The sequence below is a fragment of the Rhipicephalus microplus genome, chromosome 2 (genome assembly GCF_043290135.1).
Source record: "Rhipicephalus microplus isolate Deutch F79 chromosome 2, USDA_Rmic, whole genome shotgun sequence".
In the NCBI taxonomy this organism is placed as follows: Eukaryota; Metazoa; Arthropoda; class Arachnida; order Ixodida; family Ixodidae; genus Rhipicephalus; species Rhipicephalus microplus.
In genome coordinates this window covers 301,092,467-301,236,645 of record NC_134701.1, presented here as the reverse complement: position 1 = coordinate 301,236,645, position 144,179 = coordinate 301,092,467, and the positions used below count along the sequence as shown (strand labels likewise).

Below are 144,179 nucleotides of genomic sequence, written 5' to 3'. Positions count from 1 at the left end.
CCGCTCTGGGCTTAGCGTACGCTACCGAAGCCAGCACTCAAGTAAACACGCCTGCCGGGGTGCCCAAGGCCACCCCGGGCAGGCTATAGTCCGCGATTCCGACAGGGGACGCGGACGAAGGAAAACACGTGCTTACCCGGCGCCGACCACGGAGAAAAAGAGTGCTCCCTCGGCGCGCGCGTACCGCGTGCCGTGCCCGCACGTGGCGCCATCTATCGCCACGTGGTGTTAACAGAGCAGGAAAGCAAAAGGGTGTGGCAGTGTGGCGGAATGCCCGCGAAATGGTCGCAGGCGCGCCTCAGATCCCCACATACTTCAACCAGGAATCAGCGGACTTCCGGAAGCCGTGATAATCAGCAGACAGAATCAGCCGCAGTCCCCTATAACAGTGCCGTTACGAAGGAAAAGGCTTGCCGTTTCTGCCAGAAGTTACGCTAAAATCTGGACTGTGGCTCATCGCTTCCCGACTCGGAAAAAAGCGTCTTCTTATGATGAGTGGGTACTGCTTCAGATGTACCACAAAAAGACATCGAGCAAGAGACTGTCGACGGAAGATGAGCTGCTCACAATGTTATAGAAGACACGCTTCTTCGATGCGCTCTAGACAGGCTTGTAAAGCTCTTCAAATAATGACGCCACCACAACACGCTACGAGCATTACCTTTATGTATGCTGTGCCATATAGCAAAGGAAGCCTTAATACAATACTATTGCAAACATTCAGAGGATGGATAATTGGCGCAAAGGATTCATGTTATATAAGAGGCATTCTGGATAACGGTAGCCAGCACTCTTTTATCAAAGAGGACGTTTCCAGAAAATTGAACTTAAAGGTGTTGGGATAGATCGACATTACCGTCGACGTGTTTGGAACCAGACATGGTGGTCGTTGTACGCGTTGAAGACTGGTTCAAGTAACTTTGCAAAGCCAGTACGATGATGTTCAGCATGTCAGTGAAGCCATTGAAATAGGACACATCTGTGAAGCCATGGTTGAGGTACCCAAAAGTCATGAATTCATCAAAGGATTTTTGAATCATGGTAGACGAGTGGCTGATGAACTTTGCTTTTCCCACATAGCTCAAGAAAAAGGCATTAACCTGTTGATTGGCTCAGACCAATTGTGGAAAGTCCTTGGAAGAGATGTCAGTTGGCATGACGACAAGAAAGGCCTCCTTTCCATTGAAACAGCACTGGGTTGGACATTCCAAGGACCATTAAGCGATGACACCATTCATCCACGCACAAATGCAAACGTTTGTGTACTTCGGACGAATTGCTGTATGAACAATGAACAGATGCAGGAACGCGCAAGCTCTAATCTGTGAAAGTTTTGGCAGCTAGAAAGCTTACAGACCACTAATGCAGATGTACCCTCCTCTCACTATGAAATGGTTTGCAATGCTTTCAATTGAACCAATGAGTTGCGCTATAAAAGATGCAAAGTGTACACGCCTTTGAAGGTTCTACCAACAGACCTGCACAATTACCGTACAGAAGCGTTCAAACGGCTATACGATTGGAAGGAAAACGCCATGGGCATAGTTTCCCGAGACACGTCAATAAAGTCGCTAGCAGACAGAGAGAATTGGTGGCAAAAACCAGTTTGGTTGGCAAAAGAGGAAGAATGGTTCAAACACTTTACCCCCAATCCGAGTATCCGAGTGATATTAAAGACGATACGACAGAAAATGCGGAAGTAGACACCGTTACCCGAAAACAACGATTCGGCCTTGAACTGGCAGTCCTCCGGGTTGCGCGAGATCTACCCAAAGCGTCGACCATTCGGAATTTGCACCCATTTCTGCCGTAAAAGAATGGATGGCTAAGGATTTAAACAAGGCTTCGAAATGTCAAGTACCTCGAGGGCGTGAAACACCCGATTTTGCTTCCCGGTGACCACATCGCCACTGAACTCATCGCCACCAGCTACACCACAGGCTTCTGCACGCAAGAGTCCCAACAACCATCGCAGAACTTCAAGAGCGCTTCTGAGTGACGAAATCATACATCGTGCTATTCACTTGCGCGGTAGTACACGGGCCTTGAAGTGATTTACTCTGACAATGGTTTGTGTTTTAAACGTGAACATTTAAAACATGCTTCTCGCGAACTTCGTGCTGTGTATAACCCTATTAGGGGAAGTGAGGTCGGTGATTCTCTGTCTGCTCATAGCATCACGTGGAAATTCTCTGCTGACCGGGCTCCTTGGGGGCGGGCGAATTTTGGAAACGTATGGTGAGGTTAGTGAAAGACAACTTGAGAAAAACTCTAGGAAGGTCTCTCCTAAATTATGGTCAAATGAGCACGGTCCGACGAGAAATTAAAGCGATCACGAATAGTAGACCGCTGAAGTACCTGTATTCTGCACCAGAGGAACCAGAAGTCTTAACAACTGCCCATTTCTTACATGGCGAGCGATCGACAACGCTCCCCGACTTGCAAACTGCATACGTGGTGCTCAGCTCTCATACGGAGCTTCTTAAAACTTGGATACAGTGACAAAAGCTCAAGGACTACTGGAATCGCTGGTATAAAGAATATTTAATACTCCTTAGAAGCGCTCATAATAGGCCAGTGATAGACATTTCTGGTATTGCGTAAGGCAATATAGTAATAGTGCGCGATGATGCTCTGCCCAAGTTGTGTTAGAAACTCGCACGCGTTATGAAGAACATTACGGGACATGACGGCATTGTTCGTGCATGTCACCTAAAGCTAGCAGACGGCAAAATTGTAACGCGGCTTACTCAACATTTGTGTTTTCTAGAAATGCGCCCGCAGCAATTCGTGAGCTGGGAGTATTAAAAACAGTTGACATAGGGCGCAGGAGAGGAAGAGAAGGACGATGGATGGCGCGTGGCACGTGGCACGTGGGGTGGTTCTTGGATCTACGCCACAATAATCGGACGTCGAGACACTCTGCTCTCCATCTCCAGGCGTATTAGTCCTCTGAACCCGATTTTCCACGAAATAAGTCTTCAGATTTTACACACCGGACGAAGGTAGCGCTGCTGTTTCGGCGTACCTTGTCAGATGGCAGCCACAATCATCCATCCATTACCACCAACAGAACCTAGTAGAGGGCCGTACATGTCAACCCCAACACGATCAAATGAGCGTGCAGGACATGGTAAAGGCTGTAGTTGACCGGGTGAATGATGAAATTTCTAAGCGCTGCTGATACAACGAACATGAGCGAATGTGTTTGCGTACAAATGTGTACATATCACGCCAGTAGTAACGTTGGCGAATCCGCTCATATGTCTTTAGCGTACTGGCGTGTGCATGTTGCGGTTCAGCATGAAAATATTCGCAGATATCAGACCGCATTTAGCTACGTATGACCAGCAGCCATTTACGACCCACCACCTAATAGTTGCGACGGTATAGCAGGCCATCTCGTATGGCGGAATGCGTTGATTTGCGGCGAAAAGCACGCGGGTAACCGGAAGTTAACGCCTCTTCGGCGCTTCAGTTATTCGCATGCCACCCTTTATGCGTAGGCTTTCGCACACAAGAATGAGGCTTGCGACGCCTACATCTCTTACCTGAAAAGTATCTTCGGTGCAGAGAGCCTTGGAAGTTCCTTTCCGACCGCGGTACAGGATTCACTACCAGCAAATTTAAGCAGTTCCTCAAGCACAACAATATTCATCAGCTTTTAACAAGCTCACAACGCCCGCAGTGTAATGGCCTAAACAAGCGCACTTATCAGTCGATCGTTACTCGCCTCCGATGCAAGATCAACGACGAACCCTGAAACCGTGCCCACGTCTCCTCTCTGACGTTGTCGACAAGTACAATAGAACACCTCACGAAGTCACAGGCTACCCACCCTGCTTTCTTATGCATGGCACACCATCGTATCCCTATCTCCTTTCAGACGTTGCCGAAAATGTGCAGGAAGCTCGTACAAACGCAGTCCCCAATTCAGTAGCATATCACGAGAAAAAAAAACGCCCCGCCGCGGTGGTCTAGTGGCTAAAATACTCGGCTGCTGACCCGCAGGGCGCGGGTTCAAATCCCGGCTGCGGCGGCTGCATTTCCGATGGAGGCGGAAATGTTGTAGGCCCGTGTGCTCAGATTTGGGTGCACGTTAAAGAACCCCAGGTGGTCAAAATTTCCGGAGCCCTCCACTACGGCGTCTCTCATAATCATATAGTGGTTTTGGGACGTTAAACCCCACATATCAATCAATTATCACGAGAAAAACAAGATCTTATACGACAAGAAGTTCCTTCCATTAGAGCTTCAAGTGGGAGACTTTGTTCTATATAAGACACCCTGGCACCCGAACCACAGCAAACTCAGCGCAATCATGAAAGGACCCTATACTATCATACGCAAGATCTCGGCAGTCAACTACGAGATTGACCGCAGCGTGGCTTCACTCGGTCGCCAGACTGACATTGTTCATGTCGGGAGACTTATCCTCCCCTGCATCTACGACTATCTCGGAATATATATATATATATATATATATATATATATATATATATATATATATATATATATATATATATATATATTGCCGCATTCAACCTGCAGAGGAGAGCTCGCACAGCCAGAGAGAAAGACGAAGTTCTTGCCCGATCCTCTTTCCGAGCGCCTTTCATTTTTTAAATAAAGTGAGCTCTTCTATATTGAACTCCTGCTGTGTCTGCGTCGTGACACTGGTGGAGGTGCTGGGTACATGTCCAGGACACCCTCCAACAGCCCGGGATCTAGTCCACAAAGACTTCCGCTCGTCGAAACACCCGTTCACCGCGCCAGCCGCCGCCTGTTAGGCCTGAGCCCAGAGTTCGGTCCTTGGACGGAAAACATGACCGCGCCGGGAAGCAGTTGCCCCACCATGACAAGCCCAAGCACGACACAGGTGACTGTTTTCACCCCTAAAACTCCTGTGGACTTTCATGGCAACACATATGAGGACGCAGATGACTGGCTTGAGGAGTTCGAGCGCACAGCCAACGTTAACGGGTGGAACGCCGCGCAGAAGTTGGGGTACGTGTATTTCCCTCTTCAAGACGGGGCTCGCACGTGGTTCACGAATCGCGTGTGGTCAACGTGGGACGAGTTCCGGCGGAAGTTCCTGGACACCTTCGCAAACACCGAAAGGCGGGAGCAGGCACAACGACTCCTTGAATCACGGATACAAAAGCCCAACGAGTCTGTTGCAATGTTTGTTGAGGACATGGCTCGTCTCTTTCATCGAGCCGATCCCGATATGTCCGAGAACAGAAAGATCAGCCACCTCATGCGTGGTGTTAAAGAGCAGCTGTTTGCTGGTCTCGTACGGAACCCACCTTCAAGCGTCGACGAATTTTCGAAGGAGGCGACCGCCATAGAACGCGCACTACAGCTACGGTACCGCCAGTACGACCGTCCAAACAACAGCGGACAAATCAGCGCAACCGCCGTGACCACCGTGACACCTGACGAGCGTTCCTTGCGTGACATGATACGCGAAATTGTACAAGAAGAGGTGAAGAAGCTCGCTGCCACACCGAATGACTGCGCGATTGCGTCGGTCACAGAAGTTGTTCGCCAAGAAATAAGGCAAGCGCTTTCACTTCCCGAGCCGAACACTGAAATAGTTAGGCCAACATACGCAGATATTCTCCGTCGACAGCCTAGATCTAACGTGCCGCCACCTCAACAGTACCACCAGCAACAGCCGCCGACAGTGCCTTGGTACTACAGGGAAACGTCGACGCCGATGCGACCCCCACTCCGCAAAACCGACATATGGCGTACCCCTGACTACAGGCCCCTGTGCTTCCATTGTGGGGAAGCAGGCCACATCGTGCGGTATTGTCCTCATCGCGTTGCCGGGTATCAAGGATTTCCGTCCACTACCCCTCGGCGCTATTTCGACGGAAGACGCAACGTTCAAACGAGCGCGACGATCCCGCGAGACGTTTCTCCTGGGTTCCGGTCACGCTCGCCCTCCCCAGGTCATTTTCCCCGATCTAATAGGGGTAGCACCACGGACATGGCAAGAGGAAGGTATCCCAGTCCACGCCGGGGAAACTAAAAGCAGCGACCTTAGGGGGGAAGGTTGCGAATTGCCGAAGATTTGAAAATCCCCCATTACCGCCGCATGAAGTGCCGCACATTTCGAATGAACCGACGAAAGACGAGATTGTCACCGCCGACATTACACTTTCAATTGACGGTCACGACGTGACCGCACTGGTCGACACTGGTGCGGACTTTTCAATAATGAGTGCGAATCTGGCCGACCAACTCAAGAAGGTAAAAATGGAATGGACGGGGCCGCAAATTGGAGGAGCCGGAGGCCAGCTGCTGACACCTACCGGAAAGTGCACCGCACGAATCAAGATTGGGGATTCATCATTCGTGGCAACCTTCGTTATTCTTGCTGAGTATTGTAAACAGGCCATCTTGGGTATGGATTTCCTGCGGGAGTACGGTGCCATTATAAATATACCGGACGGTGTACTGACCTTCTCAGCGGACCATAGCGCAGTACTGCAGCGCAAGCCCATGCGCGTGATTGACGACGTGACCATGCCACCGTTGTCATGCCGCCTCGTCTCTGTCACGTGTAACACGCAGCATAGTGAAGAAGGTGTCGCGGAACAAATATCGACGCTTTTGCTCTCTCGAGGAATCGCTATTGCCAGAAGTCTCGTCAGTGTAGTGTCTGGGCAAGCAGAGGTCCTGTTGACAAACTTCAGCAACGAGCGTCGACACATTGCAGAGGGTACCACAGTTGCATACTTCGAAGAAATTGTAGAATTCCGCGAGTGCTTCGCAGTACAACAGGCAGAGACACCGGCCGCTTCAACACCACTGCCTGTCGACGTGAGCAAAGATTTATCGCCAGCGCAGAGGCAGAGTCTTCTAGATATTCTCGGCCAGTTTGAAGATTGTTTTTCGTCGACCTCGAGGGTAAATCAAACGCCACTGACAAAGCACCGAATTATAACGGAAGAGACGGCAAGACCAATTCGACAAAACCCATACCGCGTGGCACCGAAAGAACGCGAAGCAATCCAAGAACAAGTCCAGAAAATGCTCAATGATGACATCATTCAGCCGTCAAAAAGCCCTTGGGCATCACCGGTAGTGCTAGTTAAGAAGAAAGACGGCAGCTTACGCTTCTGTGTGGACTACCGCAAGCTGAACCGCATGACAAAGAAAGACGTATATCCACTACCGCGTATTGACGATTCACTTGACAGGCTGAGGCATGCACGCTTCTTCTCGTCGATGGACCTGAAAAGCGGTTATTGGCAAATCGAGGTCGATGAGCGGGACAGAGAAAAGACTGCTTTTGTTACGCCTGACGGGCTTTACGAGTTTAAAGTCTTGCCCTTCGGATTGTGCTCAGCCCCAGCAACATTTCAGAGACTGATGGATACCGTCCTATCAGGCCTTAAGTGGCAGACGTGTCTGGTATACCTCGACGACGTCATTGTTTTCTCACCAACATTCGAGGAACATCTAAGACGGCTGCTATTAGTATTTCGAGCAATACGGTCCGCTGGCTTATCACTGAAACCTGAGAAATGTCATTTCGGTTTCAAGGAACTCCGATTCTTAGGACATGTGGTGAGCCATGAAGGTGTTCGTCCGGACCCCGACAAGATCGACGCCGTCCGAAAATTTCCGGTGCCAACAGAAAAGAAGGCCGTAAGACGTTTTCTTGGCCTTTGCGCCTACTACCGCAGATTTATCGCCAATTTCTCGCACATAGTGTCGCCCTTAACACGCATAACAAGAGACGATGTTCCATTTTTATGGGGCGAAGAGAAACAAGCAGCATTTGACGGTCTACGACAGCGCCTGCAGACGCCCCCTGTGCTTGCTCACTTTGACGAGGACGCTCCAACCATGATCCACACTGATGCCAGCAACGTAGGTTTAGGCGCTGTACTCGTCCAGTGGCAAGACTCAGCCGAGAGAGTGATTGCATATGCAAGTAGGACGCTTTCCCGTGCCGAGTCCCATTATTCCACAACGGAAAAGGAAAGTCTTGCTGTAGTATGGGCAGTTCTGAAGTTTCGCCCATACCTCTACGGCCGTCCCTTCCACGTAGTCAGCGACCACCACTCTCTTTGCTGGCTGACCAACTTGAAGGACCTATCCGGTCGGCTAGCGCGCTGTAGCTTACGCCTACAAGAATTCGATATGACGGTCGTCTATAAGTCGGGACGACAGCACTCTGATGCTGATTGCTTATCCAGGTCGCCTATAAAGCAAGATGATGTCTCAGAAGACAATGACATGGCATTTTTAGGGGTGGTCGACACGGTCACCATTTCGTCTAAGCAGAAAGAAGACAGTGAGTTGCTCCCTCTTATTAATTTTCTTAACGGCCAGTCTACAAGCGTTCCCAAGATATTTGCAAGGAGCCTGCCATCATTCTGCTTGCGCAGTGGTGTCCTATACAAGAAGAACTTTGCCCCCAGCGGAAATGCCCACTTACTTGTCGTCCCGACATCCATTCGCGATGAGATCCTGAGCGCTTGCCACGATGAGCCAACCTCCGGCCACCTCGGATACACGCGCACATTGGCCAGAATCCAACAAAAGTATTACTGGCCGAAGCTTCCAGGCACTGTAAAGCATTACGTCCGCACGTGCCTCGATTGTCAACGACGAAAATCGCCACCTTTAAAACCAGCCGGATTGTTGCAACCAGTTCAAGTGCCCACCATGCCTTTTGCACAAATCGGAATGGATCTCCTTGGACCATTTCCGACTTCGCATACTGGAAATAAGTGGGTAATTGTCGCTACGGACTACCTTACTCGCTACGCAGAAACAAAGGCTTTATCAAGTGGAACCGCAGTAGAAGCGGCACGATTTTTCATTGAAAATATCGTTCTGAGGCATGGCGCTCCTAGAATTATAATAACAGACAGAGGTACCGCTTTCACGGCTATGCTCCTCAAGTCAGTGCTTGAGTTGAGTGGAACAGCGCATCGAAAAACTACCTCCTACCACCCACAAACCAACGGCTTAACAGAACGCCTCAACAAGACAATTGCTGATATGCTTAGTATGTACATCGACGTGGATCATAAAAATTGGGACGACGTTCTACCATACGTGACGTTTGCCTATAATACGGCGCAGCAGGAAACTACACGGAGCACGCCATTTAGTCTTCTTTATGGCCGTGAAGTGACGACAATGCTTGATGCCATGCTGCTGCACAACTGCGAGGATACAGACACGGATGTTCAAGCCTTTACCCAACGAGCTGAAGAGGCACGGCAGCTAGCACGCGTGCGAATCACCCGACAGCAGAGTTACGACGCACAACGTTACAACCTGCGACACCGATACGTCACTTATCAACCAGGCGAGAAAGTGTGGGTCTGGAGCCCTATTCGCCGACGCGGCCTTTGTGAAAAGTTACTGAAGAAGTACTTTGGTCCCTACAATGTTATACGGCGCCTAAGTGACGTGAATTATGAGGTCATCCCTGACAGTTCTTCGCGACCTCAAAAATCTGAAATCGTACACGTTGTGCGGATGAAGCCATATTGCAGTGAGCCAGTTGCGTAATACGTCAACTATAGATACACCGCGTATTCTGTAGCCGAGCATCGGGTCGATGCTCTTCCTGGAGGGAGGCAAATGCCGCATTCAACCTGCAGAGGAGAGCTCGCACAGCCAGAGAGAAAGACGAAGTTCTTGCCCGATCCTCTTTCCGAGCGCCTTTCATTTTTTAATTAAAGTGAGCTTTTCTATATTGAACTCCTGCTGTGTCTGCGTCGTGACATATATATATATATATATATATATATATATATATATATATATGTGTGTGTGTGTGTGTGTGTGTGTGTGTGTGTGTGTGTGTGTGTGTGTGTGTGTGTGTGTGTGACGTAAGAATGTAGCGACGGTTGGTAGAAGCAGAGGAGGAAGAAGTGCAGAACGGAATAAACATGGCGTATGAGCCAGGCCACGTCTCCCATTCATCATAGCGTCACACGAGCCGACAGGATGGAGACCTGCCTGCCCCTTCATCACTCACTCATCATCGACGCAGTTCCCCAGAAGACACCCTGACCATACATTGACTACTGAATCATCGCCTAGAAGGACAACGACCAGCACTATGACAGAACCATCGGCTGACCTCGACATCCCCAAGTACACCGGATCAGCGGACGACGGACTCGTACAGGACTGGTTCAACCTAATCGAGGTCCACGCCGCCGCCGCATACTGGTCGGAACGGGAGATGATCATCAACTTCACTGACTACATCTCCGGTAAGGCATTTAAGTTTTACCTCACCCACATCTTTGAAAATGACGAGTCTTGGCAAAAGATAAAAGATGAGATGATTACCCGTTTTAATGACTATGACCAAGACTTACTCATTGCCAACCATCTAGAGACAACTGCACACTATTGTCAATTTTTTAAGCAGTCCTCAAGCATTCAAAAGCCAAGCGCGAATCAAAAAGTGCCTCAAGACGAAGTGGCGCATGCGTTTACTTACAGAAGGCCATGCGTATATTGGGAAAAACCCAACCGTCAAGCGCAGCTCCCTTGTGCACGAAAGTCGGCATTTCCAAAGTCGCGGCACCAACATACGACACGAGACGTTGCTCACCCTACTGATGCCTTTCATGCTTCGTCTCGCATACATGGTCCACCACCTGGTTTTCTACGACGCAGCTCTTCAAAGGCTCCTAACGGTCACTATTCGTGTCATAAGGACGCCTTGTTCATGGTAGAGCAGCTGACACATGGGTAAAATACCAAACAACGCCAAGATGATTCAAAGAGTGAAAATCAGTCTTCGTATTTCGTATTTATTTCGTATTTATTTCAGACAAAGACAAGTAATATGTACATTTGCCCTGTCTAGGAGGAGTGACAAAAAGGCACGAGTGCCTGACTGGGTGTCACACCCCTTTTTAGACACACACAACTCAAACATCAGTGGCAGTTATCTAAGCAAAATACACAAGGTTACATATAGTATACATATTTTGGCCAAACATATACAGGATTTTCTACATATATACATTGTTCTATATACATATGAAACAGAAAGATTTTCTATATACATATACAGTATAAACTGCAGCAAGGTAAAAAGAAGAGAAAAAAAGAAAAAAATAGAAAAAAAAGAAAACGTAATTATTCTTGTATTGATAGGAGATATGCAGTTAACTTTCTTTTGAAGCATTTCATGTGCATCGTTTCTTGTACCAAGTTTATCACGGTAGGATGATGATTTAAAAAGTCTGCTATAACGTAAGATTGTTTTTGCATACCATAGTTAGTTCGTGTAAAACCTTTATCATACCTAGTTTTTCTGGTTTCGTAAGCGTATCCTTTTCCCAGAAATTGTCGAAAAAAACTATCGTGGCATAACTTTATTTTCTGAAATATTGTAATGCCTAGCTTCTTTTTCAGTATGTGTTGCATTGTTAATATAGTGTTCGCTTTAAAAAGTGGAGCGGAGTGAGTTAAATATGGCACATTTTCAATAACTCGCACAATACGTTTTTGTAGGATATACAGCTTTTTAAGATTTGTTTTTGTTGTTGTTCCCCACACAAGGAGGCAGTATTGTAAATGGGAATGAATTAGTGCGTAATATAGCTGGAGTTTTAACCAACGTGGCAAAAGTTGCTTTGCTCTGCTGATAATACCTATTGAACGTGAGATGCGTCTTGTGAGGTTATCGACATGAGGAGACCAGCTGAGATTTTCTTCGAAAAGAACACCGAGAAATTTATGTATTCTTACACGCTCGATGATCTCGCCACGGAATTTCAAATGTACGTCATTCCTGATTGACTTATTTCGGCAGCGAAAAATATATATATTTAGTTTTTTTTGGTATTTAGTTCTAGTTTATTTACAATAAGCCACTCAGATAAATTATTGAGCCATTTGCTAGCTTGCAACTGAAGAATATGTAGGTTCTCTCCTGAAAAAAAATACATTCGTGTCATCGGCGTAAAGAATTATATCTGGCGTGAACGGAATATTACCTATATCATTTATATATAATAAAAAAAGAAGTGGTCCAAGGATGGAACCCTGAGGAACACCGTATTTAATTTCACCTAAAACTGATTTTGAATGATTGGTGTCTGTGTATTGGTAGCGGTTTGTCAAATAACTGCGTATAAGGTCAAGAGCAAGTCCCCTAACGCCATATTCGCTTAACTTTTTTAATAAGATATCATGCTTAATAGAGTCAAATGCCTTTTTAAAATCAAGAAATATCCCTAGAGTATACTTTTTGTCTTCAAAATTCTGAATTATTTTTTCTTTGATACTTAAAAGAGCCATTTCACTTGACTTCTTTTTCTGAAAGCCGTATTGATTGCCTGTAAGTACATCATTTTTAGTGCAGAAATTCATAATTCTTACATTAATCATTTGTTCGAAAACTTTTGAAAACAGTGGTAGTACCGAGATTGGTCTGTAGTTGTTCATGTCATTTCTATCGCCTCCCTTAAATATAACTGTTACTCTAGCGATTTTTAGTTTATCAGGGAACACGCCTGTAGCCAAAATGAGGTTGCATATGTGCGATAAAGGATTGCTGATACTGTTGACAACTGCTTTCATCGGCTCGGCTTTTATCTCGTCCTGGCCACATGCGGATGCATTCTTTAACTTTAGTATTTGGGATTTAATTTCATGTTCTGTTGTTGGCTCCATGAAAAGAGACTTCAAGGAGTTATGCATAATGTATGACCTGTAATTATGCCTGTCACAGTTATCACTTACCGATGCTCCACATTTTAAAAAGTGTTCATTAAACTTATTAGCCAAAGATATACCGGTATAAGTTATATCGCTGTCTACAATTTCAGAGACGCTGAGTGGCTCTTTTTGCGGCAGTAGGCCTTTTAATGTTTGCCACACACGTTTGGGGTCATTTGGAATGGTTTCGAACTTTCTTTCGTAATAACAATTTCTTGCTTCTTTGATATCACGCCCTAGTTTGTTTCTAATTTTCTTATAAACAGTTAGGAGATTAGGTTGTCTAGTTTTAATGAATTGACTAAAAAGTCTGTCTCGTTCCTTCATTCTCCTTAGAAGCACCGTGGTAATCCAAGGTTTCCTACATTTCTTGTTTTGTTTGATAGCAGTTACAGGAAATGCTTCATCATAAAGTTTTTTAAGGTGATTGATAAAATAATTGTAAGCAATGACAGGATCCGTTAACTGATACAGATAAGACCATGAGGTTTCACTAACAGCCGTTTGAAAAGCAGCAACATTGCTTTTGTTAATCTTTCTAAGTTTAAAAGCTTTATTGGCACGCATTCTATGTGTTTTTGAATGAGGGTTGAAGAAAACAAAAATTGGCATGTGATCACTGACATCAGATATCAAGACACCTGCTTCTATGACATTCGTTTGTGGGATAAAGCATAGATCAATTAGAGTTTCGGAGACATCTGTTACTCTTGTCGGTACATCAATTACATTTTCTAGGCCGTAAGAGAGAAATAGATCAAGAAGAACTTGTTTGTTGCGTTCTAGAGACAGCATATTGATGTTGAAGTCACCCGTCGTAACAATAGTCAGACCGAGTTCGGAACAAAAATTCAACATACGTTCTAAAAAGTTAAAAAAGGCATCTATGGCACCAGAGGGCGGCCTATAAATTACCACAATTGCAGTATGGTAGCACTTCATCATGAGGGATTCGTAGTGTGGGTTTACGACTGAAAACTCTGTCACAGTTTCGAAATGCAAATCGTTTTTGATATAAAATGCTACCCCGCCTCCTCGCTTTTCTTTTCTGGATACGGTTGTACATCTGTAACCTGGGAATTGTACCTCATATTCATCGGTGAACCATGTTTCAGAAAAGGCTAAAATGTCAAAATTGTATTTAAAATCATCAAGAAGCATGCAAACGCGTTCTTCCTTACTTTTCAAGCTTTGCGCATTTAAATGCAGAATAGACAAATCGTTTCTAGAGCATGATGCGGCGGAAGCCTTAAAAGCGTCCTTATCATAATATTTATTGAACCTTGCCATTTTTATACGTCACGTGCAATGACAAGCAGCATGCATGAGAGCCCTATTTTATCTTTTCGAGGTCATCCATCGTGATAATCCGAATTACACGATCGCGTGGGCTACGGCGAACAATTTACCACTCTTATGCCACACAAACTGATATTCTCGTTCAACTGCTCTTGTTTTCATCTTCCAGAAAAGCTGTTTGTTTTGCGCTGTTAGGTTTTCATTCAGAAATATTTTTGATTTAGTTTTCCTCAGTTCACTTTTCTTCGCTAGCCAGCTGTCCCTAATCTTTCGCGAAAAAAACCGAACCAAAATGGGCGGAACCGTCTCTGTTTTGCTTGCATTATCAGTTTTTCTCTTGGGTGGCAGTCGATGAACGGCTTCCACATCCTGGTCAGAAAGATGTGGGACGTCAAGGTCATCTGCTAGCCTATTAAGTTTGTCAAGCAAATTCTCTCCTGCATGATAGGGCATACCGTGTATTTCTAAATTTAGTCGTCGGCTGTACTGATCCAAGTCATTAAGCTCTTGTTTCAGCTTTCCGATTTCGAAATCGTTCACTTTGACCTCAAGTTTTTCCACGCGTTTTTTTAGTCCTGTAATATCGGCATTCTGCTGTTTCATCTGCGAAATGACCTCATCGTATTTCTTAGCCATCTCCTGCACTGCTTGTTCGACGCTGTCAACAGTTGCCTTAATTTCATCTAGTGCATCTACTTTCACTTTCATTTCAATAAGCACAGCAAGTTTGCGGTGTATTTCGTTGATTTCACGAGAAAGGTCCACTTCAGTTTCGTCGTTGAAATTTGTTGTGTTATGACTTCCTCGAGGCTTTGTGGTTTTGCACGTAGCGCATTTCCAGGTTTTTATTGTGGCGTCTGTCTTTTTTCGATACGCGGATAGTGATACCCCGGAACAATTTCCAACATGGTAATGAGAGTTGCATTCGCAGCATAACAAGTACTGCTCTTCGCCATGAAATGATTTATGGCAGGCAAGACAAGTTTCTGGCATTGTGCGTGCTAACACAAGCTCACGACACAAGAGACACTCAAGAGGCGAGTTACTCAGCAGCAGCGGCAACCACGGGCTTAATGAGCACTAGGTATACAAAGAATAAACTAACCTGTAAACACGAAGAAATCATTCAGCACCGGGCCATAACAGCACGTCGCCACTGCTGCCGAGTAAGTGTGGTCTGTTCCATCGATGTCAGGCTCCTTTTGTAGGCGTTTCGTGGTGACGTAGGGGTCACGTTGATTGGTGTAATCTTCTCGGTAGTTTCCAGAAGTGTGGTTCCGGTCTCTTGATATGTTGCGTTGCGCGTCAGTAGTGATGCAGGTAATCCTGTAAACACGAAGAAATCATTCAGCACCGGGCCATAACAGCACGTCGCCACTGCTGCCGAGTAAGTGTGGTCTGTTCCATCGATGTCAGGCTCCTTTTGTAGGCGTTTCGTGGTGACGTAGGGGTCACGTTGATTGGTGTAATCTTCTCGGTAGTTTCCAGAAGTGTGGTTCCGGTCTCTTGATATGTTGCGTTGCGCGTCAGTAGTGATGCAGGTAATCCTGTAAACACGAAGAAATCATTCAGCACCGGGCCATAACAGCACGTCGCCACTGCTGCCGAGTAAGTGTCAAGTAAGTGTCTTCACGCATTGGAGCAGCTTACTCCCCATCTCGCAGACTTGGCCCGCCTCCTTGTTTTCCATCGCTTAACTCTTTCGTGACTCACAATGTCCATCTCACATCTAGCACGCTCACAATGGTCGGGATAGAGCTGCGGAGCTCGGATGATGCTACGCCAAGCCCTGGACTTACCACCCAGATTCATGCGCCAGAACAGCTCGCATCGTTCGTTGCACAGAAAGAGGGCCATTCACAACTCAAACCTTACCGAACTACCCCTGTTGCAATGTTTCCGTCCAGTGCGCAGCCACCAGAAACTCCAAACACAGAAGGCTCAGACGCATCGAACGTCGCATGCTACCAGGCGCAAGAACCACTCATAGTGAGCCGCGAAGAAGAAGCCCCTGATGAACTATCTGTCAACTCTGAATGTTTTTGTCGCAAGAGTTCATTTCCACGGCACCGGAGACTTGCCAAAATTTGCATTTTCAACCTGGTGATGCGACGTCACATGTGGTACCCGCATGCAGTGGTCACCAATCCAAGAATCGAACCAATTCAGAAGCAAATCATACATCAAACCTCGTACACAGTTGTCTTTCAGAAGTGTCCATAATCAACCACGTCACAGAAGCCTCTGAAGAGCAGGCTGGCAATGATGGTGCACCACCAACCATGCCCGATAAGCAAGAAACCTGATCATCATGCATCAGCTGTCTACAGGACGCGTCAAGCCTCAAAATAAATGAATGCCCCATTCCGGAAGGCTTGCCACTACCGCCATCTCCTGAGCAGCATCAGCAAAGCAAGCATAGCCAAGCGCGCAACCTCATGCGACAACAAAATAGACTGAAACGAAGGCATCGACGAACGCGAAATTCAATGGAAGCACACTCACCAATTGAGGAACAGTGGAAAATAAGATCTCTAACCCAAAAAGTATTCCAAGACGTCAAATTTTCTCGCACGGAGGAAAGTCGCCAGAGACACTCCCTAAGCCTGCAGTTACACAGACCACAACACCACGGAAAACGCCAAAAAAAGATGCGGAAGCACTTCTTGCATACCGCCAGCCCGCAGGCATCACGCCGTCACAATACGTCAAGAAGCACGCATTTTAGAAGCAAAGCGTCTGTCGCAGCCACGACTCAGAATCCAACGCATGAGACATCCGACCTTCCAACGCTACAAGGACTCCCAACCTTGTTCGTTCCTCAATACTAACCAGGTTGTGCCATCACCATTTTTAACGCTGAAGGCATGGTTATGCTATCCAGAACGCAACAGCCAACCTCGCTCACCTGAGGTCTCCTAGATATCACCGGACTGCCTTTCCTGTGAACATTTTGTGCAAGTGCATGGAACCGCCGTGTGGCATGGAACTACTGCATTTTCTGGCATTATTTTTTATTATAAGGCTCCATTTGTTCATGCTTTCTAGATTGTAGCTCGCGCATTCTTTCGGGGGGAGGGGGAATCATATGACGTAAGAAGGTAGCGACGGTTGGTATAAGCAGAGGAGGAAGAAGTGCAGAACGGAATAAACATGGCGTATGAGCCAGGCCACGTCTCCCATTCATCATAGCGTCATATATATATATATATATATATATATATATATGTGTGTGTGTGTGTGTGTGTGTGTGTGTGACGCTACGATGACTGGGTGATGCGGCCTGGCTCATACGCCATGTTTATTCCGTTCTGCACTTCTTCCTTCTCTGCCTCTACCAACCATCACTTCATACGTCACACGATTCCCCCTCCCCCCGAAAGATGGCACCGTTTATAACCTACAAAAAATTGAAGAAGCCAATAAACAGACAATGTACAAATTCGCAGTATCACGTCCCGACGGAGTTCCACAGTCTGTTTAAATCTTCAAGCCGAAGGGAGCAGTCCGGTGAATTCTATAACAACTCTGGTGGGCGAGGTTGACTGTTGCGTTCCGGACAGAGCGGGATACACGTGTATACTGACAGTACTGCTAGAACTCTTGTTCGGGCTGACCAAGGTTGGAACGCCTTGTTGCATCGGCAGCTCGGATGTCGTCGGGATTGTATTTTTCACCGTGAATGGTGCAATCCTGATGCTTCCTGCTTGCGTGCTTCTAGACAGACTGTGATGGAGTGCCTGAGTGCTTGCGGTTTGCAAGAAGTGCTTCCGCGTCTTTCTCGGCACTTTCTGTGGTGTTGCAGTCGGCGGAACAGCAGGATCTGGGAGCGTTTCTGGCGACTTTTCTTTGTCCGAAAGTGTCTGACGTCTTGTTGGTTTGGAGATCCTATTTTTCGATGTTCTTCAACTGGTGAACGCGCTTCCATTGAATTTGGCGTTCGCCGATGCCCTCGTTGCAGTCTCTGTCGTTGTTTTCTGAGTTGGTGAACTTCGTTTTGCTTGCTTTGCTGGTGCTGCTCAAGCGATGGCTGTAGTGGCACCCCTTCTGGAATAGGGCATTCATTTCCTTCGAGGTTAGACGCGTCCTGTAGACATCCTGTCGACTCGTGTGACGCTACGATGACTGGGTGATGTGGCCTGGCTCATACGCCATGTTTATTCCGTTCTGCACTTCTTCCTTCTCTGCCTCTACCAACCATCACTTCATACGTCATATATATATATATATATATATATATATATATATATATATATATATATATATATATATATATGTGTGTGTGTGTGTGTGTGTGTGTGTGTGTGTGTGTGTGTGTGTGTGTGTGTGTGTGTGTGTGTGTGTGAACCGCTACTCTGCACGGAAACTGAACACTGAATGTAATCAAATGAGTCGAGCAGGCAATTCAGGCTTAATTACAACACACTTTCACATACATTTGAGGCCAGGCAACGTACTGGTGGGCTGAGTCCACAATCGGTGGTTCACATTCTTCTCCACCCCATCTGGCGCAGACTTTCTTCTTCCAAGGCCACGAAGAATTCATCTTTTATTTGATCCGGCATCCCACAATCGCGATGTGCGCGAGCAAAGCATACGGCCGTGCCGGCGCGCGCGCGTGACCCTGCGCATGTCATTTGGGCGTAATATTTACGTGTTTACACCTAAGTTTACACAGCGTGCACGCATTAGACAGGCTAACCCCAGAGAAGACAACACCCAGCAGCGCTGCTGCGCTACGCTGTTGCACCCTAGCAGCAGTCGCACAGCTGACTTAACGAGCAAGTGCAAAAAAAAAAACGGGGGGGGGGATACGAAACAGCGGCGTGGTCGAGTTTTTGTTCACATCACGTTGCTATGGTATGGTGGCTACTATGGCTATCGTATGACATCAGAGCGTCTTGTGTTGAAGCAGCCAATTCGCGTGCAGGTGCGGTTGCTAGCTCGTGTCCAACCTTCGCCCCTTCGGCCAGTTGCCGCTAGGCGGTGACTCTGCTCGCCCTCGTGGCCAATAGAATAACGACTGCACACCGCAATAAACACGGTAGAGGAGCACCTCATAGGAACAGGTCTCTTATGCTCTGCAGACAAATCCGAGCTTCTTTTGTACCGTCCCACGCTTAGGGGTAGGCTTCCCACTGGATATGAAAAAAAAACGAGGCTCATAAGGAAATTAAGGTACACACAGGGAATGGTCAACAAATGTCTTAGGTGCAACGACTATAACAAAAACCTCTACTGGACGGAATATACTACGCAAGCTAGAAATGAATTACCACAATCAAACAGATAAAAAAACACGATCACGAGAAAAATTCGTAAGAAACTTCAAATACCTAATATAATTAAGAACATGCATCAATGTTACAATAAGACTAGACGCACGAGTAGAGCAGAAAAAATGATCGAGAGTTAGGGGTCAGACGACAGAGCCGCCTTTGCAGACGTGACAGAACACCCAAACAGATAGAGCTACGTGTCGGTAATCGTAGATCACAACCAAAAGCTCGTTACCAGCTTGTCAATTATTAGCAAATTTTGCGAGACAGCAGAGGAAGTAGCCATTGCGCTAGCAGGTACTGGTCTCCACGAATGCGCAATACATTATTTTCATTTTATTTGGTGCATGCTACAGTCCGTACACCAAGCAGGAGGTGCGAAAAAAAGGGAACACAGTGGAAACACGGTGAACAGGTTTGTACAGCAAGTTTTCTAACTATCCTACACGACAACTGAAAACAAGTATAAGCTAAGTAGAGTGAATTCAATATACCCTACTAGAAAAATACGCCAGGCCTGCGCGGAAGGCGCAGCACAGTCACAGCGAAAGCTAGAAGAGCGGCCATTCAGAACCTTTTCTATACACTCATTTGGTAACTACTGCAAGCAAACTTACTTAATAACCACTACGGCATTAATAATACAAACGTTTGGGTAGTAGGCCGGCATTCGCTATTCTATCCTTCATCATTCTTCTGAGAAGCGTGGTATCCGCTAAGCACTGGCACGGCTACTGGATCAAAGTGCGCTGATCCAGTCCATGGACGTGGCACTGGCAAGGAATTTTATCTCAATTTCTCATGCAATGGCTGACGATGGTGATGGAATTAAGCCTGAAGTAGGTATGCGCCACAGTTAATAACTGAACAATAACAAGCTTTCGTAATGGTTTGGAGCATTAGACGACCCACTCGTTACGCTATTCGCATTGTGCGACGACTCGTTGTTCTTTCGTTGTTTTAAAATGCTTTATATATCGTATTAACGCGATTGCTTTACCAAAACAAAGCCTTCCTAAGGCAAGTTTGGTTACTTGCAAGTCCACACTGACGAAAACTAAGCTACAGTCACATGAGGTGAATTTTTCGTCAAAAGTCGTAGATGCCTTGCGATTGACCTGAAACCCACAGAAGTAAAAATAAAGCTTCTCTGGCTACCTGAGCATTTGGAAGGCGCCTACATTTGAGAGGCACTGCATGTTTCCAGAAAACTAAGTCAATATCGGTAGAATACTGGAAAGTATCGTACGTGGAACAATTGTGGACTCTTAATCGTGACTTTGTGTTGTCCCTCGCTGATGGAGCTTGAGTGGGCGACATTCATTACCTTCTGACTGTGTGTGGAGTACAAAGTCTCGTTCTGATCCCCGGCCGCCCCCCTCTCTGCCTTCGCTGCAATAAGGTTGGGCACACCCGTCAAAACTGCAGGACTCCTCGCTGTGATGACTGTCAACGCTTCGGCCATTCAGATGAGGACTGTGTCGTGACCTATGCTATAAAGCTACGACAGCCCACACAGCCCCATGACGATAACCAGCAAGAGCATATCACAGAAGTTCTGGATGCAACGAGAGACACTCCGTCAACGACAGACTCTATGGACTGCCCCAACAAGGATGCACAAGATACAAAGGAGTCAGACGCGGATAAAATTTATGAAGTTCCTGCACGCAAAGAGCCAAGAGATTCTTGCAAGCAGCCAGTCCAAAATGACTCCAGAAAGCTTCTTACGGAGAAGGAAATTCCTACGAATGAGGTCAGTGGAGATGCTCCAACTTTTTGTGCCGTAGCTCCGCAGCAGCAACTTCAGCACAGCACGACGTTAGAAGAGGATATGCAGGTTTCTGTGGATATTGTAATATCTAAGCACAGGGCCACGTACAGCTCGGAATCAAGCAACGAGGGTGACGGAGCGGCTGTTAATAAGACGCGCCATCGCCGAACACAGAAAGAAAAGGGCCGGCGGTCACGATCTAGGGGAAGCCTGGCACCATCGACCTCCCCAACCGACCACATGAGACAATAAGCGCAACATAAGGTAGTCTCAATGACGCAGTCCGAGCGGCTTATCTTTGCAACATTGAATCTACGTGGTCTCAGGTCATCGCAGAAAGAGGCACAGTTCCGTAGACTTTTCACTCGAAAGCGCCTCGACTTTGTTGCCATTGTTACGTTTGGCCCGCCAATTCATCTGGGCAGACGCCATTGTGCGTAAGCCGTTCTACTAGGGAGGCTTTCAAACCCATCGGCGCCCAGTCTGCAAGACGCTGTCCTGTAGATGTTCCAGGAAGCAGTTGAGTCTCGACGAAAGCTTCGCGAGACAAGTCTTTTGTTGAACGGGCTCGAACAGCAGGAGGACGGCGCCACTGTGGCGGTCTTATTAAGACAACCTCTTGACTTGGCTATTGTCATACGCAAGGACATCGCGAAGCACCGACAGCCTGGAAGCGTGAAAGACATCGAAGGAGCCGTTCTCAGGGATCGAGCGTTTGGACTGCCTGAAGCTAAAAGCAGCATGGCCCGCTGCCGACGTTCGGGTTAGCGGCCATCTCCCCGGAGGAGCTCAACCTTCCGTCTCCGGAGTCTACCTCATCACTCTGCGGCGCCTTTAAGGCGGGGGCCGGGTGCGTTACTGTGTGGTGCGTTCGTGCTCCCATTGGACCATTGAGACTCCGTTACCTGATTTCTGGCGAGAGTGCTTGCCGCCACCTTCTTCGGATCTCGGTGTAAAGGAGGCGGCGGGCTATAAAAGCCGAAGCATATAGTGACTCTTGTGCGGAATCATGGGCTGGATCATGACCCGAATCGCTGTGGTGCATAATGCGGGATCTTTGGAATCTCTGTACAGTTCATATCTTTCTTCAGTAGTGTAAAAAAATCTTCGTTCTACCTCTCTTAATGCGTCTCCTCACTGGCGAAGATCAGCTATGCGGACGACGGCGGGGAGCCAGCTACTTTAAAGTGATACCCGCCATAGCTGCCATCATCTACTTCCTATCCTCAACACTATCCAGGAGACAAAGATTGAAAGCGACGAGGAGACAGAGTGGGCTCTGCGACCCTTTCTGTCTGAGTATAATGTATGCGTTTCACATGCAAAAGGCCCCGCTGTGGTGTTCTAGTGGCTAAGGTACTCGGCTGCTGATTCACAGGTCACGGGATTGAATCCCGGCTGCGGCGAATGTATTTCCGATGGAGGCGGAAATGATGTAGGCCCGTGTGCTCAGATATGGGTGCACGTTAAAGAACCCCAGGTGGTCGAAATTTCCGGAGCCCTCCACTACGGCGTCTCTCATAATCACATGGTGCTTTTGGGACGTTAAACCTCACATATCAATCAATCAATTAATCAATCAAAACATCCCACGCAAAAAGATTGTTTGCGGGCTGTTGGCTGCTTCTGAGAAAGAGCCTGTCACGTTCAGCAATCAGTACTTGTGTTGATAACGAGGGTCGATACATATGTTGTGATTTTCTGTTGGAAGGAACGCCGTGGAGAATTATCAACCTATATGTGTTTAATGAGATTTCGAAGCGTCTTGAATTATTTGAAAATTTGACTCAGACCACGTCCCTGTGCTAATGGGTGACTTCTATTGTGTATGTGACCTTAACAATCGTAGCAATCTTAATGGTCAGCGAGACAGGAGTGGCGAGCCTTTATCCGGAATGGTAGACAACGCAGGCCTCATTGACATTGGTGTGTTGGACCAAGTGACCGCATATACAAAAGTTCAGGGAAGTTCTTATGATCGCCCGGACAGGATTTACGTGTCCTCATTACTGCTTTCTCGCCAAATCTTCTGTATCACTGCACCATCATTGTTCTCAGATCACTATATCGTTATTGCACAAATTGGCGCAAATTGTAGAAGCCGATTCCAACCACCATGGACCTTTTGTAAGTTAAACATAGAGCTTTTTTGGGATCAGGAATTCAATAATTGTGTGCGGACAACATTAACGCAGTCCTTCTTGAAAGGTTTACATGTACATGCTGCTTGGGAGCTATTTAAACAAAAATATCGCGTTATGGCTATAGAGATTGCAGCTACTAAGTCTTTTTATAGGAAGAACGAGGAAAAGACACTGCTTGAAAGCTTATGCAACCTTTATGAGATGGATTGCGAGACACCGGTATCATATACCTAAATAAAATTTAAGATATTGACACGAGTATGTAGTGGTTTTCTGGCTGTTGCGTGGCTAGTGTCATCATTACTTGTGCGTGTCGAATGATTTGGTCTCCAAAAGACGATGATGAACTCGCGCTGCTCGATCGAAGCTGTTCCGCTGTTTGCTAAAGTGTTGCTTGCACTGAATTTATTACCGTGACAAACTGGTGGAGGTGCTGGGTATTCATAACTGATATTTGTTAGTAGAATTTACGCAGGCTCTTGTGCCAGTTCTATGAGACCACGGGCGACGCATACTTGACGAGACAAGAGCACGGACACATTGCCTTCCACAACCCCGAGAGACGTTCGGTTGATGTGACTCAGCACGTTAACCAGAACACTGGAACGGGGTGGTACTGTCACTGAATCGTCGGATACACACAATGTCATCATACGTGATTCACAATCCGGAGAATGTTCGTTACGTGAAAACGTCACCAGCGATTCTCGGAGATTTAAATAGCCCCATATTCTCGAAGTAAGTCTAATCCCAAGATGACCTGCCTGGAGCATTCCCGCAGTACGACGAAAGTCCCGATGAAGGTCGAAGCGCCAATATGTACTCGGGCAGTGCACCTACCAACCGGCGTCACTATTTGACTACCCGCAGTATGGAGCTGTGAACCGTTCCATGGCGTCACTACTTTTCGGAGAGCAGCCGCAAAGTCACCACTCATAGAAGAGTAATCGGCGGCAGTATTCACGAGTGCGGTAGCCGAGTGATTGTCGACGGTTATGGAAATATCAGCGGAAATTGCTGCGTTGCGTTCAGAAAATTTCGTGACAGAGATATCGACGTCGTCAACGTGTCGTGGCGGAGGATGTTTGTCAGTTCGGTCAACAGCGGCCCCACCCCCAGGGGCCGCTGGCCTCAGTTTTCCTGGCGTGGGCCAGGACTTGGGGACCTGGGGCCGAATTCACAAAGCTTTCTCTTTGGCTACGCATTTTCTTAGCCAAAAAGTTCTCTTATCTGGAGGTATTACTATAGCGTGGGTATGAATTTAACTTATTCGGCACTTAAGAGGGCAAGGAGGACACACGATAGCCGATGAAAGGACAAGGAAAGAAAGAAGTGTGTGCCGATAATATCAAGGTAGCATGCAAAGCGTGTAGCATCGACAGTATACGATGATAGCCAATGATTTGCTGCATCTAAGTTTCAGTTCCTCGAGCGTCTGCTACAGCGCTTACGGGATGCCGCGTACGTTGTAATAGACGTTTTGGTGGGCTGTGCAAAGCCAAGCACTCGCCTTTAATCAACGACTGTAGCTAAAAAAAATAATGGCTCGATGGCCTTAAGCCACCGAGCAATCCATGCACTATCTCGCCAAGTACAAGTAAACAACACTCCAGGTGCACCACATTAATGAAACCACACATAAATCGATGCATGCAATGTTTGAAAATGTGCCTCGAATGTCTTCCCCTATTTAACGCGACCAGTTACCTTACATTTCATTGAAGCTGCGCTGCCACTTAACTAATTCGGTGCAATATAGCACGGTATAGTGGTGAACGTAAGGGTGTTTTGTACCTATAGTCAAAGGTAGCCTTTGGTACAATATTCTTATTACAAGGCACATGAGCGACTTTGGTGCCTGCAGACGAATTGTGCGGAAATAGATAACAGCAGTAATCAAATGAAATTGTGAGCGCAATTTCGCTGGTTCCATGCACCGCAGCATTTTTATAAAGCCGGAATGCGAGAACGTGCATACGCTTACGCTTAGGTATATGTCTACGTAAAATGAGGGAGACTCGTCGGGAGGTGTCTCAGTGCTAATGCTTTTCACAAAACACGGTGCAAATATTTCGTCCAGCGTTGTTTGAGTGCGCAAACAAAGCAAGGGACGTGTATACGAGTCTTGAGGTCGAGAGACGTTATCACACGTGCGAAAAGGATGAAAAGATAGAGAGAGAGACTCTCGTTTCGGCTTCGCGAAAGCTTGAAATTGATAGATAATAAAGACAATTTTCTGGCCCAGCAGACGTCAGGGAATGTCTCCGCAAAGCAGCGTCAGATGCTCGAAGAGCATAAAAAAGTGGAGTACGCCTTATATGGGAGTGACAGCCACTCAGAAAGCGAGATGAAGTGTGACTGTCCTTAGATGTGAGAATCAATGCTAATTAGGAGAGTTGAGTTAATGAGCCAAAACTTTCCTAAATAACGATAATGGAAGCAAACTGAGCATTCATCTAGTGAAAGTGACACTAGTGACAGTGAACTCATAATAGTTGATTGGCGTTGTCACAGGCCGATATATATTTTTATTTTCTTATTTATATTTATATTTTCTTATTTGGCATACTATGAGAAGGTAGCCTACGTTAGAGCCGGCTATCCCAACGTCATGATAGTAATGTACAAGGATAAATAGCGCACAGTTATACAGTCACACGTGGCGGTTGCTATCTTCTAGTAACCTTGGGCAAACGCATTCCAACTATTTTTTCTATTTTTGACAAAGTTTCACCGGACGTTTTAGCATTTGGCTTCATTCGAAGGAATGACGATATATCAGCAATAGGGCAAATGCAAGCACTGCTGCAGTGGACGAGCGGTTACAGCGCTCAACTACAATCTAGGAGGTACTTGGTTCGATTCGCAGAATCACTGAGCACTTCATTTTTCAAAAGGTTGCCCAGCCTCACATTATGCGTGGTGGCGGGTACTAATTTTTTGAGAAGTAGGCTTTCGCACTTGCTTCTTTCACTCCTCTTTTGACCCAAAAGCGCTGTACTGTGCTCCTTCAAAAATTAAACAATTCACGGTTCATAATTTTCTCCCCCATCCTCTCTTATCGCAAAAGTGACCAGTGCTGAAATACCAATATCATACCTGGTATATTACTTTTCACGTGTTTGGATATTCGACCAGCAATCAGTCTTCACGGTGTTTTGAAGAAAATCTACACATGCAGTGAGCTAACTGCTTGATGCCAAGCTGACTGCCTTTGTAGGGACACGCTTTCGTGCTAATTTGGTGGGCATCATCACATGCAGCAAGACCAAAGAGCACGGACATTTAGAGCTGACGCAAACAGAGTGATTAGTTTGTGTCTTCTCTCCCGCTATTTGTCATGCTGCACGCTTCAGTGTAATGTCGCTGTCAATGGTTGAAATGAACTATAGCAGTTAATTGAGTTCTGCTGAGAGGGTCCCCTATTGTCTAGAATGGAACAGAACAATGGCAATTTGATTTGTGTGATAAAGAGATACCGTGCTTTTGGTTACTAGAATAAATTTCTAAACTGAAGTTCATTTTTTATTAACAACAGTTCCAGTGCAGATGAAAGGTGCATGAACAAAATTCGTGTATTCAGCTTGACTAGGTTTGTGACCCTTATTGTAATTGCGAACCGGTATCACAGTATGCATAAATATCACACACATATACAACCACAGGTGATAGCTTGCTTATTCTCATTAAAATTGAAAGGTTGAAAACGACATATTCAACCAACGCAATGTGTACGAGATATGCCATGTGGAGTAGCTATGCTCTAAACTAATCTTCGCAGGTTCGTTCCATTTTACCCAATTTCTTGCCCATGACTGTTGGTTGGTAAATGAAACAACTTCTTCGAACACACATATTCTGTGTAAGGTTTCATTTATTTTTATGCAGTACAAAACAAATTGAAATGTATAATGGCTCAAAAGAAAAATAACTAGAAACAAATTCAGCCAAATCATTACCAAACTTACTCACCAATGATAAGCTGATTCTCATTTAAAAGATACATACATACATACATACATACATATATACATACATACATACATACATACATACATACATACATACATACATACATACATACATACATACATACATACATACATACATACATACATACATACATACATACATACATACATATACGCACACACACATACATATGTACACCCATACATACATACATACACTCAGGTGTAAATATTAAAATGAATGGCTATAAAACAACGATTCTAATACACTCATTTTGAATATACTACAGAAAGTAACTTACGCGAGAGAATTCCACCGGCACTGTTATGTCTGAACACGGTGTTTCTCGAACCATCTCGCAAAAGCTTGAGGCATAGTTTTCCGCTGCTGCCCAGTGACAAGCAGTTTTTATAAAGAACACAAGAATAAAGCCCTTGACAATGTCAGGCTAAAGAAAAGGGCTGTGCATCAATATTTTGTACATGTCTGCAATATCACTCTGTTTATTTACATAGCTTGGCTCATTCACAACCCACTAACAAAGCATGTTAGGACACTTGGGCTGAAAGTTGGCCCAGCGCGAGTAAATTCTAGACAATACATGAATAATACAATTATAAGCTACTAAGCTCCTTGGTGCAAACAGTGTTTATATTGACAGCTGTAAGTGCCATTTCGTTTCCCCAAAACACTTCTCAAAAGTCGAATCAACTTTATTTAGCTAAAAGTTCCTATTCTGGTGCGTCGTGGTGGCTCAACGGTGGAAGCGACTCTTTCGGCCAAGAAAACAAAGACCAATTATTTTTCCAGTTAGTGAATTCACCCCCTGCTAACATTGAGGCAGCTGGTAGGAGTGCTTTTGGAGAGAGGAAACCACCACGTTCCCACCAGTTGTGGCCTTGGGTAACTACTTCACTTGGACAAAAATGATGAAAAACACTCCTCAAGAAGACTTCAAAGTTTGCACATCAACACAGTTCCCATACAGCTGTCTAATAGTCTGCTTGAAAAATATTGAGTTTACTGGTTGATGGATTGATATGCGGGGTTTAACGTCCGAAAACCACCATATGATTATGAGAGGCGCCGTAGTGGAGGGCTCCGGAAATTCAGACCACCTGGGGTCCTTTAACGTGCACCCAAATCTGATCACACGGGTCTACAACATTTCCGCCTCCATAGGAAATGCAGCCGCCGCCGCCGGGATTTGAACCCGCGACCTGCGGGTCAGCAGCCGAGTACCTTAGCCACAAGACCACCGCGGCGGGGCAGAGTTTACTGGTGGGTAAAGACTGTACACTATATGAGGTGATGCTCCAGTGCACTGCATGTATGTCTTGCTGCTGGCCTCAACAGCGATGTTGCTCAGCACATATGTGTAAAATAACAACTAATACTATGCCACTGCAAAGTAATTATGCGTCATTTGCATGAAACAGGGACCACAATAAAAGAACATAACAACATTTGCCTTCACAAAGTTCAAAAAATGTAAATAAATTTCCATAGAGTTTTCACAGTTCATCTGAGGATAGTAATATTGGTTGTAAACACATTCTTACTTCCACTAACAAACTATTTTAAGATGGCAGATTCAATATTAGAGTATACCAGCACTTTATAGGGCTAAACAATTGTACAGGCACCTAGAAAAACACAAGTGAATGCATGCTATAGCTACATATAAAAATAAATACTTTTATTTCTAGTCTGAGTAGAGCTTCATAGATAATAAGTCACTTGCATTACATTATGAACAAACCTATCCGAGCAAAGAATACATTTAAAAAGTTACACTTACACAGTAGATAAGTAGACTGTTTAAGGACGGACAGGCAGTGGGATAATACCCAAGCACTAAAATCTATTGTTAAGATATACTAGGAGTAGTGATGATCCTCTTCCTTCCAAATAAAATAATCCACATAGATTCACTTCCCAGAGCTTATACACTCATGGCATGATTGGTGCTATACAAATGAGTGTACACTGAAGGATTACATCGACTAAGTACATGATTACTGCATCCATGGCTTTACTTCTTGTACTACAAAGAATGCAAACACAGTTACCATTGGCGATCATGGATGCTGTGATTTCTGGCATGTAAATGTAGAAGCACGCAGGCACTTAACACACATGTTAAAAACTTCAGCTCAAAAATATTTGCCAACTAACACTACAGCCGCCTTTAAATTAGTGTCATATTTTGGTATCTTCCATGCAAAATTTAAATAATTTCGAATGCAAGCAAAGTAAATGCTGAATAATGCACTGCTAAGAAGTTAAGCAGCAGCTGCTCCTGACATCACAATGTGCTCTTTCTGCTGTTGTAAACTTTGAGCAGGAGAACAGTCACTGGCAGTCCCTTTATACTTGTTGGTCTTCTGTGCTCTGTTCTTGACACACTGTACATGACCGCGGAGCACCGAACTCCTTGTTACTGCTGGAACTTAGAAAAATACAGATCATTGTTACAACCATGCTACATGCAAGAGTGTATAGTTGTCAATTATGTGCTCATATTTACAGATATTGTATTTTCAGAAGCCAATGACAAGCCTCAACACACACACACACAAACAGGGAAGACTGAAAATATATTTAATATGATACAAGAGCAAAACTACAATGTTATAGATGAAGGCATGAAACTTCTGACAGGCATAAAAAGCCAATAGAGTTTGTTCTTTTTCGACATTAAACTAGGTGCGAGAAGTAGACCACAAATAAGTTCACTAAGAAACACAAGTTAAACTGCATTACAACACAACAGCCAATGTTCATAACTTTAAGGCTGTCTAACATAGCCAGCTCACCATACCGCATATAGGAGCAAATGGGCAGTCTAGAAGACACAAAGAACTTGTGGAATATGAGTGTGCTTGTTGCTGACATCTATTATTCTAAATGAAGAAAACCTTTCAAAAATGCGCTTCATCAGGGGAAATAATCATACGCAACAAACACAACGGGCTCCTACAGGTGCCACCAACACTCACCATTATTGTTGATACCAGTGTCTTGCCGGATGGATATGCTGCGTCCTGCACTGAACACCAAAGTAGTGCTCCATGACTTGGATTGCATGTGTGCTAGCTGCATCGTTCTGCTGCTGAAATAGGCTAGTCACAGACAGAGAAATGAGAAGCCATGGCTTTGAAACACACTGAACGTCATCTTTAGAGATCAACAATGCATACTTAGGTCAGGTACAATTTGTAGAAAATTATATATCACTGTGCAATCGTGGTGAACATGTTCGGCTGAAACACAAGCAACAGCACTGAGAAAGCTACATTAGGTAAAAAAAGCTACATTAGGTAAAAAAAGCTACATTAGGTAAAAGATGCAGTTACTGCCCTATGTCAACTGAGGCTTCTTCAATAGGTCTTTCTCCTTGCAAGTTATGAACATCCAGGCAATTTTCACCCACTTGCTATTTCCTTCCAGAGCATTTGATCCACAGAGGGAGTCAGAAGCTCGAGAGCTCAATAAGGAATCAAAGTATTTGTGCTCGTTTCAAAGCACAAGCTTTTGGGTCTCAGATTATTGGAGTTTCATTCATAAGCTGCAGGCTTTCAGCTTCCATCATTCTCAATTATCTTGCAATTTAGTTCAATAAATGTTGAATAAGAATTACGTGTAAGAATATTACAGGTATCCACTGAAAGCAACCATGCTTGGGTTTTCAATTTGTGCACAGTAAGTGGTGTTCACGTAATCGTATGTATTAAAGAAAAACTAACCTTGCAGCCAGCCGTTAGGCAGTTTTGTGCCCTCGAAGCTCCCAAGCAGATCGCAGTCCTTCCAGATGAGGCTGCCATGCATGCTTCCACGCCACATCTGCTGAATGATAACAGTACCAGCAGTGATATAGGCTTGCACAGTTAGGGAGAACGTGTCCTTCCCATTTTTGTACAGGTGCTCCAGGTAATGATGAGGATTGATGTGCCAGAATGTGCAACCGATGCATCACAGGACCTTAACAAACCAATCTCTGCGATCTGTGAAGAGCCAGAAACGAGATATTTAAAAACAATCATTAAAAGCACTCACCTCTGATACTTATTTGAGGAAGCTATCACTTCGTTAAAGTGACCAAAATCTGCTGTAATCACTTTGAAATAAACTGAAGCCTCATGTAAAATTTACGTATCTGAAGAAGAAAACGCATCGTTGGCAAGCAACATCGCCTCCGCTTGGGTACTGGGTCCTGGGCTTTGCTCGCTCGGCTCGTGCTGATCATCGCCGGCATCTGCTTGACCGTTGCTCATTCCCGATCGTGTTTTATTGTAGGACCACCGTCGCAACAGTCGCCAATAAACCCTTTTTCAATTGGTGGAGGTGCTGACATTCCCCGTCGCCTGAACCTGGGTGCTGCCATTTGCCGTCGCCTGAACCTGGAGCTGCGCAACCGAACGCTACCTCCCATCATGGCTACCAACAACGCGCAAGCTGGCTCTTCCACTACATCCCTCAGCAACCCCGGCGTTCTTCGTTTGCGAGAGCCCAAGGTCTTTAGCGGAGCTGATGAGACCGACGTGGAAGACTGGTTCGCTAACTACGAACTGGTGAGCACAAACAACAAGTGGGATGACGCGGACAAATTGACTAATGTCGTCTTTTACCTCACTGACGTGGCCGAAATGTGGTATAACAACCACAAAAACGACATTACGACGTGGTCCATCTTTAAAACGTTGTTTGCTGACGTTTTTGACCGACCCGCTGTCCGCAAGTCCAGAGCCGAACAACGCTTGCGGACTCACGCACAAAAGCCAACGGAATCTTTCACCAGTTATATCGAAGACATTATTGCTCTTTGCAACCGTGTGAACGCCACCATGCCCGAGTCGGAGAAGATTCAACACATCCTTAAAGGGATAAATGACGGTGCATATCAGCTGCTCCTGGCCCGAAATCCTGCCACCGTTGCGGAACTTGTCACTTTGTGTCAAAGTTTCGACGAGTTGAGCAAGCAGCGCGCCCTGACTCGGCCATTTTCCTCACACGCCGACTCGCTCTCCAGTCTCACTTCCGTTCCCGACCACTCACCAACCCTGCAAGAGATTAAAGACTTCGTGCGTGAAGAAGTAGCTCGGCAACTGTCGTTGATTCCCTTCACGCAGCAGCCGCCGTCCTCTCGTCTGCTCTCACCACTCCGCGACGTTATTGCCAAAGAGGTAGCTCAGGCTGTTCCCGCCGCTGCCCACCAGCAGCCTGTGGCCATGCCTGTTGCCCATGCGCCGGCTATGCAGCCCGTGGCCGCGCCTCTAACGTATGCCCAGGTGGTACGCAGCATACCCCGCCAGCAGCATTTGCCACCCATGTCTTCAGTTGCTCCCCACTCCGCCCCTTTTTCGACACCTTGGGCCACACCACGAGTCAGCAATTCCTGGCGCACTCCTTACAATCGACCGATCTGCTACGCCTGCGGTACTCCAGGACACGTGGCACGATATTGTCACCGTCGCTTCCAACCACTCCACGACGCTACTCGGCCGTTACCGTATGACCCACAGCCCATGCACATACCTGCTCCCTATCCATCACCGCAGTATGGATACACTAACCTTCCTGAGTCTCGGTCACCCCAGCCCTCACCTCAGACTCACTCTCCCCGCTCCCCATCTCCTCGCAGGCGATCACTGTCCCCAATGCGTCCTAGACCCGCTTCCTCCAACCGGGAAAACTGAACGCCGCAGTTCCAGAGGCAAGAACTGCGCCGTCGTCGAAATGCTCAAGTCCTCGCACTTCACCAGCTAACATCGTCGCCATATCTGTCGATGCTGTTTCTACCTTTGCCCTCGTCGACACAGGTGCTGCCGTTTCTGTTATAGCCGCCCAGCTCTGCCGCTCCCTACGCAAAGTGACCACGCCGCTCTCTGGACTATCGCTTCGTACAGCTAGCGCACAACCAGTTCGACCTCTCGGCACCTGTACGGCCCGCATATTCATCCAAGGCTCTATGTACGTTGTCGAGTTCATCGTCCTTTCGGTGTGCTCGCATGACGTTATCCTCGGGTGGGACTTTCTGTCAAATCATCATGCCATCATCGACTGCGCACGCGCTGAAGTTCAATTTTCGCACCTGTGTGACGAACCTTTGCACGAAACCCTTGAGCGGTCTCCAAAACTTGTCGTGCGTGAGGACACTGAAATTCCGCCAGCCTCTCTTGCTGTTGTCCCGGTATGCTGCGATGACTATAACGATGCTACGGTAATGTTTACACCTTCCGACATTTTCATGAGCCGCAAAGCCGTTTCTTTGCCTTTCGCTACACTTGACGTCAATGCTGGCCGAAGCAATATTTTCGTCCACAACCCCCTTTCTGCACCGCTTACGCTACTTGCCGGCGAATGTCTCGGTCGATTGGATTACCTTGATTCTTCTTTACTCCTTAACATGCCAGACGAATCGTGCAGTAACGCCTCTACCGAACTTCATGCCCTTTCCCCACTGGAATGCTCGTCGAGTGACACCTTCTCGAGTTCCATCGCCGACACCTTAACTGCTCAAGAACGCGCCGAGCTTTTTAATCTCCTCCAGCACTTCGCGAATTCGTTCGACGTTTCTCAGCCGCAATTGGGTCGTACTTCGGCAGTGCACCACTACATTGACACCGGTTCGCACCAGCCATTGCGTCAAAGACCGTACCGTGTCTCTGCTGCAGAACGTCACGTCATCAACGACCAGGTCGAAGAGATGCTACGTCGTCGCGTTATTCAACCATCGCACAGTCCTTGGGCATCTCCTGTCATTATAGTTCGAAAGAAGGATGGATCAATTCGATTTTGCGTCGACTACCGGCGATTAAACAAGGTGACGCGGAAAGACGTCTATCCATTACCGCGCATTGACGACGCCCTTGACAGCCTCCAAGGAGCCGAATTCTTCTCCTCCTTAGACTTACGATCTGGATACTGGCAGGTCCCTATGGCAGAAGCTGATCGCCAGAAAACTGCGTTCATTACACCAGATGGCCTGTATGAATTTATTGTAATGCCTTTTGGGCTTTGTAATGCCCCTGCCACGTTTGAACGACTCATGGACAACACACTGCGTGGACTGAAGTGGTCTGTGTGTCTATGCTACCTCGATGACATTGTCGTTTTCTCTCCCGATTTTCCTACACATCTGCTTCGGATCCAACTGGTTCTGACGTGTTTAACCAATGCTGGGCTCCAACTGAACCTCAAAAAGTGCCGCTTCGCTGCGCGAAAGCTGTCCATCTTAGGGCACATCGTGTCCAAGCATGGTGTTCTACCCGACCCTGCAAAACTGCGAGCAGTCACCGAGTTCCCGAAACCTACTACACTGAAAGAATTACGCAGTTTCATCGGACTATGCTCGTACTTCCGGCGCTTCGTTCGAAATTTTGCGTCGATCATGTCACCACTGACCAACCTCCTACGCGGTGACGCAAACCTTTCATCCTGGCCTCCTGACTGCGACGTCGCGTTCGCCACGCTCCGTAATCTGCTAACATCTCCTCCCATTCTACGGCATTTCGACCCAGCAGCTGCAACGGAAGTTCACACAGACGCTAGCGGGGTTGGTCTTGGCGCTGTCCTCGCCCAGCGCAAGCCGGACTACTCCGAATATGTCGTCGCTTATGCGAGTCGCACGCTCACTAAAGCTGAGGTCAATTACAGCGTCACTGAAAAAGAGTGCTTAGCGCTAGTGTGGGCGCTTCGCAAGTTCCGCCCTTATTTGTACGGTCGCCCATTCGACCTGGTAACGGACCACCATGCACTTTATTGGCTCGCCACATTGAAAGATCCTTCTGGCCGCCTAGCTCGGTGGGCACTGCGAATCCAGGAGTACGACATTCGCGTGATCTATCGCAGCGGACGCAAGCATTCTGACGCCGACGCCCTGTCCCGTTCGCCTTTACCTCCCGACTCGGCCTGCGGAACCACTGGTACCAACTCCATCGCATCTCTCGACCTCGACTCGCTTGCCAGTGAACAACACAAGGACCCATGGATCGCTTCCCTTTTTGACTGTCTCTCTGGATCGTCAACCACTGCGGTATCACGATCTCTCCGACGTCAAGCTGCTCATTTCGCCATTCGTGATCGGCTGATACACCGACGCAACTATGCTCCTGAAGGTCGTAAGTGGCTCTTGGTTGTCCCCCGCAGCTTGCGATCACAAATATGTACCACCTTTTACGACGATCCCCAGTGTGGCCATGCTGGAGTTTTCAAAACTTACGAACGCATTGGCCGTCGCTTCTACTGGCGCGGAATGTATAATTTCGTTCGAAAATTCGTTATGGGCTGCCCTGAATGTCAACGCCGCAAATCACCGCCTTTTCACTCGTCCGGTACACTTCAACCGCTTCCGTGCCCTGCCAAACCTTTCGATCAAATCGGAATTGATCTCTATGGCCCTCTACCAACAACATCAGATGAAAATCGATGGATCATAGTCGCTGTGGATTATTTAACACGCTACGCTGAGACCGCCGCCCTTCCAAGTGCCACTGCGCGGGACGTAGCGTCCTTCGTCCTCCATCGATTCATACTACGACATGGTGCTCCTCGAGAACTACTAAGTGACCGAGGACGAGCCTTCCTATCAGAAGTCATCACGGCTCTGCTTTCTGAATGCCATGTTGTTCATCGCAAGACCACGGCATACCATCCGCAGACTAACGGGCTCACGGAGAGATTTAACCGCACACTGGGCGATATGCTCGCGATGTATGTGACATCTGATCATACTAACTGGGATCGCATTCTTCCATTCGTCATGTTCGCATACAACATCGCGGCACAGTCCACCACTGGATTTTCACCTTTCTTTCTCCTTTATGGACGCGAACCATCCCACACTATCGACACTCTCCTTCCATACCGTCCTGACGCATCCGAATGCCCATCTGTGTCCGAAGCTGCCCGAAAAGCGGAAGAGTGCCGTGAACTCGCACGCACCTATACGTCACAAGAACAGCAGCGCCAGAAAGAAAACAACGCTGGCTCTTCACGAAGCCACAGCTATTCCCCGGGATCATTTGTATGGCTGGCTGTTCCTTACCAAAGCCCCGGCTTTTCCTCAAAACTAGTCCCGAAGTACGAGGGTCCTTACCGCGTTTTGGAGCAAACCTCACCGGTGAATTTTCTCATTGAGCCACTTTCCCCTTCTGACGACATGCGCCGGCGTGGACGTGACATCGTCCAAGTCGCCCGCTTTAAGCCATATTATAGCCCTCTGCCTCCAGACTCTTAGGTCGCCAGGATGGCTCTTTTTCGGCGGGGGAAAATTGTGAAGCAGAAAACGCATCGTTGGCAAGCAACATCGCCGCCGCTTGGGTACTGGATCCTGGGCTTTGCTCGCTCGGCTCGTGCTGATCATCGCCGGCATCTGCTTGACCGTTGCTCATTCCCGATCGTGTTTTATCGTAGGACCACCGTCGCAACAGTCGCCAATAAACCCTTTTTCACGTACCGCAATATATATGTCCTACTGAAGTATAGTACTACCACAGTGGTAATCGTCTATAGAACTAATTTTCCAAAATAACCTAATTTTTTAAAGTGCAACCTGGCTCCTGAAAAATAAATTCACATTAACTTTCCAACTATCAAACGTGGTCAATCGACAGGCCCGACCTCATAATGAAACAAGAGCTCACTTGTATCAAATCACAAAAAACTTTTTATGTATTTGCTCCATAATATATGTATGTATATAACAGTAGTAGTAAATTTTTCATGCTTCAACTTACCATAGAGAAACATTACATCTGATGGGCTTAAAAACTTGCACACGTTATAGAACTGCGTGAATTATAGTACCGGTGAAATTTAGTTCGGCAAGGTGAACTCACCGATGGCAGCATTTAGTAGCCGTCGGTGTCATGAGGAACCAAGTACGGCCAACAGGCAAAGGGCATCTGCAGACTGGAAGCTGCCAATGACAGCAATGAAGGGCTGGCCAGGCGTACACGTCCATTGATAAAGTGTAAGAACTGGCCATGACCGGCTGCTGTCAAGGCTCTAGTGCCGTGCAAAACGATGGCCAGACGAACTCGGAAACCTGTAGTTAGGCAATATTGGCCTACAACTTCATCCAAAGCAAGGCACCAGTGAAATATTTGCTTTTTCTGGGGGCCGGAGGGAAGCTTGACGTTCACGGGCTCTCGCTGCCACATAGAACTCTGAAGTTGTTACCGAAGAACAGTCTAGGCGCGCTTCCAAAGTAACACGATCCACAACAGAATGTAGCATCTCGCAGCTTTGGTTGATCACATCACAGCGCTAGGTCTGGAGGCCGGAGGAAAGCTTGACGTTCACGGGCTCTCGCTGCCACATAGAACTCTCAAGTTGTTAGTGAAGAACAGTCTAGGCGCGCTTCCAAAGTAACACGATCCACAACAGAATGTAGCATTTCGCAGTTTTGGTTGATCACATCACAGCGCTAGGACTATGGTTATCACAAAAAGGAGAAGTGACGACTTCACAAACAAAAGCGCCAAGCTGCCCCACCACAACTTCCCAGGGCAAAACAGTTATCAACGCTGGCTTTCAATTTTCGGTCACACGAGCACAGCTTGTTCACAAGTCTTGGAACGTCAACAGAGCACCACTGTTCACAACGAACATCGTTTCACTCCCGAACAGTACATTGCTCTCAAGTAAATAGAAGCGTACGGGCTAACTAGTGGCGAATCAAGAACCGAGCGCGTAGTTCATACGTTTCTGTACGTACTTGGGGTCTCTCAAGCAACGTGTCAAAACGCTGTCAATCCGAAATGTCGCACAGCACCCAACTGAGAGACTGGAAAGTCAAGCGAACGAACTGTTATCGGCACACAAACACACATTGCAGGCTTCTCGAGTGCTAGTTGCCGTCGATACATCGACGCCGATCCCCGCTTGATAACCACACCGACGCACAGGCTTCGCTGCGCTTCACCGTACACCATTGCACTGCCACAGCTTTCCGCACTGCTTACACGCACCGAAAGAGCTGCTGTAATCACAACACATCCGGTCAAACGCTGAAGTAACTCGTGCGAGAAGCATTTGCTGAAAGTCGCACCGATTGATATGCTGTTTACGACGCCATTTTGTTTTCGACAACTGCGCAGCACGTAAGAGAGCTCTTAGAAAGTACTTGCACTATTTTCACGGCGTGACAAAATTTTCTCTTATGTGCGAGGGGGGTGATATGACGAACAGGAGAGGCGCGCCAGATGAAAGAAGTGTTTTGGCAACGTCACGGAGTGAGCTAATGTAGAGGGTATTGCTTCACAACCAATCACAAGCTGTGCCTATCGGCCAAGCCGTCGTCTGCTTGCGTTTGTCGTCTGCTTCGATCAGAGCATGCGACAGGGGATTTGCCTTCGCAACGCTATTATTCTCAGGTCAAGTGGTCGCTGCGTCGCACAAAATACATGTCAGTGGCTCGCTCTACCTTTGAATGATGTTCGTGCGCCAAGTTAAATGGCTGGTAATTGACGCAGGGATGAATTCAGCCAACGTTTGCTCCAGAATCGTGAGGGTTTGCATATTTTCGGTGTCATACAAAGTTACTAGGGTCATTTCATTCCGATTGCTTGCCATATTATCATGGTCCATATCGCTGTCTGAACAGTGAAGGTGAAGATGCATGATTTGTTTGTAGTTCCATGCGTAATCACGCGAACCCCCAATACGCTTAGGTTTACAAAGTACGCTTTGTTCCAGATCGTCCCAAAGTGTATCGACAGCTGTATTTCAGAGATCGCAACCATTTGACAGTTAGAGCCAATGAAAGTACACTAGAGCACAAACTTTATGAACCACTCACTGAAAACTTCCTCTCATTTTTATTTCCAATAGCGTGCAAAGAATGTGCTCCCATTAACCTCTTTGGTGGTAATTTCCACCAATGAGGCAAGGATCTCGAGTCGCACTTTTAATTGGATGAGATGGGGCGCAACACAACAACATAACAAATAAGGTTGATCCTATGCCATGCCGCGTTCGAATGCACCGACCATTCACGTGTCACATTGGTTTTCATCCAACCACAAATCTTTACATGCATAGTTTTATGCAATTGACGCCCAATAGAATTCTTCAATTACTGCGACTTCGAACTTATTGGACGATGGTGGTTGTCAACACCATCCACTACGTACAAGGGAAACAACACGCGAAGCTCAAAGCGCCGAAAGAAATAAAACGCACCAGCAGTCATCAGGCAGCCCTTAATGGGCGTGAATTAACTCAAAACCAGCCAGGGCACCAAAGTATACCGCCGCGGCAGCAGGTTCTAAGTAGCCACATTGTTCCTAAGAGTGGTCCGGACCACTCTTAGGATTTTTCTCTCAGCCATGCTGTTTTTACGCACGATTTCGCTTCGTGAATCCACTTACGAGCACTTTTCGGTGACGTAAGCAAATATAGCAACTGCATCACCATCGCTGACATATTCCCGGGCAGTCACAGCGCGCTTTATTTGCAGCGGCCGATGTGACAACGATGGCCTCTTACGACGTTTTTTCGTTTCGTGAATCGACTCGCGCAACAAAATTTCTCTTGCGCAAAAATGTTTCCGTAAGTGAGTTTTGTGAATCCGGCCCCTGTTTCGTACATCAGAGAACGTGGCGTAACGACTAGGCGAGCCGAGGCGCCGAGGAGAAGGTGAACGTGGCCGGTGGCTTTGTGCAGGAGGAAACGGCTGCTGCGCTGCTGGGTATTGCTGAATCTCGCGAGGACGCTCCCCGTCGCTGGGTCGACGCGCGTTAGGGTGAAACCCCTGAAGGCCCTTTCTGCGATACGCACACTGGCGGTACAGATGGCCCGCTTCGCCGCAGTGGTAGCAATGGGGCCTGTTGTCAGATGTGCGCCATACGTCAAATTTACGGGTGACTTCACGCGGAACGTCATAGTGGAAAGTGCTCTCGTAGTTATTTGCAGGTGCGATTTGACGGGGCGATGGTGAGAAAGTAGAGGGTGGCCGGCGTCCGGTAGAAGGTTGAGGACTCCTCAATGCTTCGGCGTAAGACAGAGCAGGATCTTCCGCAGGCATTGGGAGCAATGGTTGGGTCACATTCCTGAGTTCATCGCGACTAATGTCTCCCAGAATTGTTGCACTTGGGTGATTAGGAGTGGGACGAACTTTTTCGAGCTCCTCGCGGACCACGCTCCAGACAAGCTCGCGGAGTGCTGATGAGTCGTGTCCACAAGTGAAAGGTGACACCGCACGACAGAAGCTTGGCGGTTGTACTGCAGAGAGCGTTGCTGAAATGCCCGTTCCATGGTAGTAGCTTCCGCGATGAACTCATCGACAGTGGTTGGGGGCTTGCGTATGAGTCCATCAAAAAGTTGCTTCTTGACACCCCGATGGAGGAGTCGAAGTTTTTCTGTTTCATTCATCCCTAGGTCAGCGCGCTTAAACAAGCGTGACATGTCTTCGACAAATATAGCCACGTTTTCATTTGGCTTCAGAACCCGGCTCTGCAGAGCCTGCTCGGTCTTTTCTTTCCTTTCGGGATTTCTGAATTCCTGGCATAGCCGTCGCTGAAATTTTTGCCAGTTGGTGATGGACGGCTCATGGTTCTCATACCAGATGAGAGCATATATATAGTGTAGCGGCGAGAGAAGAGAGACGTGAGATGCCGTCGAAGGCGGCCGATGGGGCCGTGCCGATCTCGCCACTTTATTCTAGGCCTGAAGCGGAGCCACGTCGGCTACCAGCGTCCGCCACGCCAGGCGTGTCAGCTCGTTCTCTCTCTCGCGCAGCTCGAGCTAGCGCCAGCTGCGCGAGAGACGCGGCGCGGTGATGGAAAAAATGACGATGGTGATGATGGCACTACAGGGCTCCCCCCCTAGCGCTTTGCGCGATTTGAACGCATATGAAAAAAAGAAAGAGGGCGACAAATGCTATGTACATGAACGGCAGTCCATAAAGTGTTCCTTTGGCAAGTCCAGTTTGTCAACGTTTAGTGACCATCGGGAACCAGTGGGTCTCTGGTGGGCGACACTGAGAGTTGCGCAGTGGACGAAGAAGTAAGCGCTCGATGGAAAGAAATCCGTAATGGCGGATGGCTCGGTCCCAGAGGTCTTCAATCGGGGAAAGCACCTCTAGAATTTCGAGGTCTCGCGCCACTTGTGATGCGTTTCTGTAGGCGAAAGAGAGGCCGTACTCAGTGACGCTGTGAAGCGACGCGTGACTGAGAACGTGCTCAACTGGTGCACTAAAGTGCGGGCTGTATAGCGTGTCAAACGGGCCCGTGTCGTAGAGGCCGTCGTAGAAGGTGTAGTCACACACGCCGTCCGCAGGCAGCGGCTGCGACTCGTTCGTCGCCGTGCCGAATACGCGGACCACGGGAAATGGCGTCATGGGAGGCTGTGCAGGAAAGACGGGTTCAGTTGTCGCCTCAGTCACTGTCGAGGTATTCGACGCTGGTGGACTGGTGGCAGTGCTTGTTCCCATGCTTTCAGTTGGCTCCACAGTGGTTGTAGTTAGGTCGGTTGACTTGACAGACGTCATAGACAGTTCAGTTGGCTGGTCAGACGTCGTAGGCAGCTCAGTTGGCTCAACAGATGTTGTAGGCAGTTGAGTTGGCTCCACAGATGTCGTAGGCACTTCAGTTGGCTCGACAGATGTCGTAGATAGTTCAGTTGGCTCGACAGATGGTGTAGGCAGTTCATACGCGGGACACGCGTCGCTAGTGGCCAGACGAGAGGAAGTCGGGAGGTCAATAACGGGTGAAAGGTCACCTGTGCCAGGCTCCGAGGCGGGCGGCAAGGTGGCCGTCATGGAGTCTGGTGGGGCCACGGTTGGTAGCACACGTTGCGATGCAGTAACAACCTCAAAGTCGCGGGCCCCTGGAAGCGGTTGGTACGTGAGGCCATTGTGGGCGAGCATTGAGGGCAGGGTCTGGCTCCGCGAAGGCACGGCGCTGGGGCCCGTCGTAGACCACGAAACAGAGACAGGGACAGGGGCGGGGAGCGGGGACGCCGAGTGTGGTAGGCTGCTGGCCGGGTAGGTGCGAGTGGAATGTGGCGAGGCACCCGGCAAGCCATTGCTGGCACCAGTGGCAGGTGGCGGAGCGGCAGGGGGCACCGTCGAGGAGCTGACCAGCAGCTGCGGCGAGGAGGAGGCCGAGACGTCTGAGCTGGTGGTCGCGGAAACGGCGAGGGCCACGGTGTCGCGTTCCGTCGCTTGCTCTGGGTGCGCTTGCGTGCGTACCTTGCTCTGCGACGCCGGGGAAACCTGCCTGGTGCGGGTAAACGGAAGCGGACGGTATGTGTTGCCGCTGCGGGCGAGCACCGCAGTGCAGAGCGCATCGTAAGGCTGCGGGCTGGTGCTTGAAGTGGCAGCGAGATGGCGCAACTCGACCGGTAGGGCGTCGAGAAGAATGGCATGCATTAGCAGCTGGTCCGTGATGCCATTCACCGCAAGAACAGCGTCGAGCTGCATAAACCATACCTTGGGGTAAGTTGATTGGTACGGCGGCACTGGTGGGCAGAGTTGGGGGAACATGGCAGCGGGCCGTTCGGCGAAGGGCGTGTTCTCCGGGTCACCAATGTAGCGGCGAGAGAAGAGAGACGTGAGATGCCGTCGAAGGCGGCCGATGGGGCCGTGCCGATCTCGCCACTTTATTCTAGGCCTGAAGCGGAGCCACGTCGGCTACCAGCGTCCGCCACGCCAGGCGTGTCAGCTCGTTCTCTCTCTCGCGCAGCTCGAGCTAGCGCCAGCTGCGCGAGAGAGAGAACGAGCTGACGCGCCTGGCGTGGCGGACGCTGGTAGTCGACGTGGCTCCGCTTCAGGCCTGCAATAAAGTGGTGAGATCGGCTCGGCCCCATCGGCCGCCTTCGACGTCGTCTCACGTCTCTTCTTCTCTCCCCGCTACAATAGTCTTCAAGTGCGAAATAGACGTAGCGAAGCTTCTTGGTGTCATTCCATTCGTTGGCGACTGCGACCCGATCGAAGTGGTTTAGCCAGCCATCTACGTCCTCAAATACATCACCATGAAACGGCTTCGGGCTGCGTGCTGTGTAGACGACGCTTGGGGTAAATGTGAGCTGGTCTACGATGCTCTCTTGCGTCTGACTTGCTGTTGTGGTGGTCATTCTTGCCGAGCTCAAGGGACAAAATTCAGGAGGTAGTCCTAGCAAGCAACGGCTGAGGCGAAGTGCCAAGTTTTCCTCCGGAATCGTTAAAATGGTGGCAGAAGCTTGAAGCGGCTTTAGTTAAAACAAAACTAGCGAATTGGGATTGTACCCAGCAGATTCACCAAATGTCAACTTCAAAGATATGATGCCGTTCGTTACAGAGGAGCACGTATTAGATCCTGAAATAGACGTACCCTAAACTTAGAACAGCCAACGCGTTGAGCTTTCCTTGATAAAAAACGCCACGCAATTTTTAAAGTAATCCCACGTCTTTACTCCAGTGGTGTTCTTGTAACAGACGTAAGAGACATGACGTTGACATTCGAAAAGTACTATGAAAGTTTATTTAGTGCTCCCCCTAACCCTGACGTCAACATTACCACGAGTTTTGTTTCGCTTTTGAGCCCATTGGAAGGCGATGATTGTGCAGCCATTAGTTATTTCTGCTGAATTTTACAAAACTTTTAAAAATGATCTCTCTCATATATTGCTGGATATAATTAAAATAAGTTATGACATGGAGGCACTCCCGAGATCCTTTTGCAAAAGCCACACTGTTTTGATGCCGAAAAGTTCGGACGAGGAGAAACTTCGCTCTGCTGAGGGTTACCGGCCAATAGTGCTGTCAAACGTTCACTACAAAATTTTCACCATAGTATTATCAAATAAATTGCAATTTGCAATGCCCATTCTCATTGGGTCTCACCAAACATGTGGGATTAATGACCGATATATAGAAAAAACAATATACACGTTGCTCGTACTGTTCTTTAGAACTGTTATGGACAACAAAAACACCTTGAAATATTACAGGTAGACCTTGCAAAAGCCTTCGATCGTGTTAGTCATTGGTTTTTTTTTCTCTCTTCTGGAACATTCCCATGTCGACACTGTTGTGCTTAAAGGCGTCAAACTATGCTATAATGAATCTTCGACCCGTCTTGTTGTTAATGGTAAGCTGTCGAAACCTGTTTCGATTTGTCCGTCTGTAAAGCAGGGCTGCCCTATGTCCTCACTTCTGTTTGCTCTTTTTCTAAAGCCGCTATGTTTACGTATATTACGATCAAGTAGTATTCGTGGATTTTATATATCAGGAAATTAAATGAAAGTATTAGCTTATGCAGACGACGTAAGTCTTTTGCAGAGATAATACAAGCATAGAAAATGTGTTATCTGTAATAGATGAATTCGGCATAGTATCAGAAGCTCACTTGAACGCCTCCAAGTGTTCAAGATTATGGTTTGACTCGTGGGGTAGCACACCTAATCGATATGCAGGAATTAATTAGACAAGAACACCACCAACTTACCTCGGTGTACCGTTAGATGCATATAGATTCAGGGCGCCTTACTGGAAGGAACACGTTCCTAAGCTTGAACGACAAGCCTAGACATTTGTTCCCCATCGCCTATGAGCATTTGAGTGAGCTGAAGCTTGAAGTTTGTTAGCAACAAGACTCTACTACGTATTGCAACTTATTCATTGTGTAAAATTTTATGTACAACAATTTTATTGAATTTTCGCAACTTTCATAAGATCTTCTACTTTTGAGCCCAAGCCTCATGACAAGATTTTCCGGCCAGTTAGTGCTGGTGGGTTAGGATTAATACATCTATATCTATGGCAAACAGTTTCCCACTTTTTTTTTTTCCGTGACAATTCCCATTCCGTAATTCGTTCATTCTTGCAGGTTATTCTCGTGGATTGCTTCCCTGACCTAGTCATTTCTTCAAACATTTCCAAACAACCGTGTTTGTGGGTATTCATGCAGGTAGTTTATTCTGCAGTTAGGTTTCTTAGAGCTCGCTTTTCTATAGAATACTTGTACACAGTGTCCCGTAAAGTATTAGACAAAGATTTACTATGTATGCTTTTTCCGCCTCCGTTGCACCGTTCATTGTACTCCTATATGCCATGTCATGACGTCTTTAAAAGAGTCCGCAACATGTATGTGTCTCCAAATTCTAAAACATCCTTTTATAAACTACATACTGAAACGTTGCCCGTTAAAACATGGTTAAAAATAAAGGGTATTTTCGTTTCCCGTGTTGACTGCCGCCTGTGTGATGTGCCAGAGACCATAGAACACTGTTTTGTTAGTTGCAAAGATGCTCTCTTGTTCTGGGGTGTCCTTTAGCGGACTCCGAGAAAAAGAAATTTGGATAATAATTCTCATACTATCCGTTATCTTCTGTCGACATCACTTGATGAAGTGCCTTTTGATATGTTTTTTTTTCTCATGGGTATACACAGTCTATGGAAGACGAGTATGCAAGATCGCAACGCAGAACCCACCATTTCTTCGTGCTCACATTTCAGTATAATGACTGTCCACATAAAAAAACATTTATGATGAAATGGTGAGGTGCTTGGTGAGGTGCTTGGCCTTGTCACCTGTTGTGTATAACGCAATTTGAAAAACTCTCGCAGCTCTACTGAACTTCATTAATTGTCGAGTGTTTCTTTAGTAATGCTAAAGCGCTTATTGTCGCTTTGTGATTGTATACCTATGTTCTATGCTATGTAACTTTATGTTCATTTTTACACACATTGTAATAAATATCATGAAAAAAAGCGGTTTGACTCAGTGGTAGATTACGGGCTTGCCTCAGCGAAGCCGGGTTTGAGCCTCACTGTGTCATTGGTACTAGCTTCTATTTTATTTCGTGCGATGTGGTTACGGACTCAAGCTGCGGTGGCAGAGAACTACGGCGCCGCGTGTGACCAGAGTTTCGATCTCATGACATTTTTTGCTGTAAAAAAGTGCACACATATATTGCTTGAAACATTCTGTAGCACAAAAGTAACACAACTGAAATCATGAGATGACGTTTTATAGCATGGTATATTAACAATGTTGCCTAAGCAAAACGATGCATGTATATATATATATATATATATATATATATATATATATATATATATATATATATATATATATATATATATATATATATATATATATATATATATATACACACATATATATATATACATATATATATATTCATATATATATATATATATATATATATATATATATATATATATATATATATATATATATATATATATATATATATATATATATATATATATATATATATATATATATATTTAGACATCGGGAATGCTATGTTCAGGAAAAGCACATAGTATTCGATTCGCTAATGACCCCGTGGAAAGAAGGAGTGTTTGAGCAAGTTAGTAATCGCGAAGTATGGTGTCAGATCATGATTGTGATTATGTCTGGTTTGCCCGGAAGAAGACGAAGAGAAGTGTTCATGAGGATCTATATTAAACTAACGATTTCGAAGCAGGAAACTAAACTTGAGCATTGCGATAGCTTTACGCTGTTTTAGGAGTGGAATGTTGTTTGTAGCCATCAGTGATGAAGGTGAATCAAGATTGTGATAGGCATTATAAACGAATCTTACCGCCATTCTCTGGACCATTTCAAATTTATGAATGTCCTTTTTTTAGAAATATGGGTTCCAGGCCACGAATGCGTACTCTAGACGGGGTAGAATAAATTACTGTATGCAGCAAGTTTTGTTTGTGATGGCGCGTTTTTTAGTTTGTGTCTTAGAAACTCTAGCTTTCTAGAGGCGGAGGAACAAGCGTGATTCACAGGCGGCCATTCAAAATTACGCTGAGGACCGGATCTCTCCGGAGGCATGGCACGTCATGAGTGTAAAGGAAGCAATATTCTCCACTGTACAGACAACTGCTCTGGTTCCCAGCGCATACAGCTCCAGACATGCCCGCAGTCAACCCCTATGAGGCAGCACACTGCAGGGCTCAAGGTCTTACTCGCCGAGCTGAGCAAGGAGTGACTTCTATCGGTCAGGGGAACAAGGAGGTGAATATATGGAGAGAAAAGGATCGCTTAATCACACTTAGTGAAATAACAAAATACTTTCAAATGCTAAGGCGAAATTATCCGCCACCTCACGCTAAACTCAACAAAGTAGAGTCCGTTGCTTGTAGGCGATTACAGACAGAAATCTACCACAATCCCCATGCAATTCAAAACTTTCTACCCTGTCTCATACGAGAGCTATACATGCAAGCTATGCAAGTCTGCTAGAGCCACCCTTAAACACATGTTGTGGGGATGTCCAATATACCAAGACCATTAGTGGTCTCTTCGGAAGATCTGCGGGCGCGGTGGTCGGCTGCGCTGCAAAGCTTAGAACTCACGGACATATTTTCGGCCGTCCAGCGAGTTTTGAAGGCAACGCGGGAGCAACAGCTCCAAGCGGTCATCTAGCCCTAGGCCCGGGCCTTCCATTCGCCAGATTTTAAATAAAGTTATTTCGTCTTCACGATTATTATGACAGTTATTCTTTTTCTTGTCATTATTATTGTCTTATGTGCAAAAATCGTCCGATTGTTTTGGGTAAGTGAATGAGCGATCTCTTGATTGATTGATTGATTGATTGATTGATTGTTCACTACAATAGACTAAAGCCACCTTTGACTTCCACGCTTCGTATGACTGTTATTTTAGAAGTGTTGCACTTTTTCGCTTATATTTTATCTTATTAGATAGGTCTGTTTTCGTGCAACACTTGTCTTGTTCATTGGTTCACATGTGAACTTTTCCAACTTTCATTTCTATCGCATAGAAATGCATGTAGATGTGCGCTGGAAATTGCTGCACAAAGTTCTACATTTCATAGTTGTATCACAACAAATCGAAGATTTTTTCGAATGAGTACTTCCGCGCATCACAAAAAAGTCACAGTTTCGGCTCAAGGTAGAAGCAATGATTGTGATAGCAACACATTGGGCTGTTATACGAAGTAATGCTTGGAGATTTAGAAACCATACGAAATGTAGTGAACACGGTTCATTGTGCTTGAATTAGCAGTAATGCAGTAACCACTATGTCTATACAGGTGGTGTTGTGAATAGTTGACTGCGTGACGTCCGACTGAAGGCGAATTCCAAGTTCGGCGTCGAGAAACGCGACAAAACTCTGATTCTCACGTCAAATTACATTAACGTCAAACTCTCCAGTGACTATCACTGGCACATCCTGTAGGCACACCACATGGAAGTTGTTCAGCGAGTTCATGACGTCAACCCGCGAGGTTCCTGCTTGGTGAGCTGTAAACTGTTTCGGCGACGAAGCTGTGCGATGTTTTAACGGCTCAAGCAAGACCACAACTCATCTGGGGCAGCGAGTTAAATTTGTCCTTTTAAAGTTATTTATAGTAGTGGTGCACATTTCACAGGCACGACAGGACCAGCAACATCCGGAATCGTTCTAGGCTTGATGCCGCCAATTATTACTGTTGGTTCAGAGTGAAAGTGGAGCCAGAGGCGCTTTAGAATGCCCCTTTCATTGAACTGTATTTGCTTCAGGGGACCCACCCCATCATTGCACGAGCCATCGGACACGTCCTGAGAGAGAAAGAGAGAGAGAGAGAGAGAAAGAGAGAGAGAGAGAGAGAAAGAGAGAGAGAGAGAAGTAAATAAAAGGTAGAGACGGGGAGGTTAAGCTAGAAGAACTGGTTTGCTACCCTGTACAGGAGTGGAAAAATAAGGGTAAGAAAGAGAATAAAGATGGAAAGAGGTAAAATAAGTTAGGAAAAAAAACATACACATGCACACACATGCACGGCGGTCCGATCACAGTCGTTTGGAGAGGCCGGATGAACGCAAGAAGCGCAGGAGCGCCTTTACAGCCTTCTTCTGCGACATGAAGTCCTGTCGGTAGCGCAGAATTCTTTCTTTCCAAAGAGTCTAGTTGTCCAGTTCGTCTAGTGCATTGCTTAGGAAAACCATGCATAGCTTGTTTAAACAAAGTACATGCATTGTTCAAGAATGTTTCCTTAAAGTGCACTGACAGTAAGCCAGTGGTAAATGGTGTATATACATAGCTCACCATTAGTGAGATGGACAGTATGAGAGGCGTTGCCAAGTAGTTAATGCAGCGCACTGAGGAGTGAGTTGTCACTTTATGGGCCCTTCAATCTTAACTCAATAAACCTATAAATATGTATCTGCTACGCTGAGGAAATATTAGAATTGAACTGCATGGCTATTCCCGGGGTGGCAATGGGCCAGGATTTGTCCTTTCGAAGAATTGAAAGGAATGGAATTATGGCAAGTTTTAATTCCCCGGAATCGAATAGGATTGGGAAGGAGACGCCCATTCCGCAATACTTATGTTGGCTTATGCCACAGGAGCGAAAGAAAGACACGCCTGAACGATAACCGATGCCAGCCAGGAACGTGAGCCGTGGCTTCACGTGCCACGGCCTAGCGCCTTCTTTATTTTCTTCTGTCGCCATCGCGCGCTCTCCGGTTTGCGCACCACCCGAACGAGGGCGCTACAGGGCCCCCCGTGTAGACTGGAAGTCGGAATGTGACATGCCGTTTGTGGTATTCCAACGGAAGATCAGTCGTAGATGAGAGGCTTTCTAGGGTGGTCTCCAGGCACGCCGGCTTGAGTCGGTCCAAGCTCACTGTCTCTTCACGGCCGTTCTGAAGTAGAGTGGCAGTTTTGGGGGTGCGGTGAAGGACGCGGAATGGTCCGTCGTAGGCTGGTGTCAAAGGTGGTCTGACCGCGTCGTGGCGCACGAAAACATGTGTTGCAGTGGCCAGATCAGGGTGGACTTATATGGTCTTGTGTTCGGAAGGTCTGGGTGGAGTGGGCCGGAGGTTTTGAACGCAGTCGAGGAGGCGTTGTAGGAATTGCTGTGGCTGGTCTGGTAGCTTCGTTGACGTGAAGAAGTCTCCCGGAAGCCGTAGAGAAGTGCCATACACCAGCTCTGCTGTTGAGCACTGCAGGTCTGCCCGGATGACGGCTCGTAAACCTAAGACCACCAGTGGCAAGGCATCAACCCAGGTTGCTCTATTGAGGCGGGTATAGTGAAGGTGGTCTTCAGTTGTCGGTGAAGGCGTTCCACCATGCCGTTGGCGCAGGGATGATAAGCCGTGGTACGGCAATGTCTGGCTCCGAGGATGCGATTAAGGCAAGTAAACAGCGAGGACTCAAACTGAGGTCCACGGTCTGTTGTCACGGTGCCAGGACAGCCAAAACGGGATACCCACGTAGAAATGGAAACGCGGGCAACTGTCTCGGCTGTGATGTCTTGAATTGGAACAGCCTCTGGCCAGCGTGTGAAGCGATCGACCATGGTCAATATATAACGGTACCCCTGAGACACTGGTAGAGGGCCCACAATGTCTAGATGAACATGGTCGAAACGACGGACGGGTGGAAGGAAAGGTTGGGGCGGCGTCTTAGTATGACGGGAGACCTTTGTCATCTGGCAGGGCAGGCACATGCGCGTCCAAGCGCGCACATCACCGTTGATTCCGGGCCAGACATAGCGCTGGGTGAGAAGACGCTGAGTAGCCCGAATGCCAGGGTGACAGATGTCGTGTAAGGAGTGGAAAACGGTGTGTCGTAATGAAGCGGGAACGAAAGGGCGGGGAAGGTCAGCTGAGACATCGCACCACAAGCGCTCAGATGATAATGGATGAGGCACCAGGCGTAGTCGGAGAGAACGGGGGTTCTCCCGAAAAGCGGCAAGCTCTCTATCATCCTGCTGTGCCGAGGAGAATGAGGCCCAGTCGATGGTTGGCGATGGAGAGTTAACCGCGGCTATACGAGAAAGGGCATCTGCGGCGGTGTTGTCAGCTCCTTTCACGTGGCGGATGTCAGTCGTGAACTCCGATATATAAGCCAGATGGCGGAGTTCATGGGGCACGTACTTGGATGAGTTAGTGCGGAAAACATACGCCAGTGGCTTATGGTCAGTCAGCACGTAAAACGAGCATCCTTCCAAGAAATGCCGAAAGTGCTGTATTGCAGCGTAGATGGCTAGTAATTCCCGGCCAAAGACGCTGTAGCGGGTCCCAGCAGGAAGTAGCTTCCGAGAGTAAAACGACAAGGGTCTCCACTCAGAGTTAATGCACTGCTGTAAGACGGCTCCGACGGCCACGCTGGATGCGTCCACCATCAACCGAGTAGGGGCGTTGCTGCGTGGATGAATGAGAAGCACGGCGTTAGCAACCGCTTGCTTAGCAGCAGCAAAGGCGGCCTGGGCCTCTGACGACCAAGGAATGGCGGGGGACGGGCCGGCGGTCGACCGAAGGAGGTCGGTGCAGGGAGAATTGCGCCTCGACCTGATGAAACCAAACTTGCGGGTCCTGTGGCCAGAAAGATGGGAGACGCAGTTGCACGGCCGAGACGTCCTGCGGACGTGAGGCTTGTTCGGTTGAGGGTGCATTCGAGTCAGTCATTGTCTTCGTCCGAGGTCACCACTTGTTGGCTTATGCCACAGGAGCGAAAGAAAGACACGCCTGAACGATAACCGATGCCAGCCAGGAACGTGCCACGGCCTAGCGCCTTCGTTATTCTCTTCTGTCGCCATCGCGCACTCTCCGGTTTGCGCGCCGCCCGAACGAGGGCGTTACACTCATAAAGACAGAAGGCGCGTTTTCGAGCTACCACGTGAGCAGGATCGCTTTGTGTTGTTTAGTGCCAATGTGTTCGTGTAGATTCCAGCTTACTGTAAGTAACTGAATGCAGGAACAGCGCAACCTACAAGTAGTTACTTCGTAACTACGGAAGCGAAAAAACACAAGGACAGAAAAGAGCGCTGACTTTCAACAAAGATTTAATATCGGAGTGGTGTACATATATAGGCGAAAAATGAGAAAAAAAGTCAGCGCTCTTTTCTGTCCTTGTGTTTTTTCGCTTCCGTAGTTACGAAGTAACTACTTGTAGGTTGCGCTGTTCCTGCATTCAGTTATGTCCTACCAACTTGCCCAAGCTTCCACGCTTCATACTGTAAGTAAGCTGTGCTGACGTGACAATGCCCATAAAGTTTATAGTGTGAATATTTAGAAGCTGAAACAAGAAAAAAGATTCGCAATAAAAGCAGATCGAAAATATTCAATGACCAAATTACCTCGAATATTTTCGTGTATATTATATTTATTTAAAATATACCCATTATTAGTATTGTGATCATATATCAGTAAACATAATCAATAAACTACCACCAATATTTTATAAGGATGACAGACCACCACTATGAGCTCAACTGCAATTACCATTGAGAATCTTTATCTTGTCCGATATGGTCTTGGAGTGTTCCTCCAGCCAGCCGCTACTAAGGCACTGTGCGTCTAACTTCAGCGTCGAAGATAAGCCTGCATTGTTTCTGGAAACCCTTTCAATTCGCACGCCATTGTCTGACACCTCAACCAAGTTCTCGCAGAACTTGTCACACACATACACCCGACCCTCTACTTTCAATGTGTTACTATTAAGGCATGCCCTGCGGCCGGCGCGCCGCTCCTCGTGCATTTTTTTTACGAGCAGTCGACGTTGCAGACGTACAGTATAGGAAAAATCCTCGCGTATCCCGATTCCCGTTCCCTTAAGCTTGCCACTGGCATTGAGAACTTCCCACTTCTTCGGCTCTCCACTGAGCTTTACCAAAATAGGCCTGGGGTTTGAAGGAGATTTTAGTCTGTACGCGCTCACGATCTGATCCGATGTAAGAGGGAAGTTGAGGTGGCTGTTGACGAGCTTAAGCACAAGCTCACCACACCATTCCGGATCCTGTTCCGACTCCGGAAGTCCGAATACAACTACATTGCACTTTCGCTGCCTCTCGTCGACCTTGTCGAGGTCAATCTGGGCAATGTTGATCTGTTTGGTGAGGTTGGAGTGTTTGTGGCGCAACTCGTGTAGCCATTGCTCTGTCATTTCCATGTCACGAACCAAAAAACGCATTTCGTTGCAGGCACGGTCCAGGGTGTCTAAGCGGTATACTGACTGTAGGTACAGGGCCTCGTATTCTTCGGCATTCGCCGAGTCTGCATCGGGGTACGGCATCGTGCAAGATTCGTCGAGGCCGGCCGAATCCATGAAGTTTGCGGAGAGCGCTCTTACAAAGTATACTTGCAGAAATCAGTGCACGTAGACTAGAGTCGGCCTTTCGCTTGCTCCGACAGTATTTGAGGTCAGCATGAATGTTGCCCGTTTGCCTTACACTCCTTGACCGATGAAAAATGGAAGCCGAACGCAATTCACGTCCTGTAAAGAATGAAAAAAGTAAATATTTGTGAATCACAAATAATAATCACATAATTTGTGGGTGATTCTCAAGGCAAAGTCATTTAATAACTTTTGCTGATCGGAAAAATCTGGTAGTACTTTCTATGTGGGTATTTAGAGACATTCGAATGCATGACAAAGGAGGAGCAATTGTAGTCCTTAATACAACCAACTACTTACAAGAAGCATACCGCCAACTAGACGACTCAAGATTTTACGAACGCCTCCCAGGTGATCCGACAGACGAATACAAACGTATCGTATCAACAGAACTGTTGGATTCAGAAAAGATAACCAACACTGACCCCAAACTGATGCAAGCAGCATACCCTCGTCCAGGTAACTTCTACATCCTCCCAAAAATTCATAAACCTGGTAACCCAGGTCTACCAATCATATCAGGCATCGGTACAATAACTGAACCCATATCAGGGTACGTGGACAAACTAATAAGCCACATTCCATGCACCCTCGCGTCGTATATAAAAGACACCACACATTTGCTTCGAGACATTGCAGGTATCTGTGTGCCGAAAAACTCGTACTTGGTTACTCTTGATGTCTCTTCATTATATACAAATATTCCTCACGATGACGGCATAGCTGCATTACAAAACATGTACACAAACCATAGACAATCTAACACCCCAGATTTCTCTGCCATTGCAACTTTGACGAGGATGGTCCTCGAATTAAATTCATTCGAGTTTAACCAAGAGTATTTTCGACAAATCAGCGGGACCGCTATGGGCACCAAAATGGCACCTAATTATGCCAACATATTTATGAGAAAGCTAGAATCTGAATTTCTTGCACAAAGTTCATTGAAACCAATGTTATACAGAAGGTACATAGACGACATCTTTCTTATTTGGACCCACAGCGAGGACGAACTTCTCAGCTTTATCGACACTTACAATGCTGTACATCCGAACATACACTTCACACACACATACTCGCAAGTTACCGTAAATTTTCTTGATGTTACCATAACGATAGAAGAAGAGAAGCTCTCTACAACCCTATATCGCAAACCAACGGATCGACAACAATACCTCCATTACCAAAGCGATCACCCACGCCACTGTAAAAACAGTATTCCATACAGCCAGGCTCACCGGTTTAAGCGAATCTGCTCTAGAAACGCTGACTTTGACACGAGCTCACAGAGGCTAAAACTTATGCTCGAGAAGCAAAAATACCCCCCACATGTAATTAATGACGCAGTTCAAAAAGCGAGAAAACTAAAGCGTGAAGACTTACTTATGAAACGACCACCACGAGAAGACCCACAACGAACAAACCTCTGCTTGACTTACAGCACAAACTTCCCCAATGTAAACAAAATCCTTAAACAACATTACAACATTCTGGAACAAAGTGAACGTCTGAAACGCGCATTCCCATCCGCTCCAGGCGTCGTTTACCGATGACCACGTAACCTCAAAGACACCCTTGTCCACTCCCAAATTAATACATCACCCCCCAATAATTCATGCCGCCCTTGTTTAAAGCCACGATGTCTTGTATGTAAGGCGATGCGAGAAACAGACAAAGCAACCAGCACGCAATCCAAGTTTTCAATGAACATACGAGGAAACCTAACATGCGATTCCTCTAATGTGGTAAACAGAAACACCATTTAGGATTCGCTTCAATAATCACAGAGCCCATGCGAAATCAGCCCCAAGTCTACCTCTATCAAAACATCTCAATCTTCCCGACCATGCATTCGACAAACTATCAGTAACGCTCTTAGAGACGGGATTTAAATCAAATCAAGAACGTGAACAACGAGAGTCATACCTTATCCACCGATTTAACACCCTCGATAGAGGAATAAATGAGAATCCTGGTACACTTGCAGCAATTAAAGCCTTAGAAAACAATAACGGCAACAACGAAAATAGTAACTGAGTTCACGGCACTGCAGCTGCGAAGGGCACTGGACAACTTAAAACAATTCCAAGTGTAACTACTCTTCCTAAGTGCAGCTGTCGTCTGTTTTCTGTTTTATGTTACTTCCCAATCAATTGTGCCATGCATGACATGCCCAACAGCAACCCTGTGCACAGCCGGGAGGCCCATACTACACGCGTAATCCAGAAGCGGGCAAGGAATTCGCATTGCACCCGCTTGCACAGCCTACCGCAATACGGAGCACCCCTCTTTTTACGACGAAATGTTGACAGGGCGCGGAGTAGTTAAAGGCTTAGAACTTTCTAAAATGCCCCCAGCCTCTGCTACAATACGCGGCACCCCTCCTTCTACGACGAATTGTTTACGGGACCCCGAGTAGTTAAAGGCTTAGGAATTCCTGAAAAGCTCTTTTTTGCCCCACACCGAACTGCCAGTGCCAGGAGGGGCCGTCTGATCGGGAGAAATGCGTTAGTGAACGGAAACATACACAGACCCCTGACATCAGAAAGGTGAAGGGGAGAAGGGGGAAGGGAAGGGAAGAGTGGAAGGGGGCACCCGAGGGGCGTCCACCGTACATTATTTTTCTCTTCTTCTCTTTTTTCTTCTTTTTCTTTCCTTTTTTCTTTTTCTCTTTTTCTTCTTTTTTCTTTTTTTCCTTCTTTTCTTTAATGTCTTTTTCCTCCTCTTTCTTTGCCCTCCGATTTGAGATTGTATAAAGCTGAGCACCAACAAACTGTATCTTTAATCCTGATGAAGGCCAGACTCTAGGCCGAAACGTCGAAATAAACCACGTTGTGACCGCTCACGGAGGATCTACTGGACTATATGCAACGCTACGGCCACTCAACCACCATGCCTATATATATATATATATATATATATATATATATATATATATATATATATATATATATATATATATATATATATATATATATAATTAAGAATAAAAGAGCACACTTACGAAAATTTGATAATTGTTTACTCTACGTTTCGGCCGTGGCACGGCCTTCGTCAGGATTCAATCCTGACGAAGGCCGTGACGAAGGATCCTGACGAAGGCCGTGCCACGGCCGAAACGTAGAGTAAACAATTATCAAATTTTCGTAAGTGTGCTCTTTTATTCTTAATTATATTTGCACCGGACCCACAGAATTTCTTTTTTGAATCATATATATATATATATATATATATATATATATATATATATATATATATGTGTGTGTGTGTGTGTGTGTGTGTGTGTGTGTGTGTGTGTGTGTGTTGTGTCTGTCATTTTCACCCACCTTTTCTTTATGGCGCTATTAAATTTCTTCCCCGTCAAGTAATGCACAACTTAATCCAGTCCAATGCTAATGCAGCCTACACACTACCTAAATGTGCCCCGGAAAACACAGCTCAACTTTTACACAGAATATTTTGGAACTATTTTGCATCATAAGATTGCCTGGTATAGCCACATGCTGAAGAGTGACTGGAGAAATCAGTCACAAAAAATTGCCCCCGTATCTGCATGTTTCTGCAAATGTCATCGAAAGGCGATAGTCTTGCGTGTGGAGAGAGTGAACAAGACATTTATTTGATGTTCTGCGCAAGAAAATCAGTGAGTGGTATTCTGGAGGCTCTGCTTTAGAGTGCCTCGAGCGTGCAGCGGACGCGAACGAGCGCATCAAGCCACGTCACACGTGAGACATGAGCGCCATCTGGCAGTTATATTGAAAAGTGAAGCGCGCATGCCCTGCGCGCCCGTCCCGGAGGTGATAAGGTGTAGAACGCAAGGCGACGGGTTGGTGCCACCACCGTCTCGTCTTAGCAAAGCGTTAGAAACACTCCCCGTTCCGTGCAAGCTTTGCATGGTCAGCGCAGCGTGATAAGCGCTAGGGTCCTTAAAATTACTTATGTATGCCTTTTCTAGTAAAAGACGCACATGCAGAACATATAGGTGTTGTTATGGTGCCCCAGACATGCGCAATAATTGCTTTTAAATTGACAATTGCACAAGCATGAACGCTCAACCTTGAGCAACATTGGTGGGTGCTGCGGTTGGGGTCTGCTGTTTCGAGTACCCGATGCCGTTAAGAGTGGACAAACAGACAAATGCACAGACACAGAGACAGACAGACAGACAGACAGACAGACAGACAGAAATTTTGCGTCCAAGGTCCCCAAGAAAGACTATCGTCGTTAAAAGAAATAATTATGTTAAGAATGGTAAAGATGCAATATTGCTTCTCACTTTGGTCTCTGCATGCTGCTTTTATATGCCTCCATGCTAACACAAACGCATAACTCTGCTCATTATCGAGTTAGCAAAAACTTAATTGTATTTAAAAAGTGGCCGAGGCTGGACAGAAGCCCAGCTAGTGCAGCGAGGTAGCCCCACCTTAAGAACCCCTTAGCAATTTGACAGTTCATCTCTACTCCCTCCTACATGTACCTTTTTCTTGAAAAAGTGTGTGTGTGTGTGTGTGTGTGTGTGTGTGTGTGTGTGTGTGTGTGTGTGTGTGTGTGTGTGTGTGTGTGTTTCGTACTACATGGCTAGAGCTGCACAAGGACTATGCATGCATCACTGGTATCAACGGAGCCAAAAGGAAGCCAGGGTATGAATATCACTTTATTTTAGGGCACACAATACTGTCACATCCTATTATGAAGCTGGCAGGTATGAAATAGAGCTCATTTAGCAAGAAGGCAAGAGTGAACGTACACTTGTAATTTGGAAGCATAGTAAACAAATAGTGGATTAAGACACATCGAAGGAAGGCCAGGCCTATTAGAACCCACTTTTTAGGTGGCTTCCAGGCACACATGTGCAATTCCAGATAATTCACCCAGGGTCTAAGGCGTTAAAGTGTGAATGCCGAAAATGAGAAATAAGCTCATGAGTCCGTTAATTTAAAAAATGGCAGATCCTACGTACAGTGGGAACCGATTATATATGAAGCACGAATGAGGAAGCTTGAAGTGTTGCTTAAAATAAGAATGTTACGAAACGGACGTAAATTATACCGAGCATTTCTTCCATGTCATGATTATTATGTTTGGACATGTCATTCACCTTCATCGTCTATTCACGCCACATGATACCAGATTTGGTATATGTGGAGCTAGCAAAACGGCCACGCGCCAGCTATGAGTGTAGCATGTAGTGATGTTTTACATGACATGCATATCATGATTGCCATGTTTGGACATGTCATTTACCTTCATCGTCTATTTACGTCACATAATTACCAAATTCGTTATATGTGAAGCTAGCGAAATGGCTGTGATTGCATCATGAGCGTGGTATAGATGTTCTCACATGACACGCATGTCATTTTTATACTGTTTGCACCAGTCATATACCTTCATCATCTATTGATGTCACGTAACACCAAATTTGGTGTATGTGAAGCCAGGTGTGGATCCAGCCACTCATTTTTGAGGGGGGAGGGGCGGTCACCTAAAGTAACACTATAAAGGGGGCCGTGGTCACGTATTTCTTGTTTTTACTAGAAGAAAAACCACTTCATAGCACAAATACTGTTAATGTGTGCTCACAACGGTTTAATTCACTCATGAAATCAAAATGAAACATTCTGCGTGGCAATGAAGTATTCTACCAAAGAGCCACACCAGGTCTCGACACTGCTGTGGAAATAGACACCACTCAGCCACAATGTTGCTTGAAAGGTCATTTGTAGTTGCAATGTTAACTAGAGAATTTTCTAAAAATTACACATGCACTTCTACGATGCAGTCGTCATGACCAGTTCACGTCGTGTAGTTAAGTGCCATACGCTTTGGTAGATTTATGTAGCAGTGTTCGGGACTATCACCCTTGAGAGCACAAGAGCTACATGTCAGCTTACCGCAACTGATGTTGATAACACTCGTGTTGCTTCTGGCATCATTATGCAAATGTAAACAACTGGTTTTATAAAACATATGCAAATGTTGAACGTACATCTGTGTGTACAACATTTGTTCATATGTTTAATGTCATTTAGTACGTTTTGTTCAATATACCAGTCAATCAATCAATCAATCAATCAATCATTTTATTTCCTTTAGATAAGGTGGAGTACAGGACTAAAAGCTCAAGAGCTTGACGAGGTCCGGACCCCGTTCACAAGTTGACAAAGCAGCAGGAATTGTGGTCAATCATGTACAACAAATATGAAATAAACATACAGGTATAACATCACAAAAAAGTAATACAAAAAGTTTATGAAAACAGTGCTAAGATAAAAAGAGAGTCACCTTCCTTCAATGACATACGTAAGTCTCAAATTGTAAATTATGTAATTGTACAACATTTTATACATTAAAAGAAGTCACCATGTTTTCAGCGCTTTTTTTTTGCTGTCATCCTACATGGACGAAGTTTTTTTTTTCTTAGAAATTCAAGTTTCCAATTACAGAAAAAACAAAACAGGTGCTTATCTACTTTTTATCTCTGAAAGGAATTGATACTAGTTTGTTCATTGCTTACAACGGTGTCATTTCACGCCGGAAAATGAGGCACGCGTAGGCAGAAAAAAAATTGCCCGCAGCTTCCCTCGGGGGAACACTGAGGAGGATGCGGAGCATATAATTGGTTAACGGGGTGTTAAAGTGCGACTTACTTGGGTCGATGGCTAAATTGGTTAACGTGGTTGTGAAATGGAGTGTTAAATTGCGACTTACTTGGGTCGATGGCTAAATTGGTTAACGTGGTTGTAGGAGGGGGTATTAAATGAGTGAACACGTACACACGTATGCGAAAGGGCGGCGCTGGTCGAAGGGACGTCGATCATTGTGTTTGTGGATTCGTTGGAATTCATTTCACCGCGACCTTGGACGTCGACGCGCCGTACAAACCAACCGACGAGCGGCAACTGAGCGAGCGAGCGCCGACCTTGAGTATATATACAGCGCGACGGCGCATGCACTGTCAGCTGTTGAATGTTCTCGAAGCGCGACGGCACATGCGCGTCCACTGGAGAATCAGAAGAATTGTAGAATGTTCTCGAAGGGGAGAAGCGCGCGCGGCACAGATGGTGGGTGACGGTGCATGCGCGCGTCAGCTGTCGAATGTTCGAGAAGGGGGAGAAGCGCAACGGCGCATGCGCGCGCGTCAGCTGCCGATGTTCTCGAAGCGTGACGGCGCATGCGCGCTACATTATACAGCTAGCGAATGTTCGTGAAGAGGAGAAGCGCACGCGGTGTGTAGAGGAGGAAGGGTGCACAGATGGTGGAGGAGTGAAGCGCGCGCGGTGTGCAGAGGAGGAAGGGATGCACAGATGGTGGAAGAAGGAGGAGGAAGCTTGCGGACGGCGCCGCACTACAAGCCTCAAGTATTAGATGCTCCACATCTAAAACTTGCGGGGTGCAAACCGCACGCACTATATACCTAGGCGTCGAACACTTGTTTATGTACAACTATTGATCATGCAGCTGTATGAGGATTGAGTAGTGCCATAGAGGCTCTTTCAATTTGATTCGTGTTTCTCATCCAGGAACGACTCATTTCTGCATTTTGCAATCACGATCAGAATCTCAATCAATATTACATCGTGTAACACTTGCATGGCTTTTAACAGTCTGCTGTTAATGCATGAAATGCCTGTCCGCAGTTACGAGGAGCTAGGGAGTAATGTGCTTCGTTGCCTGCGTATAACACGTTTTCACGAGTGCGCTAGCACGTCGTTTTCGCCCGCTAAGTTCGTCTCGCCGTCAGCGAAGTTAGGCCTAAAAACGACTCTGGTGAGGCGCCGCGCTGGTAGTAATCTAATCAAGTATCCGCTCACAAATCTTAACTAAAGCATAATTATATCGTTAGTTATCGTCGAGGAGTGAACACGCCACAAATCAGCAATTTTCGTCAGCCATGCCTCGTTACACACAAGCAGCAGACGACCATCTCCCGGAGCGAGCATTGGGCCAATGGCGAGGTGGGCTGGGGCAACATAGCGGCCACAACCAATCAGGGGCCTCGAAACGACCTTAAGGAAAGATGCGGGTCGAAAAACGTGATTTTTTTTTCAAAATTACCGATATTTTTTATTTTCGCCTGTTTTGATAACATTAGTACCTTCACTGTTATGAAAAAAATAATACAAGTCGAGACTTGACTGGAAATGCTTTAAAATTGCCTCTAAAGAACATAAGGTGCCTGTTAAAAGGTCGAAAGTGTGCAGTCTTCGAGCACTTTGCCTCCGATAATGCGCCGCCGCTCGCTATTGTTGATCACATGAGTCGAAGAGTCTAGCCTGACTCTTCAAATACCAACAGTTTTTCTCGCTGATGCAGCGCAAGAACTAATAAAAAGAAGCACTCTTCTACGCGCTGTGAAACCTATTAGCGGGGTCCATGTCTTGATGAGCAGCGCAGCTGAACAATGCTTTTCTCGTGTTATTATCACCGTTATGAATGAAAAAGGCATTGCTCGCAAGTGAAATCCGTTGTGCGGCGCGCTTAGTAAGAATAGGCTACGAGCAGCTGGTCCGATTTGAGGCAGTTGTTGGCTTGCAAAAGCCAATGCATCAAAAGTCATTCACATCCGTCAGCCGGAAAGTTCGTAATGCGGCAGTGGATGACGTCAGCGCTAATCTTGAGAGGTCGAAAAAGCTCGCAGTGAGAGAACTTAGCAGGGACGACATTGCCATTATGTAAGACGGTATGTGGCAAAAACATGGCTGCAAAATGGCATGACACTGGACTTAGTTTGGATTCCACAGTCCTGTCGACCTTCTTCCTAGCTTGCAGTTGGCACAAGGCTCGGCCATACGGAGCGGAAGTTTGGCAAACGTTTCATAGCCCTGTCTGTGAGCGAAATGTCTGTGAAGAGTAGGCTCGAAAAAGCCGAGAGGGACAAATTCATAGTGCTGGCGTATTTTAGTCACAGTGGCCACTACAAGAAGGATTGTTCGTTTTGGTGTGCAAATTTTATCTGATTTAATGATATCTTTCATAAATAAAAACTTAATTTTAACTTTAAAACTCGTTTTTCTCAAAACACAAATTTTGCCATTTTTTCCAATGTGCCCCTCCTTTTTCGGGCACTCCTACAGCTCGGATTTGCATGCAATTTCGCCCAATATTTTTCCAAAGTATGATAAGAGCAATTATCTAGTTTAAATTTCAATATTTTATTGTATAATAAAAATATGTATACCTTTACTAGGGTAGGTGAAGTATGGACTTTTACGTCTATTATTTTTCTCGCGTAATACATACTTTGTATGTGCTTCTTAATTAGTTATTTGCACTCTACACTTTATTTTAAGCATTATGAACTACGAATGGTAAAAAAATTACAGAAGTTTAAGGATGAAAAGAGGGGGGCAAAAGGGTTAAGGTTTTCACTTTGTCATGTTTCAGAACTAAACGTGTGTAACTTGCAAGAAAACTAATTATATATTTGAAATCAGCATAAAAAGTTTCATAAACAGCTCACGTTTCATTGCTCTAAAGTGAATAATAAAAAAAAGTGTCTTCGAGTAGCATCTTCCCTTAACCTAGACAGAAAATCGGGCTCGTTGACCAATAAAATGGCTGCAATGCCACTAATTGATGAAGTGATACATTCGATGAGCACGCGGCAAAACAGTCAAAAAGCAAGTTGCCAAAGCATATGATCAAGCACAGTGAAAAAGATACTTTCATGCTCAGTAAAATTTGTACAATGAACGCTGCCACCTCTCTCTCTTACACAAACACACATACACACACACACACACACACACATCAAATATTAGCAATAGCAATCACAAAAATATTGCTGAAGCACGTAGTGACAGTGCAAATATAGCCACCTAGGGTTTGCCGCGTGCACATAAGATCGCAGCAATGAGAAGACGCCCGAAGGTACAATATCCATCATTGACAAGTCACCTATAAACCTGGCGACCAAGTGTGGGTTTGGACTCCTGTTAGACGGCGGATTCTCAGCGAGAAACTCCTGAGCAAATACTTCGGACCATACAAAGTATTACAGCGGTTAAACGAAGTCAACTATGAGGTCATTCCAGATGGAGGCTCGGCAACGACCCACCGCCACTCACCACGAACAGATATTGTGCATGTCATCCGCCTAAAGCCTTATTTTACGCGGTGATACTCGCCTTATTGTGCCCGGGCAGCAAACATTTTCTTTTTTTACGTTGTCCGTTGGGTCTTGAACAAGCTGTGAACTGTGCTAATCTTTTTTTTCTTTTTATGACTAACCAAAGGCCCCCTTTTTTTTTTTTTTGCAGCTACATATGCCCTGTGCACTAAAATATCGTTTCTCTCCCCCCCCCTTTTTTTCCTTATGGGCCCTGCTGTCGCCTTGTGTATGAACATTGAGTCGATGCTCTAATGGGAGGGAGAACAATGTCACCTAGACTTGTGAGCCGACAAGCCCTAGCGAGCCAAAAAAGGAAAAGAGAACAAAGAAGAAGGGTGTGTTAGCGCTTCGTCTGAAGATACATGCTCTTGTCTTTCTGCCCCGCTATTCCTGTCTTGTCTCTACGGCTCTTGGTGCGTGACAATACGGTCTCTAGTGCAAGGGACCCTACCGCGAGTTCAAGCGCTGCAAACACCGTTCGCGTTCGTCAAGCACAAGGGCAACGATAAGCTCAATCGCCGTGACCACGCCCACTACAACTTACAAGGAGACCGCAATCGGCGCAAGTTCAGCGCAACACAAATGTGTACAGCTCGCGATCGCGTACAGCTCATCCTACACACGCATGCACGCACACACGCCACACACCGAGGGAACCATAGGTTGCCTGACCCACTGTTAACCAAAAGCCACAGCAAGCCACACGCAAAAAAATGCCCAGAGAACCAGGATTAATTCACCACAGAACACCTACACTACAGTGTCTATTCTAGCCACTGTAGTGTACTCACTGTTTTTATTCTAGCCACTGTACCTACACTCAACAGAGAACATCAGGTTGCCTGACCCACCATTCTCCAAATGCCATAGCTTTGTACGGATCCAAGCCAAGCCGGGTGAAGAGACCATTCGCGCTATCTTCACCGGGTCGTAGCAGTCACTGCCTGAAATTTTTCCCATGCTTGCTGGAGCGCCGTGCGTTGCAGGTACGATAGACACTAGCGCCAAAGTTCCCTCTAGTATATATTAGGAAAATCTATGACGCGGAGGGCCGCATATGCGATGAGGAAGGATTGTTTCTTGGAATCAGTGGCGCGCCAATGGCTCGTAGCGATGCCACGTGCATAATCGTTGATTGCGAGAGTATCTTGCACACGATGCGGGTTTTTGCTACTTGAATTGTCAAAAAAATATCGATGATGATGATGATATGTGGGGTTTAACGTCCAAAAACCACTATATGATTATGAGAGACGCCGTAGTGGAGGGCTCCGGAAATTTAGACCACCTGGGGTTCTTTAACGTGCACCCAAATCTGAGCACACGGGCCTACAACATTTCCGCCTCCATCGGAAATGCAGCCGCCGCAGCCGGGATTCGAACCCGCGCCCTGCGGGTCAGCAGCCGAGTACCTTAGCCACTAGACCACCGCGGCGGGGTTAAATATATATATATATATATATATATATATATATATATATATATATATATATATATATATATATATATATATATATATATATATATATATATATATATATATATATATCGAAGGTACGTAGTTTACGGGCCCTTCGAAAAATCTCAAATGAAGCAGCATGAGCGAAGAATACTTTTGTGTAAGACACTTGCAGCATGCGCTGCAAACGAAGATTGATGTGCCCGAAGTCAAAGTGATTTGAGAGGCCGGCACATCTGTCCTCCCATATGATAATGTCATGCACGTCGCCGTTAGAGGAGGTTATGCATAGCACTACGATTTATGGAAAGGTGCAGAGTTATTCTGAAAAGGTGTAACGGCATAAATTCATACTGCCATCTCATGGTCCTTTGGACTTAAAGACTGCTTGAAGAATGAATTTACGAACCACGGCCATCACCTTTTACATGCCTTCTCAGTAGACTTGTGTGAATATTCGAACAAATAGTACGATATTTGAATTCGCTTCGGTTCAAATTTAAATCGTTGAATATTTCGAAGTATTCGCAAGAAACGAATAACTAATCCAAATGTACCACTTGTAGAGGTGGTTTTACTGCAGTGTAGAAATGCTAAACCGTGAAAACACTCATTCAAAAGAAATACACTTTGCCGCGAAGCCCTTCTTCAAATTCAAAGGGGCCCTGCAACACTTTTTGAGCATTTTTCAGAAAACGCTACCGATCGGTAGAGGAGGCTACCGAAGACACGCAAGCCCACGTGGCGTGCGATTCACAATAAATTCTCAAAGTCGGCTAAAAATTACTATGCTGGTCTCGCAGCTCGCATTTGACGGGTCAAAGCGTCCGCTATCCAGCCAGTTAACGGTCGAACACTCGTGAACATTTAAACAAAAGTAACTTTAATTAACAGGAATTGGGGTCACATTTCAACAAACATTCACAAGCACTCAGTAAGTCCCCCCGTAAAAAAGCGGTGCTGTTGCTCGGGCTGGTGGGGTGAGTCTGCCCGCCGCTTGGCATTTCTTCTTCCGTCGACGACTGGTGTTTTCACTCTCTCCGTGAGCTGACAGAGAAGATGACAAATGACGCTCTGAAGGTCGTTTGCGGCGCCCGTTTAAAGTGGCCATAACAAAGGAAAAAGGGGTTTCAAGACGTGGAAGTAGCCCCTATTAAGGGATTAAGCGTCTCCCCCGACTTCCTTTGGCGGCACTTGAAAGGCAAACACGGCTCCTGGCCGCTCTCTTCGAGAGGGGACGGCACACTCCCCGTCTGGTGTCTGCTTGTTAGACGCCACAGTTTGTTGATGGCGAAAACAAGTGCACCACTTCTGACATCGGTCGGCAGAGTTTCCTTATTGCGCCATTCCTTGCAATCTTCACCTCCACCTTGCGCACCATTCCGTCCGCACTGGGCAGGCTTTGGGTGACAACGCCGATGAGCCAATCGTTGCGATTTGCTTCTTTGTCCCGGATGAGCACGACGTCGCCTTCTTTTATATTCTTTCCTGAAGTGCACGAAGCGCTCTTTTGTCTCAGGGTTTTTTCGCAACGTGCGTCGCAGCGAGTACAGGTGAGAGAGAGCCTGTTCTCGGTTATTCGGAAGCCGTCTTCTTGGTGAGCGGAAAGGCAGAAGGGCAACCCAGTTGTTTGACCTGTCTTTGTATAATTCCCTATCCATGATATTGAGGAAGGCTTTATCTTCTATAGACAGGGAACGCTCGTTTTCTTCTCGCGTTTTCTCGAACAGGTTAGGTGCCGGCGTGTACGCAGGCGGCTGATGATAGTCACGCAAGTCCATGAGGTGGTTGGTTACTTTGGCATGCTTCAAGCTCTGGCTTCTCGGATGAACAACAGGCGCCCGAAGAGACGCAAGCTCGGCATCACGTATGGCGGCTTGCTCAGTGATGTAGCTCGACACCCGTAGTGTCCGGTCTAAAGGTGGGTGTGGGCGCACACACTCCCCGCCATCCCGTTCCACAGCTGCCTCGAGTTCACTTGCCTGAGCGTCTGCAGCAGCTGCCTCTTTTTCATGTTGTAGTACCTCAAGCTCGGCCTCAATTCTTGCCTTTTCTAAGCGCATTGCGGCCTCTTTACGACCAAACTGAGCTCTTACTTTGACGGCCTCTGCATGCGCGCGGGCCTGCACAGCAGCCAGGCTAATCGTGGAGGAGCCCGATCGTCGTGATCGCGAGGAAGCTCTTGAGTGAACCGATAGAAAGAACTGCGCTGCTGTTTCATGTGCCTTGTCGCGTTCTTGTGGCGTAGCCTCTCGTAACTTTTCGCTCACGATCGCCTCACGGTCTTCATCGATTACCTGTTGGAGCCGTAATTCGTGTCTGGCTTCAAACGTCTTCGCCTTCTCGAGAAAGGCTGAGTATCTTGCGGTGGCACGTTCGTAGCGCTCGTAACTTGCACGAAGGTGCGTTTTGGCGCCGGTAAACTGTTCTCCCTTAGCGCGTGACAGTGCCTGAAGAGCGCTCTCCACGTTTTTCCAAACAGAATCTAGTTTGCGGCAGTGCTCTTCGCGGCTCGTTTGGTACATTTCTTTAGCCCTCGTCGATAGGGTTGTTTTTCTTTGCGGCCGAACGTTTGATGCGGAAGCTTCATCTTGTGGTATGACATTTGGACACTCATGCGTCAGCTCGTCCTGGTCCATTCTTGCTTGCACGTTTTGTCTCGGAGCGGACGTATGTGAAACAATGGTGCTAAGCTGCGCGTTGAGCGTTGAAAGATGAAATGAGCCCACCTTGTTTCTGCCCTTCTGCTGTCAGCTGCTCAACTCCTTGGCGATGATATCCTTGCAATGGGCGTGTGTCTGGGTTCAACCGGGGGTCTTGCCGTGGCGACGTATCCCATTGCCGGCGGACGTTGAGTTGGCGGCCGATGGCAGTTGAAGCGCTTTTTTACTTTGGAATGAGCCCACCTTGTTGCTGCCCTTCTGCTGTCAGCTGCTCAACTCCTTGGCGATGAAATCCTTGCAATGGGCGTGTATCTGGGTTCAACCGGGGGTCTTGCCGTGGCGACGTATCCTATTGCCGGCGGACGTAGAGTTGGCGGCCGATGGCAGTTGAAGCGCTTTTTTACTATGCTGAGCTGCGCGTTGAGCATCGAAAGATGAAATGAGCCCACCTTGTTGCTGCCATTCTGCTGTCAGCTGCTCAACTCCTTGGCAATGAAATCCTTGCAATGGGCGTGTGTCTGGGTTCAACCGGGGGTCTTGCCGTGGCGACGTATCCTATTGCCGGCGGACGTAGAGTTGGCGGCCGATGGCAGTTGAAGCGCTTTTTTACTATGCTGAGCTGTAAAAAAGCGGTGCTGTTGCTCGGGCAGGTAGGGTGAGTCTGCTGTAGCGATCGGGCTATGCCTTGACCCAGCGAGTCATTTGCCACGCCGGATTAGTGCAAAAAGGACAGTCTCGCCACGTCTGGACGGAGGAAGCAACAGAGGCCGGCCCCACGAGACGTCGCCTGCTGATTGACAGCGGCGCCAACGGAGTGGAATGTCGCCAAAGAGGGTTTTGGAGCCGCCGCTCTATCTCCCGCCTGCGCCGGCCACGCATCGTTAGCGCGTTAACCGGCAGACGACGACGGCGCTGGTCAAAGGGCTCTCCCCAGAGGAATCCACGAACCGGGCACCTCTCAAAAGATCGGCACTTGTTTAATCCATTGTCAAGTAGCCGACCCGCTGACTGACTATGCCCGCCAGGCATTGTCCCGGAGTACGAGACGTAGTGTCGCCAAGACGCCACCAAGAGGACAACAAGGACGCCGTCTTCCTGGGGGAGACCGCGGCGGCTGCCGCGGATCGCCCCGCTAATTGAGCGAACATAATCGGCGGACCCTTTGAAGTATGCGGCCAGGATCGTGGGCACTCTCGACTAAAGGCTCACACACGACGAGGAAGAGCTCTGCTGGCGCCACCAAAGTGCAGTGTTCACGGGGACCTTGCATGCTCCCCCCCCTCACCTGTGTGTGCGTGATTGGTGGTCGACTCGTAGAGGAGGAGCCCGACAGGGCATAAAACGACGCGGCAGAGTGCTGGACGTCGCTCTGAACTAAGTAAAGTTCAACCACCACGTTCGTGGTTTGTGAAACCACTAGTTCTTCTCTTCTCTTCTGTCATCTCGACAACTCCCTGTAACGATGTAAATAAATCCGTTAAGTTTGCTCAAAGCTCTCCCCTAGTCCTTGGCTCGACGGAGCGACGGCGATCGGCCCCGCTACCCGCAGACTGCGGTCGCCGCGACTCGCAACAACTGGTGGCAGCGGTGGGATGCCATCAGCAGCGACCTTCCTTCCCATCCCTAACGACTGGATGGCAAGCGGTTGGATGTGAGCCTGGAGGACGGAGAATGAACAACACGCCGAGATCATGGAGACGGACAGCTGTGGACTGGTGAGTGCTGGCTTTGGTTTTTTGGTTGCCAGGCTGATAAGATAGAAGTGCAATCTTTTCGCTGGTAGAGGCTACCACAGAAGCAGTTGTTTACGGAACTTCTGGGTAGAGAGTGAGCTGCACCACACTAGTTCTCTGTCATGGATTTGAAGCGTTTGTTGAAGAATCAGCTCCTGATTCTGGGGGAAGAGCTGGGAGCAGAAGTAGATGTGGGGATGAAGAAACACGCAATTGTTGGCGCTATCGAGGGCTTGAATCTGACCAGTGAAGAAATTAAAGAAACGTGGAACGAGATTCAACAACAGGAACAGGAGCGTCAGGAAAGGCGAGAGCAAGAGAGAGAGCAGTGGAAGGAAACCCTAAAGGTAAAACTGGAAGAGACAAGAAGATCAATACAGTGCCTTAGATGGTCTCAAGTAAATTCGAGGATCCATGTATTCGAAGAGGGCGAGGATATAGAGAGTTACCTAACCTCTTACGAGAATGTTTGCAGAGACCTAAGGCTCGACGAAGACTATTGGTCTATCGCCTTATTGAGTGTCTTTCCGTGCGACTCAATTGGTAGAATAGGGTACCTTTCCGAGGAGGAGTTCAATAATTACAATGTAGCTAAGGCAGCCTTACTGCGGTGCTTCGGCATTAGAGCTGACAGAAAGCAAATGGAGTACAAGCTCCCGAACGCTCCGTTGAAGAACGCGCGACGGTGTGCTGGTATTAAAACCAAGCCTGAGAGAGGTCCGCGTGTCTCTCATAGCACCAAGGTGAATAGTGAGAGCAAATGGGAGATAGAAAAACGGGAGCGAGGTGAAGAGTTCGAGCGAGCACTCAGCCTAGAGATTGAACTGTCAGAACAAAAAGTCGAGGCAACGCAGTGGAAGATTCAGCCATCCGCAAGTGTAGCGCACGAGAAGTGCGAGGTGCAGCCCAGAGCTTTAGAGAAGGCTAGCACGTGTGAACATAGCAGCGGATTCAAAGGCGAATCGAGTTTGAGTGCTGCTAAAGATGCTGCAGTGAGTAGAGAGGCCGACGAAGGCCAGAGCGAGTGCGACGAGGTACTGTGCCAGTTAAATGTTAGCGAAACAGCTAGAATAGCTGTAGAGAATCTGGCACAGACCTCAACTGTGTTTGTCGCGGCGGTGGATCTTGCAAATGAGGTCGAAGTAGGCAAGAACACCGGAGAAGGCTCAGAAGCAGCGAGCGTAGAGAAGGGTATCAGTGCAGTTGCAGACAGCTCTCAGGAATGCGAGCAAGATTTTTCGAAGGGAAACAGCTGCATTGTTCTTAAGTGTGTTGACCAGTCCGCCGGTCTAGAGGGTGAGAATAAAGATGACCAGGGCGAAAATCATTTAGACCGCGTGACTGAGACAGCTGACGAAAGCTGTGAGAGGGTTCACGAGGGTGAGATGCGATCGGGAGGCTCGGAAGCGACACGCAAAAAGCGGCGCAGACGAAAGAGACGTCGCAAATCCGCGAGAAAGACGAACAGTACTACGCGTGTAAAAGAAGGCGCAAAACCTGTCAGCGTAGCAAATAAGAGCTTTGCAGCAGCGTCAAAATTACATTGCATGCGTCCGAGCAACCGGACGAAAAGTAAGAGGAAAGCGGGTTCGCGAATGGAATTGCGTGGAGAGCGCCGGTCTTTCCGTTCTATCCACAGAACGTTTCAGGGCGCACCTGAGTACAGCGTTAGCACAGGTGAATCGGCCAGACAGGGCGACAGAGCCAAGAAATCAAAGTGCCGAAACACTGTGGCAGGTGGTGCAGAGGCACCCTTGAGCGGTAAAACCATTGATAACTCAACCTGCAACGAATTTACAAGCGGTGCAGGACAGGTCGGTGGCAGACGTCGCCGGAAACGAGAGAGGCGTACGCGAGTGACAAAGCGAAGGGGTGAAAGAGGGGGCAATCAGCCGGGCGAGCGGCCTAAGAGTAGGTTACCAGTCAGTTCAAAGAAAGGTCCTTTGTGGCATAAAGTAAGGTTCCAACAGCGGAAGGGTAGGCCCCAGCGCGCATCCCCGCGACGGAATGTACGCAGAAGATTTAAAGCTTTGCGGGAACGGGATTGTAGAAGGGGTCCTAGAAAAAAAGGAAAAGCCACAATAGCTAAGCACCACACGCGAGCTAACCCAAAGAAAGCATGGCCACTCTGTCCCACGCATCGCTCCGGTCTCCTACGCCGAACTGATAGAAGACCGCCAAAATCGCGAATGAGGCGGAGCGCTGCAGTTAAGCTTGTTGCTCGTGCACGTTGTCGTCTCGCGCGTTTTCAGAGTCGAAGACCACGACCGCCGCGTGTACGGCTGAAGGGGGATCGACAGCTGTAGGAGGGAGAGTTGGACACAGGAGTTTTTTTTGGAAACATACTTGTTTAGTTATAATTGGTTTTAAAGTGGTGTTCCTGTGTCATCTCCACAGCTAGTTTGCTTGGACATTTTTTTCTTCCCTCTGGATTTTGTTTGGGTGTAAGCTTTGTCAAAATTTAGAGTTGAATTGTTCAGCGTTATGCGGAAGCAGTGGCCCGCATCAGTCAACCGACTGCGTGAAAGGAGTTTTTTTTAAGATACGAGCACGCAAGTCGCAAATGAAGATTTGGTACGCCCGCTAGTTTTGAAAGCGCGGTAGCGTAGTCGAGCGGCGCCGGAGTTTCTATGCTTCGTGCCCTTTAGTTAAGCGCGGCATCGCATGCCGTCTTCAATAGAGTAAATGAGCAATGTTTGGGAAGGTTTTAGAATAAAACCAAACAAAGCAATTTTCGAAATGCTCAGGGGGAGAAACATTCGGTACAGGGGTTTTGGCGCAAAATTAACGCCTGTTTTGTTACGCACTCCTGACGTGTACCTCAAGTGTGATTGTTCCTTGCGTTTGTTTCTCGAGAAAATTCACGTTCAGATGAGGGTTTAAGGATACCTAGGTGAGAGAGATATCGCCTATGGTTAGGTGCGTGTGGGTATGCTAACGCTCTTTGGATGAGAGTAAGATGTCGGGCTAGAGCGCACAGCCAAGTCTTGTGCGTTCTTTAAAACCTTGGGCTGACATGAAACTACATTCGGCAAATAAGCGTGTTAGTATACGAAATTGCATTACCCTTTGTATTTTAGTATGTGCTGAGGGATCAGTTGAATTCTTTAGCTGAGCGTCGAGTTATACGGAACGTTGAGGGACGTTTTCCGTAATGATTTTAAGGGGTATTTGGAGTAATCGAAATTTTTAGCTGTGGGCAAGAGTATTAGTGTGGTTGCCATTTAAGAAAAAAAAAGCGTAGGTGCATTGTGGCACATTTGAAAGACCGGCCTGGTTGCCGAAAACTCATTGCCGGCGCTTGCTGGTTCTAGCGGTTGGTCTTCGTGGTTTAAATGGTGTTGGGAGACTGCGGTTACTGTGATCTCTCCCGTCGAGCAGCTGATACTACCCGACGTCCGAGATCTTCCCGTCGGCGGAGGAGCTGTAGCGATCGGGCTATGCCTTGACCCAGCGAGTCATTTGCCACGCCGGATTAGTGCAAAAAGGACAGTCTCGCCACGTCTGGACGGAGGAAGCAACAGAGGCCGGCCCCACGAGACGTCGCCTGCTGATTGACAGCGGCGCCAACGGAGTGGAATGTCGCCAAAGAGGGTTTTGGAGCCGCCGCTCTATCTCCCGCCTGCGCCGGCCACGCATCGTTAGCGCGTTAACCGGCAGACGACGACGGCGCTGGTCAAAGGGCTCTCCCCAGAGGAATCCACGAACCGGGCACCTCTCAAAAGATCGGCACTTGTTTAATCCATTGTCAAGTAGCCGACCCACTGACTGACTATGCCCGCCAGGCATTGTCCCGGAGTACGAGACGTAGTGTCGCCAAGACGCCACCAAGAGGACAACAGGGACGCCGTCTTCCTGGGGGAGACCGCGGCGGCTGCCGCGGATCGCCCCGCTAATTGAGCGAACATAATCGGCGGACCCTTTGAAGTATGCGGCCAGGATCGTGGGCACTCTCGACTAAAGGCTCACACACTACGAGGAAGAGCTCTGCTGGCGCCACCAAAGTGCAGTGTTCACGGGGACCTTGCATGCTCCCCCCCCTCACCTGTGTGTGCGTGATTGGTGGTCGACTCGTAGAGGAGGAGCCCGACAGGGCATAAAACGACGCGGCAGAGTGCTGGACGTCGCTCTGAACTAAGTAAAGTTCAACCACCACGTTCGTGGTTTGTGAAACCACTAGTTCTTCTCTTCTCTTCTGTCATCTCGACAACTCCCTGTAACGATGTAAATAAATCCGTTAAGTTTGCTCAAAGCTCTCCCCTAGTCCTTGGCTCGACGGAGCGACGGCGATCGGCCCCGCTACCCGCAGACTGCGGTCGCCGCGACTCGCAACACTGCCCGCCGCTTGGCATTTCTTCTTCCGTCGACGACTGGTGTTTTCACTCTCTCCGTGAGCTGACAGAGAAGATGACAAATGACGCTCTGAAGGTCGTTTGCGGCGCCCGTTTAAAGTAGCCATAACAAAGGAAAAAGGGGTTTCAAGACGTGGAAGTAGCCCCTATTAAGGGATTAAGCGTCTCCCCCGACTTCCTTTGGCGGCACTTGAAAGGCAAACACGGCTCCTGGCCGCTCTCTTCGAGAGGGGACGGCACAATTACTCTCTTCGCGCGGCAAATGACTCGCCATGCCCAGAAAGCACGTGTGACTTCTTCTTTTCTTTTTCGCTGCCATTCCTCCCTGCTTAGCTTGCAGCGCATTCGTCAAGAAGAAGAGAAAAAATGCACTTGCAGCGTGCGAGAAATCTTTGCAACTCCGCTCGTACTAGACGGATTCTAAAAATATTTTCGGCGTTTCTTTAATGAATTCATTCCATGGCTATTTAATTGAAAACGTGTTGCAGGGCATCTTTAAATTAGCATATTACTCGCAAGTCGATTCATAATTTTTAAGCTTAAAAGCTTGTTATGACGGCTTATAAGCTCTATGAATAACAAATTTTAAGACCTTATGTATTATACAGGTTACCACTCACATCCTACCAAAAGTCAAATCATGCTACTACTCAAACTTCTTTCGACTTCCTTTGAATGAAAGAAAAACGTGCATTTGCGTAGAGGCCTAGCTTATTTCAATTTTAAAAATATATCGTACAGGTTAGTTAGGTCACATAAATATGCCCATTTTTCTTTATATATCATATATACTATTTGAATTTGTTTCAAAGTTTGTTCGACAAAATCACTGTTCGCTTCGAATTTACTTCAAACATAAAATTCACTTTTTGCACAAGCCTACTTCTCAGACAAAATCACAAATCATCCTCACGGTCCTCTCAGGACTACCTGATATGTCTACCTGATATGGCGTGTATTTTTATCGTGGATGTTCCTTAGAACATTATAGATACTTCTGTAAACAGTGCAAAACGGAATATGGATTTAATGAATAAAACACAACAGTGGTGCTGTGTTGTGAATGCATAGAAGTATGTGTGTGTGTGTGTGTGTCTGTGTGTGTGTGTGTGTGTGTGTGTATTCTTTTTTACTACACTGCAAGTCCTTGCAGGCTGTTATAAGTTTGAGAGGACATTTATTTATACTTTACTATGTAAAAATCAGTTCAAAGTGTCACTGAAAAACTTCAGCTGATTGAAAATCAACAAATTCATTTGAATAAAGCTAATTGTTTTATTTGATTATTGTAGGAGGTAGAAAGGAAAACTTGAGTACATCAATGCTTGTACTACAAACTAAAACAGCTTATGGATAACTTAAAGTCAGTGACACTCTGGCTGGAGGTTGTTTTATTATACAGTCTATGCAGAAAGGTCAAGCGTGCAATTTTTCTTTGTGAAGAATTCAGAAGATTAGCTCTTTGAAGTAACATGGTTACTGACTGCATTTTCTGGTATTACAAATAAACAAACCTAGTTATTATTTGTTTGATTCATTCAAGCTTATCGACTAGCTTTTGGCTGTGTGGATTTCAGATTAAAGCGTCATCTAGGGTTAGGCACACTGCTGTCTTATAGGTCATCAACTTTGTTTCAGGCATGAAATCTTTCAACTTTTACCTTAGAACACCCAGCTTACATTCAACTGAACCACAGATATTTCCAATATATTGTTGCTAAATATATTGTTTAAACAAAGCATCGACCCGAAGCTTTCTTTAAAATAAAACCAAAACAAAAGGACAGCCTGTGCGAAGGTAAATGTCAAGTAAGCACGAATCACGCACACATAAACAAAACAAGAGATGCAAACAGGGAGCGTCCTATAGCGCGCATGATAGGGCTTCAGACGGGTGACGTGTACCACTTCTTGTGCGCGGCGTCGTTGGGATGAGCTAGCCCCATCAGGGACCACTTCATAGTCCCCTTCACCCACTTGACGGATGACTTTGTATGGGCCGAAATAATGGCGCATGAGTTTTTGGCTTAATCCGCGGCGGCGAACGGGCGTCCAAACCCAGACTCTGTCACCTGGCCTGTATGTTAAATCGTGTCTCCGCAGGTTGTAACGTCTTGCGTCGTTTCGCTGTTGGTAATTTATGCGCAGACGAGCAAGCTGCCGGGCTTCTTCTGCGTGCGTAAGGTAGGCGGCCACGTCTAGGTTGTTTTCATCGGTGACATTAGGCAGCATGGCGTCCAGGGTAGTAATGGCATCCCTCCCGTGGACGAGATTAAATGGTGTGATTTTAGGGGTCTCCTGCACCGCAGTGTTGTAGGCGAAGACCACGTGCGGCAGAATGAAGTCCCAGGTCTTGTGTTCTGTGTCCACGTACATAGCGAGCATATCGGCAATGGTCTTGTTCAAGCATTCCATGAGATCGTTTGTCTGCGGATGGTACGCAGTTGTTCTTCGGTGATGTGTATGACTGTAATTTAAGATTGCCTGAGTAAGATCAGCCGTAAACGCCGTTCCCCTGCCTGTTATTAGTACCTCAGGTGCGCCATGACGGAGGAGAATTGATTCGACAAAAAATTTGGCAACTTCTACGGATGTGCCGTTCGGAAGGGCCTTAGCTTCAGCGTATCGGGTAAGGTAATCAGTGGACACTATGATCCACTTGTTAACGGATGTTGACGTTGGGAAAGGTCCAAGCAGGTCCATACCAATCTGTTGTAATGGTCTCGACGAGGGTTCAATTGGCTTGAGAAATCCAGCTGGTTTTGTTGGAGGTCTCTTCCGGCGCTGACATTCAGGCAACTCTTGAAGTACCGCGCAACATCTGAGGAGAGGCGGGTCAGTAGTATCGTTCTTGAATTCCGTGGAGTGTGCGTGTAAAACCGAGGTGGCCTGCAGTGGGTTCGTCATGTAACGCTTGTAAAATTTCTTCTATGAGGCTGCTTGGGACGACAAGAACAAGCTGTCTTATTCGGTGCGAAGTTCTTTTTAACGACCACCCTGTTTTGCACACAGAAGGAGGATATCCCACGCTTGAACAGTGCAGGCGGTATGGAAGCCTTTCCTTCGATGTAGTTGATCAACTGTTGTAGGATCGGGTCTGAGCGCTGCTGTAATGCAAAGGTGCTGCTGCTGATAGGCCCAAGAAATGCATCGTCGTCTTCATGGCTTGGTGGTGCGCTGACAGGGGCTCTTGAGAGGCAGTCTGCGTCGGCGTGCCTACGACCAGACGTGTAGACCACTTTCACGTCAAACTCCTGAAGCCGTAGGCTCCATCGAGCGAGGCGGCCAGAAGGGTCTTTCAAACTGGCCAACCAGCACAACGCATGATGGTCCGTTACGACCTTGAAGGGTCTGCCATACAAGTATGGGCGGAATTTCGAGGTGGCCCATACTATCGCAAGACAATCCTTCTCAGACGTGGAATATTTCACTTCCGCTTTCGACAGTGAGCGGCTTGCATACGCGATGACGCGCTCGCAGCCCTTGTGCTTCTGAACGAGAATGGCACCTAAGCCGATACTGCTGGCGTCTGTATGTATCTCAGTTTCGGCATTTTCATCAAATGACAGCTGCGAGTTGTGGGTCTGTGGGGTGATGGTCACTGGATTCGAAAGGGCGAGGGTGTCGCTGACTTCCGCGATTTCATTGAGAAAGGCAATGGTCGTGCCTTTGACCAGGTGATGATGTTCTTGGCTGAAATTTGTTAGCAGCACCGGGCCCTGTCCATTCCGGAAGTCCGCAATGCCTCTTGTGATTGCGATATCACGGCCAAGCAAAAGCTGTATGTTACCTTCGACGACGCCATGGGCATTTTCGGCAGTACCAGTGGTTACGCAGATTAGGGTCGTTGATCGGGGTGGGACGCTCACGTCATTCTCGAGCACACGGAGGGCTGCGCGATTATGTGGTGCCGAGTGGCTTCATCCGAGGAAAGTTTGATGGATCTGGGCGCCAGGTCAATAACCGCGTGATGTTGAGTCAAGAAGTCCATGCCCAGAATGACGTGACGGGGGCACTGTGGGAGCACCAAGAAAGTCGTAAGGTATGTGTGACCATGTGTGGCGGTTCGGTGAGGCGAAGCGTGGGGATGGCGGTGATGGAGAACGGCTGGACAAGTACTCCGTATGACACAAGTAGTCAGGTTGTTGTCCAGGGCGTGGCCGTGGTGCCCGAGATGAGAAGCCATGCAGTCCCATCCGCCTGTAGGGGCCGTGTCGAAGAATGTGGCCGGCCTCACCGCAGTGAAAGCATAGGGGACGGTCTTCGGGAGTTCTCCAGGTGTCGCATTTTCTTTGGCTCGGGCGTCTCTCGTATGTAGGGTGGGCGGGGAAGGGCAGACGGTTACTTGGGGCTGCAGCGTACCGTAGAGGACTAGGCTCGTTTCGTTGGGGTGGCCTAGTGTTCACAGCAGCGGCGTAAGTCATTGCTTCGGCCTCTGTTCTAGTCGTCACTGATGAAGAGCCAAGCACCTGCTGGACTTCATCACGCACTATGTCCAAGAGAGATGCTGCTTGGGTGGTGGGGGGGGGGGCTGGGGGTAGGAGGTAGCAATTGACGTAGTTCTTTTTAGGGGCGAAGCTCCTTAGGGCGTGGGCTGTGCGTCCCCTGTATGTAGCCACCTCTAGTTTAGTTCTTGCAGTGTTCACTAGATGGCGGTACCGTCCCCTGTATGTAGCCACCTCTAATTTAGTTCTTGCAGTGTTCACTAGATGGCGGTACCGTCTCCTGTATGTAGCCACCTCTCGTTTCGTTCTTGTACTGTTTACTAGATGGTGGTACTTGTAGCTGATGATGAAAAGATGCAAGATGTTATAAACTAGAAAGCGGTACTTGTAGTTGATGAAAGACGCGAGATCTTATAAAATAGGAATGATGTCACATATGGCGCGTGTCATTGGTTGAAGGCAATCGTTCGATTTAGTGCGGCGACGTACGCTAGGGGGAGCGATGTAATAAAATCGAGTGGGCAAAATGTACAGAGGATTCATGGTTTACCAGGTTTACCTCCGGAGCTTCGCCCACTCATCATCATTCACTTCGTGGATATGGCGGCACTTTTTTTAACCACTTCTCGAATAGCTTCCCGCAGATCGTTGGTGGTTAGCCCACCTCGAATTGGTTCCGATTAGAGCGAGCTGAGCTGAAACAGGCGGTTGTATTGCCGAGTCCGGGCGTCCAGGGTCCTTTCTATGGTGTGCGCTTCTTCAGTAAATTTGGCGACTGTTTTAGGAGGGTTCCTTATGAGGCCGGTGAAAAGCGACTCCTTCACCCCTCGCATTAGGTATCCGACCTTTTTGTCTTCGGTCATGTCTTGGTCCGCTCGCCTAAAAAAGACGTTTTATTTTTTCGACGTACACGTTTAGGGTTTCATTGGGCTGTTGGGTCCTCGATTCTAGCAGCAGCTGGGCCCTTTCTTTTCGCATGTTGCTGGTGAAGGTCCTGAGCAACTCATTCTTCAGAAATTCCCAGGTGGTCAGTGTGGTCTCATGGTTTTCATACCACGTTTTGGCGGGGCCGTCCAGGGAGAAGCAAACGTATTGCAGTTTCATTTATTCATCCCACCTGTTTATGGTAGCCACGCGCTCGAATTGGTCGAGCCATTCCTCTGGGTCTTCAGCGGCATAACCATGGAAAGTTGGGGCACCCACGGCTGCTGCAGCATGACAGGGGTAGGTGATTGCGGGGTGCTCATAGTGGCTATGGAAGCGTTCTTTCGTGGCCGCGTGGGGTCCGGTAGTGGTCCCAGCTCAAGTGGCAGGTTTCGGAGGCGGCGGCGGCTTCGAGTATCTGTGTCTTCAGCGTCCTCGTTCTCTGCAGGGGCTGTTTTAAGGTCGTTCTTGTGCATACCCCGCACCTCCACCAGATGTTGCGTAGGAGTGAGGGTAGCCCGAAGACAGGAGACCGGGAGGCTCGTAGAAATAGAAGGAGATCCGTTTATTTGGCGGACTTGCGCCCACTAAAGGAAAGCAGACACATCGGCTTAGCGGGTGGCGAACAGCGTGTTCGACGGCCGTCGGGGAACAGAATGTCCCACTGGATTGTAAAGCGCGTTCACCATCCGAAATACAGTCGCCGTAGCATCTGGCGCTATCTCGTTATCAACTAATGGTCGACGTGCGGGCCGCGATCTTCGCAGATGAATGGCGGTGCATCCTGGACCGCGATAAGGCCGCGTGCCGGCGGTATCGGCATGCGCAACACTATCCGCAATACGCTTCGCGGCAATATGCCTGCTACGGGTTAGATTTGAAATAACTAACACCTACATATGTTTCAGACTTCGTTACATAACTTCTTTATTTTTAGTTTAGACGTAAATTCCCGTGGCTTTCTTTGATCAACATACACGTTTTGTCAGAATTGATTTTTATGCCTCATTTCTCACATTGTTTTTTAACTGCACACAAAGTATCATTAGGCAAGACCTGGTCAACAACAGTTCTAGACAAGTGAATAGCACAAAGTAATCTGTGAGCAGTCTCAGATCAACGGGAAAATCTCGCATCAACATAAGGCAAATCGGGAGCCTCCAAGTCTATCCCAATCTCTTAATTCTTGTAACAATACTGTTCCAATACTAATTCTTACATCATGCTATGGAAAGTCAGTATTGATGCCCTCATAACAGCCAGCCACTATTTCTCCATGTGATTGCAAATAATTAACGCTACGAAATTTCCATATTAGCACAATAAAATGATAACTGCAAGAACACTATTACAAGTGCATAAATTCACATGTATTTCGTTTGTTTGTTAAAGAGGAACTTGAAAAGTGTAATCCTTTATTGAACTGATACTGAAATGATGAAAAACGTCATTTTAAAAAGCTCTCTTGATCACCATTTCACCTGCTTTCATGCGTATGGCTGCCAGAGTAACTCCGACCAAAGCCGATAAACTTCCTGTCGTCAAGTGCTGATTCTTTAACTTGTGTTCTACTGCCTCTGACCAAACTGATGAACTGAAGAGCGGCATAGTCATGAAGTTGAGATGCATGTTCATTCGTTCTACCACATCCTCCGGCACAAAAAAAGAGAGAATGGATGGCTCATTTGCTTCATTTTCTCAAGTTTCAGTTTTGCAGACTCAAGAGACTTAAGTGTTGGTGTAAGAATTTGTTATTGTCTGCAATTAAAGCATGCCTTGTGAAACTAATTGTGCTTTCTCCGATAACTTTAAATGCACATACAACAAAAATATGCAACGGTGCTGCATAATTTTTTTCTTGTCGCTACAGCTGTACTACATTCAGAGCAAGTGGCAGCCTATCGGTAATTTCAAATGACGCTACATATTTTATTATCTATTCAAGGAAGGATGTGGAGAAAGTCTGGGCATATGTATGTCGTAGTCATAAAACTTGTATGATATATGTCCTATCATTACTCACCTTTTCACAACAGCTAAATTTTTCAATGAGTGATACGAGGGTATTGAACAATGCTCATATGAGATTTCTGTGGTAACCCAGTCTACACTGGGTCATATCAATCTTCCAAACATTACCGAGGATGATTATCCTACTTCACTATTTTTCTCTTTAGTCATAAGCTAAGAACTAAGGCTTTTTCCATTATGACAGCTGTTAATACCACTGATACTCTATCAAATTGTGTACATCCAACATTGACCTTGTTGTGAAGCAAATGTCTGGCTCGAATGATCGCCCTTCACTGACACAATTTTTGTTCTCTGTGAATGCCTTCAGTTTTTACAGCTTGGCACAGTCACCCTCCAGTGGAAACATACCTTCTGGATTCCTGAGCAGCCTTATATGTCCGCGCATCTACACTAATTGAATAAAATTGCAGAATAAGCTGAATGAGCTTCTAAATGTGGGGCGCCTCAGTGAGGTTCGTGAAATGATTGTTGCTTGTGAAGCCCTGCTTGTCCACACTGATTTCATTGGACGCAAAAGTGACTCCCGGATCATTTTTTCACATCAGTGGCTATGTGGCCTGGAAGATGGTGAAAAAGACAAAGTGCAAAGAATTCAGCATGTTGTTGCTTCACTCTCAGAATTCCTGCTTGCTTCCAGCATAATCATGCCTTCTGTACCCGTTTGACTCTTTAACAGACCCGGTCAAAGCTATGGAACATGCATTCACATATTGCTTCAGTTTTAACAAGTTGAAAAGTGACACCATAAGAGACCTTATCTCTTGCCTGTCTGTGAAGAGGTTAAATATGGTTGGCTCTGAACACCACAAACTGGAAGTGACAAATCAGATAACTAGATTCTTTACAATGACCAGAATGTATTTTCTCGTTGCTGGAGAAAATGCGTCCAATAAAGAAGAGAAAAAATGAAGTTCGTGAAGTCGAGACGTGTGACCTAACTGTCATAGTGTTAACTCAGAGAACAAGGTTTTATTTTATGGTATTGTGCATTGCTCACATTGTTATTTCTTGTGATTTTACTATTGTGTTATTCACATTGTTGCAAATTTCGCAATAACAACTTTGATGTCACTGTCTGGCTGTGTTTCACAAATGCAGAAATAAAATTTTCGTGAACTGGTTTATGACTGTATCAATGTTTGCCAATCAAATCTCAATGTCATGTGTGTATGTATGCCCATAGTATCATCGTATATTGGCTGTTCTTTGTAGTTGCTTTATTCACTTGCTTTAGCTGAATTTCGTATAATTTTCAGTTCTCTCCAATCTTAATGCATATGTTGTGTTTATTTTCATGTTGTTTTTCGCTTTCGTGAAAATAAATGTCTTGCTTGTAAAATTGGACCTTGATTGTGCAAGTCATTAAAATAACGGTGTCCGATACCATTACGTGCATTGAGACTTCACGAAGAGCACCACGGCATCAAAGTGAAAATTGCACGGACTTTGTTTTGGTATCAAGCCCACGGCTAGTCACTTGATTCTCTATCTTCTAAGCTTCGTAGCTCATATACTACGAAGTGAATTGAAAGCACAAGTTTTCAGTGCCAATACACGCTGTACAGCGCGCCGCCAGTATTGTGACAGGTAGACTTGGTTATAATCCGCACAATAACGTCAAATATGTTCAACGAAATACGACTGATACACGCGTGCGGGCGTGAGGAGGGGCATCTCGAAAGCGACCGCAGCGCCGCCGCATCCGGGTGAATTCTCGCTCGCTCTCCGGCGCGCCGATGCTGACACCTCTCCTTCGAGCCACCGTAGTGCGGGTATGTAAAAAAGCGCCGCTGTGTGTGTTATGTTTGTGTCAGCGCTTCCTTTATTTCGGTGTTGTGCGGTGGTTTTTATTATTGCGATATAATTCCTTGCGAATATGGTGATGCTTGAGTGCTGACTGTTCTGTCTGGACGTTAGTTCTGAATGCGCGGTGCGCTCTGACGCGTTTTAGTGAACGCTGTCACACGGGTACTTGCTGCATGTTGTCCCACTGCACTGTATTTGATCTGGACCGTGTAGCGGTGACTAATACCGGTTTTCCTCGAGAAATTTCGATCGTGCGCAACAACTTTGTCGCTACTGCGCTGTACAGCATCGAGTTTGGCGCAGATGCCCTGACCGCGATCACAAGTCTCTGTGTGACACCGGCGGTATGAGTATCACATTATTTTCACTACTTGCACAGGGTAGTCCAAGTAACATAGAGAAAAAAAAGCTGTGACTGCGATATCTTCTGTCGGTGATCACACGTGAATGCTTATACCAAGCTAAACCGTTAAGTTCTGTACACTTCTTTGGCTGCTGCTTACATGACAATGCAAGAAAAAAAAAGCAGTCTACTAATGACATCAAAATTACGCAGAAACGGTGCATCATACTTAGGCAAGTCTCTAGAAAAGATAAAACGTCTGCAAAGAAGCCCATGTACATGTTCGGTCTTGCAGACAAGCTTATTGCTCACGCTTTTTGGCAAATTTTGTTGTTAGGGTTCTGCTTACATGAGCCGCAGTGGGCCACCGCATTATACATATATTGTATAATTGGAGTGTCAAGTGGTCACCTGTAAATTGCGATCTGCATAAAAAGCGAGTGCTTTGCCTTCAGCGCAACTTTGGCATGCTCACTTTTTGCTTGACACCGAAATCTAAACCTCGTCGTGCATTGAAGGTGCCATCATAATCAGCCAGACTACGCCCACTGCAGTGCAAAGGCATCGCCCATGATCCACCAATCAACCCGGTCTTGTGCTTACCATTGCCATGTTATACCTGCGAACTTTTTTATCTCATCGACCCATCTAACATTCTGTCTCCCCTTCGTGCGTTTGCCTTCTAGGGAATCCAGTCAGTTACCCTTAATGACCAGCAGTTATCCTGCCTCCGTGCTACGTGCCCGGCCCATGTCCATTTATTTTTCTTGATTTAAGCGGTGATATCCTTAGCTTCCGTTTGTTCCCTGACCCACTGCTCTCTCCTCGTCGCTTAATGTTACACCTATCATTTTCCTTATCCATTGCTAACTGCGGCGTCCTCAATTTAAGCTCCACCCTCTTTGTAAGCCCTATGTTTCTGCTCCGTAGGTAAGCACTAGCAAGATTCACCTGTTATATACCTTCCTCTTGAGGGTTAGTGGCTGATTACCATTCATAATTAAAGAATACTTGCTGAATGTGATCAACCCCATCTTTATTCTTCCAGTTACTTCACTCTCGTGGTTCGGCTCCGCGATTACTACCTTTCCTAAGTAGACATATCCTTTTACAACTTCCAACGTTTCTCCACCTATCACAAAGTGCTGTTTTCTGCTGACACTGTAGCACATTACTTTAGTTTTGTGCACATTCATATTCAGACGTACTTTTCTGCTTTCCATGTTCAATTCTATAATTGTGAGCTGTAATTCGTCTCCTAAGTTACTCATCAAGGCGATCATCATCATCAATCGTCATCAGCGAATTGCAGGTTACTAAGGTACTCTCTATTAACTCTTATCCCCAACTTTTCCCAGTCTAGGGTCCTGAATACCTTTTGTAAACACGGTGAATAGCATTTGAGAGACCGTGTCTCTCTGCCTTACACCCTTCTTTATTGGGATTCTTTCGCTTTCTTCATGGCAGCTGTGGGTCCACTGCAGATTTGTTCCAGTATGTTTAGCTAGGGTTCTTCGATGACCTGATTCAGTAGTGCCTGTATTACTGCTGATGTCTCGGCTGAGTCAAACACCTTCTCATATTCTATGAAGGCTATGTATAGGTGTTGATTGTATGTGAAGGTGTTGTTTGATATGTTTATGGCACGCGATAACGCTAACATCATGGTACATTCCACAGTGCAGTTAAGTGCGGCGTATTTCGGTCGGTGCATCTTCTTTTCGTGATCTAGCAGCAATTTATTTTGGGCAAAAATAACAGTTATTGTCTTATTACTTTTTCCCGCTTCTCAATGTAAATTATTTAATAAAAGATCACATCTCATACATTAATAAAAAGACCAGGGCAGTGGAGGGCCTTGACACTTTGATCATGCACTACCATATTTCAATTTTCAACTGCAACTCAAAAAAGACCATTTCTTGGCATATTTAGTGCATAATAAATTCCAAGTACCGTGATCTCGCATCTTTTCATCATATATTCCGCATATGGAAGCACCGCCATCTAGAGGACATTCCAAGGTCTAAACGAGATGTGGCACACACACACTTTCTTACGGCTTGCGCTTCTTGTCTACTTTCCACCTTTAACCACCTCTAGTTCTTGGTATATACTAGTTCACTGCATTCATGGCACTGCGGCCAAACTCTCGCTAAACATTTTTAAAATCAAGGAGCTTACGCTCAACGAGTATAACCTAGCAACCTTTTCTTGTCAGATAGTGCTCAATGTACATGCCAGTGGCTGCTAATTTGGAATGAGAGACAGTAGAATTCGGCTTTCAGTTAACGCGCACGCTGCGATTTTTTTATTGTTTAACAACGCACAGGAGAAATCTCCCACCGGCACCACCTTGCAGGTCAAAGCGTAAGACTGGTTACGCACTACGACGAGGGACGAACGGGTGCCGCTTTAAGGAGCTTCGCCCCTAAAACTGTTCTTGGAATGGTTCTGTGCTAGCATTGTTCACATGCATCGTGTACGCTGTTGAGACACGGCCCATCCCAATACGTGATATTACATGCACTTTTGTACAGGATGAAGGCACTGTGGCAAATGTCCCGAGTACTGTGGGGACTGTACGAGCTACAATTTGAGTATTTTTTCTTGAAAGGGGCTTTCTCTGAAGAAACTTCTCAGTAGTGTACATGTTAGTTTTTTCTTGGGCATTGTTAGCGAAAATTGGCTTGATGAACTTTCGTGTGATCACCTCCAGCGCAACTTTGCGATGGTCCGAATCGATGTTGCCGCAGCTCAACACGGGCAGGCTCACTAGCTCTTGTACTGACCCCTCAACGCATACGACAAGAGGCTTCTTGACTGAACTTCGTTGCGAAAGTACGCAGTCCACAAATCTCCGCAGGCCTCCAAGGACTTTGATGAGATCTTGCGTCGGATAGTAAAGGCCGCCGCGGTCTAGGTGCTTTATGAGTCCGTGATTTGGAGCAGTGTTGTTTGGTGCTTAAAGCATTGTTATGCACTCAGCACCGGCAATGCGCTCGCTGGCAGCGCGAACAATGAAACCTGCGATCATTGCCAGGCTGGCGACGTCGGGGTTCGAGAAAATCGGCTTGTCTGTCAGCACGGGTTTCCTTAGACGCATTGCTGCTGTGTCCAAAATACGGTTAGCTGCAGTGGGTGTGTTCGTACAGTGCGCCTGCTGAATTGGTAGAAGCTGCGTCGACGAGAAAATCACCGAGCTCTGCACGTTGCTGTTATTAGAAGTGGCTATGATTCCCGTTTTCAGCACTTTTTGAGACCACATATTGTGCTCCTGACGTCCAAGGCATCGTCACATCTTGCACTCCGCCTCAGGAATCCGAACATGGCTTCCATGGGGTGGGGTCACTTGACATATTCCGAGTCAGAACAAACTTGAAATTTTTCTGAGTCAACAGGTATCGTATGCAGGCAACATTTCATTGCGTTGTGAAAAGTAGGGCATGACAGCTTTCTTTGCTGAAGAAGTTTTCAGTTTTGCTTGCATATTTTCTACATATGCGATGAAAGCGTGTTCTAGCCAGTCGAGTCTTGCGTCGTCTGCATCTGTGAATGGACGGAAATCAGTGTTGTTGCAGTGAACGTACTGCTAGCGACTGCTTACGTCCATTAAAGGGAACCATCTTTGCATTATCTCCAGGAATCGGATCGTAGAACCTGCCGATGCGCATTCAACATCGGTAGTGTGCCCCACCTGCGTGCTCTTAGGAAAATTTCAAGGCTGAAATAATCGCGCCTGACAGCAACTGGGTGGCTAGTTTAACGCTCATCTTTTCAATATTTTAAGGGTAAACGTGCTTTCTTGAAAGAAATCTTATTGGCTTTACTGTTGAGTTCTTTTGAATTTTGTAGATCTTCTTTAGGTAGACTGCCGATAGGATCTAACACTTTTTTATTATATGGCTCTGATCAAAAGCAAGGAAGATGTTCTTCGTGATATCCGCGAGGTGCGGCGCGCGTACGTCCAGCGGTCCATCACACAGAACGCCTATCGTTCTCACGATGATCTTGTGGTTGTCCGTTACCGCCCGGAATACATCAAAGCCGATCTCCGTTATTTTTTTTATTTTTTGTATTACATGGCGGGTCATTTCTGCCAATCACTTCCCTGTACACCCCTTCGTGAAAAAACACCCTATAGGTATTGTGTATTGCCCGTGGAGGCCACATAGCAAAAAGCAGAGGACATAGTTTGCCAGGCGCTCATTTTGAGAGCTGTCAAAAAGGTGTTGCAGCTCAGCGCCACGTCGCCAATGAATGCGTCCTGTTGTTTATGGTTCTGTAACTTCTGGCATATTCTCATTTCATCAATTATCAGTGAACAAGCATTCGACTGTGGTGTTTCAAGGACCGATAATTCGGTTTCAAGGCGGCAACGAACTAGCTGAGTAAAGCCGATTTCCCGTTAAATCACGCCGACATACTTTTGCAGGGTCCTATTGCATGGTAATCTCAGGAGATCTTCTGAGCGCAAATATTTGTACGACTTTGTCGACCGATTTCTTAACATGATTCTATGCCTCAGCGTAGTTTCCGACCACTGCGTTTTTTTTTCTTTTGTAATTTCTTACCTTATCAGCAATCTGGAGTTCCTTGGCATCTCTCTTCTCGGCGTAGGACGTGACTTCCAGAAATGCACTCACGTGTGCGGATTCCTTTGGCTTGAGCAGTTCCTGTTTGTAGGAATTCACTGTTTTGCTCAGTCTCATTTTTTGCTTTCAGTGTCCGTTCTTTCTCGCGCCATCGCTTGCGCTGGACGAAGTACGTCGAGGCGTACAGCTAAACGGAATTTGTGTTCTGAGCGAACGTTTCGCGTGCACCATTCCCGTTGGTGTCAAATTGAACACATCTACGGTCTCGGCTGCGAGATCCGCCTCCACTTGATGAGGTTGGACGATATTCTTTTCTATACTCGGCGACAGCTTTTCTTGACATTGGAGCGAAGGCTACGGAGGCGGGGCCTCCACACATTTGTGTTACTACGCAAGTATTCCGGCAGCTTGCAGCCGATTTCGGTTCCAGTTTCGGTTTTCGCTTGCTCGCTGCGCTAGTGTGTTTAGCAAAATGTATGCATGCAAAATGGGAACGTCAGAGTTAAACTTTGATGAGAGTGCATACATGCAGCTAGTTACTGTGCTGTTTATATACTGGTACATATAAAATTTTCCGTTGTTCAGAACGTTTTCCCAGCATTATTCAGCCTTTATAACAGTGAAGTTTAGGTTCCGTATTCAGCCCAGTATATATGGGTACGCGCCACACGTGATCGAATGTTAACGTTTACGGTATTGAGCCCTGGTACAGGTGAAATGGAAGGCCGGTTGCGGCACGATCCGGCCATGGGCCTTTCTTGTTTCAGTTTTGCTGTATTCGGTTTACGCCCTCAAAGGCTGTCAGCAATGATCGGCGCAGACTGCGCCTCAGTGTTCGAAAAGCCTCACAATTGTTGTAGATCGTTGTTAAAATTGCGCGCAAGACGCGAACAGTGAAGCTTATTTCAAAGCTTGCGCGGCCACCAGTGATAAGGCTGGAAAGTTCGATGCGTGATGTATAAAAGACGGCGCGTCCCAACGATGAGCAGCTTTTCCACGGCCGATGCTGTGCACGCCGCTGCAAGAGCAAGCAGCAGACGCAGCCGGCGTGCGGAAAACGTGGTGCCGTTCAAGAAATAAAAAATAAAAAAAACTAGGGCGCACGATAACTTCTTTACCATGAGCAGCGTCCCATACTTGTTCTATTCTTATAATGAAGAAAGTTTTATTTATTCGGGCCAAGTAGCTATTAGAATCAGAAAATAAAATAGGTACTATTTCCTGGCACGCGGCCAGGTAGCTATTAGAAACAGAAAATAAAATAGGTACTATTTCCTGGCGCGCGCGTGCAGGCGGTTCGGCTCTATAGTTTCCACAGTGCTGTCACACGTCCTTCACTGCTGCCGTCACTGTCTAAAGATACAGCTGGCTCTTCAGATGAATTTCCTTGCTCCTGTGACAATGAAGCGCTTGAAGGAGTACACTTGCGCTTTTTTGTAGTACCTTAATTGAGTCATGCTTCGTTGGGGAACGGGCACCACCAGTCCACCGAAAGCCACAGGTGCTCTTGTAGGCACATTTGTCGTTGTCGCGTTGGCCATTTGAATTGACCACGGGAACAGTTCACCGTGTACTGTTGGCAATGGCGTGCTCGTGGACACACTGGCCGCTGTCGTACTCTTGATGTATCGAGGCTTGGCGTCGGTCCACTGAACAAACTAGGCACTGCACCGAGCTTGAGTAAGCGCCTGGTGATTTCTTGCTTGAAGTCACTTGCATGAAAGTGCAGGCTGCATACTCCTTGATTGCAGGGCTGGGAATGGTGCCTCTTAATATTGCTGGCAGCCACTTATCACGCAAAGGGATCACGGCTGGCACTTCATAAAAGGAAACTCCTAGTTGGTTTCTTCGGCGACTAGAAGAACAACCGTGTACAAAACAGCACCGCACTGCAGCTTAAATTAGGTGCAGTGACGGCTCCACAGTAACGAAAGGCGTTGCAATAACAGACGGCGAAAAACTATCGCAAAGATATGCTGCTATCAGCAGAGTGTTATGACTGGCACTGCATGGATTCGGCCTACAAGAGACGTTCATCAGCGTACCATCCAAACGCGCTTCGCGTCCAGCAGAAAAGCAAGAGGCACAAACGCACAGACCGTGCGATATAAAAGAAGCGTCATGTGTGCTCTGGGGCAGTGTGCAATTGAGGCAAGGCTGGGAGTTCTTTGACCTTCACCTGGTCCTGTCCTCTCTGATGTAAAAGCGCGCCTGTATGCCTAGTTTGGTCAGGGCTGTAATTATGTAAAAAAAATCGCGTGTTTTACGTAAGGAGCGTCGCAAGAGTTCTTTCCGCAGCACCTGGGTGAAAACTTGTGCCCCGCTCCTTGGTCACATCAAGGAGTAATTACCGCCATTCATGTGAATATTTATTTCTAGCGAAAAACTACTTTCAAGAAAGTGCACTTTATTTCATTTAGCTGTTTTCCACCTCCCTACAGAGATGAAGCAATCGCTCCAATGTCGTCGTCTGCACGTAGGAGCGGTGACAACGCGTGGTCGGGAAGATGTAGTCTGCTCGCGACAAGCCAGCCGCGCGTCGGCGTGTTTACAAGAAGCGACCACCGGAAACTCTTGCCTCCATACCGGAGCGGGAGGGTAAAATCAGAGGGTAGGACAGCGGGGTCGCGCGGCTCACGTTCCAGACATAATCTTTCTAGGAGGCGTTGGTAGAACGCTTGCTCGTTACGGCGGTGGCATGCAGACCTCACCTCACATTTACTGCCAAGCGAGTATGATGTGCTTGCTTTACAGGAAGTGTACGTGGCAGCGGCTGACTTGCGAGTTCTCGGCTACATCAGCTACCGATGTGTCACGTCGTGTACTCTAGACACGTTCCAGGACGCGCCGTGCATGGCGAGTGAAAATCCCCAGGGTCGACCACCTTGTGCAGTGTACGTACGACGAGAATAACCACATGTGCACATAAACATGGCTGATGTCCCTGTAGGGGCTCTTCAGTGTTGTGCCGTGACGGTGTGGCTCCTTGGTGTGGACACTACAGGGGCCTCCATGTATATGCGACTTGGACAACGGTGGGGCGTCATCATGCTGCTGCAGCACACGGCTAGATTCGGAAGCAACTACCTGATATGTGAACACATGAATGCTCATCACACCATGTGAGGGTGTAGCACCTGTTCATCTCGAGGAAGGGATCTGGCAGACGTTATTCATCAACTGGGCCTAAGTTTTGAACATAGAATTCTTCACATTCGTCCGCAGAACAGCACGACCATCATGTTCAGCCATCGACGTCACCCTAGCCAGTGAAAGGAACTGGTACGATTGGGCAACGGGGCTTGACTCCTGGAGTTCAGACCACTTGTCGATCATAATTTCACCTGTGGGCCGAAAGATACCAAGGGGAAGGCTGTGCAGTACAATCGATTAGCGGGGTTTTCGAAGACAGCTTCGAGACGTCTCGGAGGATCAGAATTTCCTAAATCTGGTAGCAGCGGCAGCGCAGACAGCAACCATCCAGACCAGGGTGCCAGAGCAGCATCCTGTGCCAGACCTCCATCTTTTGAACTTACGATCTGCGAGGCGCAGGGCCGAGAAGGTGCTTAAAAACCCATGATCTAGCACACCGTATGCTCTTCAACCGTGTGGATGCGGTATGTCGGCGACATGCCAACCGTCGCAGGCGGCAAAGCTGGCAGGGCATTTGCCACTCTCTGAGCTAGGCAAGAGGCAAAGCCTCTGATACTTTGCACATTTTTTTCGGCTTTGGCCAGCGTGAGCTCATTGTCCTGCAGAAGTTTAGCTCGCAGGCCGTCGTTGCTAATGCCAATCACAAATTGGTCGCGTATCATGGAATCTGTCAGTTGGCCGAAATTGCACGATCGGGCTTGCATCCTAACGTCTCGAGAGAACTGTTCAAAACTTTCCCCCGCTGTCTGCATCCTCTTACCAAACAGGTACCACTCGTAGACTTCGTTTGCTTGCGCAGCCCAGTATGCGTCAAACTTGCTAACGACGGTCTCATAATCGTCCTTGCTCTCACCTTCGCTGAATGAGAAGTTGTTAAAAACTTTTAATGCACCTTTCCCTGCTAAGCTCAATAGTATTGCCGTCTTCGTCTTCTTGCTTAGGGGCTTGTCATGCGGCTTCGTTACCGTGAAGTATAGCTCCAGCTTTTGCTTAAATCGTTGCCAATTCTTGCCCATATCACCTGTCATTGGAAGTGGTGCTGGTGGCTTCAGCAAATCCATGTATTTCTTGGGCATGTTCGAGGTCCTGCTTCGGCTTGAAGGTGTTGCACCGGGCGGCCACTTCTGACACCATGTAAAGTTCCGTGCGCTATGGGCGTGTGTGAGGCATTGCCGAGACTGACATGTTGACGGGTGAAAAAGAAAAGAGTCTTTTATTGCGCTTGCCTATAAAGCCACACCAACAGGAAAGAGGGAAGGGAAAGGACACGGCTCGTGTCGAGTGGAAATGATGACGTGTGTTGCACTATCACATCGCGGTACAATATGCAGTGGATTTCTCGTTACAAATCGACGCCACAAGTCATCGCGACCATCCTGACAAAAATGGGAGGACTTCTATTTGACAATTTTATGACCGTTTTTGTGTTCGCTGCGCCGGCAGAAGAGCCACCTGCGTAGCATTCGCCATAGACACCGCCGCCACCACTGCGACGCAGCTAGGCATCACGAGGAACCTAGGGAGCCTACATGAACGGCCGTTTTTAGGGTGGAGACATCTTAATAGGTGCCTTCAAGAAACTCAGCCGAAACCAGCGGGCAACGGGGCACGCTGTTGCCAGCTTTCACCAAATTCAGCATAGTTTTCTGTGCGCCGCCATTTTGGAGCCAGCCGCCGCTCCCTCCAGCTACGCGAAGTACGGCGCAACAAAAAGGAGCCGACCGTGTAAACGACCCAGTTCTCAAAGTGAGCGCACGAAGAAATTCGCAGCCCACACACAAACACTTGCGACATAATACTGAGGTTACGCTGACACGAACGCAAGCGTGGCAACAGCTCAGACTAGCGAGCGCGTCTCCGTACGAACGCGCGGACGCGTCTCGTTTGTGGGCTTCCTACTCGCAATGCGTGGACGCAGCAACGACAACTTCGGTTACCTACTCATTCGCGAACACCGCGAAACACATATACGTGTGCCGCAGGAAAAAACAGTGAACGAAATACGCAGTACTCACAGAGCAAATACGAGACGCACTGGTGGGCTCCCAGCCGTCTCGCTTCACTTGGGCCAGCCATAGTTGTCGTCGGCCAGGGCTCGCTGGGAAGCGGAACATTCGCACCCCCTTTCTGTTGTGGTTATTGCAGAGCGGTACGCAGCATCCAGGCATTCTAAGGCTTCACCGGCAGCGTTTAACACGCTACCGCAACGTTCGACGCCGTATTATTGAGAACTAAACGCAACCGGGCGTAGACGCAGTGCGGGCACCAGGATGGGGCGACAGCGCGGCGTTGCTGTCTGGCAACATTGTGTTTTGGCGGACGGCGGTGCGTTGGCGGCATGTAGTGGGTGAAAGGCTGACATCACCCTAAAAACGGCCGCTCATGTAGGCTCCCTAGAGGAACCACGAAGAAAGCGGCGCCCTGCACGCTAGGCGTTTCAAGTTTTTTGACCAGATGGAAATGACCGTGAAGAGAGGAAGCGTTTCGAAAGAAGAATTTGAGGATATTACTGGATGGTGACCGGTGAGACAGCGAAAAATTACAGAGCAAATGTTAGACCAACCAAGCGAGCAGCATTCGACTGGGCAGAAGGACAATAAACTGAGAGAACAACGGCTTCGCCAAATCGCCAGAGGTAGCAGAATGCCGCCCCTTCCAAGGGAAGACTACAAGATAATCGTTCAACCTCGTGGGGGACTTCGCGTCAGTGACCACGGTGCCGCCCGCACTATTAACAGCGTCTACGAAGCGGCCAATATACCAAGGGAAGTACGAGAGCAAGACACAATCTGCCTCAACTACCAACAAATCATCGTTGTGGTCAGCACTTCTGTCGAAGAACATGTCAACAGATACCAGCGAACTGCATGTATCAAAATAGGCACGCAAGCTTTTGAAACCAGTGCTTATGAAGCAGCCCCAGAAAACACCTTCAAGGGAGTGATCCAGAGAATACCGCTAGAAGACACTGCCCGAGATATAACTGAAAACGTCGTAAGCCCCAGGAATCCAACTGCGCTCGTGGCCAAGCGAATAGGCAATACCACCAATGTGATTGTACTATTCGACGCCTACCGTGTACCAAGCTACGTGAAATACGGCGGGGCATTGCTACGATGTTCGTTATACAGAAAACAACTGGACGTGTGCTACCACAGTGGACGCTTGGGGCATAGGGCGGATGTTTGCCCCAACCCTAAAGATAAGATCTGCCGAGGCAGCAGGATTCCAAATCCTCCCAAAAGCCATGAATGCAAGGCCAGGTGCCAGCTGTGCGACGAAGACCACCCCACAGCAGACCGAACCTGCATAGCAAGGTATAAGACGCCATTCCTAGTGCGGAAACACCGCTGGGAAAGAGCCAGACAAGAACAAGATACCGCGTCTTTTACGCAATAATTATAACACAGGATAGTGTAACCAGTATGGACGAGATCACTGATTCCCCTCTCCCAAGCCGTAAGGCTTTAGAGAACAACGACGATGGCACTAGCAAGCACAAGAAAACCAAGACCGCTGACATGTTGCGCAAAGCACTGAGAAATATGAAGAATGCGTAGATTTACGAATAAGCAAAGTTGATGAAGCTGTGAAAGTTCACATTGAGGCAATAAAAGACATTACGAAAACCATGGCAGCGCAAATCAAAGGGTGGAGAATGGCTATTTTGAAGAAAATTAACACAGTTATACAACAACAGCAGGTTCACCAGCAGCAACTAGATAGCTTATCTACAAAGGAAACAGAACTTGAAAAATACCCCTCTGCTACAGGCCTACAAGCCAGTGGAGTAGCGCCCTTTAAACCAATCATCAAACCTCCGCTACTAAAGCCGGCTATTATGAACCCGGCGCCTCCTCAGCAATAATTTCCGCCATGGACAGACGCAACAAATACGTATTATGGCAATGGAATTGTAGAAGTTACAGAAATAAGAAAGCCATTCTACACCAGTATCTTAAACATAAAGAAAAACCAGATATCATCATCTTACAGGAGACGCATGGTCTCGCTAAGTTGTCTGGCTACTGCTCTATCGGCAGTGCCGAAAAGGAGACTAAAGCTCTTACAACTTTGGTGCGGAGGGATCACACAGCAGTGCAACACAGCACACAGGTTACCGATATTGAAAATATACTAATCGAAATCATACCCACTAGAAAAACAGGGGACGGCGTGTTCATCGCAAACGTGCATCGCCCGAAATTCATATGGCACAGATTTTCAACTCTCTTTAAGCGCACGCTTACCATAGTGAGTGACCGAGTTGTAATAATCGGAGGGGCTTAATGCCCCTGACACACGGGCACCCTAAAGTCCTTTAGACAAGGGGACATCTTTCGGAAAGGTGTTCGGGCGCGGTGACACACGACAAAGGAGTAAGCCCTTTCCGGCAAAGATCCTTTTCGCAAAAGCAGATCCTGCATCTACTTTTCTGGCAGGAAGGGAGTACTCTCGCATACAGAGTCCATAATTTATCAATAGAATAAAACGTGTCGCAACACTGCGGTGCCCTGTCAGTATTTTTTTGCGCTGAGAAAATGTTTTCATTTTCAGCAGCAGTGCGATTTGTTGAAAAGTGAAGGCCTATAGTCTGTCCATACTCTCAAACTCCTGCATTACGTCACTAGCGCGATCATGTTAGGGTTGGCAGCGGCAGTTGCTCTGTCGGCGACGTAGTATCGACGTAGCAGCGTTTAGCTCATCTTCGATGGAGCCGAGGGCAACAAGAGTCAGGCCCACCTCAACTGTTGCTTTATCTCTGTCTCTGCGCTGAGACATCGCAGGACCACGATGAAACGCGGCACACCGTCACTGACCCAGCCGTACGCAGCCATGTAAAAAGCACGACAAAAAACAAAAACAGCAAAACACCAACTGTTCATAGTTGCCAGACGAACTTAAGTTGCTGCTAAAAACGCAAAAAAGCGAAAGAAAATTACAGGTATGCGCATTGTAAGCCACCAGACGATAAAAAAACGATTTTATGCTCCGGCGTCACTGAATGTGATGTACATGCGCAGACTCTTTTTAATATTTTCAATCTTGCTGCTTCGACAAACAGCGCCATTTTTTCTGCAGCGTTCTTCTGAGGAACCGCCTAAAGCAGTAGTCCGGTGCCGTGTGTCATCAGCGCCACTCCTTTCTGCAAATGGTCCCCTTAGGCGACAAAAGGGGTTTACTTCAAAGTACTTTACTTTTGCCCGTGTGTCACGGGTATAAATGTCCCTCATTGTACATGGAGTTATAAACACGTCCACCCCAAGGGCAGGAAACTCTGGCTAGACTCGCAGCAGGAAAGGCTAACACTCATCACTGACCCCACAGTACCCACTAGGCAATAGAATAGTGTCTGTGGTGATACCACGCCCGACCTTACTTTTATAAAGAACAGGCAATCTGCGCGATGGCTGAATACACAGCAAGACTTTGGAAGCGATCATTCTGTCATTGAAATCCAGCTTATTGGGGGCCCCACCAAACACATTGGGCAAACAGCTTAGGCAAGTGGACTGGGTTAAATTCAGAAATATGTAAGAGGGAATCACAGAAAGCGTTACAAACATTGACCAATGAACAGCTAATCTAAAGAAGGATATTTCGGACGCAACAAAAATAGTCCCACTGGAACCTAAGCGTGAAATTCTGGACAGTAGGCTATTACATGTGTAGGAAGCCAAACAAGGGCTACAAAAACGCTGGAAAACACAGAAACATAACAGAACACTAAAAAAAGATAGCCACACTTAACAAGGAAATTGAACAATATGCACAACAGCTTTATTGCCAACAATGGGAAGAAACTTGTACCGCCATGGACAACCAACTGAGCCTAAGCAAAACGTGGAATTTACTTGGACACCTCCTAAACCCAGAAGACACAAAACCAGTACACAAACAAAATTCTGCATGCACATAGAGGCACAGAAAAAGAATTTCTCAAAGACGTTGCGCTTAAATACATATTCCGCGCACCACCATGCACTCACGCCGACTACGTAGGAGTGCCAAATCCTGACCTTGATGAAGAATTCAACGAAGCCGAGGTACGAGCAGTTCTACACAAACTAAATACAACGTCTGCACCGGGCCCTGACGTCATTACAAACAAAACACTGCGAAACCTAGACGATACGTTCATTGGCAAATTAACAGACTTTATTAATGAATGCTGGAGACAAGGCCACATACCGCAGCAATAGAAAACGGCGCACGTTGTGCTCATACCCAAGCCTGCCAAACGCTCACAACTTGAAAACCTGAGACCTATTTCACTAACTTCCTGCTTGGGTAAGGTAATGGAACACGCCTTACTGACCCGATTGACTAACCACCTAGAAAACAACAACGTACTCCCATGTACAATGGTAGGATTTCGGAAAAATCTTTGTACACAAGACGCGATGCTACAATTAAAACACGAGATCATAGATAACCCTAGCAGATCAACTCGAGCCATCCTCGGGCTTGATCTAAAAAAGGCATTTGATAATGTCACCCACCAAGCCATACTGGATCATGTCAGTAACTTAGGTTTAGATGAGCAGACGTATAACTACATTAGGAACTTCCTAACGGATATTCAAGCTAAAATCGTTGTAGGAGGACTCACATTTGAGGAAATATCTATGAGTAGTTCAGGTGCACCCCAAGGATCAGTGATATCGCCTATGTTATTTAACTTAGTCCTAACTGGCTTCCCAAGTAGATTAGAACAGATAGAAGGTTTGCACTATACAATATATGCAGATGATATTAATCTGTGGGTAAGCAACGGCAGCGATGGGTCAATTGAACAACGTTTACAAGAAGCGATCTATACCGTAGAGCAATACGTAGAAGGAACTGGTCTCACGTGCTCAGCCGAAAAATCTGAGCTGCTACTATATAGACCAACATTAAAAGGCTGACCTCCCAAGCACCACAACAAACATACCTACACAGACATACAACTTAAAACACGAGATGGACACACCATACCCATTGTCGACAAGATAAGGGTACTGGGGTTAATACTAGAAGCCAAAGGCACCAATGGGGAAACGGTACGCAATATCGAAGCGAAGGTTACTGAAACGATGCGCCTAATCAAAAGAATTACGAATACACATAGCGGCATGAAAGAGGCAAATGTCATAAGGCTCATCCATGAGTTTGTCATCAGCCACATTACGTATGTTTCTGCATACCATAGATGGTTCGCAGCAGAAAAAAATGAAATTAAACAGCCTCATAAGAAAAATCTGCAAACAAGCGCTGGGGCTCATGCAAAGCACAAGTACAGAGAGGCCGCTAGAGCTAGGTTTACATAATACACTTGAGGAATTGATAGAGGCGGAACGTATTGCACAGTACGAGCGCCTCTCTAAAACCAAGACTGGTAGATGCATCCTGGAAAAATTAGGCATCACTTACCGCACACAATTGGGCACCATATGCGACATTCCTCGTGACGTACGGGCTAAGCTCACGGTGCCTCCGTTACCTAAAAAACATGCATCCCATGCACAAAGCAGGTAGAAGGCTGAGCAGAGCCAAGACGATGACAAAGAGCTACAGAAACAACAAAGAAGCCGTCTTCGTAGATGCCGCTCGTTACAAACACAAAAGCTGCTTCGTCGTGGCTGTACTTAAACACAAGAAACGATGCAGCACCAGTCTGACAATACACACGAGTTGCGGTGAAACGGCGGAAGAGATAGCTATAGCTTTGGCCATATCACAAACTGACTCGTGTTATATAATCAGCGATTCACAAGTAGCTGTACGCAACTTTGCAAATGGCAAAATCTCCCCGGAAGCACTGCGTATTTTTAGAACAGGCAAAACCAACCAAGACGACAGATGAGTTTGCATTCTCTGTTTCCCAGCTCACATACCCGACACCACGGGAGATATCAACCCTAATGAGGTGGCACACACGCATCTCGAGGACTCACTTTTCGGACTATGACTAATGTTGATCCTTCGTCAGAATTTCCAAATGTGTTGGAGGTGGAGGACCGAATGACAACGTTCAATGAAATTACGAAACATTATAAATTATAGAGGCGTGTTTACCCTCTTCTCATCATAAACTCAACAGGGCATAGTCTGTCCAATGGCAACAATTACAAATTAGATCCTATAGGTATACAGTGCTACTACATGCTATGTACCCAGAGATCTACGCGACCGCTCAATGCAAAGATTGTCAGACACCAGCTTCCTTAGAACATATATTATGAGAATGCCAGGTATTAAAACACATTATTGAGAACGCGGCCTCTACCGACAGCATCAGCCCGCGTTGGCTGGCCGTGCTGCTCAGTTCAGCCCTGGACGATCAGCTATGGGCAATCCAGCGGGCCCAGGAAGCCGCCGGGAGGCAAGACCTTCTAGCTGACACCTAGGCGGGAGCCCAGCCCACTAACACGCCGTATACAAAATAAAGTTTATTCCTTCCTTCCTTCCTTCCTTCCTTCCTTCCTTCCTTCCTTCCTTCCTTCCTTCCTTCCTTCCTTCCTTCCTTCCTTCCTTTCTTCCTTCCTTCCTTCCTTCTTTCTTTCTTTCTTAGACGTCCTCACTACGCCACTCATCGCCAAAGAGAGGGAAGACCCCTCAACCCCTTTTTATCCGGTTCCCTCTTGGCTACGAGTCTCAATCACTTTCCACATACAGGGATTCGTGCTGGGGCCGGGAAGTAAGAGACGTCACGATCTTTTCTTAATCATGGACGCATTTATTTGAATAACAAGTGCAAATGGCGTACACACATATTGTCCGTGAACGACATCTCTGTTACACGAAATGGTAACACATCAGCAAATACTCGCGACACGCGAAACAGGATACATAAGCGAGTAACGGTGACAACACAACGGTGCCTCAATACAGAGTAAACATACGACGACACAAATGATAAAGTGAAAAAATAATAAAACCGCGCAATGTCTTAATATGCGACATTCCTCCCCGCAAAGCTCGTTTAAGTAAAGGAGGTGAAGTTAGTCTCACAGAATGTCGATGTAGTCGGAGCCTCGGAGTTGGCTGCTCGAGTCGGGGCCGAAGGTTGGTTCTTGGCGTCGAGGTCTGATCTGTCCCCTTCCGTCGCCGTCTACTTCTTTTTCTCCCCTGGGAAAGACTCTCCTCGCCTTTCCCCTTTCTTGACACGTGGCGCTTTTCTCGGGTTCCAACTCTGCCCTCCCGGGGCACCAAACCAATCGCCGCTATCCACGCGGCATATATTTTCTTCTCAGTCGGAGTGTATCATCTTTGGCGGCCGCCCCCGCCGCCTACACCAGTAGAAAACCCTCTCCCAAACAAAGCCGAGCAAGTAACAATGTACAAACTCAAGTCTCAGAGAGAGATGGGCGAGCTGTCCCAAGACACTTTAATTACGGGCGGACAATGGTCCCGATGCTTCCGGTACTTGGTGAGCCGATGTCCAGACCAAGTCTCAACGGTTCCATGCAGCTCGGTGTCTCCCGCGAAATTCTCCGTAGCCGCCGCTTCTTTGTCATTCACTGCCGCGGGCGGCCATCCGCGCAGAACGCAGTAATGAGCCCTGGAGCCACGGAGGCTGATGGAAAGTCATACTGGACCCGGCACAGGCGCTGCGGCAGCGTCGCATTCCCCGAACCAACAAAAGGTGCTCTGCTGCTCCCCCATGCCACAAATCTGAAGGGTGCGCGCGGATTATCTCCACCGTACACTGTCACACGGTCTGTAGACGACAAGGCGCCACCCGGTTCTCGTGTTTGCGCGGGGGAGCCCGTGGGAACAACAGAAAAAATCCTTCCAGGTATTCCACTCCGGAATGCCCATTCGTTACACCGAAGGTTTTCGTTTCCCTTTTTTTATGCGTGGGTTTGAGAAACGAGCGAAAACATCTTGAAAGGACCGGGTTTCAGTCCATGTTTGCGGGGACGTCACACTTCCTTCCTTCCTTCCTTCCTTCCTTCCTTCCTTCCTTCCTTCCTTCCTTCCTTCTACGATTCCTCGTCACTGGACCAACGGGGTGGCAACCCGTCATTGCGGTGGCCATCCACTTGTGCACTGGTGAAAACGAACTGGCAGAGCGACTGGCCAATCGCTTCACAGAACTCCCACTAGCCAATACTGCAGCCCTCACCACCACACCTCTCCAGGCCTCTGCAAAGTCACCACCCAGACTGACTGGCCCGACAGATTGTAGCTCTGTGTCAGGAGCCCATTTTAGAAAACGAACTGAATGTTGCTCTGGCCAGAACCAAGGACCGTAGTTCGTCTGGTGCCGACGGCATTACATACCAGATACTGCGCAACCTGGATGTAGCCTCACGAAGACACCTGTTGAGGACTTTCAACGAAATCTCTCAGAGCGGCACCCTACCTGAGGCCTGGCTGACCACTGTTGTGGTGCCGATCCAGAGACCTCGCCGCCCTTGTGCCGCCATCACGTCCTACAGGCCCGTCTCTCTCACCTCTGCTGCCTGCAAGCTCATGAAAGCCATGGCACTGGTACGCCTAAATTGGATTGCGGGAACGAAGAATTTTCCACCAGAACCGCAGACGGGCTTCTGACGCCACCGATGCACAGCAGATTCGATCGCGGACGTCGTTTCTCTCTTGGAGGAGGCCAAGAGCAACGGCGAAGTGGCTTTTCTCGTCCTGCTGGATGTTCAGAGCGCTTTTGACAACCCAGCTGTCTAACATAGCCATACCAAGTGCTTTGGACACACTTGGCATCGCGTTCTGCCTATGTACCTTCATCAGCGCCTTTCTGGCAGGACGCAACCTCCGGGTTGGAGTACGACGCGCGCTCATCAATCCACGCCCAGTGGCAGCAGGCGTTCCACAAGGTTCTGTCCTGAGCCCCTTTTTGTTCAACCGGGTGCTAGTGGGGCTGCCGACGGCGATGCCCGTTGACAAGCGTTACCCCACAGAGTGCTCCTTGTATGCAGACGATGTGGCACTGTGGGTTAAGGGGCCTAGGCGCAACTTCACGGCCATAAGGTGTTCTCTGCAACGCTCCTCGCAAGCTGTCGCCTCTTTCTTCGAGGCAATCGGACTGACCGTGCCGCCCATGAATACGGAGGCACTGCTGGTTCACCCCAGAGCCGCTGCATGAAGGGTCATCCGAAGGCTTGTGCTAGGTGATCGACCAATGCCGTGGAGCAAAGCAGTGACGTACCTGAGGCTAAGGATCGACCACCACCTTACCTGGATACCGGCCATTAAACTCGCCGCCTTCAAGGCTACCAGGGTTGAGACTGCCGTAAGCAAGCTGCTCAGCAGGGGCCAAGGGTCACCTCGTGACTGGCCCTAAGGCTTTACGAAGCGGCTGCAATGGCAGCACTAACTTACGCATTGCCCTTGGTGCAGCTGGCGCCACACCGCAAGGAGCAGCTGAAGCGGCAACATCGCATGGCGATTCGGTGCTTCATGGGACTTCCCAGTCAGTCGCCTACTGGCAGAAGCCCAGACCTGGCCTCTGTCACTCTTGATGCTACGACAAATGGTGCATCACGTGGATCGCCTTCACTGGGCCCCCGGGGGCGCTGCCCTCTTTCGGTGACTGCGGAGCCGACGAGCATCGCGGATGGCACAAATCTGTGCTCTCTATAAAAAGATGGTCTCCGATCCTCCCAGTCCTATCCAGCACCCTCCACCACATCAGCAGCCTCTGGGCGTACAATTAAGACGAGACAACCTCAGGAAAAGGTGGACAGCAGCGTGCGAGCTCCACCAAGCAGCTGTGGCAAAACTCGATGACAGGTTTAGGGGGCAGCTCCTGGTGTTCCCAGACGAGTCCGTTCGGGACAGCCCCTGTTGTGAGTCAGCGCCGTCTTTTCTTTCTGTTATACTCCTTCCCTGTCCTGCATTTTTCTGGTGTTGCGCTGTAAAAAAGTTCACGATGTGGCGATTCTGTGCGACTGCCAACCAGCCCTACAAGCGCTGCTCCAACCAGACAAAGCAGGCGTGACTGTGGCGTTGATGCACGCTAAAGTGACCGCCATCAGAGATAGCGGTGTGCGCCTGTGCCTCCACTGGATTCTCTCACATGTTGGTATAATTGGTGATGAGGAGGCTGACGCCGCTGCTAAGGCCGCACACCACTGTGACACGCCCGTCACCAAGGCGGTAGCTCAGTCGGATTACTCACGGCAATGACTGCGGATGCTCCTACCAACTGCCCGCCCTGACACACGGGTGGCAAGCGGCAAACCTCCACCATCCCTTCCGGAGACCGGCCTGGACAGATGCGAGCGGTGGTTGTTGCTTCACCTGCGTACCGGCAGCACCTGACCTGCGGCACGCATGTATTCCGCAGGTCACTCTTCCTCACCAGCGTGCTGAAGGTGCGGTGATGACGAAACACCGCAACATATTATTTGCTCCTGCAATGACCTGGCCACAAAGCGTTGCGTACTGGCGAGCCGCTATCGTCTGCTTGGTCTACCTGCCACAACGCTGGAACACATACTTTTTCTTGCACGCTCGAAGACGCAAGCCCTCCGAGCCTTCCTCAAGTTCTTTGCGTGTGTGGACCTGGCCGTCTTTTAGACGAACGCTTTTGCTTCGCACTACTGACTGTGCTGACAAGACGCTCTATTGACATGACATTTACTTTTTCATTCTCTCTTCTCCTTCCTATCATCTTTACTTCCCCATTCCCCTCATCTCTAAAAGCATGAGTCGTTCCCCCACGACGGGCGGCAGAAAATAGCGTCCTTTTATCTTTTTCTGTATCATTAACATGTCTCTCTCTCTCAACTATCTTTGACGTGATGACTGGTTCTATCGTAACCAATGAAACGCAGGACGCTGAGGGGTAGATTTGACTTTTTTGTAGTGTTGGTACGTTCATAAAAAGGTGTCGCCAGAGCTCAAGAAGATCCTGAATTTCGCGAGCTCGGGTGAAACTCGACCGATCCTGCATAGCGCCCCAGGCCCCGATGGAATAACGAATACAATGCTAAAAATACTACACCAGTAATATCTGAATGATCTTTTAGGTCTCGTCAATTATTCCCTTAGAAGAGCATGGATACCTTATGAATAGAAGATTGCGAAAATTATACCATTGCTTAAAAAAACAAGGGGCAGGCCATAATCTAGACTACATACGACCGGTAGCCTTGTCAAATGTAGTAAAAGTGATTGAGAGGGTACTTCATGGGCATATAATTATGCTTATTATTGGGAAACAACTGCTGAGTTTTTCCCAAAGAGGTTTTGAATCCAGATATTCCATATGACATGCACATGTAGATCTGGAAAGTCATATTCACATTGTCCGTCACCAAAAGCAGTATGTGGCTTTAGTACTGTTAGACATATGTAAATCATACGATAGTGTAGATTATCCTATTTTGATTAATAAGTTATGGAGTCATGGGTTCCCACTTTATATTGTAGCATGGGTGACGGAATTTTCAAGTGGAAGAGAGTTTTATTGTTTTCAAGCCGGTTTCTCTTCCTGTAAGCACAAGAAACCCGAGGTGTACCTCAGGGGTCAGTACTTTCTGGCGTATTATTCAACATATTGCTTGGTACCATCCCCGTTCAGTCAGATGGGAAAATCTATGTTTATTCCGACGACATTGCTTTCATTGCAATGGCACATGACATCCACTGTCTTTACAATATCTTGCAAGCATATCTATATGAACTCGAACATTGGCTGGATGGGTTGATGTTGAACCTGAATACCAATAAATGGGCTATTCTTGTTTTTTTGTTGAGTATCCTGTGCACATATCTTTTAATTATAAGCTCCAAGATATCCCACAAGTACAATTATTGAAATACCTTAGAGTTATGTATAATAAATATCTCAATTGGCACCCTCACATTGCATACACTGCGACAAAAGGAGTACACGCAATGGGCGTGTTGCGGAGGTTGAGCAGCTGTAGATCAGGTATGAGTAGGAAGGCCCATTTGATGATATACCAAAATGTATGTCCGACCTGTGTTTGAGTTTCGCTGCCTTCTTTAAGGGGCGAAGCTCCTTAAAGCGGCACCCGTTCGTCCCTTGTCGTAGTGCGTAACCAGTTTTACATTTTTACCTGCAAGGTGGTGCCGGTGGGAGATTTCTCCTGTGCATTGTTGAACAATAAAAAATTCGCAGCGTTGCGTTAATTAAAACCGAATTCTCCTGTCTCTCATTCCCCATTAACAGCAATTGGCATGTACATTGAGCACTACCTGACAAGAAAGGGTTGCTACGCTATACTCGCTGGGCGTAATTTCCTTGGTTTTAGAAAGGTTTGGCGAGCGTTGGGCCGCAGTACCATGAATGCAGTCAACTAGTATATACCGTAAACTCGAGGGGGTTAAAGGTGGGAAGTAGACACGAAGCGCAAGCCTTGAAGAAAGTGTGCGTGTGCCACCTTTCGTTTAGTCTTTGGAATGTCCGCGGGATGGCGGGGCTTCTATATGCGGAATATATAATGAAAAGATGCGAGATGGTGGTACTTGGAGTGTTGACTAGATCGACGAACGGACTCACAGACAGATGCATGGACGGACGCACGGATGGCTGCATGGACGGATGGACGCATTGACGGACGCAGGGGCGGATGTATGGATGAACGCAGGGACGGACGCTTGGATAGACGTGTGAACACACGAACAGATGCACGTACAGACGGGCGGATAGACAGACCGACGGTCACACAGATGGACGCATGTACGGACGGAAGCAAGTACGAATGAACGGACCGATGCTTCGCCCCACTCTCTATCATTCACTTTGTGGATAGGCTGCCTTTTCTTTTTTTTTTCTGGTGCGCCAGCCTACAAGCTTTGGCCGCTCGTTCTATTGGAAAGAGAGCCTTTACGGCTCTTCTTAGGACTTCCCAAGTATGCTGCTAATGCAGTAGTAGATTTTCGTTCGAACTCGGAATACGGTTAGGACCAGGTTCTTGGTGGCGAAGCAAAGCCGGGTTCGTTGCTTCGCGAGGAGGATCACAGCCGTTTTCGTGACTTTGCCCCGGAATATCCCTTCCCCGCTGGACGTTTTACAAATAGAACTTTGTGTACAAAGCTATTTACAATGCAGAAATGTCAGCAAAAGTATGACCCGCAGTGGGGCCTAAGGAGTGTGGCAGCTTGGGCTAGTTGGTATGGCATGACGATAGTTATAGCGCGAGAACAAAACGACGACACAGAGACAAGAAGGACACGAAAGACACGAGCGCTAACTTCCAACTGAGTTTATTGCGCAGAGCACGAAAATATATAGAGGAGACAGTGACCATGGCACAAGAGCAGAACATGAGTAAGAAAACCAAAAACAAACAACACAAATACAAAGGCACTGAAAAACAGCAAAGAAAAACCTAGAAGAAACCGAACCAGAAAGGTAAAGCTACCTGCTCGCACCGAATCCTTCGAGGAACCTGCGTTCCTTCTCGGACTAAGCCACGGAGGGCTTGCTAATCCAAGGCACCTGTTCGCGTTACCTGACCGCACCGAATCCTTCGAGGAACCTGCGCTCCTTCTCGGACAAAGCCATGGAGGGCTTGCTAACACAAGGCACCTGTTCGCGTGCCATCTGCGCAGCCTCGACAATGATCCGGGTGCTTACATCTCTGTGTTTGTACAACGTCGCTGTTTCCCCGAAGAGGGGAACACACTTGCACTCAGTGCAGTGCTGGGCAAGAAAACCATCTTTCCCGTTTTTAACATTGTTCGCGTGCTCTCTCAGCCGATCGTTCAGACACCTTCCGGTCGTTCCGACATAACAAGCACCACATGAAAGGGGGGTCCTATAGACGACTTCCCGGGAGCAGGCCGCATACCTGTTTCGATGTTGAACTCTGCAATCTGTTGATGATTTCTTTTTCAGGGGGTTGGTAGATTTGGTGAGGCTGATTAATTTGAACGGTGCTGAGAACAGGACATGAACTTAACACGTTTTTCGATTTTTTTAGCCTATGTGATATCTGGTGTACGTATGGAAGCACGGTTATCCTTTCACGTTCTGTATCCGTGTTGATCAGATTCTGTCGCGTCCTCTGCTCCGCCTTATTAGACCGCAGGATCGCCTCCGCAACAGACGCGATAAACGCCTCGGGGAAACCTGAAGCCTTAAGGTGGGAAACTTGAGCTTTGAAGCTCGCAGAGATATTGTGGGCGCAAGACCTATTTAAAGCATTCTCAAGGCAAGTTCGTGCTATGCCTCGCTTAACTATCTTACTGTGAGCAGAAGAAAAGGAAAGTAGAGGTTTCTGCGCGCGTGGTTCATAACACCAACAGATGTGCTGTGAGCTAAAAACCAGATTTAAATCCAAAAAGCGTAATTTGTCATTATCGGGCATTTCATGTGTCACCACAAGAGGCTGCAAACAATTTTCGAACACGCCTATAGTTTGAGTGGCCAACGAGTGAAACATAGAAGACTTACAATTTAGAATAACCAAGAAATCATCCACGTATCTAAATATTTTGACGACATGCGAGGCTTCTAACTTTTCCTGCAGTTTTTTGCCCATTTTTGCCAATAGAAGATCACTGAGTAGAGGTGCTATGCATGAACCAATTGAAACACCCTTTTTCTGCAGATAAATGCAATCATTCCATTGAACGAAAGTAGACGTAAGATACAGCAAAGCCAGGTCAAGAAAATCCCGCGAACTAATGCCAGTTTTTAATTGGAAGTTCAATTCCCCGAAAATTTCCATGTTATCCCTTATACATTCTAGTACCTCATCGTGAGACAGAGAGTAGTATAGGTCCTTTATGTCAATTGAAAAACCGAAAAGATTAGATTGATTTGACTGTTTGAAAAATTCTATCAGAGCCTGCGAGTTTTTGATCACAAATGGGTCGTCAATCTTTAGACACTTTAGATGGGTCTGAATAAACAAACCGAGCTGCTTTTGCCACGTACCACTTTCTGTCACAATGACACGGAAGGGCATGTCAACCTTATGTGTTTTGGCAGAAAAAAACATGCTGAGCCCATTTTTGTCACTTTTGCTAATGTGCTGTGCTAACTGTTTTAACTATAGTTTGCGACACATTTCCCTGGCCTGCGTTTTTACCCTATCTAGACGAATGTCGGTACAACATTTGAAAACAGATTTGATAGCTGTGACTGCCTTTTGCAGGTACAAGCAATTAGGAAGAACGGCGAAACCACCCTCCTTATCTGACGGCACGACACAAAGTTCATTGTCTCTAAGAAACTTGGTCGTCTTCCGCACCCGAAGGCTGTTGCTGGTATGCTTACCCCGTAGGAGCAATCGAGTACACTGCAAACCGCCTGTGGTCACGTGAGCTCGCCAGCCTTCGTGCGCAGCGCCCAACTAAGCCTCGGCAGTCAGGTGTCGTCCACTCATGCAGTGACGTCGTCCTCCCAGACTACGTCCACAACACCCTCGCTCTAGGTCCGAAGTTCGCCGTCGACCGAGGGAGGTCCGCACCCGAGCTTCTTTCAATAGTGCGCTCTGTGGCTGGCCACGCTTCACCTGAGGATTCAGACAGGTGCATCTCAGAAGGCGTTGACGTGCTCCTACGGGGTAAGCCTACCAGCAACAGCCTTCCGGTGCGGAAGACGACCAAGTTTCTTAGAGACAATGAACTTTGTGTCGTGCCGTCAGATAAGGAGGGTGGTTTCGCCGTTCTTCCTAATTGCTTGTACCTGGAAAAGGCGGTCACAGCTATCGAATCTGTTTTCAAATGTTGTACCGACATTCGTCTAGATAGGGTAAAAACGCAGGCCAGGGAAATGTGTCGTAAACTAGAGTTAAAACAGTTAGCACAGCACATTAGAAAAAGTGACAAAAATGGGCTCAGCATGTTTTTTTTTTTCTGCCAAAACACATAAGGTTGACATGCCCTTCCGTGTCATTGTGACAGAAAGTGGTACGTGGCAAAAGCAGCTCGGCTTGTTTATTCAGACCCATCTAAAGTGTCTAAAGATTGACGACCCATTTGTGATCAAAAACTCGCAGGCTCTGATAGAATTTTTCAAACAGTCAAATCAATCTAATCTTTTCGGTTTTTCAATTGACATAAAGGACCTATACTACTCTCTGCCTCACGATGAGGTACTAGAATGTATAAGGGATAACATAGAAACTTTCGGGGAATTGAACTTCCAATTAAAAACTGGCATTAGTTCGCGGGATTTTCTCGACCTGGTTTTGCTCTATCTTACGTCTACTTTCGTTCAATGGAATGATTGCATTTATCTGCAGAAAAAGGGTGTTTCAATTGGTTCATGCATAGCACCTCTACTCAGTGATCTTCTATTGGCAAAAATGGGCAAAAAACTGCAGGAAAAGTTAGAAGCCTCGCATGTCGTCAAAATATTTAGATACGTGGATGATTTCTTGGTTATTCTAAATTGTAAGTCTTCTATGTTTCACTCGTTGGCCACTCAAACTATAGGCGTGTTCGAAAATTGTTTGCAGCCTCTTGTGGTGACACATGAAATGCCCGATAATGACAAATTACGCTTTTTGGATGTAAATCTAGTTTTTAGCTCACAGCACATCTGTTGGTGTTATGAACCACGTGCGCAGAAACCTCTACTTCCCTTTTCTTCTGCTCACAGTAAGATAGTTAAGCGAGGCATAGCACGAACTTGCCTTGAGAATGCTTTAAATAGGTCTTGCGCCCACAATATCTCTGCGAGCTTCAAAGCTCAAGTTTCCCGCCTTAAGGCTTCAGGTTTCCCCGAGGCGTTTATCGCGTCTGTTGCGGAGGCGATCCTGCGGTCTAATAAGGCGGAGCAGAGGACGCGACAGAATCTGATCAACACGGATACAGAACGTGAAAGGATAGCCGTGATTCCATACATACACCAGATATCACATAGGCTCAAAAAAATCGGAAAACGTGTTGGAGTTTGTGTCCTGTTCTCAGCACCGTTCAGATTAATCAGCCTCACCAAATCTACCAACCCCCTGAAAACGAAATCATCAACAGATTGCAGAGTTCAACATCGAAACAGGTATGCGGCCTGCTCCCGGGAAGTCGTCTATAGGACCCCCCTTTCCTGTGGTGCTTGTTATGTCGGCACGACCGGAAGGTGTCTGAACGATCGGCTGAGAGAGCACGCGAACAATGTTAAAAACGGGAAAGATGGTTTTCTTGCCCAGCACTGCACTGAGTGCAAGTGTGTTCCCCTCTTTGGGGAAACGGCGACTTTGTACAAACACAGAGATGTAAGCACCCGGATCATTGTCCAGGCTGCGCAGATGGCACGCGAACAGGTGCCTTGTGTTAGCAAGCCCTCCGTGGCTTTGTCCGAGAAGGAGCGCAGGTTCCTCGAAGGATTCGGTGCGGTCAGGTAACGCGAACAGGTGCCTTGGATTAGCAAGCCCTCCGTGGCTTAGTCCGAGAAGGAACGCAGGTTCCTCGAAGGATTCGGTGCGGGCAGGTAGCTTTACCTTTCTGGTTCGGTTTCTTCTAGGTTTTTCTTTGCTGTTTTGAGTGCCTTTGTATTTGTGTTGTTTGTCTTTGGTTTTCTTACTCATGTTCTGCTCTTGTGCCATGGTCACTGTCTCCTCTATATATTTTCGTGCTCTGCGCAATAAACTCAGTTGGAAGTTAGCGCTCGTGTCTTTCGTGTCCTTCTTGTCTCTGTGTCGTCGTTTTGTTCTCGCGCTATAACTATCGGGGGCCTAAGGCTTTCATGCCAGTGTCTAGCTGGCAAGTTCTCTAGCAAAAAGACCCCTCGTATTTTCCCGGGCGCTCCTTTTATCCCCCCCCCCCCGGCCTCGTTGCCCATAGCCCTCGTCAACACGGGACAGGCAGTTCTATAGAATGAGCAGAGTAGGCAGAGGAAGCTGCAGGGCGCCGTTTCTCGGGAACGCGTCAGGCAAGTGAGGAACGGGTTACCATGCTGCGCCGGTTTCGTTTCTCGGGAAGACGTGTCACCAAGAAGGAACAGGGGGGGGGGGGGGGGGGATGTCCCGCTGAGCATGGAGCAGTGTTATACCTTGAAACACGAATACCAACCCTTTTATGTGGCTTTAACATTCTAACTGTGCAGAGTTTTTTACGATTATGGGAAGCTTCCTTTCACCCTGATCAATTTTTCAAATTTCCAATGCTGACTTATTTTTTTACGTGCATTGGCCCAGATTTCACATACCACAAATAGTATTCGTTCAATCGTTACTTAATCCTCTAAATGTACAAGTTCGTGATCTGCTTCCTTTAACTTTGCAACAAATTTCTCCAGAAATCATTTACCATATTATCTTCCCAACTCACGCCAAGGTGTCACCTACAGGCATTTTAAGTGGTTTACTGCCGAAACATTTAATTACTCTGCCAACGAATGTCATTATTGCAACAGACGCATCGCAATCAGATGAAAAATCAGGCGTTGGAATATTTTTTACTGTACTTGATGTGTCGTTTTCACTTCGCTTACTAGATTTTTCTCGCTGTCTTTCTGGCTGAATTTATGGTAATAATGTTAGCTTTGCGCAAGGTAAATACTTCGATTCCAGTCATAGCAATCATAACTGACTCATTATCAGTGTGCTCTTCTCTGTGCACATCCGGTTTCTCACCCATACTGAAACTTTTTAAGTAATTAGTTCTCTGTCATCTCCGAAGTATTCATTTAATCTGGGCACCAGGGCACAAATGTTTGCTGTTAAATAAAATGACAGATTCTCTTGCGAAGGCATTGCTTTCGGCACCGATCATTCCTATTTTCCCGCCTTCAGTACACATTGCGGTGGCTCGATTTCGCACGCTTAAAATCTGGCAACATTTATTAGACTCTGTACTGACGGTTCTCCGGAGTACAACCACTTGTTATTTTCCTGGAGCAGTGAACAGTCTAATTCAAGGATGATGAAAGTTGTCACAAAATTTTGTTGCCGCGTTACCTCCCTCAATTTTTACTTGTATAGATCAGGTTTATTGAATTCATCTATGTGCACTTACTGTAATCAAGAGGCAACGATTAGTCATTTTTATTATATTGTCACCGTTTCCATTCATTCAGAAAAAAGCATTCTGGCACCTCCTCTTCAAGAACTTGGCTTGAAAATACCAGAACGTGCTCTTCTTTCTTTTGGAGCTTCTACACTGGGGTACAGCCACAGGGATGTTTTATTCGCAATTCAGGAATACATCACTGCGATTAAACGATTTTATGGCTAAATTGAGGTCTCACTGTGCTTTTTTTTTCAAATTCGCAATTGACATTTCAAACCATAATAAGATAACTAGCGTTTTTTTTGGAATGAATCAACGCAGAAACTATCGGGCAAATTCACCTTATAATCGACCAATCCCCTCCTTTGGGTACGAGCTATGTGCAGAGGAAAACAACAACGACTCTGAGCTCGTGACCACCTTTAAGCTTTTATTTACACAGACCTGGTTTTGTTTCTCCCCCCTCATATCACTATTGCAAACAAACAGAAACTATAGAGCACTTGTTCACAGAATGCCGCAGGTGTCAAAATTTAAGGTAAAGTTTTTAACACCAGCTTTGAAAAACATGGGCTTGAGCTGTCTGAAACGGTACTACTCTCCCTAGGGGCTTCAGCGCTAGGTAATTGCAACAGGAACATATGTGGAGCGATATATGAATATATAAAAGAATCAAGACGGCTACCGTGCTAATCTCACAAGTATATATGTACTCATTACTTATTTTTTGTCATTAGGCTATTTATATATTCTTGCTGTATATTTATTTATTTCATTTTTTATCCTTATTTTTGTTGTATTTTTAAAGGATTCATAATAGCCTGGTAGCACGTACAACTAAGCTTTTCGTTCATATAAAAATTCTTTAGGCACCCCCTCCTCTTTGTCCCCGAAATCCCACTGCCACGCAATTTATGACCGATCCCCAGTGGTGGGATGAGCCATTCCTCTTCGGTCCAACCAACGAACAAACCAACGAACCAACCAATCAAGTCATTACATTCAGTGTTCTGGACATGAAATAAAGGGGCATTATAATACTGTCGACGAGGAAACGAGACCCCGCGAAGCAGGTTCACCTTGAAGACGATACACAAAGGCAAGATACCAGAATTTGTACCCGGGACTGACTGTGAGGCCCTGGTGGCCTCACAGAGGCCATCCGAGGTGCAATTGGTGCGCATCATCAATATACTTACACAGCACTTCGTTTTGAGGCCGTCTGGGTTGCTTTGCCGTTATCTTTTCCAGAAACGAGACCAGCTTCTGAACGAATCCGTCAAATTTTATGTGATAGCCTTGCAAATCTTGGCAGCAGACTGCAACTTTGGCAACGTAGACCCCACAATGGCGGGAGAAGTGTCAGGTGGCAGCGCTGAGGTCCAATCTCAAGCAACGAGTACGAGGCTAACATTGGAAGTCATGCTTTGAGACAGACTGGTATGTGGAATCCACGATTCTCATCTTCAACAACGGTTCCTAACGTAGACCTACGAACTCGTGTTGATGGCTGAATCAGCAAAAGACAAGCAGAGGCAGATACAAGGCAGTCAGCAGCTGGCTGACACTTTCGGTGTAAGGAGTCAAAATTTTCGAAATTGCATGAGAAGCAAGCCGCCTCAGTGGTTCTGATATCTAGCTGACCATAGGGCCAACAAGTGTTTTTTTTTTTCAAAAACGCTCTGTGTAATATCTGCCATAAGAAGGGTGACATCGCCAGAGCTTGTCTCTCTAAGAAGGCTAAAGCAGAGAAGTACCAAGGAAGCCATTGTTCAGAAGAGCAAGACGAACTCTTAGAAAAAGAGGACGAATGCCTCCTTACAGTTTTTCACACGAAACTACAGATGACAACCACACCTAGGTTTGTCGTGACAGTTCTACTTTCCGGTTAGCCACTCAAGATGGAAGTCGACTCGAGAGCGGCGTTTTCGGTAATAAGTGGAGCGACTTTTGCTCGCTTCTGGCCTCATGACGCTCCCGTGCATAAAGAACGCAAGCTTGCTTTCAGACATGGTCGGGAGAATGTCTAGACATAATGGGTTCCGTGCTCATCGATGTTTCTTTCAAACACAGCAAAGTTCAGCTACCATTGCTCGTGGGTGTAGGAGTAGGAGCCAGTTCGAATTGGTTTGAAAAACTGGGAGTTACAATGCATGAACTCAACAATCTTACTGGAAGAAGCATCGAAGACACCTTAGTCATGTTCTCTGCGGTTTTCGACGATGCTCTTACTAGAAATTCAGGCCCGCCTGTGCGCATCAACCTGGCTGAAGACGTGACACCCAAGTTTTTGAAATTCAGGCAGGTGCCATTTGCTCTTCGCGATGCCGTCTGTTAAAACCTCGACAAGCTCCAGGATCTAGGCATAGTTCAGTCCATCGCCGGCTCGAACTGGGCTACGCGCGAGGTAGTGGTGAGGAAGAAGAATGGATCTTTGGGGTTGCGCAGGGACTAAAGAAGCGCTGTGAATGCGAGTATCAAACCAACTGCGTATCCTTTGCCAATGGCAGCTGAGTTGCTTGCAACTCTTCGAGGTGGACAGATATTCTTGAAGATTGATTCAACACAGGCTTATCAACAACTGCATGTCGACAAGGCCACGTCAGAGATGCTTACCATTAATACAGGTAAAGGATTGTACATGGTGAAGCGGCTACCATTCGGCGATCCAGCATCACCGTCTATATTTCAACGCTTTATGGACACTCTGCTCGCTGGACTGCCAGGCGTTTGCGCCTATTTCGATGGCATCCTCATCATGGGAGCGTCAAATGAAGAAGATTAGACCGACTGGAAGCAGTTCTTCAGCGTTTGCAAAATGCAGGCCTTAAATCCAACAAAGAAAAAAGTGCATATTTGGTGTACGTGAAGTACAGTTCTTGGACTTTTTATAAAAAGCTCTAAGGGGTTGAGCCAACGTCTCAAAAGGTCGAAGCAATAACGAGTGCACCACAACCAACAAACAGGGCGGAACTGTAATCTTTTTTAGGAATGATAAGCCTTTACAGCCGGTTTTTCTGCGACAAGGCATTCATTGCCGAACTTCTACATCACTATTGGACAAAGAGGCTAAGAGCCGATGGGAAGCTCCGCACAAGGCTGCTTTCAAGACGCACTACATAAATGTACAGTCCTTGCGCATTACGACGACTCTCGTTCGCTTATGCTGAGCTGTGATGCCTCGCCTCGTGGCTTAGAAGCAGTACTTGCACAGCTGGACGGGAACGGAAAAGAAATACGAATAGCCTTCACATCAAGAACCCTCGAAAAATTCGTGACAAATTATTCTCAGCTTGACAGGGAAGGCCTTGCAATTGTATTTGAAGTCAAACATTTTTACCTGTATATTGCCGGTCGGCATGTACTCATCATGACTGACCATAAGCCACTTCTTGGAATCATGTACCCTAACAAATAGATTCAGCAAATGTTATGACCGAGAATGCTTCGTTGGTGCGTGATTTTGAGTGCCTATGATTACGAGTTGGTTTACAGAGAAGGGAAAAGACACCAGGGGACGTGTTATTGATTGGTGGATTGCGAAAACCTCCCCTGACTGCTGAGAAGACAGCCAGATACAATGAAAGACCTCACACGTTTTGAAGTTCATCATGGCCCGGGCTACAAATGGGATCAACGGCATCAAGCAAAGGCACAAGCTTTCAACCGTAGAAGATTCGGGTGCAAGAACTTTCCACGCACCGTGGTTGTGTGTTATGGCGCACACGAGTCGTGATTCCTACGGAAGCTAAAGAGGAAGCGTTGGCTTTGCTCCTTCATGCAAATCACCCAGGAATGACTACTATGAAACGTTTGGCTCGCAGTCCCTTGTGAGGTCTTGGTTTGGACGCCGACATAGAGTCGAAGGTGTGATCATGCGAGACATACGGACATATGTCAAGTGCACAGCCGCCTTCCTTCCGCGGTGGCGATTCTGTAGTGGTCTTGCCCAAATGAACCATGGAAGGTCGTTCATGTTAACTTCGCGGGGCCAGTCAACAACAAGAGTTTTTTTAATCGTAGTGGATGCATTCTCCAAGTGGCTAGAAGTAAGACAAGTTCCGTCACAGTCTACTTCCACGGCAACGGTTGTGCTTCGGTCACTTTTCGCCACTTTTGGTATACCGCAAGTCATAGTTTTCGATAATGTAACGACATTTGTTTCATCCGAATTGCGGCACCTCTTCAAGGTGAACATGATCAAGCACATATATCAGCTCCATATCATCCGGTGACGAATGGGGAAGCGGAACGTACGGTGGCAGAAGTGAAAATGGTTCCCAAGAAAATTCGACAGATCCCACGTACCTGCAATCAACGTTATGCTAAGCATGCGGAGGGAAGGTGACCATGTAGCAATTTTTGATTGAGCCACACGTCATGAAATGACTCTAAACATATGTACACATGTTGCACGCACAGATATATGTTGAACAGTTGCACATGTTTATATAACCAGTTATTTGCACTTGCGCGACGATGCACACTAGAACATGCATATTAGCAACACCGGGAGCTCATATGAAGCGCCGATGCTTGCGAGAATGCTGGCCCTGGACTCTGCTACATAAATCCACTTCAGCGCAAGGCAACTAACATCAATTCACGTCAACTCTACATGATGGCTGTATATCAAAGGAGTAGATATGTAATATTTATAAAATTGGAAAGACAGCAGTGTAACTATTGATGTTTGACGAAGATTAGCGTCTATTTGAAAAGTAGTTCCGTGGTAAAATGCTTCAATGCCACGCAGAATACTTGGGTTCGATTCCAGCTGGGACCCTTATATTTATTCTTTGCATTCGTCTGGTCGACGCTACTGATGCCGGTTATTTAATAACGCTTGCGCATTAAAATTGCCCATAAGTGTTCTCATCGTTCCTGGGTAGATACTAAGTGTCAATAACCTGTGGTACATACCCGCATACCAGCGGCATATACCCGCCCGTGGATAGACAGACAGACAGACAGACAGACAGACAGACAGACAGACAGACAGACAGACAGACAGACAGACAGACAGACAGATAGATAGATAGATAGATAGATAGATAGATAGATAGATAGATAGATAGATAGATAGATAGATAGATAGATAGATAGATAGATAGATAGATAGATAGATAGATAGATAGATAGATAGATAGATAGATAGATACGCTCAAAGACATTGAAGTTCGCTAAGAAATGGTTCGCTTCGCATTTAAAATTGATTGGTGGAAGCCTTTTTTGTCGGCTATCGAAGTTTCTATACAAGCAGCATACGACACCACACATCACAACGCAGAAAAGTCTTGCAGAGCTAATGTTTGGAAGGCAGCTGCCGTCCCACCTGGATGTGCTACACCCGCGAAAACTTACCCGAGAGGAAAAGGTGAATGACATGACAAAACATAATGCGCCAGGCGACAAGGTGTGGGGGTAAAAATTTTCTCAATAACTCCGCCTGGCTACCACTGTAGTATTTGAAGAATGCGGCAAACGGTCATTCGTAACGGTAACTCAAGACGACAGGAGGCACAGGTGTCATATGTAGATCATACGAAGAAAAAGCACATGGATATTGAAACCACCATTCAAGAAACGCCATGATATTGGGGGCCAGGAGACAATTCTCACGAAGGCAACCGTCAGACAGATTATGCACCTGCAGCGGTTGGTTCGCCTGCTAGTGCGTCCGCGGAGCAGGCCTGTGAAGCAGGAACGCCAGAAGAAACACAGCCCATCCAACGCCCGGGAACCGGTCCTGACTGTATGCCACGCAGCCGCTATGTTCGTATTCTGAGGCACCAGAGAGACTGAACATGTGAAAACACCGACATAATATAAGATCACTAGAGGATGGAAGTATTATGTATTCGCTAGAGCACATGCAAGCGAAGACGAGGAGAACGAAGTGGCGTGGCCGAGGACTCTGAGCTCGTGACCAGGCTGCTGCATAGTGTTCTGGACATCAAATGAATGGGCATTATCACACGTACGCCTAACATACAGGTTTCAGAAAGTTGCATCAGACTTATTTCGCGAAATTATGAAAAAAATACACTTTGAAATGACGTCATGTGCGGATATTTCGGCACTAAGTTTTAAAATGAAACTTTAACTTTGATTTTCTCCGCTAATAACAAACTGTGGCACTTAAACTAGTGACACTAGAGTTCTCAGAGTACAGTTTATCAACCAAGTCATTCTTTCACTTTGGTGTCCCTTTAGGTCAGACATCTAGAAAATACGCATATTCGCAAGAAAACAATGTATACACACAGGGTAGGTCTTCAGAGAAATGAGTGAGTGAGTGAACAACATTATTCTCTTTCTGCATGTTACTGGGCTGGGTTTCCGCCTAGAAGTCGGCTGAGAGACCATGTCTCTCAGCAGCTTCCTTGGCCTGCTGGATCACCCAGAGTTGATTACCTAATTCTGAGCTGAGCAGCGCGGTCCACCAACGCTCCCGAAGGTCCTCATGGGAGGCCGCGTCTGTCGTATTACCAATTAGTGCTGGACACTCCCAAAGAATATGCACTATAGTGTGGCCCTATTACCACAATACTTGCACAAATTGGTCATGTACAACTCTGGGTAAATGTGTTTCATAATTACGGGATCAGTGTAGGTGCCTGTTTGTAATTGCCGCCATTTAACGGACTAGGCCTGGTGGAGCTTGGGGTGAGGTGGGGAGTATTCCCGTCGTTGAAGTCTATATTGTTCAGTAATGTCGTTGAATTTGGTAAGTCTACCCCCCCCCCCTCCATCTCCTCCACAAGCGAGTCTATACGGGTGGTGTCAACGAAGGACGTGACCCGGAACATGAGACCTCGAGCCGCATCGTGCGCCACCCCTTTAAGATTGACCTCCGTGTGGTCTGCGGGTGTCCAGAGAATGCATGCATTTTGGTCGTCAGAGCAGGTTTTGCCATTAGTAAGGACTTTCAACGCCACTGGATAAATCCTATCATTTGCACAATTTCGGACTGCTGTTTGTGAGTCACTGATATACTGGGCATTGGTGTGAGCTATGGCAAGCTCGATAGCAACCTGCTCTGCCGTTTACACCTAAATTGTATTGATGAAAGCCCAGGTTATGCATTTGTGCGTATAGTCTACAACCGCAGAAACAAAACGGCGATAGTTTTGATAACGTGCTGCATCGACGAAGACCACCTGCTTATTGCTTCCATAAGTTCAGAGCATAACTTCGGCTTCTACTGATTCTTATACCTTTGTTGTGCTCAGGGTGCATGTTCTTTGGCAATGGTGGTATCACGAGTTTAGTGAGAATTTCGCGTGGTATGTCGTATTTGATACCATGTTGTGCGTAGTAAGAATTGCCGAGACTGTCGAGAATTTGGCGACCTGCTTTCGTATTGCTCAAGCGCTCGTACTGCGAGATCTGTTGCCCCTCAATTATTTCTTCAAGCGTGTTATGAAGGTCAAGTTTAAGAAGGAGTTCCGTGCTGATACTGTGCCGAAGCCCTAGCGCCTGTTTATAAACTCGTTTGATAAGCCCGTTGAGTTTAGTTTCTTTTTCCCGCCACGAATCACCGATGGTAGGCAGCGACATAAGTAATGTGGCTGAGCACGAAGGCAGGATAAGCCGAAGTATACTACACTTCTTCATTCCGTGATGCTTGTTACTTATTATTTCATTGAGTCGCATCATTTGAGCAACCTTGGCTTCCAATTTGCAGATTGTCTCACCATTTGTGCCTTTGCTTTCAACTAGAAGTCCTAAAACCCGTATTTTATCGACTGTCGGCATGATGCGTCCATCGGCTGTCTTCAGGGTAATGTCTGTGTATGAGCTTGTTGGACTATACTGTTTGAGCGGCCTGCCTCTGAGTGTGGGGCGGTATGAGAGCAGTTCGCGGACTTCTCCGCCAAACAAGAGAGCCCTGTTCCGCGTAGGTGTTGTTCCACTACGTTTACCGCTTCTTGTAGCCGTTCTTCTATGAAGCCGTCGCTGCCATCACATGTCCAGAGGGTAATATTATCGGCATATATGCTGTGATGAAGCCCGGTAATCATGGACAGTTTTCAGGGCAAGCCGAAGAGAGCTAGGTTGAATAACATAGGAGATATCATGGAGCCCTGTGGAGGTCCTGCGCTTCCTGTGGGTATCTCAGATGATGTGAGTGCGCCCACTTTGACTACAGCTTGTCGGTTTGTAAGGGAGTCGCGAATATAGCAATACGTTAGAGTTCCGAGGTTTAAGGCGTTAACCTGTTGAAATATTAGACTGTGTGTTACGCTATCCAATGATATCTTAAGATCTAAACCTAGTATAGTTTTGGTTGAGCCGGTTGTGGTGTCTATGATTTGGTGGTTCCAACGAAGCGTAGTGCCCTGACATGAAAGGCTTCCTTAAAAACCTAACATAGTGCACGGAAGAACGTCACTGTCATTGAGTTAGTCTGTTCGTCGAGCTAAGAAGACGTGCTGCATGAGTTTGCTTACGCAAGAAGTTAGAGAGATGGGTCTAAGGTTGTGAATGTTAAGTGGCTTCCCCGGTTTGGGGATAAGAATAATCTTGGCAACTTTTCATTGTGTGGACAAATGTTCTGTAGTCCAGCATGCGTTAATGTAGTCTGTAAGGTGACAAATAGATGGATCATCTAGGTTACGTAGTGTCTTGTTCGTAATAGAGTCATAACCAGGAGCGCATGTGGTTATAAGGCGGTGAAGTACGGCGCGAATTTCTGCTTCTGAAAATTCCTCGTCAAGAGTTACATTTGTCTGACCGGTGTAATCTAGGTGTTGTTGAGGAGGCGCTTGGGAGATGTGTGTGTTTGCTATCTCTCACAAGAGTTTTTCTCTGTACCTTTGTAATCATGAATGATCTTATTGATATTCTGGCGGTGGACTGTTCTGTTGTTCTCAGGGTCTAACAGATGACGGAGAAAAAGCCACGTTTTTTCGAAGCCTATTTGCTTGTCCATGGAGTTGCAAATTTCATGCCACTGTTGCTGGCTTAATTCTTTAGCATATGTTTCGATCTCTCTGTTGAGAAACGCTATACGTTTCCGAAGGTTCCTGTTTAATTTCTGAGGTTTCCACCACTTTTGGAGTGATTTTCTTGCTTCCCACATATTTAGAAGTCGGCTATCAATTTCTTCATGGTGGGCTTCTAGGGGTACTGTTTGTGTAGCGTGATCAATGTCCTGTTTGAAAGTGTTGGTTCAGTGTTCTATATCATCGATGGGTGAGACATTATTTTCTCGTGACTTGCGGAACTTGCTCCAATCGACTAGCTTATGATGTTTTCCTGCCGATATGGGAGGGCCTCCTTCGATGTGGATATCTATGATGTAACGGTCACTACCTAAAGTATCTAGTTTGTACGCCATGTTGTTGTGGGCGCATGTTTGACGAATGTGAGATCGGGTGTAGTGTCCTTGCTAGAAATGGTGCCGGCAAGGGTAGTCACGCTTGGATCTACGATGATTCTCGGGGTAGTTCTCTGCTGTTCGAGGCTAGAACGGGAGTATTGCGGACGAAGACGTACCGAGTCAAATACGATGGCACAGACACGGTATGTGGTGCATGTGGAGAGAAGAAAACAGCTGAACATTCGATAATGTTCTGTAAAGTGCTCCACCCTATAAGTAAATAAATTAATCAAAATGCGCAGGCGGAAGGCCGAGCGCCGTCAGTGCTGTTCTAAGAATCGCGACTATGTGGTGAACAAAATTAGACCAACCGGCAAGAAACTGTCAACGTAGGGATTTTCCACTATTTTGAGAGTAGCTAAGCTTTTACTGTACCTTTATCCGACACAAACGAGTATACGCAGATGGTGCGAGTGTGCACTGTGTTGATACCAGTATGAAAGGCGCACTGGTATTTTTGGTTTTCTATACCATCTGCAGCCAATTCAGTGAAGCGCTAACCATTCATACACTTCGTTTTCCTTTTTCATATTGCAGCCAAAAGTGGCTCCTTCTCGTGTCTGGGAGACCCTCTCACTATGCGAAGCACTGCTTATGCAGTGCACGGCTATGGCGCTGCCAGCCGCCCATATTTAAACCAGCTTCGGAGGCACACCTGTATCGCATTCACATAGAGCCCCATGCGACAGCGTGAAATTTGTTAGCCCAGACCGAGCAGCAGGCAACTTTTATCACAGCAGCTAGACAAAAGAAAAAGAGGAAATATGCGCTTACCGAATTATTCAGGCTGCCTTTCCGTAGCATTCAATGAAAAGTACTGCACAGTGACTCGGAGCGCACACGCTCGATCAATGCAAAAACGTATCGCCAATGCAGGAACGGTCCATGTGTAACAGGTACACCTACGTCAATAGCCGCAGAGTACTGTGCAGGGCGTACGGACCATGTACAATCTTTTCATTCAACAAAGCAGGTCGCGAGGAACGCTTCGGAGTGATATGCAAATCCGGGGTAGCGCTGAGGTGGTGCGGAGCCCTAACCGAAGTGGAACAAGGTGTGCGCCGCGGCGGGCCACAGTGAGCGCGGATACGTCCTATCTTTAGCGACTTTGGTACGCGTTGAGGTGGCCGCGCAAAAAATAGGTCCCCGGGCCTCTCGCCACGATGCAGGTTTGTGGAGGCGAGTAACTTGCGCGATGACGCTCATCTGCACAAATGCCTTGCATTCTTTTTTTTTTTATGGCGCTAGCTTCTAGCGGCATACGTTCCTCCCCGGCGGTTACGGTTCGTTTTCAGTGTGAAGCATTTGTTAGCGAACTTCGACGACTTTGAATCTATCTATCTATCTATCTATCTATCTATCTATCTATCTATCTATCTATCTATCTATCTATCTATCTATCTATCTATCTATCTATCTATCTATCTATCTATCTATCTATCTATCTATCCGCCTTCGACTTTTAGCTCTCCTGGCCATCTCGATAATCGGATAAGCACCAAAATTGGTATAGGACAACATGAGTATATGACGAGCATAAGTGATTAGTCAACATGATAATCATGACATGTAAGTCATGACTCATGAATGTCATGATTTACACGTCGTGGTCTTGCTGCTTTGGCAGTGGTTTCGTTCACATGACATTTTCCGAACTGGTATGGTATGACATGACTGCATGATGTGACAGGCTCTAACGTGAAAATTATGGTATGTGTGTCATGTAAGATCATGAATGCCACGCTCATGATGCGCACGCGGCTGTTTCACTAGCTTCACACATACCACATCTGGTATTACGTGACGTGCTTGGACGAAAGTAAATGACACGTCTAGACATGATAATCATGATATGCGTCCCGTGTAAAACATGACTACATGCTACGTTCCAGCGCGCTGACGGCCGTTTCGCTAGCTTCACATGTACCAAATTTGGTATCACTAGACGTGAATGGATGACGAAGGTAAATGACTGGTACTAACATGATAATCATGACATGTGTGTCATGCAAGAGCATAACTACATACCCCGCTCGTGATGCGCTCGCGGCCGTTTCGCTAGCTTCACATATACCAAGTTTGGTATTAGGGGACGCGAACGGATGACGAGGCTAAATGACACGTCCAAAGATGATAATCATGACATGAGTGTACCCAAGGAACCACGGATGTCCGCTGGCTGTCCAATTCTGAATACAAATGTCCGGCTGTATGGATATGCAACATAGATAGCCAATGAACGTGGTGTGAAAATCCGTGTCCCGTGTGGCTGTTTTCTGGGCGGCCGAAGTGTGTGTCCGACCGGACATTAGGTATTAAACGTTGACTCGCTGACCATATAAAGACATGCCAAGGATATCTACATTTGCTTATCAATTATTGCAAAATTAGAATGTAGTAAAAATAATATATATATATATATATATATATATATATATATATATATATATATATATATATATATATATATATCTGCAGAATCCTGGACGACAATCTTGTAAAGTTCATTAAAAATGCTACTATAAAATTAAAAAACTTTGGCACAGCATTTGATCCCAGGATGCCAAATTATTTTGCTTCCTGAGAAAAAACAATCTGGTTGATTAAATATTGTAACGGATATAACAACCTCACAACCAGGACGTCCTATTTACAAGGTTTAATAAGGGCGAACTTGTGCCCAAGCCAAAAGAACTACACAGTAGCTGGGAGAAAGCAGCGAACGCTCGTCGTCCTCTTCTTCTCTTCTTTTTCCTTGGCCGCTGCTCGGTAGCAGCTCGTGCACAGGCTGGGCCGGCTCGTGCCTTCCGGCGGGCTTCATGAGTCGTAGCGATGCCGTCAGCGTTCCTCTTTTAACAACGTCTGCGTTGTACTGCGCCTTAACAATTCCTCGTGGCATTATCCCCCCTCTCAAGCGGCATCGCCCCGATGCTTGCGATGAGGCTGTTCAGTACTTTTGTTTTTTTTTTTTTTTTTTGTGTGTACAAGTTTGTAAAAATGAGGTTGCAGTACGTCAAGGGAGTGGGGTGGCTAGGTTTGGAATCGGTCGTAGTACGGTTTCATCCGTACAATGTGTACACGCTCCGTGGGATTGCGTCGCCTCGAATGCAGGTGGCCTGCAGGCTTGACTTCGTAGACGAGGTCATTGTGTCGCTGTACTATCTCGTAGGGGCCAAAATACCGGGAAATGAGTTTTTCGGAGAGGCCTCGTCGTCGTACTGGAGTCCATATCCACACTTTGTCGCCAACGTCATATCGCGTGTCAAGTCTTCCTCGGTTGTAGCGGTCGGCATCGATGCGGTGTTGGTGGCGTATTCGGTATCTTGCTAACTGGCGGGCTTCTTCCGCTCTTTGTAGAAAGTCGTCAAGATCGGGGGGGTAGTCATCTTGGTCTATTGGTAACATAGCATCCAGTGTTGTGGTAACAGCACGACCGTAAACTAGTTCAAATGGGGTGATTTTGGTGGTCTCTTGCACAGCCGTATTGTAGGCGAAAGTGACGTATGGTAAAATTTCGTCCCACTTTTTGTGCTCGACATCCACATACATGGATATCATGTCCGCTAGAGTTCTGTTAAGGCGTTCGGTCAGGCCATTGCATTGAGGATGATATGCAGTGGTTTTCCTATGAACAGTGTGAGTCATGTTGAGCAGGCACTTCAAAAGTTGCGCCGTGAAAGCCGTTCCGCGATCGGTGATTACAACCGTTGGAGCGCCATGTCGCAGGACTATTTTGTGTACGAAGAATTGGGCCACTTCTGCTGCCGTTCCTCGTTCCAAAGAGTCTGTTTCGGCGTATCTAGTTAAATAATCAGTGGCCACAACGATCCATTTCTTGCCGAGTAAAGATGTCGGGAAGGGTCCAAGGAGGTCCATTCCAACTTGGCGGAAAGGCGCTTTCGGTGGATCTATAGGTTGTAGAAGGCCCGCTGGTTTAGAACTTGGTGTTTTTCGTCTTTGGCACTCGCGGCATGTTTTGACGTAGTGTTGCACTGAAGCTAGTAGCTTGGGCCAATAATAATGGAGACTGATCCTTGCAAGCGTTCGCGTCACACCCAAATGTCCAGATGTGGGCTCATCGTGACACGCTCGAAGTATTTCTTGTCGCATAGTTGCTGGAACGACAAGCAGGAACTTTTCGCGGTTGGGCTTGAAGTTTCTCTTGTAGAGAACGTTTCCTCGGAGGCAGAACGATGCGAGGCTTCGAGAAAATATACGGGGTACTTGTACGTCAATTCCTTGCAGGTGTTCGATAAGCGGGAGTAATTCTTTGTCTGTACGTTGGAATTCGGCTATTTGAGTGGTCTCGACAATTCCTACGAACGGAAAGTCGTCTTCTTCTGATAGTGGTGTGTCTGTAGGAGCCCGTGACAAACAGTCGGCATCGGTATGTTTTTTGCCAGATCGGTATACCACGCTTATATCGTATTCTTGCAGTCTGAGGCTCCACCTTGCTAGTCGTCCGGATGGTTCCTTGATGTTCGCCAGCCAGCAAAGCGCATGGTGATCGCTGACTGCCTTGAATGGTCTACCATATAGGTACGGCCGAAATTTACTGATGGCCCAGATGACGGCAAGGCATTCTTTTTCCGTGGCCGAATAGTTTGTCTCTGCTTTTGTTAGAGTCCGACTGGCATAAGCTATCACTTTTTCTTCACCTTTCTGCCACTGTATTAGAACGCATCCAAGGCCGATGTTACTGGCATCTGTGTGTATTTCCGTGTCGGCTGTCTCATCAAAGTGAGAAAGAATCGGGGGGTTTTCTAACCTCTTTCTCAATTCGTTGAAGGCGCTTTGTTGCTCGTTTTGCCACTGGAAAGGCACATCTTCTCTCGTAAGTCTCGTTAAGGGTTCTGCGATCTTTGAAAAATTTCTCACAAATCGTCTATAGTACGCACATAGACCTAGAAATCTCCGTACTGACTTTTTGTCTGTTGGCACCGGAAACCTTGCGACGGCGGCCGTCTTATCAGGATCAGGGCGAACACCTTGGGCGCTGACGACATGCCCAAGAAAACGAAGCTCTTCGAAACCTAATCGGCACTTCTCTGGCTTGATTGTCAAATCTGCCGAACGGATTGCCTCTAACACTGACCGAAGGCGCTTGATGTGCTCCTCAAATGTAGCCGCGAAGATGACCACGTCGTCTAGGTACACTAGGCAACACTGCCACTTCAATCCGGAAAGCACAGTGTCCATCATGCGTTGGAACGTTGCCGGCGCACAACAGAGACCAAACGGGAGAGCCTTAAATTCATAAAGTCCGTCCGGGGTAACAAAAGCAGTCTTTTCGCGATCACGTTCATCAACTTCGATTTGCCAGTATCCACTTTTCAGATCTAGTGATGAGAAGAACTTGGCACACCGAAGTCGATCTAACGTGTCGTCGATGCGTGGAAGGGGATATACATCCCGTTTAGTCACAGCATTCAGTTTCCTGTAGTCGACACAAAACCGTAGCGTGTTATCCTTCTTCTTGACAAGCACCACGGGAGATGACCACGGGCTGTTAGAAGGCTGGATAACATCATCTTCAAGCATTTCTCGTACCTGCTTCTTGATGACTTCCCTTTCCTTAGGGGAAACACGATACGGGTGCCGGCATACCGGCCTGGTTGTCTCGTCCGTTATGATCCTGTGTTTTGTAATGCTCGTGCGCCGTACCTTTGAACTGTTGGAGAAACAGCTGCCAAATTCCCGCACGAGGTCGTATAGCTGTTGACGTTGAATCTCTGAAAGATTAGGATTTACGTATATTGTGTCGCAGGCATCAGATGGAAGTTTCACATTCGGTGACGTCGTTTCAAGACTGCATATTTCTGTCAGTTCACAGAACTCATGAAGAAACGCTATTGCCGTCCCTTTTGCGATGTGCTGGAATTCGTTACCGAAATTCGTCAAGAGGATGTCTGTGCACCCGTTTCGCAGCTGGATAATCCCTCGTGCCACACAAACGCCTCTTTTCAAGAAAACATCCACGTTGCTCTCCGCCACACCCTCGTAGTCGCTGAATGTATCATTATTCACGAGGACCATTATACTGCTCCGTGGCGGTACAGTCACATCATCGTCGACGACGCGCAGTGGAGTGGTACATCGTTCATCTGATCGTGCTACCTTTAAAGCTTGCTCCGTCGAAAAGGACACGCTCGACCTCTGTAAATTGATAATCGCACCATTAGCTTGTAGGAAATCCATTCCCAGTATCACTTCCCTCGAGCACACAGGCAGGACGACAAAGTCACCGACGTAAGTGAAGCCCCGTATCATGACCCTTGCGGTACATCGGCCGGAAGGGGTTATGAGGTGACCATCTGCAGTACGTACTTGAGGTCCACCCCATTCGGTCAGAACTTTCCTGAGTCGCTTCGCTAATTCGTAACTTATCACAGAATAATCCGCACCAGTATCGATCAAAGCATTGAGCTCTAGTCCGTCAATCACCAACGGCAAGTCTGAAGTAATTTTCTCTGTACTGCACTCCTTTATCTGGAAACAGTCGTCGTTATCAGGCTCGTACCGCAGTGGAGGATCTTCATATCCCAAGTCGCCAGCGGCCTCGCCTCCACAGGTCGCCCTCTTCAGTTTCCCGGATTTGGGCTAGGCGAACGCTGCCTAGACGTGCTTGGGAAGGGACGTGGGCTAGACGAGCGGTAGCGCATAGGGGATGGTGAGCGTGGTTGATGACGACGAGGCGGGTCAAATTCCCGACGTGAGCATAGGTATTCTTCAATCTCGGAAGGTCTTTCGCCGTTTCGCGGACACGGTGCATTGATGGCGAATCCCCTAAGACCAGCTTGACGATATCGGCAGAATCGGTACAGGTGGCCAGCCTCTCCACAGTGGAAACACAAGGGCCTACGTGTGGCATCTCGCCACACATCGCTCTTCCGTGGCATCATCTCTCTCGCACGAGGTGGAGTGCGTGTTGCCTCTACGATTTCAGGCGGGCTGCGCATTGTCTGCACATAAGTACTTGGTGTCTCGATCGGCGAACAGTGCAGAGTAGGTCGCCTGAGCACCTCGGAGTACGTTACCGCCCGTCGTGTCGCTGGCACATCACTCCGCGGCTCCCGCATGGCCTGTCGAATTTCTTCTCGGACAACTTCAGCAAGAGACAGCTCGGGGGTGACATCAGGTGACTGCAGTTTCCTTAATTCCTCCCTGACAACAGACCGGACGAGCTCCCGCAATGTGTCAAGATTATCCACGACGCCTGCTGAGTAGACTCCTGCGGATGCACCGGCTACGTCGCGGTTGTACTGTCGGGCTCTCTGCTGAAGCGTCGTTTCGATGGTTGTTGCTTCCGACCGAAACTCAGCAACAGTACGGGGCGGATTGCGGATGAGTCCCGCGAACAATTCTTGCTTTACCCCGTGCATGAGGTGGCGCACCTTCTTGTCTTCCGTCATGCCAGGATCAGCTCGCTTGAAAAGGCGGGACATGTCTTCGATGTACATCGCGACAGTTTCGTTCGTTCGTTGAATCCGTGTGCGGAGAGCTGCTTCCGCCTTTTCCCGGCGATCACTGTTGGCGAACGTACTCAGTAGCTGCCGCCGAAACTCTTGCCACGACGTCAGAGATGCCTCGTGGTTTTCGTACCACACTCGTGCAGAGTCTTCCAACGCAATGTAGACGTTACGCAGCTTGCCTTCCTCGTTCCACTGATTTAGATTTCCCACTCTCTCGAAATGCTCTAACCAGTCTTCGGCGTCCTCGTATGGGTCACCATGAAACACCTTTGGAATGACCGGTTGGCTTACGATGAGTTGTGCCGGCGTAACTTGGCTCGTCATGGTGGTGGCGGCGCTTGTCTCCGTCACCGATGCCCTTGATACAGAAGGGAGTGGCCCAAATTCTGGCAACTCTCCTCGGATACGGCGGCTGACTCGTTGGTGCACCGGTGTAAGCTCCACTGGTTGCGGCTGGTCAGTGCTTGGACTTCGCTCTTGCGTGGGGCTCGGAATCATGTACCCCGCACCTCCACCAGAAAATGTAACGGATATAACAACCTCACAACCAGGACGTCCTATTTACAAGGTTTAATAAGGGCGAACTTGTGCCCAAGCCAAAAGAACTACACAGTAGCTGGGAGAAAGCAGCGAACGCTCGTCGTCCTCTTCTTCTCTTCTTTTTCCTTGGCCGCTGCTCGGTAGCAGCTCGTGCACAGGCTGGGCCGGCTCGTGCCTTCCGGCGGGCTTCATGAGTCGTAGCGATGCCGTCAGCGTTCCTCTTTTAACAACGTCTGCGTTGTACTGCGCCTTAACAATTCCTCGTGGCAATATGTGTATTGTATATGTAATAAGAAACAATGCATTTAGTGTTATTATTATCGCATGTGAACTGACAAGAATGCGGATCCAACGCGTCATAGCAGTCATGAAGTAGGCAAACTTCCATGCGCCAGCCTCGGCAATTCTCAAAAAGTGGTGCCCCGCAGTTGCTCAGATTCTTCAAACGTACACATTATGCTAACCGTGTCATTGTGCCTATTGTCCCAAAACCCAAGTAACCACGGATGTCCGCTGGTTGTTCATTTTGAATACAAATATCCGGTCGTATGTATATCGAACACGTATAGCCAATGGACGTACTGTGAAAATTCAAGTCCCGTGTGGCTGTTCTCTGGACTTCCGAACTGGATGTCCCACCGGACACTAAGTATTGAACATTGACTGGCTGTCCATATAAGGACATGACAAGAATGTGTGCATTTGCAAACCAATTATCGTAAAATAAGAATGTACTGAAAATATATAGAGATCTACAGAATCCCGAGGGACAATGTTATACAATTTCTTTAAAAAGGCTACTATAGAATTCATTCAAATTTTGGCACACGCAATTGATCCCAGGATGCCAAATAGTTTTGCCTCCTGAGGCAAAAAAATCTTAGTTTGAACTTAAGCTAACTTTCCTGCACAAAACAATCTGGTTGATTCAATTTGTACATGGTATGTCATTAGATATAATGTATTTATTGTTATTATTATTGTAGTATTGTGCGTCAGACGCGTCGCACGCAGAACACAGGGCCCGGCGCTGAAGCGCCGGCCGACACGAGGTACGCAGCAGCTGGGAGCCAAGCAGGAACTCCTTTTATGTACGCAAGCATGCTACTACGATGGATGGATTGATGTGGCTGTACCCTTCGGATCGGGTGGCGGCTAACGCCACCTAGCTGTAATACTTAATGAACCAAAAACTAGATTTATCTTTTTTTTAATAGTGAAGTTGATGACTGGTACTTTGCAGTGAAGTGTTCAATTTTCACTTGTGCCTTGACTTTAGCCACCAATCAGATAACCTCCTCGTAGTTTATTCTAGCTGTCTAAAGTCTATTTTGCCCTCTCTGTCCCTAAACCCCAGTGCTTTGAAAAACTCTGCGCCAACATCCTAAACTATAGGGTGAAGCCCTTTACAGAACACTATCAAGTGTTCGACAGTTTCCTCCTCCTCTCTACATGCACTGCATAGCGTGTCTACCCCTTCGTATTTGGCCCGATATGTCTTGGTTCGCAATACTCCCGTCTTGGTCTCAAACTATTCCGAGTATTATAATAGACCCCTTCCATCGCAATTATCTGCTTAAAAGTTCGATAGATCTCTAGCGCGGACTTAATCATGCCATTTTTTCACATTTTGGTCTCCGTTTCTTTCACCTATAGTTTTTTTTGGTTTGATCCCCTGCTTTTTTCTAAGTACTTACCCGTCAACTTTCTGGTTGGCTTCCTCCATTTTGTATCGAAATTCTTCATGTATAAGTAGCTGAAAACCTCACTAGCCCTTAGCTCCTCCCCCATTTCTCTCAATCGCTCCTCAAATTTTATTTTGCTGCTAGCTTCCCTGCTTTCAAATAAGGTCCATTCCATATCACCTTGTGCTCCCTGATTTGGTGCATTCCCGTGAGCTCCTAAAGCAGGCCTACCTATTCCGCGTTGCTTAATTTCTAATCTTGCTTGAACTTCTGATCTCATGCACAAGACCGCATTGCCGAACGTCGGACCAGGAACCATGACCCTTTTCCATATTCCTCTCACAACATCATACCTATTGTAATTCCACGGTGCTCTATTTTTCATCACTGCTTCGTTCCTGTTACCTTTAGTTGTAAGTATATTTCGTGTTCCCTTAGGTACTCGGTCCCACTGCTTATCCATACGCCCAGATATTTGTATTTATCTGTTATCTCTACTGTATTCTAAGCTCATTACCTTCATTATCATTAAAAATCATGACTGCTGATTTTTCCTTACTGAATCTAAAATCTAACCTATCTCCCTCATTACCGCAGATGTTCATCAATCTCTACAAATCTTCCTTGCTGTCGGCCATTAGCACTGTATCATCTGCGTACATTAATGCTGGTAGTGCCTGATCAATGAGTTTTCCTTGTTTGACTAAAGAGAGGTTGAAGCCAAGTCCACTTCCCTCTAATTTGGCCTCTAATCCTTGTAGGTACATCATGAATAATAATGGTGGTAGGGGACACCCCTGCCTAAGCCCCCGTTTTACCTCTGCAGGCTTGGATACCTGTTTTTCCCACTTTATAATTACCTTGTTACCTTTATAAATATCCTTTAAAAAGTTAATCACTACATCTTCCACGCCTAGTGTGTCCAGTATTCCCCACACTTCCTCTTGAACCACGCTATCGTACGCTCCCTTGATATCCAAAAATGCTAGCCACAGGGGCCCGTGTTTCTTTTCTGCTATTTTGATGCAATGTGTCAGTGAGAAGAGATTGTCTTCCAACCTCCTGTGTTTTCGAAACCCGTTCTGCAGTTCCCCCAGCACCCCCTCATCCTCTATCTATGCCTCCAGTCTTTCTTTCATAATCTGCATCGCCAGCCTGTAGACCACTGATGTCACTGTTATAGGGCGGTAGTTGTTTATGTCAACTTTGCCCCTTTTTCCTTTATAGACCATGCTCATCCGGCTAAGTTTCCATTCATCGGGGACTTCATCATCGATTATTGTTTTGCTCACTGCCTCTCTCAAAGTGTGCTTAGACTTCGGACCCAATGTCTTTATCAGCATAATTGAAATGCCATCTGGGCCTGTTGATGTACTACTAGGAACCCTCTTCTTAGCCCTTCCCACTGTCGTTGTGAAAATGGAGCCATTGCGCCACTTGATCCATCCTTGTACATTGTGGTGCATAATCACTTCTTTGTTGAAATTTTTCTGTCACCCTTGTTCTTATATATTCAATATCTTCGTCCCCCTTTCGCTGAGCACCTTGAACTGTATTTATAAACCTTCGTTCTGGGCTTGTCTCATTTTTTATGGAGTTTAGATGGTTCCAAAATTTCGGTGCTGCTTCTCTATTTTTTTATGTACTTCTGCCAGCCACTGAGCCCCCTTTCTTCTAATCTTTTCGCTTATCAGAAGGAATGCTTCCCTTCTACAGCTTAGAAAGATGTCCCTTTTTTTAACATCATCTGTCGTTTAACCCCGCTGCTTAGCATGTCTGTGTTCCCTAGAGGTTTCCTGGCGTTTTACTATAGTTCTCTTAACTTCCTCATCTCCCCGACTCTTGGGTTTGTGTCTTCTTTTCCGGGGTGACTTGTCACGTGCCTTGCCAAGGCACGGTGGTCTAGTGGCTAAGGTAATCGGCTGCTGACCCGCAGGACACGGGTTCGCATCCCGACTGCTGCGGCTGCATTACCGATGGAGGTGGAAATGTTGTAGGCCCGTGTGCTCAGATTTATGTCCACGTTAAACAACCCCAGGTGGTCAAAATTTCTGGAGCCCTCCACCACGGCGTCTCTCATAATCATATGATGGTTCGGGGACGTTAAACCGCACATATCAATCAATCATTGTCACGTGCCTGAGTAAGCTCTAGCTCAAACAGTCTAAATAGATTCGTGTATCTCCACACTGTTTTATCATCCTCACTGATTACTTTCTCAATTTGTTCAGAAGCTATTTATATTTGCCTTTCTGAATAAAAATGTCCCTGTAGTGGCTCAGCTTGCCTCCTTCCCACTTCCACTGCTCTTTCAAAACTTAGCTTGATAGGTTTGTGATCACTACCCAGACTTCTGGAGTCACATTCATCTATGTGCATTCCCCTGAGCCTATCATACATCCTATGTGACATCTGTGCACAATCTATTGCCGACTGCATCCTTCCGACCTCCCATGTTATTTGCCTTTCACACTTCTCAGTACTTTTGCAAATGATCAAATCATGCCTTTCACACATATCCATGATAATTTTGCTTGTTGGGTCAGTATACTATCTATATCTTCTATGCGCGCATTCATATCTCCTAGTATAATTATCTTGCACTCTCCTCCTAATTCCTCAATGTCATTTGATATACACTGCACCATTGCCTGGTTTTCCTCTTTGGCCTTTGCTCCCGTCCACAAGTACACAAAACGAAGGAGTGTCATCTGCCCAGCTACTTTCCCTCTTAATTATGAGTGTTCCATGCATCCTTGCTTGACTCTTTGCCAACCCATACTTCTATGTATGAATGCACCAATTGCACCCCCCCCTTTCTTGCCTTCTGTTCTACTGCAATATTCCCATACGTAGTCCGGATCAAGGTGCTTGCTCCATGTCCCGAAGATGTGTCTCCACAACCCCATATACCATCAGCTCCGCCTCCTCAACTGCTCTTCTATCTCTTCCCACTTTAACCTATTCCTGCCACCCTGCATGTTAATATAGCCTATGTCTGACTTAGCTCGACCCTTGTGCTTACGTCGATTTCTTCTCCCACGGATTCCATGTGGCTTGAATATTTTTGCCCCTTTAGAACCATGTTTGGCTACACTGTTGGCCTCAGGGCTCTGGGTCCCCCTGAAAAAGCTGTGGCTTGACGACCCATCCTATTACCAGCCTTCCTGTCCATCGCACCACTGTAGTGAATGCCATCTTGTGCAAAGGGGCGAGCGCCGGGCTCGTACACGTCTTGGTTCACCTCCATCACGCTGTATCCGAGTTTCCGACTCATACCCTTGATTACACAGTGGGCCTCCACTACCCTCCTTTTGACCCCACGAGACTGCCCCCAGACCTCTGGGACTGTGCATATGGTCACATGCACACTCCCAGGGGCTTCTCGGAGCCTACGCATCCCATGCTCTAACTGTCTCTGAAACTAACTGGCTTGCCCCGCCGCGGTGGTCTAGTGGCTAAGGTACTCGGATGCTGACCCGCAGGGCGCGGGTTCGAATCCCGGCTGCGGCGGCTACATTTCCGATGGAGGCGGAAATGTTGTAGGCCCGTGTGCTCAGATTTGGGTGCACGTTAAAGAACCCCAGGTGGTCTAAATTTCCGGAGCCCTCCACTACGGCGTCTCTCATAATCATATATTGGTTTTGGGACGTTAAACCCCACATATCTATCAATCAACTAACTGGCTGGCCCCTAGTTGGCTGGCCTCTAGAGAGCGTTGTACTATATACATATGCATGTACAAGGGGGTCCATGCAGTGAAGACGCAGGTGTGTGAGGAGGAGACAGAGCAGTACCGGCGTGCCAGGGAGGATAAATCCGCACTGCTCACATACCACGCTCACAAAGCCGACATTGGCATGGAACTCCTTTATGATAACAGCGGTGGCAGTGCACTCCTTTTTGAAGCATGTGCAGGAGCGCTGCGTACGTTGGCATGCCGTCGAAGGTTCGACACATCTGCGGACGTGGCCCGGGCCATATGCCGAATATGCTGCTTTGAATAGGAGACCACAAAACACATCGTCCTCCACTGCGCTGACTTGTGCCCGGGTCACCTTGAGGGCACCACCTTCTCGCTGGCACTGGGATTTCATTTCATTTCATTTCATTTCATTTTATTACCTTAAATACCCATTGAAGGGGTATTACATAAGGGGTGGGTACATATATGAAAACGTGAAAGCCATTTTACAATGCAAGGTAATTTGTTACGGTGTTCAAAAAGGTGGTAGGACAGGTTATGGCGGTGATTTCGTTAGAAAGGCTGTTCCAGTCCGTAGCTGCACGAAAAAAGAATGAGGACAAAAAAGTGACGGTGCGCGTACGCGGCCGCTCAACTTGTTGCGAGTGACCAGTGCGATGGGAGATGCGTGCCGGAGGAAGAATGTATGGTGGCCTTCCGAGCGAGCTGTAAAAAAAACTTGTGAAAAAGGGAAAGACTAGAAATGCGGCGACGAGATGCAAGCAATGATAGGCCAGACTCTGTTTTCAGTGCTGATATACTGACGTCTTAAGAGTACGTAGAATGAATAAATCGTGTGGCTCGATTTTGAAGTGACTCGAGTTGATTGATGAGATATGCTTGATGCGGGCTCCAAATGGCTGATGCGTATTCTATCTTCGTCCTTACGAGAGATTGATAAGCTAGTAATTTGACATTATTAGGAGCGTGACGCAAATGGCGTTTTAAGAACCCGAGTGTTTTGTTAGCAGATGCAATGATGTTCGTAATGTGCGTTGCCCAGGTTAAATCGCTACAAAGGGTTACTCCGAGATATTTATAGGAAGGAACTAATTCGAGGTTTGTGTCAACAATTTGGTACGGGATTCCGAGGAGATACGCAGAGGAGCACAGCGGTGGCCAGAGCAGTCCACGTAACTAGACAGATATTGGTGCAGTGGTGGTGCAGAATGCGCAGACAGTGCCGACTCGCAGACAATTTAGACGTTTGGACAATGTAGCTGGTCTGCAAGGAGACACGGGCTGGCTGTCGCAAACGTGATAACTCGTTGTGTGTGTGTGTGTGTGTGTGTGTGTGTGTGTGTGTGTGTGTGTGTGTGTGTGTGTGTGTGTGTGTGTGTGTGTGTGTTTGCGCTCGCGTGCGTGTATGTGTGTATGTGTCGCATTTTCGTTTTTCTCTGTCTCTCTCTTTTCTCTACGTCTGCCTTCTTTTCTTTCTTTCCTTTTTTTTGGTTAAGGGAGTTGATAGCTGCCTACGCGTTACAAAGGGCAGGACCACAAGCAATGGATGGATGGATGGATTGATATAGCTGTACCCTTTAGATCGGGTGGTAGCTAACGCCACCAATCTGTAATACTTAGTGAACCAAACACTATACTTATTTATTTTTCTCCTATAAATAGTGAGGTTGAGGACTCGTACTTTGCACTGAAGGGTTTAATTTTCACTCGTGCCTTCACTTCAGCCAGAAATCAGATAACCTCCTTCTTGTTAATTCTACCCACTGAAAGTCTATTTTGCCCTCCCTGTCCCTAAACCCCAGTGCTTTGAAAATCTCTGCGCCATCATCCTGAACTATAGGGTGAATCCCTTTACAGAACCTTTTCAAGTGTTCGGCAGTTTCCTCTTCCTCTCCACATGAACTGCATACCGTGTCTACCCTTCGTATTTGGCCCGATATGTCTTGGTTCGCAATACTCTTGTCCTGGCCTCAAGCAGTAGAAAACTACCCCGAGTATTATTATAGATCCCTTCCTTCGCAGTTTCCTGCCTAAAAGTTCGATAGATCTTTAGTGTGGACTTCTTAATCATGTCAATTCTCCACATGTCAGTCTCCGTTTCCTTCACCTTTTTTTTAACTAATAGTTCTTTTTGGTTTGGCCCCCTGCTGTTTTGTAAGTATTTACCCGTCAATTTTCTGGTTAGCTTCCTTCATTTTGTATCAACATTCTTTATGTACAAGTAGCTGAAAACCTTCCTAGCCCAACGCTCCTGCCCCATATCCATCTTTATGTACAACGCCCTCTAGGGACCAACCAAGCATTTTCAAAACCGGAACCGAAACCACGACACCACATCACCCCCCCCCCCTTGAATGGAAGAACACTCGGGGTCCTGCCAGCTAACACATTGCATAATGATAATGAAAATGTACATAGCATGCATGCCTAAAATACAACAGTATACCAGACAAAGACAAATACACAATAGAATGAAAACGAACGGTATGCGCAGACAAGTAAGGAACTTGCACAGCAAACGCCGAAAGACAAAGCACACGCTGCACAGCATACCAGCGAAAAGAAATGTACAGGACACACAAAGGCAAGGCACACACCGCACACCACCCTAATAATCCCATGTGAACTGATGAAAATGCGGATCGAGCGCGTCATGGCATTCATCATGTAGGCAAGCTTCCATGTGCCAGCCTCGGCACTTCTCAACAAGCGGTGCACCGCAGATGCTCATATTCCTCGATCGTACACGTCATGCTAGCCATGCCCCTCTCGATGTTTTGAAAGAAAACGCGTGTCATTGTGCCTATTGTCCCGAAACCTGCTTGACCAGCGGCGCGCACTGAGGGAAGGAGCACGGGAAAGCAGGGTGTTCCATTTCATTTTTATTTCCTTAAGGACCCCACTCGGGGGTATTACATAAGGGGTGGATACACAGGAAAAGAGAACATTTGAACACGTTAGTTTTCGCAGCAGAGGTGATTTGTAAGATTTGTCACGAAGGATGATGGGCAGGTGGTTGAAGCAATGGAGCAGGGAAGGTCGTTCCAATCCTTGACGGCGCGGGGAAAAAAAGAAGCGGAAAAGGCGGCAGTTCTGTTACGATAACGGCACACTTGAAGTGGATGGCTTGTGCGGTGTGAAATGTATGTCGGGGGGAGAATGTAAGGAGCTGCATTGAGAGAGGAATGAAAAAATTTATGAAAGAGAGAAAGGGTGGCGATACGGCGGCGCACAGAGAGGGGTGATAAACCGGATTGTGCTTTCAAGGATGAAATACTGATGTCGTATGAGTACTGGGAGTGAATGAATCGAGCGGCGCGATTTTGGACAGATTCGAGGTCGTTAATGAGGTATGTTTGGGGCGGGTTCCATATGGGGGAGGCATATTCGAGTTTCGATCTGATGAGGGACTGATATGCTAGCAACTTCACATGTTTTGGTGCATGACGTAGGTGACGCTTCAAGAAGCCCAGAGTTTTATTTGCCGATGAAATGACGTTAGTAATATGCGCATTCCAAGTGAGATCGCAATACAATGTGACACCTAGATACTTGTAGGATGGTTGTGATTGTACAGGGACGTTGGCGATATGATATGAAAAAATGAAAGGATTCTTACGGCGGGTAAACGTAACAAGTTTGCATTTGTTAGGGTTAAGAAACAAAAGCCAATTATCGCACCAATCTTGAATGTGGTTAAGATCGTTCTGGAGAAGATTTTGGTCGTGAGTGTTAGTTACTGTCCGATAGATTACACAGTCATCTGCAAACATGCGGATTTTGCAGGATACGCTGAGGGGTAAGTCGTTGATGTATATCAGAAACAAGAGGGGGCCAAGAACTGAACCTTGAGGTACGCCTGATGTTACTTTGAGGTAAGCAGAAGATTTATTATTGACATGCACAAACTGAGAACGGTTAGTTAGAAATGCTTTGATCCAAATTAGTACACTTGGGTCTAAGTTTAACTGGGATAGTTTTAGCATTAGTCTTTGGTGGGGTACTGTGTCGAATGCCTTTGCGTAATCTAGAAAGATTGCGTCAGTTTGTAAGTTATTGTCAAGGTTAGCATGCAGATCGTGAAGAAATATTGCTAGTTGTGTTTCGCAGGAGAATCCTTTCCTAAAACCATGCTGACTGGGGTGAAAAAAGTTGTTGGAATCTAGAAAGTTTACAATCTGAGAGTAGATGACATGTTCCATGATTTTGCATGGGACGCTTGTTAAAGAAATGGGACGGTAGTTCAATGAACAGTTCTTATCACCTGATTTGTAGATGGGAACGACCTTGCCCATGTTCCAGTCATCTGGAAGAATGCCTGTGGAGAGCGACTGCGCATATATCAAGCACAGAAATGGGGCGATGGTGTCATGAATATTTTTTAACACTTTTGAGTTAATATCGTCGACGCCACCTGATGAGGACAGTTTCATGTTTTGAATAATACTTGAAATACCACCTGCGCAAAAAACAATTGAGCCCATAGCGGATGTCAACAGCACCGGGGCAGGAAAGGAAGGTACGCTAGATTCGTTAGTAAACACTGATGAGAATGCGCTGTTAAAAGCATCAGCACATTGATCATCTGAGAGCATATGACCCGAATCATTAGTAAGGTGGATGGTGCTGGTAGGCCGAGGGTTTACTATCTGCCAGAATTTACGTGTGTTATTGGTTAGCATGCCTGGTAAATCCTGGTTCAAAAACGTATATTTTGCGTTACTAATAGCGGTAGTATATTCTTTTTCGGCTGTGTTGTATTTCGCCCAAGCTTCAGGTGTCTCGTTTGCTTTGGCTGCGCGGAAAAGGCGCTTTTTTCTATTCGCTAGTCTCTTTAGTTTGTTTGTAAACCAGGGTTTCTGCGGCGTGCTACGGAATGACGTTGTGGGGATAAATTTGCTAATTAATTTATTCATCTTATTTTTAAAAATATCCCAATTATTGCTCACAGATCGGGAGTGAAAGCTATGTTCGAAGTCTGGAAAGAAGTGTTTGAGTTCTTTGTTAATGGCCTCATAATTACCTTTATCGTATAAGGTAATTGTTTTCTTGAGTTTGTCGCGCCGCTCAAGAGGGCACGTGACACGTCACATACTTGTGACGTGTCACGTCACAAGTATGTATGCTGAGCAGGTCTCCGAACAGCAAAAGGAAGATATTTTTTTTCAAGTGCGCCCGTGTGGACATCAACAGCAATTTGCGAAGTTATGAAGGATGACTCTTCTACAAGAAACACCAAAACGCGGCGCGAGCCCACGACTGTTTTCGGTAGAGATTACTACCATGGCAAGCAGCAGCAACCCCGCTCACTCGCACGGCACAGATAAGGCCACGTGTTACATATCCGTTCTTTACGTCACATATCGGACATTTGTCTTCTTATCGCGCGTTAACTGTTGTCCATCATTGGTATAAGCCCTGCTAACACGTGGCATTCTTCCTTCCAGTTCTTCATTTGCTCGCATATTCCTTGCTATTAACCGATTAACGAGCACCTACTCAGTCTGTGCATCTGCACCTTCTTTAGAAGCGTGTGCAACACCCAATAGTTCTCCTGTACTTGTTTGTATGCACGTACTAGGGTTACTAGAATAACATTGCCTTAAACACGCACGAGTTGGGTCTGTCACTAATAATTTAATCAACCCACAAAGAAGCAATTGCTGCCGCCTAAGAAGTCATTCCACTTGAAGGTGGAAGGGCATTGAACACTGAAATTTTGTAAGGCTACGTACACACTTTCACTGTCGCGGCTGCGGACTGTCAGTTATGTGCTTCTCAGCATTGATATATGACTGATAATAAAGGTTTGATTGTTCTTCAAAGCTTGCTTGAACCTCATACCTTTAGTAGCAGAAAAGCTCCCATGGCAAAAAGACAGGCCTGCGAGGCTGTGTAGGTACGTTATTCACATGAAAGTTTTTTAATATGCACTAGCTATGTGAACACAAACATTATATATATATATATATATACTGTGACGAATAAATATAGCACCTGGTACTATATAAACTCTTTATTTAGGGCGAACTTCTGCCCGTAAACTCAAAACTAAAAATGGTCAGCCAAAATGTCTCTTGCTCGCTGACTCGAACTTCGTCGGTCTCTTCATCTGCCTCCCGAGTTTCGTGCCGGTCCCGTGGCGTAGCATTGTGGCTCGCGCAGGACGGCGTTTCATAACGCGGCTTTCTTGCTACTTGTGTGGCGGCTTTTACGAACGCGATGTGGCGGCTTTTATGAACGCGATCAGATGCCAATGTCTGGTTAACCTCCCGGCCTTTCCTTTCTTACTCTCTCTTTCTCTCTCTCTCTCTCTCTCTCTCTCTCTCTCTCTACGAACGCGAATTGTGGCAAGTGTCTTCTGCGATGGTCGAGCTGTGGCATTAGGCCCCCTCCTAGCACGCATCGCCCTGACGCGTAGAGCTGACTGACAGTTTCTAAACAATGGCACTTGTCCTTGTGTTAGATGACTTGAGCCAGTTCACTTGTTCAGTTGCTGTCGTAGTACGGTTTCATTCGCACTACATGTACAACTTCCGGGAGATTCCGGCGTCGTGTTGTGCATACTTGACCTTCAGGGATCACTTCGTAGTTTCATGGGCCTAGCTGACGAAGAACCCTGTAAGGGCCAAAATAGCGCCGCATAAGCTTTTCTGATAGGCCACGTGCACGTACAGGCGTCCAGACCCACACTTGGTCTCCAGGGGAGTACTGAACGTCCCTTCGTCTTAGATTTTAACGGTGCACGTTGACGTCCTGCTGTTGAATGATGTGGTTCCGTGCTAGTTGTCGCGCCTCTTCTGCCCTTTATACATATTCGCTTATGTCAGGGTCCTCTTCATTCGTGCTGTTGACAGGCAGCATCGCGTCTAATGTCGTTATTACTGTCCGACCATAAACAAGTTGAAATGGCGTGAAGTGGGTTGTCTCTTGTACTGCGGTATTGTATGCAAATGTAGCATACGGTAATATGGTGTCCCAAGTCTGATGCTCGACGTTCACATACATCGCAATCATGTCAGCAAGCGTCCTGTTCAGCCTTTCAGTTAGCCCGTTAGTTTGCGGATGGTACGCGGTAGCTCTTCTATGGTCGGTGTGCGTTAGTTTCATGACAGACTGTACTAGCCTGGCAGTGAACGCAGTTCCTTTGTCAGTTATAAGGACTTTAGGTGCACCATGTCGCAGCACTATCTGGGTTACAAAAAACTGAGCCACTTCATTTGCCGTTCCTTTTGTGAGAGATGACGTCTCGGCATAACGGGTCATGTAGTCGGTTGCTACAACTATCCAGCGCTTCCCGGATGATGACATAGGAAATGGTCCTAGCAAATCCATTCCGACCTGCTCAAACGGGACGTTCGGTGGCTCTGTCGGTTTCAAAAAAACCTGCTGGCTTTAGAGGTGGTACTTTGCGTCTTTGGCATTCTCGGCATAATCTTACATAATGCTGTACTGAATCTATCAATTTTGGCCAGTAATATCTCTGCCGGATTCTTTCCAAAGTCCTACTAATGCCCAAGCGACCTGCCGATGGGTCATCATGACACGCTTCTAAAATTTCCGCTCGCAGTGATGATGGTATCAGCTGTAGGAACGTTTCACCGGTGTGTTGAAAGTTTCTCTTGTAGAGAACGTTGTTGCGGAGGACGTAGGAACGTAGTCTACGGACTAAAACTTGCGGTACTTCAACTTGCTGCCCCTCTAAGTATTGAATGAGCAAAAGTAATTCTGGTTCCATTCGCTGATCATGAGCCATCTCCGACACATTCACAGCTCCAAGAAATGCGGAGTCTTGTTCATGCTCAGGAGACGAGGTCTGGACTGGTGCTCGTGACAAGCAATCCGCGCTATTGTGCTTGTGGCCAGACTTGTAGACTACGGTGATGTCATATTCTTGTAGACGCAAGCTCCATCTAGCAAGTCTTCCGGAAGGATCCTTAAGGTTCGCAAGCCAGCACAATGAATGATGGTCACTGATGGCTCGGAATGGTGTACCGTATAAATATGGACGGAACTTACTGATGGCCCATATAACTGCGAGACATTCCTTTTCCGTAGCTGAATAATTATATTCAGCTTTCGACAGAGTGCGGCTTGCATAAGCAATAACTTTTTCTTCCCCGTTCTGCCACTGAACAAGAATAGCACCGAGGCCAACGTTGCTGGCGTCCGTATGAATGTCTGTTTTGGCATCTTCATCAAAATGAGCGAGTATGGGAGGTGACTGCAAACGCCGTCGTAACTCAGAGAAGGCGTCTTCTTGCTCTTGGTGGCAGATGAATGGCACACCTTCCTTCGTAAGCCGTGTCAGTGGTTCCGCAATCTTGGAGAAGTTTTTAACGAAGCGCCTATAGTAGGCACAAAGCCCCAGGAAACGTCGCATAGCTTTTTTGTCTCTTGGCCTTGGGAAATTTTCAACTGCAGTGATCTTATCCGGGTCTGGGCGGACACCGTGAGAACTGACAATGTGCCTGAAGAACCGAAGCTCCCGGAATCCAAAGTGGCACTTTTCGGGTTTGATCGTAAGTGCAGCCATGCGAATAGCGTCCAGTACCGTTCTGATCTCTACACGTGCTGCTCGAACGTAGCGGAAAAAATTACTACGTCATCAAGATAGACAAGGCATGACTGCCTTTTGAGGCCGTAGAGCACAGTGTCGATCATCCTCTGGAAGGTAGCGGGAGCAGAACACAAACCAAATGGGAGTACTTTGAACTCGTAGAGTTTGTCAGGTGTCACAAACGCCGTCTTCTCACGATCTCGTTCGTCGAGTTCTATTTGCCAGTACCCGCTCTTTCCAACGATAAAAAAAAAATGAGCACTGCACAGTTTATCCAACGTATCGTCGACTAATGGGAGTGGGTACACGTCCCGCTTCGTGACGAGGTTGAGTTTTTTGTAATCAACACAGAACCGCATGGTATTGTCCTTCTTCTTCACAAGTACTACCGGCGATGTCCATGGGCTTTTGGAGGGCTGTATGACATCTTCGTCGAGCATCTCCTGTACTTGCTTCTTTATCGCCTGCCTTTCTTTCGGAGCTACTCGATATGGATGCTGACATAATGGTCTAACATGCCCTTCGATTACAATGCGGTGCTTTGCTACAGGAGTACGTCCGACTTTCGAAGAGGAAAAATACTCTGCGAATTCCTCGATCAACTCCACAATCTGGTCTTTCTGCAGAGATGAAAGCTCTCAGTCAATATCTATTTTCTCGAGGACACTGTCCACTGTTGAGGGCATTGTTGGTACTTTTCTATCGTGCAAACATCTGAGACTTGCACGTAACCATGAAGTGATGCTATAGCTGCTCCTTTCGCCACATACTGTACCTCGTTGGTAAAGTTAGTCAATAGCACATCAGTATATCCGTTCCGCAGGTTCACTAAACCTCTCGCCACGCGTATCCCCTTTGTGAGTAGCAGTTCGATATTTCCATCAGCTAGTCCGGCATGTTCACAAAAAACGTCGCTTTTCACAGAAACAGTCACGGTGCTACGTGGCGGCTTTGTCACACCTTCATCCACAATACGAAGAGACGAAACAATTGGTTGCTCCGCATGACACACGGCAACAGCGTTCTCT

At 47.0% G+C, this 144,179-nt stretch overlaps 2 protein-coding genes across 3 annotated transcripts; both read right to left on the bottom strand.

Annotated features, from left to right (window-relative positions):
- Window positions 1–27,684: 27,684 nt before the first annotated feature.
- LOC142788616 (uncharacterized) lies at window positions 27,685–31,239 on the bottom strand. 2 transcript variants are annotated; one of them, XM_075884970.1, is made up of 3 exons: window positions 30,947–31,239; window positions 30,200–30,322; window positions 27,685–29,649 (listed from the first exon to the last, which is right to left on the bottom strand). In XM_075884970.1, exons 1-3 carry the CDS (start codon window positions 31,041–31,043, stop codon window positions 29,483–29,485), a joined length of 387 nt encoding a protein of 128 aa, XP_075741085.1. In that variant the 5' UTR covers window positions 31,044–31,239; the 3' UTR covers window positions 27,685–29,482. The 2 variants fall into 2 exon arrangements, with proteins under 2 accessions (XP_075741085.1, XP_075741086.1); XM_075884971.1 differs by having other exon boundaries at window positions 30,200–30,244.
- Window positions 31,240–52,265: 21,026 nt separating this feature from the next.
- LOC119178755 (uncharacterized) lies at window positions 52,266–122,271 on the bottom strand. Its single transcript, XM_037430000.2, has 2 exons — window positions 121,963–122,271; window positions 52,266–53,395 (listed from the first exon to the last, which is right to left on the bottom strand). Exon 2 carries the CDS (start codon window positions 53,225–53,227, stop codon window positions 52,391–52,393), a length of 837 nt encoding a protein of 278 aa, XP_037285897.2. The 5' UTR covers window positions 53,228–53,395; window positions 121,963–122,271; the 3' UTR covers window positions 52,266–52,390.
- Window positions 122,272–144,179: the final 21,908 nt, after the last annotated feature.

What these genes read in the sequence shown, in the direction of transcription:
- LOC119178755 (XM_037430000.2), bottom strand. Translation starts at nt 53,227, where the DNA reads ATGGATTCGGCCGGCCTCGACGAATCTTGCACGATGCCGTACCCCGAT.
- LOC142788616 (XM_075884970.1), bottom strand. Translation starts at nt 31,043, where the DNA reads ATGTGGCGTGGAAGCATGCATGGCAGCCTCATCTGGAAGGACTGCGAT. An exon ending in GCCTAACGGCTGGCTGCAAG is followed by an intron (nt 30,323 to 30,946) that starts GTTAGTTTTTCT and finishes GTCTGTGACTAG; the next exon opens with CCTATTTCAGCAGCAGAACG. An exon ending in CACTGGTATCAACAATAATG is followed by an intron (nt 29,650 to 30,199) that starts GTGAGTGTTGGT and finishes TATTTTTCTAAG; the next exon opens with TTCCAGCAGTAACAAGGAGT.